Below are 143,244 nucleotides of genomic sequence, written 5' to 3'. Positions count from 1 at the left end.
AACAAGTTTGGCATACCAAAAAAATGAGCTCTCCTAGTGTCCTGGTTCCTTATAAGCATGAGGAAAGTTTTTGTTTGTTACATTTCAGGAATTACAGTTCTACACACATACGCTTCAATTTGATGGCACACTTAAGATCTGCATACAAACCACTGAAAACGAACTGGCTTATTTTCCTGATTTCTAAACTAGTAGCTTAGTCTATGTTTAATGTATCAATTGTGGGATTTGTGCTCTGCAAGAATGTGATTTAATCAGGCAAATCAGCGTGCTAGGATAACTATCAATGCAAAAAGTCATCTCCCAGTTTGGTCAAGTAAGAATTGAAACTGTCCTTGGGAAAGCAAGGATGACCCCATGGGGAAGGGAAGTTTTGTGCCCTTATGAAGATGCAGCTCACAGAAGCAGGGACTGGGTGGGATTGGTGTCAGGGCACAGTAGCCCTGTGTGGACTCCAAAAAACCCAAGATATTCTGACAAGCACAGCTGCTGAAGTGGAGCCTGATATTTTTCACTGCTCTTGAGCTTAATTGAATGTTTTGTAGATGGTGAGTAACATTTGCAGTGAGTTATAACAAATGTCACCTTATGAAACATCATGCCAGCATTGGTTCCCTTTCCTTTCCAACTGTCTCGTAGAAACAATAAAAAAAAGCTTCAGATATCTTAACTCTTCAGTGAGATTCCATTTCCCATTACAACCTCAGTCCAAGAAAAGTACTCTTTCAGTACTTTAAGCACAGAAGAAGCTGCAATAAAGCTAGATGATGAAGACTCACAAGACGATTTGCCCTGAATTCTTCTCATGCAATCATGTACAGCCTAACGCAGATTGTCTACTACGCTTGGAAATGATGCATGCGAGTGTCAGGACTAATGTACTTCTGCCTGGGTTACATGGACAACTTTAGCTAAACATTGAGCTGTTGAGCAACCACTCAGGTGAGATCCAGCACAACTACAGATTTTCCAAATCTGATGCCTTTCTCTCCTGAAACCAGGGAACAAAGCATCAGCCAAGCAAGTGCATGCACTCCAACACGGAACAAACGACCCCAGTGACATCAAGGATCATTGTCTCTCTCACAGTCTCCTCCCAGTGCCACTGATCTCCTGGAAGCAGCATGACTTAGTGAAAGAAACAATCAACACAAATATATCCTGGACCAGTTGTTTTTTGCAGATTGGTACCACTGGCTGCTTAACAAATGAGAAGTGACAAAAACGTTGATGAAGTCCAGATAAGAAAAGGGGTAGGCAATTCTCAGATACCTACAGAGAAAAACATTTAAGTACTTAAAAGCAGCAAAAATTAAAAGTCGCACTAAAATTTTGGAATCTGTGCAGAAAGCCTGAAAGCACACATTTTTCCATACAACATCTCTTTCCAGAGAGGCGTTTTCTACTACCTGAGTTAATATTTGGGGCAAGGAAAGTTTTTTGTTTATTTACACTTGATTGCAGGTGCATTAGAGAAAATCCAGTGGCTGGCTATCTGCAGCACAAACAAGTGCAGAAAATGGAGAAAACCACATAGCAAAGATAAGAGGAAGATGATTTAGCACTCATTTTAAACTGTTATCTCCCTGCAGTTGAGTCTCTCTTCCCTGTAAGCTATTAGTCCAAGTCTCCAAGCCACTTCAGCCTGCCACACACAGCTTGTGTGCTGCATGGCAAAGAAATGAGAGCTTGAGCCTTTGAAAAGTAGCCATACCTGGCAGAAACAGCTTGTCTGGCATGCAGAAGGAAGGTTTCCAACTGCATTCATCTAATGACACTAATGACCCAGCAAAAATTTCTCAGCATTGTCCAAGACAGGTCAGACACAGCCATGCCCTGCATCAAAAGGGACAAATTTCTCTCTCTGGAGAGACAAAACGGCATTAGAGCTGCAACTGCTGGGTTTATGAGTCCTCCTGCCACCTGCATTTGGACCAGACTCTCAAGATGGACACATTAAGATCACAAGGAAACTGTTTTACTTCATCAGGGGGCAGCAGAAAGAATGAAAAATACCTTTTTTTTCTGCTGTTTCTTGTAAGGGAGAACAACACGAAAACTGCACCAAGTTCAGATCCACATGCAGCAGCATGAGAAAGGGCAGGCTGAGCCACATGAGGAGAGGGCAGAGAGGAAAAAGGGCCAGGGAGCAGCACTGAATGGCTGCCATCTGTTACAGGGATGTGGATAATGAGGACAGATAGGCAAAGGTCTCTCAGCAGCGCTGCCTTTCCCACTGAAATTTTCATGAGTTTTCACTACAGACTTTTTTAGGAACTGCCCTCCCTTGTACCCTACTTGACAAGCAATGCACACCCACACGCCTCCGCATCTCATGGGGATGAGAATAACCTTCACAAAACAGAAGGAATAAAACTGAAATGGTGGAAACCAATGCCAGTTTACAACCAGGCAACCACCAGGCCCCTTGACATCCTTCCTGACTTTTCTTGATGCTGATGAAGCAGTGGAAAAGCATCTGATTGCTGAGCTCTCCGTGCATGGAAGCAGCAGCGATTTGCAGGGGTTCTGAATTCAGCTGTAGGAGCTCACTGCTCCCAGCTGATGTGAGCAAATCAAATAGCAGATCAGGAATGCAGATCAATAGACAAAAGCTACCTTTCCACTTGATGGGACTCCATGTGAGCAGCCAACTCACATCACACATTAGAGCAGACAACAAAACACCCCATCTGCCAAGTTGCAAATAGAGTGGCTGGTTGTTCCCTCCCACTGGAGATTCACTCTGATACGTGTTGGCAAACCTATGTGTATGGCTTTAAATGTCACCACAGCTTCTTGCTCAGATCTGCAGAAGGGTTTATGTGCTGAAAAGCCTGTTTGCTCAAGCCCAATAGAAGAGCTGATCTCCTGCATGTGACCTCACTCTCTCTCTCCACCCTTCTCTCCAAGGTTGCTACTTCTTTTTACTATTTCTGGGAAAGTATTCTCCTCATTTGGTATTTCCAAGCTGGACCTTCTGCTGTGGCAATCACAGACCAATACAGACCATTGCTGCTCAAATGGCCGGTCTCCTCCATCACGCCCTGTGGCTGTGCGTGCAGCAGTATCGATCTTTTTGGAAAAGGTTATAAACCTGAGTTATGAAGTAGTCCATAAGGGCCACTTAGGCAAATAATATTACATTCAGTTAATGGACCAATTGAATTTGTGATTGGATCCTTCTTTTAAGTGCTCTAGATCTTATTTACTAACAATGCTTGACTGGTCTCATGCCTGCTATAATCCGAGGAAATAAAACTTACTTTATAACATTGTGCAATTGCTTTTCTTCTGCAAAGATACTCTTTTGTCCCAGAAAATTGCTTTTTCTATGAAGTCTGGTGGAAACTAGATTGCTACCCTAAGTTTCACTGCCTCTCATGACATCTCCATATCACGCTCACCAGCCCTCTCATCAGAAGCAAGAAGTTTTTCCTATACTGCTAAATGCAAGAAGAGCCACCGCTCCATGACCCCATAAGTTTCTGAGTATTATAAAATTGCAATGACCTTCTGGTATATACACCAGTGTAAGTTTCCTTCAGCAAAGGCTTTATGATCTCAGAAAGTTTATATTCAGCTCCTAAGTTATAAAAGATATATCATTCCCCTGGAATAAGTGCTTCCCAAAGCTTGCAGAGTTGCAGTCCAACATGAAAATGAGAAATTGACAGCTAATAAAACTGAAGATGAGTGATCTAGTCATTGCCCAAGCTGAGTGAAAGGGAGAGCACTAATAGAGAAAGTGATAAAAATGCAAGGCTGCAGTTGTTCATGATTCACATTGGTGGATACGTCCTTATAAGATGAGGATAAAAGCTCTCCTTAGAACATTTTTTGCTCATCATCATTTAAGGCACAGTTAAGAATAAATATAGTCATTGGAGTACTGCACATAACCTTCTAATCTGAGATTTTATTTTTTTTTTTTTTGCAAAAAGAACACAACCTTAAACTTCAGATTACAGATTTACAGAAGCCAAAAAAGAATTCTCTGCCAGTAACTCAAAATGTCATTATTTGACTCAAGTCCCAATTGCAATTCTGCTCTTCCTGGGTAGGATGACAACTATCAAAGATATATGTTTGGTTTGGAAAGGCCAATTCTTTGGTATAATTCTCTTCTGTTGCATAGTCAATCAGTGAGTCATGACCAACTGCATATGGGTATGCATAGATACTTATAGATATATGTATTTAAAAAAATCATTACAAAAGATATCGTGCACGTAGTACACTGTCAGGCTCATGAAAGCACCTGTTTTTCTCTAAGTAATCAATAAAACTTAGGTATGTAACTCAATTCTCAGTCTTCTGGCAATAGTGTGCTAAACTGTGTCAGTCCAGGACACCTATAAGGCTACCTAATGCTGGAGGATGGAAGTCTTGGCACAGCTGAATTATCTATGAGACAAAAAGCTCTCCCTACTGGACAAAGCCTTCTTGAAAGCCAACATGACTGTAGATCAGACTTGCCCAGGACATAAGGAGCACAGCTACATCTACCACTTTTCCACTTGGTCTGACCTTGCCTTCTCAAACTAAGGAGCAGAGTTAACTATTTCAAGGCAAAATAACAATCCAATGTGATCCACCACATATGCTTAAATCCTAAAGCCTTAAAATACAGCATGTAATGTGAGTCATGTTGTCTTGGTAAAGAGCTGAAAGGCTCTCGTGTTCTGGTGATGACTAAAGACTTCAGGAACCCATGGAGAACACAGTGCAACTGGCTTCAGTACAAGGCTGAGTTCTAGAGGCCTAAAACATTCCATGGGTTTTGTAGGGGCTTTTGTAGATGCAAGGCTCAACCTCAGCATATCTCTACAGGACCAAAGCCAGTTAGCAAGCAGCCAGGGCTGGTTTTCAGGATGGAGAGGAAAGAATACCACTACTTCACTCATCTACAGATGTAAGAATGGAAAATATCTAGAACAAATAGAAAAAGTCTTCCTATCTGCTGCCGCCAGAAACAAAACTGACAGGTATATCAGCATGATCAGCCTTTTTCCACACCTGAACTGAGCTGACCATACAAAAGAACTTGCGTGATAAGCCCACACATTTAGAAAGGTCAGGCTCCTGATTCTCCTAGCCTTTCTCTTCAGGCTGACTCTAAATTCTGCTTTGTTCTTGCTAGGTTCCTCTGCTTAATCTACAGCTTCATGGGGTGGGGACAAGAGCAGTCCATCACTTCACAGGATGAGGACATTGCCATAAAGCTTGTCTCTGAAGAGCTGCAGTTGGCTCCCACTGGCCCACTGCTAGCAACCCAGAAACATCACTCTTCTCTCTGTTCCCCATCTCCACCTGCTGAGCTTGATGTGCCCTTCAGCAGAACTGTATTCCAGAAAGGCACTGTCCAGATTTAATGTTTATACCTCTGTGACTTACATAAGCTTGTATTTCCTCAATGGGAAACTTATTTAACATGCATTTCTGTGTATTTTAACTGCGTTTTAAAACACACAGAGTAACAACAATTCAGTACACACACGCTTGCTATATTTTGTGGGCAGGCTGCTTAATTCATACAGATGAATAATGCCCTGAGTTTTAACAGTGCATGGGAAAAACACTTCTCTGTCTTTCCATGGAAGAAAACGACTTGCATTTGTCTGGCTCAGCTCAGAATATTTCTGTTTCCTACTCCTCCATTTGCACCTAGCTCCCAAGGCCTCTTGCCTGAGGCAGGATATACTGGTGTCATATACAGGTGAAAAATCACCACAGAAACAGTACTGGGAACACCTTAATTTATGTTACAGCTTCCGTTAGCTGCCATCTCAGCGCCTGTATAAATGCTTCTTTCAGTCTAATTGCATACAAGTTGTTGCAGCATTTCATATAAATCTGGACAAGCCCTGGATGCGTGGTCTTAAACCAGAACCCATCACAGCCTGGGAGCAAGCCCGTACCACACTATCAGCCTTATACTCCGCAAGCAAATTCAACAGCAATTTCCTTTACTTAGGAAATGATGGTGAAAGTCAAGGCTTGCCTGAATTTATCAAAACAAGTTCTACGTGCACGTGTTGTAAGTGTTTGCATTCCAGGAAAATTGCTAATATCTGACTTCAGAGTACCTTCAGTCATCTCTGAACAATAATAAAAAGGACAACCACTGTGTGAGAGTGTGAAGCCTTAGCAGTTCAGTGGGACAAAGACCATGATTTTGGGACAACCTACCTCCAGCTTGACCACTGTAGGGTCTGGGTAGCCTAGACTTAGTTACACGTGTCCTGAAAGCAACACACAACTTCCATCACAGCGTAATGGAAAGGATGAAAGAAAAAATCTCTAGGGTAAAGATCAACTGCAAAGCTCCTATCTGGGAGGCAGAGGAAGGGGAGCGCTGACCTATCTCTGGAGCATTTCAGTATTACCTAAATGAAAATTAGTCTGGACTATTAAATGATCTCCTGGGAATGGAATGGCTCCAGTGCATGCTTTTAGCTACTATTACAATGAAGTATTTACAGTTTGCAATTTTCCCCCTTCTTTCCTCACAGCCACCACACAGGTGTGAATATATAAAATGTATTGTGAGGAGCTTTCTTTTTTAAAAAAACAAAAAACAAAAAACAAAAAACAGCCTTGGAATACATTCAGTGTGCAGCTTTGCAAGTGCAGACAAAATGGAAAGCTTATTTTGCCTGTCTGACGTCACTGCTCTACCCCCTACTTTTTTGAGATGGGCTATCTATTCATTTTCCACCTTCTGAAAACAGAAAAGAGATGTCAACCTATCTGAGAAAAACTGTCAAACAATCCACCCCATTGTTTTATCTGCTAATGCAGCACTAATGTGGCGTGACATCATTATCATCTCTTTGCTCCACGACCACTGTTTCTGTGCCTGCTGCTTGCAATCTCGGGCTGCTGTAGCTAGAGAAGAGATTTTGTTCCTGTTCTCACTTCTGCTCAGTGAACGTTGTAATCATTTCTTCAATCAACAAGATAATCTCTGAACATCATCTCAGGGAGAGCTGATGGCAGTATGGGCTGTTAGACCTGCCTCGGTCTCAGCCGAAAGTGCAAGTAAACCACCCACTCATTGAAGGAAAATACAAGATTATGGCACACTTGTCAGGATGAGGAAAGGGCAGTAGCAGCAAGCTATAAACTACTAACAGTGACAGCTGGTTAGGCTCTGTTTCTCATCTCAGTAATAGCCAGATTTATTAGTAGTTACCAGCTATCAGTTCTGAAGAAGCCTTGCTGGAACTGTGCTCACTGGTACAGCAGCCATCACCTGCAGCCCCTCTGCTGACCATCTCCTGTCTGACTGCCCTGGAATGACCCTCTACAAAATAGTGGAGACCAAGCCTTATGGATTCCAATGGCACTGTAACCACAGTCCATCTTTGTCATCTTTTTTGCACAAGTCGGCCCTGGTGTGAGCAACCTTCACTGCCACTTCTGTTGAGACAATCCCTTGGCAATATGAGCACCTCAGCTGTGTGCCACAGTGGCGTATTTCATGAGGAGATAGAAATACCATTTGGGGGAAAAAAAAATCTTTGTAGAAGGAAGGTGGAGGGGAGCTTCCCCTGACAATGATAACAAACAACAGATAAAACAAACATGCAAAGCCAAATCCCATTCATTAAGATAGCTCAGGAACTGCAAACTGGACAGTTTTTGAAGATCCGCAGAAAGACCAGAGGACATAAAACTTGCCTACTTACAACTGAGAAGTATTCTCAAGAGCATTAAACACATGAACCTTCAAGACACAAATAAACGCTGCACAGAGCAAACCAGCATGGAAGAGGAGTAATGCTGTTACACTACTTGTAAGCAAAGGAATGCACAGGACACAGAGCTGCTTATACTAATGCCCTAATAAGGTTCCTTAAGAATATCTCCAGCATAAAACCTGTCTGTTCAATCACCAGATCGCACTTACAAAGTCAGAGATTTGGGTCAGAGATGTGAAGGAATAACCATGTTATTTCTTAATCTTTGCATACTTAAACTGTGCCCATCGGCTAACAACTATAACAACATCTAGTTCTTGTATGGCTTTTCAGCCACAGATCTGAGAGTACTTTTTATAGGGCAAAGTATTCATCCTCCCCTGAGAGGATAGATGAGAAATCTGCAGCAAACAGAAATAAAGGGATTTGCATCACCCTTTCATGAAAACAAGTGACAACTGGCCAGAATCGCACAGAAATACACATACAGATATACACACACATATAGCTTTGCATGTGTAACAGATCCCTCAGTGTCTACTCAGACACAGCACAGTGTCAGAGCAATCTGGACCCTGAATGCCTCTGGGGAAGCTGAGTCACTAATCCCCTTTATAGGAATACGAAATGCTCTTCCCCTGCCCTCTGCCCACTCCTGCTCCTTACCTTACAGGCCAAGGATATAGTAACACAGTATTGCTGTTCCTCTTCTTTGGGCATGAGCCTGAGGTGCAGATGACTCCCAGCCCATGATCTGGCTGTTGGAAGGCTTCTAGCCCTCTCTTCCAATCTTTCTCCAACCATTCCGAAACCTGACAGCAGAGATTTTCCACTCCTATGGTCCATCCTCCCGAGGGGCTGTAGTTCTGTCCCCACAAAAGGTAGTACGAGAAGTGATGATAAAAAATGGCAACATCTCACCTTGTTAGAGCAACACCTTATTTTAAATATTCCACAGGGCAATAGTGTCACATGCTGCAAAATCTACATGACGCTGTCTTGGATATCAGCCCCGATCTCCCTAAGGGAAACTTCTCCTATGGGCCTAGGATGCTTTTTTCTTCTGTCCCAAGTTCTTGTCTGCAGTGTAACTTAATGCTGCTGCTGCTTCTTCTGTATTTTCTTTCTTTGAGATACTATTCTAAGATTTTCTCCCATTTTCTTTTGGATTTCATTTTACAGTTTGCTTCCCTCTTCAGTTATGCATTCACTGAAGACATCTCAGCTATCAAAAGGTCTAAAGTAAGGCTCATCAGTTCTTTAGAAGAGATTTATTTTGTATGCTCCCAGGTTTGGGCTCAGCTACAGTATAACTGCAGGGGGTTCACGTTTTAACTAAGCTGTATTCCACTGGCTGCAGGAGTGGAACTACGCAAAGAAAATGCACAAATCCATAAATAAGGCTTGGCACAATTTCAATGCTCTACTTAATGCCAACATTTGCAAGTCCTGTTTTCCCAAACCTCTAGCTTCCAAATCCCTGCACCTGCTAATTTCTTAATTCTGTTTTCAGTCAGTTTAGGCTTGTGCATTCTTAATTATGTTAATGAAGGATAAAGTATTTAAAGTATTAATGTTTCGCAAACTTTAAAAAGAAAACAGTTAATAAATACCTTACCCCTGGGTCTGCTTACAGTGTTGGATTTACAGACTGGTCTAGGATGTTACTTTTGCTCTCCTAGACTCTCAAGTGGATATCCAGTTCCCCCTCTTGTATCTCTTCTGACACAGCTTCACTTTTCCCTTTTCTATCTGATCTGTGCTGAGAGGAAGATCTTGCAGGTTAATGAGAATCACCCCTGAACTGGTAATTACCACAGCTGTCTCTATTAGTTTTCTTTTTCTCTCTTGATATCGATCTCCTCTCTCCTCCAAGGCACTGTGAAGGATCTTTGCTTCTACTCTCTCCCAGCTGATGCTCCCAACTTGTGTCTGGAACATGCTGCAAATTATCAGGATGCTACAGTCCTCTGTCTCTCTCCTGTCCTTCAGGCACCTCTCACATCTCTCTGCCAGGCAGGCGAGTTACACTTCTGGCAGAGAAATGCACCATGAAACACTGCATGGTCCCTACAAAGAGGTAGCTGTGGTCTCTCCTCCCCATGTACCTACAAGTTCAACACATTGCTCTTCTTCTGCTGTCCCTGAACGCTGCTTTGCAGAACCAGTTTGTTTTCCTGGCTTCCACATAAAATGTAGGTCAGAGCTGTGGTAGACACACATCAAAATTGTGGTTTATTGCACGAGAAAAGAGTGAACACTGAACCAGCAAAGAAGAAAGGCGACTAATTGCTTAATTTACCCAAACAACATCCATATGCAAAATATCTTTGTTCTTGGCTTCTTGGTTTACCTTCCTTTATGTGCACTCCTGCTGCAACTTTTGCTATTCTTCTTACATGCCTGTCTTTCCTGGATGCCTACACAGAGCTGCTATATCATAGATCTACAACATGCAGGGTATCGTTCTCACCATCTCCCTGAGAAGACAGCATTGTTTCTTACAGTACAGATGGCTTACAGATACTGATCTCTGCCAATGGAGCAGCAATGCTCTCTCTGTAAAGTGACTGAAAGGAAGTGTTTTGGCATTAAGATTGAGGATAAACCAAAACACAGAGTAGGGCCAAGCAAGCTTCAAGAAGGCCAGTTAAGCAGTATCACTCCCACCAGCATATCAAAGAGTTATTCCACCCCAAGAAAGCAGCTTTCCCCAGGGTTGCATGCTCTTTATAACTGTTCTCAGTCTGCACGACTAGACGCCACTAGATTACAGTCATACCATGCTTGTCACTTCCTTGGGAATCTAGCCACATTTTCTAAGGTTTATTTTCAGCCTTGAGCTTTGGGAGTTCATTAATTACAAGAAAATGTCGTCTTCTTAAAAATAAAATAAATAAAATAAAAATTGTGGGGGGTGAATAGAAAAAAGGGGATTTCTAGCCTCTACGGTGTGAAGTAAAGAGCGTGAGTCACTGAGTGAACTTTACTGATGCAGGAACCAGACAGAAAGTGTCCCAAATTCTAGGTTTAAAAACCTTATTAACATTAAGCCGAAGTTTGCAGATCTGAGGTGTGGAGTAGAGAGAGGAGATCTGTGGTTTTGGAGCCCATGGCCTTGGCAGTACTGTGGCTGCCTGACTACGGCACGCCAAACCTTCTCTGCAGGACACAGCACCACCTTCTCTGTGAGTCCCCTTCTGGCTGGCAGCAAACAGCGCTGTCTGTACAGCAGGGGACTTCTTTGTGCTCTGCTGTGGTCCCAGGCAGGTCAGAGCAAAACTGGCATTTTGTACTCTGATTCATGCTTACACACGTAAGGATTGCCCACTCTGCTATTTATTAAACTACAAGGGTGTTATCAGTCCGTCAACACAGTTCAGAAGCAATTACTGAGTGTTCTTCATGAAAACAGCTTTGTAAATCCATTGAATCCTGCCAACTAGATATCATACAACCTTGTTCACATGTAGCCTGAGAGGATCCCTTTGACTCAATCAGACAAAACAACCACCAATTTAACACCAATTTTGACAGAGAAGAAATGCATTTCCACACATGCCCACTTATAGCCAATGCCTGCTGAGGCTTCTCTACCGCAGGACACTTCTATTACTGCCACACAGAGCTTAAAATCAGCTGAAAAAGTGTGTTACACATGAGACAGCTTTATTTAAGCACAGCCATAACTGCAGCTATAGACAGAAATGCAAACAGCATCTACATTACCAGACAGGCAATGTTTTCAAATTTCCTTCATTTTTCTTCATGGTCCATGGGTTTAAAAGCCCTCATCTCGCAAAAACGAGTATTTGCTTACTAGCAATTCTCGTTAAGGATCCCTGCAAGATGCAAAATATCATCACCCCCATTTCCAGGCAAAGAATAGCCAGGAGACTACCGACTGAAGCCCAGGTCCAGCAAGTCATTTCTGTCCAAGCTCACCTTTACCACCAATCAACAGCTGAAGTACATGAGGAAGATGGCAGCAGAGTAAGGCTCCAGGGCAGCACAGCTGTTTTCCCTGCTGATGTTTTCTCTAGAACAAAGCACTGGAGCAGCAGATGTACTGTGACAGCACACCGCCAGTTTCTTCTGACAGGCACTGTTCTCTTGAGTCTTCATTTACTTCCAGCTTCCTCTTGATTTTTTCCCCTCTTGATTTCTCATCTGAAAACTTCCAACTATTACAGCAGTGAAGGAGTCTAGAAAACATGGATATCTGATGCTTAGACAGCTACACAAATTAGCAGAGAGCCTGGGAAAGAGGCAAAAGGCTCAGAGATGTCCCACTCCATTCAGTGAACGGTTGACTTTGGGGCACAGTCATCAAGGTATCAATGCTGATTGTCTGTACAGTCCTTACACAAGAGAGTCCCAGGTTTTCATTACTTAGCCTTCTACATTCGACTGAAGTTTTGAAAATACTCTCTGGTATTTTGTTTGATCCAGATGAGGCCACATGTCCAAGCCTTGGGCGTATGTGAACTGAACAGAAAAGGTGTCAGGCTGAAGGCGCTCACCGAAAAGGAGAAAACTCAGAGCCTGATTTAAATTACAACGCACACTGCTGGAGGGACCAGCGCAGACACCAGGTGCCACTCAGATGCTATTTCCCCTGCTTTATACTACTTTTATGAACAAAGACCAGTGAAGCACTTCTACATTTTGCTTGCTCGGTCTGACCCCTGTTCAGGACTCCAAACTACTCCAAACTACCTCCTACTGTGAATTCAGCATTCAAAATGTAATCCTTGCTTCCAGAGCTACTTCCTGAGGACCTGCTCTTTTGACATTGACTGGAGAAATGAGCATCAAGCTAAGATCCCCACTGTCTAGCTACCTGAGGCTTAGCTTTCTGCAAATCTGCAAAGCTGTCAGGAGGGCTGGGGACAACCTGTGGGATTCACAGAATCAGCATAACCAGATCAGTATAGCTTCTCACTGATCATCAAGTTTAAGTCAAAACAAGCAGATATATGTGGGAAAAGAGATAAGTCCCCAGCTCTGCTCTTTTACTTCTCCTGTCAGAGCTGCGAAGGGCCAGGCAGCTCCCATCACGATCATGTCTGTCTGTCATAAAGGTGGGTAAAATTCTCAAGGTGACTTTTTGTTTCCCAAGGGTTGGAAAAAAAACTGGGATTCTAGCTGGGAGTTTTAGCAGCAGGATTTGGATCTATCAGACAGCCACATCTCAGTGACATGGGAGGCTGAAGATTTCTCAGCTGCCTTTCAGGTGTATCTTTGGGCAAATAATTCTTCAGATCTGTGCTTCTGGTTTTTTCTCTCATTTGGTTTTAGGGTAAACAGCATCACTAGGGGCTACAGATAAGGACAGTGAAACACTTGCTTTCTGTAACAGGAATTTATATAGTTCCTAAAACTCATTTTTTCCCCTTCCTCCCACCTTCAACAACTTGCTCTCACTGCATAGCTCTCACTTTCAAGATACTGTCAGCACTGTTCTTTACAGACACATAAAAGAGATAAAGCGTCTGATTAAAAAACAGATCCAAAAGGATAAACTCAGCTTGTACAACAAACAACTGGCAAGGATACTAAATGGAGACCCGGGGATTTCTTCAGTTACATTTTCCATGGGCATGTACGTAATGACCATGTACAGTTCTGTAATTTCAAGCTCTATGGCTAGCAACAAGCCCATTCTACATACATTTTTTTTTCTTTATCTAACTGGCTGTTAGCATTCTTAAACACTGTCCATTAAATTTTATCACCTACAATCAAATTTTTGTAGCAGTATAGAAAAATGACTGAAAAAAGAGTATCCATGAAAGACATAATATTACATGCATCGTTGCAAGAGAAAATTGAGACTCTGCTCAAATTCAGAATTGTTCCTGGATGCACTGCATGACTGACGGAAATCACAAGCTTGATTTTGCTAATCTTAACCTCAATCTACTCTTTAGAATAATCCTACATCCCTACTTGCTTCATTATACACAAAATTTGATACAGCTTCAACAAAAGTAGTCAGGTCCACAGTTTTCTCAAGACCTTTTCATTCTTTGGGCCCGTTTCTGTAACTATAATAAATGAATGGTTTTGTCTTTAGAAGCTAGTTCCAGCCAGCACAAGCATGCAAAAATAAATTAAATCACGAAATTTTTACACTGATGAATTAAGGCCAAATACTTATCAACATCCTGCGGTTACATTTCCTGAGCCCTGTGTCCTAAAGTGCCATAGCAGACCAGAATCTTTCTATTTGATGTTTCAGTACTATGTGTCATGGTTTTATGGTTTTTTTTTTTTCGGTTTTCAGTGTTCCGCATCAAAACATCATGTAGGTACTGGGAGGTAAAGTGTTAATGCTCCAATTCCAGGTACCCATCCCCATATATTACGGAAGTCTAGTTAACTCCGTGACACTAGGTATCTTTCCTCACCTTTTCCAGCACTTGTTTCTGAGATTTTCATCCCCTGCCCATCAGATACCTTTGCACAGAACAGCTCTTGAGTGGGAAGTCAGACTCAGCACTGATTTTCCTATGCCCTCCAGCAATCTGAGGAGCCCTCGCATTCTCTTTTTCAGCTGGATTTTCCTGTCAATGAAGAGCTCTTTCCAATTTTGTATAAAATGCTTTAGGCCAGTTTCCTGCTATTTGCTTTCTTGTTTGTGTACCTTCAGGCAGCAGGTCTGGCTCCTTCCTTCCAAGCTTATTTTCTGAGCTACAGGTCATGTCCATCTTTACTGATTTCTGATCAAAAGACTGTAGTGCAGTCCTTGCTGACTAACAGCAAGGAACTCTGACAGCCACAATCACTCCTGCAGTGTCTCCAGCCAGAATAGATGCCTGCAGAAACCAAGACAGATGCAATTTCTACATGCACATGCAAGCACAGAAAAATATCACTGTACAGTTCCTAGGGCAAGAACACATGTGCTCTGTTGTCAGCCTTTCTTCTTGCAAGAGGGGTATTTCACTTGAAGGGAGAACTGGTGCATCTCTTCAGCATGTTTGATCTACTCATGGATTTCTCATCTCCAGAAATACACTCAAGCTTTTCTGGGACTAATTCCATGTCAGCTTAGTAAGTATCCTCTCATGATAAAACCAAGCACTTCTGTGTTTGTTAAAATGAGTTACTTGGATACACAGATTGTTATTTGCCCACTGGTTGTCCCTCTTTGTCCTTCCTGTGCAATATAGGGCTCTACCCTATTATGATGACTGCAGCTCCTCCTTCTGCACTGCTCCAAGCTCCACTATAAAATAATTAAAGACATTGCTTCCTTCTGAAACAACTGCCCCCCAGCACAGCATTGGTTATTGTATCCCTCCTGTTGTTCTTTGCCCCCACAGTGCAAGCACTGCAGTCCTTGCACCTTTCCCCAAGGCCAGACCCCGAGACTCCCTGTGGCTTTTTTTTTTTTTTTTTAACATGGCAGATACAATTTGGAGGGATTCCAAGTTGCAGATGCTTTTCTACCCCACATCTTTCTTTTTTGTCCTAGTACTCTGGATTTTGTTCCATCCTTGAGGTGTCACAGAACAGTCCAACCTTGCTCAAATCATGGATGACTTATTTTCCTTGGCAAATTCAAAATGTTTTGCTAAGAATACATTCTGGGCCTTGAAGATTTTTTTGTTCCCCTGTATGGATTATTGTCCAATTTCTTTTTATCTATGCTTTGAATTTTCTGTAGTGCTTTTAATGGCAGCAGCATTCAAGCCCACTCAGATAAAACAAACAGTGCCCCAGTTCAGCCCTCTGAAGCCGACAAACCTCCCCCAATACTGCGCTAATGCCAACAATTCCTCCCAGACACCAGGCACTGCCATCAAGCAGAGTTACAGGAGCAGGAGGCCTGGATGAAGAAGCTGGACTCCTCCAGCACTTCCCCTACATCTCAGGTAGGCTGTTACACACTGACTATCAGCAGGCAACACTGGTTCCATAAATGCTACTTGGCTGGCATTTCAAGTTGAAAAAGTCAAATGCTATCTATATGTTTCTTCACTTCCATTCTGGTCTTCAACTTTCTGTAAAAGCAAATGTGGGGCAATGATAGCTGTAGGGATACCGCACCCCTGCCAAGGATGCTACTGTTTGAGCTGCCCCAAAATAAGCTCAAACACTGCACTAGATAATGCCACAGAGGATGAGTTAAAAGCTGGCAAGAAATGCCCTTCTTAAAGCCTGAAAAAGGTGAAACCATTCACACACACACACAATTTCTCCCTAGGGAAAAAAAAAAAGGATCACACATTCTGGTTTGTGTAGTATTTGACAAGAGCTGTGCTCCCAAACCCACTGCACCAGCCAGTGAGCCAGGTAGCCTCCTAAATCCGTTGCTGACAATAAAGCTGTTTGTTTGTCATCTCAAGGCTGAACAGCAGTGACATTTCTGTTGCAGTGCAGTAAAAGGTTAGCACTTGCATAAGCTGACAAATGTGAAGTCAAGGTGACTCTACTTTACGTATTACATTAGCATAGGACTGCAAATCCTTAGGGCACAAAGAGAAATCTAAGCAAGCAATATAAGCAACTGCAGCACTGCAACTGAAAACATCCCAGGGAAAATACTCCCCTTGGGGAAAATCACATATAAAATGCAGGATAAAATCTCATGACATGTTTGCAGTCTGCTGGGATCAGTGCAAAGACAACAGAACAAACTGAAGTTAAGGTGCATCAGATGAAAACTGCTTATTAAAAAAAGGAGATGGTGAAAAGAATATAATAGAGAAGTTAAGATGAACAAAAAGATGGAAGTTTGGGAAACAGTACTGTTTCACTGCAGCACCTGCACGACTGGATGACTAAATTTGTTTTAACAGACTGCTGTTCTGATACTGGGCTATAACAAAATAATGTAGGAAAGTGAGAAGCTGAGAGCTGGCTTTGAGATTTCAGATAATCTTCTCCTAATTAATAGGCCGTGTATATTTATGTCATCTTACTGCAGCAAAACACTCAGAGCTCTCCTTTCTTTTAACTTCTTCTTTTTCCCTTTTGAGTGTTAGCTATTAATTTACTATGCTCTTTCTTCACATTACTTCAGCTAATGCAAGGCTAAATTGTTTCAAATGCCTCTTATACACTCTCCATCTCACTCGCTTATGCAGATTCACTTGCCTTGCTGACTTCAGTGACATAATTCCTAATTGCACAAGTAAAACCGAAAACAGAAGCCGCTATTCTGGACTCCTTCCTGTTCCGTTACGCCGGGCCACTGCCGCTGACTAAACTCACCAAATTAAAACTCTCCTCTAACTCAGCAGGGAAGGCGCCGCAAAGCTTTGGTAGCACTTCAAAGCATCTCCACGCTTTGCCCGTTCTTTCATGTCCCACCGATGTCGTCTGTCACATGCTGTTATGTAACTCCTTCAGTTCTCAGCCCCAGAGCCTGCTGCCTTTTGAGTCAGCCTATTGTCACTCACTTCCGAGCTCTATCTTCCCAACTCGGTACCACCCCAAAAAGGCAAGAGAAGAGATGAAGTGCCAGCTGAGGAATATGTTCCTATCCATACGTCACCAGTGCTCTGCTGGGCTCGGACCCGTGCAACAAGGTAGCTTTAGGACCAAATAAAGCACAAATTTGCAGCACCATCTCCTGGCACCTTATATATGTGTATACAGAGATAGGGTGGCATTGGAAAGTTCTCTGCCAGTGCTGTGATAACTCTATACAGGAGGATGGAGAAGGATGCTCAGGTCATGGCATGTTCCAGTGCTGTAACAAATACAAACTGGATTCTATGGGGAACCACCCATGGCCGGGTTCTAGCATTCCCCATGGGCTAAGCCTATGTTGTTCTGCCTCATAAGGTGTCCCCAGCTGCCCAGACATGAAAGGCACTGTCACCAGTGCTATGAATACATACTAGACTGGTCTAACACCAAACTCATTCTTCTGTAGTATTCAACAGTTCCACAGACTCAGGCATTCATGCAAACATCTGTGAAAACTGAGATGGTCAAATTAAAAATAAAATAAAATGGTATTCAAACAGCTCCCTGCCTTCAGCATCTCCAGTGCACAGATGCAATCCATGTGGGCTGGAAATATTTTCTGGTCGGAGGAAGTTGTTTCCAGGGTTCATTTTTCAGGTGCAAGAGGTTCTGCTTAGGACCCACCTGACACTCTTAATAAAGATAATTGATCCATATGGAATCAGCAGGAGTGCTGGACCAAAAACAGTAGATGAGGGCTCTGGATCCAAACCAATATTAAAAATGAATGAATTTAAATGAGAAAAGAGTAGGTCTACTGATGTGTTGGTTAATTTGGGAACAAACCAGTACTTTCGAATAGCGTCAGTTACCCATGATAATTATAAATGATCTTTCCTATGAAAGACTTCACTGAAAAGAAGTCCTGCTCATATTATTCCCATTTTATACTTATAGATGAGAATTCAGAGCTATTTACCCTGCTTTGGGCAAACCTGAGCAGCATTAAGCCCCCAGCTTGATCCATTCCACATCAGCCTGCGAGAGAGAGGCAGAGCTCCTGCATGCTGCAGGAGCTTCTACAAACTCTTGCTTAAATTCTCTCTCTAAGAGGGCTTCATAACCTTTTGATCAACATCCTACCTCATTTTTCTAACTTCTCAGCTGCTGGTCCCATTTTAGCACTGGACACATGTTTACTATTGAGCTTAAGCTGTTCCTAACAACATGATGCAGGCTCAACAGCTAAAGGTCTCTTTGTGGGAGCAGGCTGAGCTCTGTGCCCCCCCACTGAATTTTTTTTATGACCTGAGTCCCCATTCACCACTCAGTAAAGCATGCTGTATATATTTGGGCTATAAAAGATGATTAAAATAGGAATCCATCCATTAGAAAATCTAGGCAGTATGTTGGTTTCCCTCATGTAACCACACTATTAGTAGCAAACTGTGCTTTTGCTTCTGAATTAATAAACCAAACTCAGTGACAGCTCTGTGTGACACAGCATCAGGAAAGCAGAAAGATCCATCTCCTGCTTTTGGATCTTGCATGATGCTACTGAGCTTGCTTTTTTGTCTGTGAATGGGTGATGCTGATGTTCATCTCCTCTAACTGCTTGCTAAGAGGCTTAACCCATAAAGCAGATTTAAACAGCAATATGGGCACAGTATTGATATCATTTAACATACTTCAGGTTTTACAGAAATGAACACGAACTAAAAGCCTAATTCAATTTCTGTTGAACTCCACATTCCCTTCATAATGCTTCATCAGTTCATCTCAGGAGCAGCTGCAGAACAGCCCGCACTGCTCTGTACCTGCACAAGGCTGCACCCTCAGTGTGTTCCCACTCGCATTCAAAAAGCTACCACTCAAAAAGGGAGGAAGCCCCATGCTGTCCTGTGTGCAGGAAGGGCATCTGGATGCTGACAGGCATTTGAGTGGCTCCCAAGCCCAAATATCCATGTCTGGTTAGGAAGAACTGCATCCTGCAGCTGCCCACATCTTCCTCCAGGCACCACAGTAATGACAGAGCAACCTACAAGCCACTGCTGGTAAAAATGTGCTTGGCCAAACAGACAGGAATACAGACGGGATCCATTTGTAGAAATGGGATCAAATTCTCAAATGTCCATAAACCACACCAACAAAATCCATCTAACAACGTAATCGCTGTGAATAACCTGACAGCAGCGGAGACCTGACGGGACTTTGTGGTCTTATCCTGGTTCAAACATAGGATCAGGGTTCACCAATCAGGGACCTCGGACTGTGCCACTGCTCAGAACACTCAAGGTCTTCAGCTGGGCAGAACAACCAGATTAAAAGACACTAAAAGAGCACTGCCATGAAAGGTGCATTGGTGCAGGACTGAGGTGTCTGTGACACCTTGTGGAACAACCCCTCAGATCCCATCGCAAAGACACAGCACAAAGACAAACACTCAGTTTTTATCTGACCATTCTGTGCCTGCCCAGGGCTGACCTGAGCACAGCCCCACAGCCACACCATCATCTCCTGCCCAGGGAGGCACACAGTGATGCTCTGAAGAGGTCATCTCTACTTGCCTGGCATGCTAGTGAAGGCAGCATCCTGTTCCACAAACAGCCACCAAGGGGAAGCTCTGAGTACAGAAGCAAGAAAAAAAAAGAACAACTCTGATCCCAAAAAAAAGCAAACACACAAAAAAGCTCTTACCTGGCTTTCCACATAGGTCAGTGATAAGGGATCTTTGTCTCCAGATGACTTTTGTAAGAGAAAAAGATTAAACCAACACATGGGAAGGTCACAGCAGCAGCCCTACTGCTGCTTTACATCCCAAATACTTCAGGTTTAACTTTGGTGCCATCAGCTAGTGAGTATTTAAAAAAATAAAAACAACAAAACCAAGTAAGCTATTTAGAGGACATTTGAAATAAAACATTGAGCAGGGACCAAACAGGGCTAATGGCTCTGACAAATCTGACAAAAAGCCTTCAGGCCAGGCCCACCCTTGTCTTGGTGGCCTGAATCCCAGCCTTTCCTTTTCTTTCCCCAGCCTCTGATGAGCAATTTAACTACCAGGGTCTTGGCTTCTCTACATGTTCAATTTTATGCAGATAATTACATATTTTCCAGCCTTGACGTCTGTTATGTTTGCAGGCTGAAGATGAGCGAGATTTTTGGTATCTGTATATTTTTTGGAGGAAGAAGAATCCCAATTTGTTCTATTCAAAAGTACATGCAAACTTTCATCAACAAGAGAAGACAACTGAGGAAGATGTGCCAGCACGTGTACTACCTGACCCTCTCCGCAGGGATATGGTCAGTGCAAGTAAACTATTTGTGCCGGAGGTCAGGCATAAAGCCTTGCATGGAGAATTAGAAGACTTCTAAAACACCACTTCCTTTTATCTGTTGTAGCATCCTGCCTACATTACTTTCAGCCAAGCCACTCTTCAACTTCTTTCTTTTGCAAAACTATTTTAGCCAACCAGGGGTTCAGGTGGCTTCTGCGGACAGCAATGGGTTTATTTCTGGAAGGGGTGCCTACCCTCACTAATTGCATTTTGTGCCAATAGCTAATGTGATGGCTTGTTGACTGCTGATATTCATACCCGTGTCTTTGACAGGCACGGCGCCCACTCACCAGCTGCTCAGCCTGTTTGATTAGGTTACAGACAGGGTTGCAGGGAAAACTGCAGGAACTAACATGGAAGTGAAGCCATTTTGTGTGCGGGCATGTGTGCATGCAAATCCACAACTCAGTGCTCCCAGTCATCATGCCTCCACAAAACCTCAGTGGTGTGCACATACATGCACACCAGCATCAATCCCCGGACACGGTGAAGAAATAGGAGAGCCACAGAGGTACCATTTCAAACTTGGCATGATTTCAAAATCCATAGAATCCCACAGACAAGTGTCAGAACATTTGCCCTAACACTCCATAAACACAGAGCTCCAGGCTTTCACTATGCCATTCAACAAAGATGTACATTTGAAGGCGTACACTTATTTTAGACCTGGAGTCAGAGAAGTTGGAAGCTCTTTTCCCAGCCATAAAGTATAACTCTGCTTTGAGTTCAGGTTATGTCCCTACATGTACAGCACTGAAAGGGCACTTGGTGCCTGTCAGGAACAGTGATGTGGTCAAGTCGTATTTATCTCCTGGTGTGCATCCTGCTGACAGCATGGCATCAGCTGGGACTCACAGGAGTTGCTCCCCCTGCCAGGGAGCCAGGTAGATAACAGCCCTATTCCCTCCTGCAATCCTTCTGGAGCCACTGGGAACAGGGAGCTTCCAAATCAACCTCTAGGGACCTTTGCAAGAGGAAGACACTTCTTTGTTTTCTTGATGAAGAAACAAGGTGCTGCAGGAGAAACAGGCTTAAGAAGAGTCTTAGCCTGAGGATCTCGATGGTCTTACACAGGAAAGAAAGATCAGGCCAAAGGATTTTCACTATCGCCTTAAATATAGTGCAGAGACTTCACACCTTGTGTTCACACATTCTCTGAGCTATCCCGCCCTCTTCCTCATCTCCAGATCTGCCTTTACTTCCTTCACCAGCATAATTTTTCCTCTACCATTAAAAAAAAATCCCTCTCTTGCAGAAGATGCTTCTCTTTGAAACAGCCTTCTTGGCTGCACCATGGGAACTGCCCTACTGCCCTTCCCCAGTTACTGGGTGAGCCCATCCCCACACCCAGTCTGACTCCCAGGGGAACTGGGTGAAGTGTCAGTGGTGAAGAGCTGGGAATCTTTATTCCTTTTGTTACCAGTAGGAACAATTTTAGGACCTTAGGACAAATTTTAGAGACCTGGACATCTCTCTACCTGGAAATTTTCAACTGCTCCCATACACAGAACAGATACTTCCATTAACTGAAGCTCAGGGCTAAGAGATCAGCACCTCCATTTCGTACTACAGTACAACACAGACTGAACAAGACGTAAAGATCGAATGACAAAGTAGAATTATTTTATCCTCTTGTCCCAAACGTAGCCCTGAGCCCCAGATGGCTTCTTGCTCTCACACTACTTTGCCAGTAAGGTTTCACACAATAAAATCCTCACAGCATTCTACGTTAATCCATTAATATCTATGAGAGCAAGCTGACATCTCTACTCCAGTTATCATTCTGGTACCAAAATGCCCAATAAACTCTGTTCCATGTTCTTCCCACTTTATTTTACCAAGAAGGACGCAAATTGCTCTGTTTCAGCAACCTGTGTTGGTGCAGAACGGAGGCATAGCTCAGACCCCCAGCCCTGCCTTTCAGCACAGGATGCTGCTTCTCCAGCGGTGAGAGGCAGTGTGTGCTACTGTTTTGACAGCAACTGTTCCCTTCTGCACTCCCCTGCATCTGGCAATCTGTACAGAGAGCCAGAGGTCGCAGCCAGACCATTGTGCTTCCTATCCACTCTGTTCTTTGTGAACTCATCTTTTTCAACCTGCTTTTGCTCTGCTCAGCATCCTGTGCTAATGAGTGCTACAATTTAATTATCGGACATGATGGAAAACATATCTGATTGTATTCAGGTGCTCAAGTCAGTGTATCCCAAACACTGGGTCAGGTTCGCAGCTAAGGATACAAAAGGGATGCAGGGCACGTGAAAGGGGCCAGGAAATTGCCTTAGTTCTGACTGGAACATGTTCACTGCGTGTGGAAAAAAAGGGAGAGACTGAGAGGAGGGAGAAGGGAATAAGGGCAAAATAGCTTCCTGGCTTGGATCCAGAGACTGCGCCAAGAATAAATAATAATACATGTCCAACGATCTAACACAAACACCCATAATTCCTATTAGCAAGGATGTGATCTGAGAGCTTTGTCAGTCAGTCCTACTGCCTGAAGTCTCTCATCATGGCCACTGCTGTGACCAGTGCTGTATAAAACCTGATGTACTCTAAAGACAAAAAAACAGGGAAAGGAGGATTGAGGTCTACCGGCTACACAGATACAGAAACGCAGCTCCTTCCCTTCACAGCTATCATCTGACAGAGATGCCTACAGCCATGCTTCACTCTGAGGACTCCTCCCTGAGAAGAGCCATATCTCAGCAGGAGCACAGGTTGAACAGGGGCATGCAACAACGCAGCAGTCTCTCTTTAAGATGATGGTAGAAGCAGCCAAAGCCAGAGGCAGGCAAGGCAGCAGGGAGGCAGAGCTCTGGGACAAGGATTGTCCCACAGCAGAAGGGACCAGTCCCAGTGCTCATCTCAGCCCTAGATGCCAACACATTTCTCACTTCCCCAGGAGCATTAACCTAACTTATCCTGAAAACACACTGAAGCGTAACAGCTCAGGCAGCTGAATGGGATAAAAAGCCTGCCCCAACTCATGGCTGCAGTCTTCACCTCCATACAGACAGCTCGTCTTCCTGTGCCACTTCCCTGTGATACTGTCCTCCTCCACACTGAGCCTGGGCGCACAAAGGGGGATCTGACTGGCAAGATGCTCTGCTGCAGTAATTTGTGCCTGCTGGGCATCTCCCTTGGCAGGGAAAGCAAATGAGAATAGCCTTTGCCTTGCTCCAATTTTGTTCTAGGGACTCAACTAGCAAAAAAGAAATGTACCGTTGATTTAAAGCCATGGATTTGATCTGGTACTTCTTAATCTGAACAGTAAGGTGGATCTTGATCCTTCCGCAGTTCATACTGATACCACAATATTAACCAGTATTTCAGGTTCAGAAACTTCTGGGAACCACTTGCTAGTTTGTAATTTTTCCCGAACTGGATGCTGTGGAGACTACCAATCAGCAAGAGATCCTCCCCCTCTCAGAGAGAATTGCAGAATCACTAAGGTTGGAAAAAGACTATTAAGATCATCTAGTCCAACCAAGAAGCAGTATTCCTGGTTACCCACTCTTGTGCAGGCTATCCAGATGTGGCAAATAGAGCCTTTGACACAAGCCTCCTCACCTCTGTGCCAGACTAGCAGCCCAAACAGCTGGAAAACTCTGCTTGGCTGCAATACTTGCATTAGGGCACTCATTTTCTACAGGTTCCTCTTGTTGCCAAGGTAAAAGACTGCTGTAAATTCAGTCCTGAGCTTCTGACAGATCAATCCTGCTGAGCTTGGTAGTCCCTGCTGATCAAGTCACTACAACCATCTCACCCATGGGACTGGCTTTTCTCTGCTCTCTCCCTTTATCCCTTCTCTTTCTCTAGACAGAAATGATTTACATGTTTGTTTACTCTGAGCTATTCATTCAAGTCATTCAGCAACCCTCATCCCACCATCATATTACAGCAGATTTTCAATTGGGATCTCTGCTGTTCTGAATACAGGAACAGTGGACTAAACTGTAGGCCAGTCTACCTCTGGGATTCAAGAACTCACCTTTGTTACAAACATTTAACAAGCCAACATCATCATAATCCCTTATGTTTCTTTATGAAAAAGGAGGAACCCCAGGCAAAGAAATTTCTCTATTTACACCAGCATAACAATTAGTAGAATTTGGCTCGTTTTGTACAAATTATACTACTGTGCTTGTAGGAACAATCTTTCTGTTTCAAACTAATTTTAGCCACTCTTGAGTAGCGATTATCAAGCTCTTCCATCTGTTGCAGGAAAAATTTATTTGCACATAGCTTTTGCAAATTTTCTCCTCTGAGGTATGTTTTCAAGAACTCCATCCCTCAAAAACCAGTGTAATCATATTACTAGAAGGACTCATAACTCAGCTGACAGTGCCTTGTCTATTAAACCCACAGCATGAGAAGATCTCAGAATCGACATTATAAGATTTTTAAGGCTGCCTGAAAATAAATTAGTTTGCAAAAAGCAAATTAATCAAAGAACGGTGTGACTCGCATTATCTCAAATGCAGAGATCCTACAAAAGCAGAAATTGGTTAAGAAAAATAGCAAGGCCTTAAAAAAAATACATTACAAGAACAATGAGATTTCAATATGCTCAAAAGAAAACAATGCAGCTCAAATTAGAAATTCTCTCAGACTCTCAGCAGTAAAAATATGAAATTATGTTAACACTCTATATGTTTGCAAGACAAAGCTGATCAGAGGTCATTCTCAAACTCAAGTCCTTTTCCATTTAGTTTCTTTTCACAGCCTAACAACAACACTCGGACCTTTTTCTTTAGTTTAAGTGCTAGAAATGCACTCTGCAGTAATCCCCGAGACACGGTTCTACCTTAGGAAGACTTGCTCTGAGCAGATAACACACTGATCTGTACTGCATCTCAGAATTAAAGTACAGTCAAACACAACAGCAAAGCCACACCACAGACCAGCGGGCTCACACTGGGCCGATGTGATGCCATGGTTGGGGTGAGCTGTCCCATGCCTTCAGTCAGCACTTGCTGGCTTAAGCAGTATGAGACAGAGGTGTTTCCTCAGCTGATAATTACCACTGGGCTACATGGAAAGAAACTGGGGGGTAAATATTCACAGCTTGAACATGGCGTGACATGGTGGCACCCAAAAGATAGATTTTTTTTCCTTGAAAAAAATGACATTAGATTTCTTTGCAGGGGATTAATACTCCAGAAAATAGCTCCTTCAGCCTGCTTTGGAGATGTCTGAAAATACATTTGGCCGCATATTTTCAATAAACTTCCTAAGGACATTGATGTGACTTCTGAAAAGCAGTTCAGAAACATATTCCAAAAAGCATTTCAGTAAGATATTACTGTAGTATTACTGTAGTCATCTGCATTCACACAGTACCTCCTGGCTGAAAAGCATTTTCAAGGGCTTCTGAGTAGCTTCACAGCCCTGAGACGTAGCAGCACAGGAGAAGCCACTATCTTACGCAGAAAGCAAGGAGCACCACAAGGATCGTGAGACCTGCCCACGGTCGGGCAGAATGCCCATAGCAAATGGAAACAACCCTCAGGTTTTGTCACCTGGAAGCCCGCACACGCCGCAGTGTCACCGCCTGACCATCCCTTCCCCACACCTTCCCGTCCGTTTTCCCTTTCTGTTCCATATTGCATAAGCCTCCTTGCAGGGAGATGCACTTCGCATAAAACTTGGGGTTCGCACCTCACCAACTGAAAGACCAAACGTTTTCACAAAATCAGAGAAAAGTTAAGAGGAAGGGATGAGCCGGACTGAAGTTCGCAGCCACCTCGCTCCTCCAATGCGGCAGCAAAATGCAAGGCTTCATACAGGACCGTTCAGCCACGCTACTCAGGGCATGAGGAATTTAATGGCAGAGCGGTGTATTACCATATTCATAACCGTGAGTAACAAATCTGTTGTCAAAGCCGCCAAAAACATCACGCAAGCAGAATGTTTTCACACCGAGGAGACCACAGGAGTCACAGTTCCATAGTAAACAAATGAACTCAGGAGGAGTCCTGAAATCAGCACCGACTTTTTCGGGCCGGGGAATTCGCTAACTACGAACGGCAGGTCGCCGGCAGATCGAGCGCCGAGGCACCGTCCTGCACCGCAGCAGAGGAGCTCCGCACCGCGGTTACCTTTCCCGAATCCGGGGCTCGCAGCTCGGCCGGATCACTCGCGGTTCGGGCAGAGGTCCGCTCCATCAAGGACCATTTCGGCTCCGCGAGGCGGCAGGCGGCTCTCCCGACAACCGCGGCGCGGCACCGGGCGGCCCGAACCCGGCACCCGCCGCGTCCCGCGGCTCCGGCAGAAGCAAAGCGGGGCCGCCGCCCCAGCAGGTGGCTTTCCGCGGGCGGAGCGCAGCGCCGACCGGCCGCGGCTGCGAAGTGGGCGCCCGCTCGCCGCTTGCCCCCCGCCCGCCCCGGGTGCCGCTCACCTCCGCACCGCTCCGTCAGGCTCTACATGCCGTGATGCCCGCGGGCCGGGGCCGCCGGGCCGCGCCGCTCATTTGTAATCCGCTCCGCGCCGAACGCCGCGGGGGCGGGAGCCCCCATGCCGCCCCGCCCGCGCTCCGCCGCTCGCGCAGCCCAGCCGGCGCGCCCCAGCCCAGCGGCTACACCGCTGCTCGAGGCGCGGAGCCGCGGGGCCGCCGGCCGGCAGGGCAGGGGGGGCGCGGCATCGCGCTCCTCGTCCCGGCGGCGGGGAGGAGGGGGACGCCGGGCAGAGCTCCCCGATGAGCCGGGTGGTCGCGGCGCCGCCTTTCACGGCCCCTGGGCGGCAGCCGGGCCGGAGCGGAGCTAGGCGAAGACGCACGCGGTGCCCTCGCACTCCCTCCCGGGCGCACGCCGCCCCTCGCGCCGATACGCCGCCCCTACACTCGCGCGCCCACGCCCGCCCCTCGCACGCGCGCCCGCCGCGCGCCCCTCACAGCCGGCTCCTCCGGCGCCCCTCGCGCCCTAGCCCGGCCCCGGGCAGCGAGATGGCGCGGAGCTGCGCCCCCGGCCCGGCCCGGCGACCGGCCGTGCCCCTCTGGAACCGCGCCTGACTCCCGCTGGCGACGCAGCGGTATGAAGGCCCGGCCTCATCCAGCCGCATATCTTCTCACGTCGTGGTGCACCGTCGAGTGACACGCAGCGTGAACGTTTCCGAGCTCTGGGTGCACGGCCCCTCGGTGCTAACCAGGCGTTTTGACACATGGGCGTCGAAACCTATTGGACAGTGGGTTGCTCACTGACTGGCACAGTCCAGTGAATTCCAGACAAGCTTTCCTCACGCCATCCTGGCAGCACACATGGGAGCGCGCTGACATCCTTCACTGCTCCCCATCATGAATCCTTTCTGGTTCCGTCACAGCAGAGCCCACCGATGACTTGTTTGTCCTCTGCAAGCACCACAATGAGTCCTTCTCATCTCTGTGCTTGAAAACAGGGCATGATGCTCAGCGAGTTTGTCAGTGGCCTTATGGGCACCCCACACCAACGTCCCTCCCCACTGTGTGATCACAGTTGTTGCCATGCTCCCCTAGGCTTTGCTGTGCTATTATTAAAAGATGAATAATGCACAGTAGCACTCAACTCGCTGCACTTTTTCCTAAGAAGGCACTTTGCCAGCATCAGCCCTTGTGGCAGAGGCGCCCACCTGTGAGGTGAGGTAAGGCTGGTGCTGAGGAGGCCCAGCAGTGCCCAGCCACCATTCCAGCAGCACACAGACCAGATCAGCAAGGGCATCAGCAGAATGCTGCTTTCCCAGCAAAGCAGTATCAGCACCGATTCAATATTTCATCACGGCACTTGTTTAAGAGCCCTTCATGTCCTCTGAGGTACCAAGTAGCGCGAGTAAATGATTCAGAGCAAATCATTTATTCAAAACTTCAACCTACATTTTCTGTCAGTCCAAGAACACAAAATAATTTTCTTCCTGCTTGGGTTCAGTCAACCCATGTTTCAGAACTTGCTTTTAAATCCCAGGCAAAAGCCTCAGGTCGTTGCATGGTGACAGTCAGGGATTCTCAAGCAGTACCTTCCGATTTGTTGAATTAATTTCCTTTTGTCCTTAGGATTATTTTTTAATACATAGCAGTATATTATATTTTTAGGATATTTTGCATCTCAGAGCAGCCCCAGGTTCTGCCCAGCCAAGAGGAGCAGTGCCTGGAGGAAGGTGTGTGCATGATGTGAAGGCTGCAATGCTGCTGGGTATGAGCAGAAGCTGCTGGAGCTGTGTGCTGCACACACAGGCAGCCCAAAGCACTGGCAAGCAGGGAAAGGTTGAGCCAGGGTGGTGGCAGAGGGCAGCTTCACTCAAAATAGTGGTGCAAACAGCTCCAAAAATCCCAGAGTCCAGCTGCTTAGGAGCCTTGTTAGCTTCTTCATGCCTGTCAGGTAGTCTGTTCATTGGCAGAGCATTTTCCAGCAGCATTTGGGTAGCGTATTGTGAGTAAATGTGTGTGATTAAAAAGCAGTGTGATTTTTGTGAAGCGACACTAACTTGATTTACACCCAATTTTTTTGTCTTTTGCCTGGTGCTAGTAATCTCTAGACCAAAAACCAAGGAAAGTGAGCAAGACTGTTTATTTTCCATTTCTCTGCCATAAAGTGAAACAGGACAGTGGCTGAGCCCTCAAAACAGAGAAGGGAACAATTATTCTTAGAAATAGTGCCTCTGGAAAATGCCTTTTATCTCACTGGAAAAGAAAGACTATTCCTTCATCATGCAGAAAGGGAGATTTTACATATTTTAATGAGAACAGCTGAAAGGTTGGGAGAAAGAGAATCCACTTTGCTGTCAAGATCTTTAGTGAGGAAAAGTTCCCAAAGTTCAGGAACCTGGAGGGAGCTTTAAATCTCCATGGCTAAAAATAATTTGTCCCTTAAGAAAATGCCATGGATTTTTTTCTTTATTTATTTCTTTTCCTTTTTTTTATATCTCTGCCTGAGATAACTTCAGGTCATCAGAACACGGAAGTTAAACTGGGAAAGTGGAAATCTTTTTAACTTTCTGCACTTCAAAATCTTTTCACTGTTAACTGGGCACTGGGTAATCCCTACGGGGCTGCCATTTCACTCATGTTTGGAGGAAGTGGTGCAGCTTGATGAAATACAGCTTGACAAGATATTTGGGGCTACAGCTGGTGATACAGATCTGAGCTGCCTTCTCTTCATTAGTTTTACTTTATCTCTCTATTATCATTCTTTTTATTATTACTATTACTTGTTTGGGTTTCATCCTTTTCACTCCAGCAAATTTCATCCTTTTCACTCCAGCAAATGCGTACTGAGCAGGAACCCCAGGGCACATGCTTTGCTGGTGTATGATCAGGACAGCTTGGTTCATTTGATCTGCAGAGCAAGGAGTCATATCAGGGGAAGATCAGGCCCCAGGATGTACACCTGCTGCTCCCACCAAACTGCATGGAAATGCAAGTTCACATCCTGTTGTTGCGATATTGCTTTTATCCTGCAGTGGCCAAGTGCCCAAGAGCCATTTTTCCATATACTTGTAAAATTCACGGTCCCTTTTTTCCCTAATACATTTTTATATACTTTGTGTGTTTTAAATGTAACAATATTTTGCATTTGGATTTTCTGTTTGCACACAGGCGTGCTATGCTCTGTTTAGCTGCTCCCACCAGAACAGTTGTTTGCTGGCAGTGCTAACACTAAGCTGTACAGCTGGCAAAATGACCAAAATTACCCCTTAGAAAGCCATCGTTTCTATTTTAACTTTTTCTCCAATCCTTCAGCACAAGCCATGCTGGCTTTGATCCTGTTACACTCATCTCTGTGCATCACTGCACGAGCGCTGCTTGCTGCAGGAGCCAACAGGAGACAGATGACCGTGAGCCACAGACACACCACTACTCACAGATTGCTGCTCTTTAGTTTTGTTTGCTACTTGTGTGCGTGTGCTTGTCACTCACTGCAGTCACAGGGTGCAGGGTGTTTTCTGAGCTCTGCTCCCTGCTTGCCATGCACACGGAAATCTGTGGACACACCAGAACTTCTCTGATTTTAGCCATTAGGATGAATGCCTGTGAAATTCAGCATTTATGCTCTCTTGCTGTGATCTGGATAACTGTGTTTGAATCTGCTTTTTTCCTTTAGTATTTAATTCTTAATTCTTTAAAAATAAAGTTTTAAAAATAAATTAAACTAGTCATAGTTTACTTTGGATTAAGAGACTGAAACTATTTTATATTCCCTCACTGCACTGCATTATTATGGTTACGTTTTGTCCTTGGCTTACAAGCTTCCTTTCTCCAGCTACTCTAAACAACACTGCATTTCAAGAAAGCCACCAAATCTCGAGATAGAATTGGAAAACAATTGGCAAAGTCATTTTTTTCATCCTATGCCAGCTGGGCAAAAGACAGCACTGACAAATGCCTGATTGAAAAGAAGGTTTCCCTGGTGGCTTGATCTGCAGCGCCCGTCCCCAGTGTCATGCTCCCCATTTACAGCTGCAGGGCAAACTTTGTGCCCAGTGCTTTAGAAACAGAAGGGCCATTTGCAAAATCTACGCCTGGCTCCAGTTCAGTCGCTCAGCAGGTCACAGCAGAGAGATTTTGATGGGGGATCAGCTACGGGTGGTGGCTGCCAGCTGATGTGGATTTAAGGGTTCAGCCAGCTCGCATCTTCCCAGGCAATATCTCAAAACGCTGCTGAACCACATAGCTGGATACTGTGCCTGTTCCTATATACATCAGGCTCCAGGGAGCCTACCAGCAAATTAATGCAGCTTATCGTCATCCGTGTTTAATTAAGAATTGCATACTGGGGACGTCAAATCCAGTGTCCTATCCTTGTGAGGGCTCTGTTCAAGCTGAGTTAGAGAAAAAGGCATTGTGGATGCAAGTGGAATAAGCAGCCTGGAGAGGAGGCATCCTCCAGTCCATGCTGGCAATCAGTTTCTATGCTGAAGCATGAGGGATTATACCCCTCAGAAAAATACAGACTGCTTCTGTCTGACGTAGTGGAGGAAACTCTCACCTAACAGAGAGATCTTGCCACGTGCCATCTTCAGTGCTACCTATCTGCTACACATCACAGACTAATTGTGGACAGTTGCTTTCTTTGCCTGCCTTTGTCTGCCTTAAAGGCGGTGTCTTGCAGTTTTGATCAGTGTGTTCTTTGGTTTTGAGTTCTGTTAAATCACAGAATCAGGAAAACACATGAATACAGAATATGCAGTATATGGCTCCTGAACCTCTAGCCCTCTTCCTGAGTCTTGGCCTGTGTGCTTCCTTCCCATACTGAATCATCCTCATCTTTCCCTTTTTTCCCCCGGAATGAACTTGCATTTTAATTCAGAACACTTTCTTTCTAGCTCTTCAAACCTTCAGCCCCTTGAGCTGAAGCAGAATAGTGATGGCCCAGGGCCCACCAGCAAGTCTGATGCTGCACCCTTGGGCTTGGTCAACCACAGCCACACTGATGTCATTTACATGCAGATTTAGCCTAAACAAAATATTGATTTCAGTGGAGTTTCTCAAGATGAACATTTGTGTAACAGAATTGCTTCTGCTACAAATACTCAATTTCTCTTCTCTGTGTAATGGAAATAGGGTTCTTCAGATGGGAGCAATTTTGCACTGCTGCTAAAACTGACTGCCCTGGGGACAGTATAAGAGAGCAGAAAGTATACAGTAGAACTGAATTTACTAAATAAGAAAGATCCCGATTTTGCATAGTTCAGTCTAAGATTATTACTTGGTCACAGAAATCTCGCATTTTTCTATTGCAAACTTTTACAAAAGGGATCTGTTCTGTCATCTTTTCATCCTCTGTATGGTTATTTATGAGTTTAGAGATGGAGCCACATTGGAAAGATAATAAGTTGATTATCTCTTGTGATAATTCTATCACAAAATTGCCAGTGTCATGGGATTTAGAAGGACACCAAGGACAAAAGGAACAGCTTGTTTCATGTATCAGCTTCTAGCTGCAATTTCAAGCTATGACATCAAAACAGATCCTTTAGAAGGAGCCTTTAAAATAAATTCCTTTGCTTGTGCAAAGCCTACCCTGCCTTCCCTTAGTATTTCTACCCATTATCTTTTAATACTTTCTTTTCTTTTTATGACCCCATTTTTATTTACAGTACAGCCTTTAATTTAGTAGTGCTGACATAGTTACATTATCAGTAATAGCTTAATTACCATATATTCATGACTACAGTAGTTAGGGATAGTAGCTATGAACATGACAGATTCATTTGCATTATTGTCATTAGCATGCTGCACAAATGAGTTTTTGTTTGTGAAGGAAGTGTTTAATGGGGCTATATTGCTTCCACAAGAACTCAAGACTGGAGGAGAACTGCAGGCTGCTGCCGATGCTGTACTAGTCTGAAACTTCTTCAAACTGCACTGTGATCAGGCTGACAGATGGTATGCAATGCCTTTTTCCAACTCAGCAGAAATGGGAAAAATATAATAAAGAGACTACAGAGATTAGAGCCTTTATCAATGGGACTTGAAATCTAGCGCACCATATGCTTAGTATAAAAAAAAACATTTATCAGAAAGAATTAAAGCAGAGCATAGACAGAATTTATCTGCTATTCTTTGCAGAATTTGTGGTTAGGTTTTAATCTGTAATTTTGAGCATAAGCTTAATTGCAGTGAGTTTTAACTGGGTGCTCTGACATCTCACCAAAGTAGGGAGGCCTTCCTCACTGCTCTGGGAAGAAACCTCGCTCTGCATAACGGCAGTTTTGCCAGTGGGAAATGTGTAGGCAGCAGCTACTGTCCCCACTCCTTCCCCCATGCTGCTGGCAGGTGGCAGACCTGACCCGGGGAGTCTCAGAAGCAGCTCTCTGACCGTCAGCAGGAGTCCAGGGGTGCACCTTCCAGGACTCTTAAATCAACACTGGTGTTTCTGCAAGGATCGTCATTGCTGCTTTCTATTTAACGTTTGTTGGTGGCAAATGATGAGGTGTTAAAAAAGCCTGGGGGTAGCTTACATATTCACTCAGTACTTGAGATCTAGTTTTATGAATTCTGCTGCCAAATATATTCCCTAAACATATTCATTTCAGGTAGTATGCAGAGATATCCATCATGCTTCATAAAATGCTAATCACTAATTCAAATGTATATATAATGCTGTACCACTGTCTGCTGCACGTCTTTCATCTCTGTGCATTGTGTTTGCTTCAGAAAGACAAAACTGCAGACCTTGATTCGCTAGGCTAGGTGCGTGTCTGATCCTCAGCATACAGGAGGTCTCTTGTAGCTATCTCACTTGCAGACAACCAGATATTTATGGAAGTGTGTTCCCTAATCTAGATGAGAATTAAGGTCTGCGATAACAGTGAAGCCAAAATGTTTGCTGTGATTCCCCTGTAAAGATGAGCCTTCTATTTACTTAGCCATGAGATGAGTGGTTCAGATGATTAATGACATAGAAAGCAGTGTAACCCAACTGTTCCCACGGGGGCTAGAGGGAGATTTGCCAGCTCTACTTCTGCATTTGCAATATAGAAAGCTACTGATTTTAACATCATAGAAGCAGAGATCACCAAGTTTGGAAAAGACTTCCAAGGTCATCTGATTCAATTGTCCACCTACCACCAGTATCTCCCCACTAAACCCTTTATCTTAGTACAACATCTAAGTGTTTCTTGAATAACTTCAGGCCTGGTAACTCAACCACTTCCCCAGGCAGCCTGTTCCAGTGCATTACCACCTAATATCCAACATCAACCTCCTCTGGTGCTTGAGACCATTTCCTCTAGCCCTATCACTAGTTATGTGAGAAAACTGACCAACCCCCACCCCACCAAAAACCGCTTTTAGGGAGTTGCAGAGAGCTATAAGAGCTGAACTTCCTCTTCCCAGACTGAACAATCCCAGCTCCCTCAGCCACTCCCCGTAAGACTTGTGTCCCAGTCCCCTCACAGCTTCATTGCCCTTCTCTGAACACACTCCAGGGCCTCACTGTCTGCCTTGTAGAAAGGGGCCCAGAACTGAGCAGAGTTCTCAAGGTGCAGCCTCACCAGAGTGGAGTACAGGGGGATGATCACCTCATTGCTCCTGCTAGCAACACTATTTCTTATACAAGTCTGCTTCCTCTTTCCCTACTTGTTAACCAGCTCCTTGGGAGCCTGAACAAGAGCTCCTTTCAACCACGCTTACCTGAGAAAACAGCAATTTGTTTGAAATAGGTAGAAAGGTAATTCAACTTGTTTCTATTCTCTCCTGACACTCTAGAATGAGATAAGAGAAAAGGAGAGATGTGTTCAGTTTTCTTTTTCATCCAGATGAGACTGCTGAGGCAGCAAGGCTATTAAAAATAAAATTGCACCTGGCTGAGCCTTAGGAAAGCTTCATCACAGAGAATAAATATAAAAATACCTACAGTATGGCTTACTTGGAAAAACATTCTGAGGCAAGGTAAAGACTGGGCTCATCCTGTGTTAGGAAACTCTGAAATGCTGTGGCCAGGCTTCCTCAGAGGTTTCCAGCTCTCCAAGTCACTATTTACAAGAGAGCCACACAGTCACATCTTCTGTCTTCAGCATAATACTGAAGGTATGAGGGCCTTATCTGGGCAATTTAACTCCTTGTGCTCTCTGCCTCTAATGAGTGGCACCAATGCCTAGGGACCAGAGATCCACGGCTGTTTTTTTGCCATTTTAGGCACACACCAGTCACGTTCAGTACAGCTGGCTGCCTGTTGTGAAGCCTTCAGTCAGAAGGGGGCAGTGACCACTCTGGGTCGCACTGAAGATCTGGCTAGCTGGCAGGAGAGTTTCCAAAAGGGCCATCCAAATGTTAACACTTCCTAGGGAATGCTCCCAAACTTCCTGAGCTTGCAGCCCTAAGGCTTCCCAGTCCACAGATGCTGGCTTTCTACTTGAGCTACCTCAATCATCTTTTCTTTCTCTAAGCTTTTCTGCTTTCTTTTGAACTTTGTAATCTCCTGGCACCCACAGCACCCTCCAGCAAGGAACTCCACTGCTAATTTACATATTCTCTGGAAAAAAAAGAGAACACAAACCAAAACCAATTCCTTTTTGAACTGACCATCTACTTACTGTCCATTCCTATTGGTTGACTGCTCCATAGGAAATCCTATAGCCCTGGCTATTCATGGACTCAGGATGTGCCTGCAGGACACAGCTGGCAGGGTTACAGAAGTGTTTGGAATAAGACTTGGTCTCTGTGTTCCCAAGCAGCAAAAACAAGTATATTACTCAGCAGTATATTCATGCTATAAATACACTTTTTTTCACATTAATTTATCCTTATTTACCACAGCAGATAACAGAACTCTGGGCTTAGATTCATGCAGCAATAAAAAAAAGAAAGAAATTTCTACCAGATTATAAAGATCTGTCATGTTGTCACTATGTTTACTTTCTCTATTTCTTTCCTTTCTGTGCATTGCTTTATGCTCTGCAGGGCCCTTGGGGAAGGAAAAGTAGGTATTGTTTTGAAAAATATAAGTTTTTTTTTATTAAAGGATACAAAATTAATTTGTTCCACAGAGCCTAGAAGCATATTATTTGACAACTGTACTGTACTGTGCAAACAGAGCACACATGGCCAAATTTATCATGTTGCTTACCAGACCCTGATCTTTTGCTCCTTGGACTGTGGAGTCTCTTTTGCAATTAGAGAACACGGATTTGGCAGCACACATCTAACCGCAAGTTGCTGTTTTTTCACTTGCTTACACAAGGATAAAGCAAGGATGTAGCTACAGCTCTGAGTGAACAGAAAGAGCGGGAGTGCAACTCTGATCACGCTGGTACAAGACACCACACAGAGCTGGTGGCTGAACCACCAGTACCAGTAAACTCACATCTGAGCTTAATAGCAAGCATTGCCATCCATGCAGCAAAGCAGAAGAGCATTTGCTCCTTGGGGTATTTGTACTCCAGAAAATGGGGTGCAGAAATGCATGCAGTTGTGCTGTCTTGAGAAAGTGTCTGCATGGCATGGTCCCTTTGGACACAGCTCCATTGGTCCTAGGTGGGCCATGTGCATGATGCACAGCAGTTACGCTGCCTGCTATTTCTCATTTCTGCTCTGTGTTTTTGAGTGTGACAAGGAAAAGCCCAAAATTACTCATATAGGCAGAAATGTCACTATGGAAACGAGGAGAGAGTTTAGTATAGTTTGGCCACTATAGATACAGAAGGTCCAATAGCTCAGGAGATGGTGTGACCCACGTCTGCAGCAGAGCTCCCCAAGGAGCAGATCCACTGAGCATACCACAGGGCATAGAGGTCGGCCAAAACAAAGAGCCTTCAGAAACCTCAAGTGTCCGTGTTACAAAAATCAAATCCCTGGGGCAAAAATCTAAAATACATGTGCAGATCGCTCCAAAAGTAATGCCTCTTATTTATTTCAATGGAAACTACAACAGCTACAAAGAGTATGATAACACTATTTGATAGAGCAAATTCTCAGCTACGAAATACTACTTTTCAACACAGTCCTACCATTAGCTATGTATTTTTGTGAACAAGAACCTGTATGCCAAACTTGTAAAAATCTGCTCCAGCAGAGGTGATCCACTGTTTCACAGCTGCTATGACAGCACCTTCAGCCTCACATTGGTTCAATAGGTCCTGACAAACTTGCATGCAATGTTCATTCTATTCCTGTGTGAGCATTGTGGAACTCACCCAGATGAGATGAGATTTGTGTAAGCTGGTTCTTTGCAAAGCAAAGGCCCCATGTTATGTCTGTCACAGCCTTTTTAAAGGATCAGATGTATAATTAGAAATTGCATTATGTTCATACGCACACAGTAGCTGATCTGTTTTCTGCAGTCCCAGGTGGTCTGTGGTCCTAGTCTTCAGATGGAGAGCACACAGACCTGCCACAGATCAGACAGTGATGCATCAGCTGGACTCACAGCCCCAGCAATCAATTCTCATGTGTGCAGAACAACTACCTCCACCAACCAAGTGAAAGTAATGTTATAAAAAACAGCTGTGCAGGGAGCAGTTGAAATCCTGCTATTGGTGAGCCTCAGGGAGAGCCTACCTCCCCATCTCCCTTCTCACCAAGACTAGTTCCCTCCGTTTGCCTCAATCTATGCAGAGAGCTTTCATAAAGATGCTGCTATATCTATTTTCTCTGCAGATATACTCTCTGTGGGGTCTGACTCTGCAGTCACTTGACTGAAAGATGAGCGTGAGGAATAACACAGCAATGAGACTCTTCCTGCAGCATAGCACCAGCCTTCCCTAGCAGCCCAGACTCATACTTACGTGGGTACAAAACCAATTTAAGTTGAAGACACAATTGGAGGCATCCAGGTCTTCAAATATCTCCCAGACACCTCTGTGCCAGGGAGAAACTCAGCACTGTGCCCAAGTGGGGAACAGTGTGCCGATGCTCCCAAAACACTTGTTGGGAATAGGCCCTCCAGGATCTTTTGGGGAAAATCTGGGTACACAGAAACCATGCGCAGGGATCCCACCATGTCCCAGACACCCACAGCTTCAGCCAATTAGTCCATGGCAGACGAAGTAATTAGTCTGGTCATGTTTTTGTTTTGTTTTGTTGTTGTTTTTGTTGTTTTCTAGACCTAGTTCCATGGAAGAAGCAGAAGACAGTTTTAACCGTCCGCATCTGGTACAGATCTAACCTACTCTCTCCCAGAACTTGAAAAGCATTTGCTGGTCTCTGGACCTCTGCAGGGAGCAGGACAAGGCTGCTGCTTGAGGACCGTTTTCAGTAACAGAAAGAGTTGCCAGGGAGAGGTCTGTGTGGGAGGAAATTCACCTTAATCCTTATGCAGCATAGACCCTGCTGCAACACAAAAACTGCTCCAGTGCTGACAATCCACTAAGTCTGAACAGCGACAAAAAGGCCTGTTCTCTTTTTCAAAGTCTGAAAATAGCTGCAAAGACTTCTGTCTCAAAGTAAGGTTAACACTTAGAGACTTTTTTTTTTTCACTAATTCACTACACCCAATTCTTTAGTGTGTCTTCCATCTCTTAGATGATGCTTTCCAGGGAGCTCTGACCAAAAGAAAGGCATGGTTTCCTCAAGGTAGTAAATTAGCTATTAAAGACAAGTAACTGATCCATTTGAGCTTCCAGATTTGCATTCCTCACCCTTTCATCTGTGGTCACTGTGGCACTTCCAGCCGTGGGATGAGCAGGCTGCAGTGAGGGCTGTGAAGAGCACACAGCAATCTGCCAGACTGGGTGGTCTTTGGAGGGACAGTGATTGTGTTGGGATACACTAGTGAACAGTAGTTATAATATGTTCCCCCAGAGCTAAAGATGAAATAATTTCCTGTATATAATACAATTTGTGCAGGAGAAAGTTGTCTGCTTCATTAGTTGTACTGAACGTGTGTTCGTTTTCCTGCATTGTGCTTTACTTTCAAGTCTTATGTCTCAGAAAGATTCCCTTTGGAAATCATCGAAATTAAAGACTGAAACAAGAATGAATAAAGTCTCATCACTAACTGCAGTGCTCCCATTTTGGGGTCCTGGACAACAGCAGAGAAACAGCAGCAGCTCTGGCTGAAGTGGGGCTACTTCAGCCAGGGAGGAGCTCATAATTTGCTTCTAGTGCTTCTTGCTGTACCTGGTGCCTCAGTGAACACATCCAACATCTGCTGACAACAAGTGGTCCCTGTTCTGGGATAAACCCAGGCAAGCCACAGGGTCCCGCAGAGCCTTGCCAAAGCATTTATCCTCCTTGTGTCAGTCCTGTTGCAGAGCCACATAAATTGAGCCAGCAGTGCTGGTGAATAATCTCTGTGTGGAATTTTCCTGCTCTTAAACCAGGTGGAAGGTTTCTATGCAGTTCAGGCGGTGGAGAAGGAGAAAACAAATCTGTATGCTGCCCACAGAGAAGTGTTGTCTCATACCCACATATCGTGTTCTCTCTGAACTTCTGATGTGTAGCTGCATCTTCTACAGAGGATGTGTGCTTGTAAGCATATGGACTGTCAGAAGAAGGGGAAATGAAGCTTACATAGCATCCAGAAGCATGGCTCAGGACCTGGTAGCAGCATGCTTCTCTGTCTGATGAGATTCCTACTTCTTGTGCAGTTTGTTGTAAAAAAAAAAAAAAAAAGGAGCTTCTGTAAAAGAAAAATGATGTAATTACCTGTTTCTGGCTTCTTACCTCCCTCTGCTTGGAGACTGTTGACTTTCATGTACAGAAATTGGGACACATCCCTCTAAGAGCTCTCGAGGGTCTTCAGGATATCTGTGGCAAGAAACCATCCAGTTCTGATGTCAGAACATTGCATGCACATGTGTGTATATATATATACAGTATGTATGTCTACCTATACAGGTATACATGCTTAGGTCTATTTTCATGTAAAGACTGTACATCTGTGATGTTCTTACAGTCTCAATATTGTGTAGAGAACAAGAACAGAAACAGGAAAGGAAATAGGATTTTTGCTCCAAGCAAACAGCTACAGCTCTTGACATATATTTTACTGGCAAAAGGCAGAATGATATTAAAAGAATAATAACACAGAAAAGCAAAAGCCCATTTTTCAAATTAATTAAACTCGTGTACAGCCCAGCTTCTTGGTAGACATCCTTTGAAGTGCACAGAACTATTGCTCTTGCTCAAAAGCTGAATATAAAGCACATCCTTTATCTGTACTCTCCCAGCCCACCTGCTCTTTATGGATGATCCCAGCTGCAGCCCAAGGAATTGTAATAAAACAGTACAAGGAGGAAAAGGTGGAGGAAAGAGATGGTTCCACAGTCTCATCCCCAAGAATATCTGAGTGCAGTGCAAGAGCCAAACACAGGGTACACTGGGTGCCCATTTATAACTGTGTCCTCTGAGAGCCCCGAACATCTGGAATCAAAGCAACCCTTGCACTCAGCATCCTTACACTTTCGGGTGGTGGGGGCAAAACATCTTCAGGAGGGACAAAATGACATTTTTGCTGTCACTTGCAAAAGCTATCCAGTTATCACAGTCTGCTTCATCCAAGGTATTCCAGCTGCTCCTGCCGTGCATTAGTCCTGAGGATAATGGGAAGAGCTGAGGAGAACAAGTGGGAGATGTCTGCCCCATGGCTTCCTGCAGCCATATGGCAATTTTTAATGTAGTTTCAAACTGACGAGGCTGACTAAGGAAGCAGAGGCAGCACTGGGGCATGAGTGGAGAAGGTGCCAGCACTCCTGAGCGCCTCAGACCACCGCTTGCAGCTCAGCAAATGCATATCCCTGGCCTGCAGCATGTTTGCAGGGGGAAATACTGGCTTGATAGTGTTTTCTGTGCGTTCTGGCAGCAGATATCTCTAACAGGGTCACTACCCGGAAAAGGCTGTAATGATACATCGTATATTTTGAAGGTGTCATTTGTTGGAATTGTCACTTTTATGGAGAAATCGATAGCATTTTGAAAGTGCTTTTAATGTTTTATACTACATGTACAGCTAAAGGAAAATAATGGACTTTATCCTCATTTACCAGGAATGACATGTTCCTATTGAAAACCAAAGTTCTAAAAGAACGATTTCTACATCAGATTTGAAATTAGATATTTGATACACAGATATTGAGGCATTTGATGAATATCTTAATTCCACTGCTCATAGAGCAGTGTTACTTATATAACAACACAGAAAATGGAGACATTCTTCCATGAAGGTTTTCAAATGGAAAATTTTCTTTGGAAGCTTATCTTCAAAACATCAAGCTCTTTATAAACAAACAAACAAACAAACAAACAAACAAATACATAAATTTAAAAGCTAATCTGCAGCTAGCTATCCTACTGAAATCTCTTGCTCAAGAATGTTTTGCTGAATTTAAGGCTATTTCTTTCATTGCTTCTCTTAAAAGGTGAGGGTATCACAACAAACTGCTGATTAAAGTATGGACAAGAGATACAAATCAATGACCACAGAACTTCCACAAACACCCATCATGCAGTGCCATCATTACCAAATCTCATATTTCACCATTGTCCAAAACTGGATGACATTTTCACAGGCCCTTAGCCAGGCATTCACCACTCTCTGATGCTCACTGGTGGCAGACTACAAAAGCTTGCCAAAAAAGGGTGAAAGCTCTCAGAAACATTCCCAGAATCGTTTATCTGCAGCAGATATACCAGCTACAGTCTGCACTTCCCCACATGCCTTGAGCATTTTGCTGACAGGTGTTGCAGGTCCCCACAGGAGTGTACCTCAGGTGGCACAGCCCATCCACCACAAGGCCTCTGTGGCTCTGAGGGGCAGCTCCACAGAACGATCAGCACAAAAAGGCCCAGAACTGAGATTTTGTGAGGAGAATATGCTTTTAATTTTGCCTCTTTTTGTAAAAGGCCCACCGAAAGCCCAGAAAAGTGAATAATTAATACATGAGCCCTAGGAGCAACCTGGGCAGCACTTGCAAGGATTTATATTATAAGCACAGTTTAATTGTGCCTGCTAGCTGTCTCCCAGCAAAGCGTGGCAGCATGGACACCTTGAGGGGACAAGGAAGCAGCTTGCTGAGCTGCTTTGATGTCTGGGGCTTGTCCTGGCCCTCAGGGGCCCACAGGATCTGCTGGCATGCGGCTGTGGTGAAAAAGGGGGTGAGGAGAGAAAATGTCCTTGTGGAATGAGCCAAGAGCTGCACAGAGCTTTGGAGGATGAAGAACAGAGTGACCTGAGATCTTCCCACAGTTCTAAAGAGAAAAGCTGACACTGTTCCTTTGGTCTTTCTGAAAACCAAGGTCAGTTTTCTATGGAAAATAATCATCTGGGTTGGAAAAAGCCTTCCAGACCCTCATCCTGACCTAAACCACATCCCTGAAATAGTTTGAGATGTGGACTCTACCGCTTCGCCAGTCAGCCCAGCCCAGTGCTTTACCAGAATTTCGGTGAAGAAATTCTTCCTACCATCCAGTCTAATCCGCTCCTGATACAAGCTAAGACTGTAGAATAAAGTAATTTTGTTAATCTTCAAGGTTTTGACCTTCTTCAAAAAAATTAAATTCCCCATCTCCCTTTCTTCCAAACCACAATTGTTAGATGCATTCAGACGAGATTCACCAATGATCTCTCTGATCTATGCTTTATGATGAACAATTCCACCTCCAAAAATCTTCTGGATCCAGATGAGTCTATAGCAAGGAATCAGATGAGAAGAAGCTGATCCCTTCTGATAGTTAAACCACTGTTTACACCACAATGCATTAAAATAACTGCACATGAACATTGTCCTCATCCTTGTTCAGAAAACTGAAGACTTGAAGATCACCCTTCACTCAGTGGTGCTGCCCTGCCAGGACCGTGCTATTGGGGCCATTAGGATGTCCCACTGCCCTGCCACTGCTGGAGGCCTCTAGAGCATTTGAGTAACAGAAGGAGGGTGCACATACTGTCAGACGGATAAATCTGCATTTCTTTGCATCTCTCCAGTTGCAGGGAAAGATTCTTTGCTTAGCCTTCAGCTTCCGTGTTCATAAGCTCTCTGGAGCCACACTGGAACAGGAATCAGCTCCCAAAAGACATTTTAAGAGTAAATAGTTTCAAGTACATTCCCAGCAGGCAGCCAGGTTTACTGATAACAGAATAGCTTTTAGGTCGCTAGTGCAGGGTTTTAGCCGTTATTCTGAGGCTGAAGCAGCGGCTAGACATGAATGTCATAAATTCAGCAGTGGCTCTGGCATGTGTGAGCTACTGGTGGGAGGTACTGTAGAAGCAGCAGTGCCTCTGCTCCTGTAGGCTTCTTGGCTGGTGTGATGCTGTTGAATCAATACTAACTGAGTTATAGTCCATAAATACCTACCCAATGCCCTGGCGTAGGAGGCCTCAGTGACCACGGGCATTAGGATGCCAAATGTGTTGGCAACCTGAAGGCAGAAACATTCAGAGAGGATACAACATTCAGCAGTGAAATGACCTCTCTGGGAGCAACATCTTAAGTGAGCCGGCAGCTTCTGTGCTGCCTGGATTGAGTGAATGATTATTACCAATATTCCTAAATGACACCAGTCTTTCACAACATCCTCTAGTCACTCTGTACTGTTTCAGATGGTCGTCAAAACCTAGAACAAAGCTGCATATTTGAGGTTTCTTTTCTGAAGAATTTGGTCATGATAGAGAACAATGTGAAAGAAAAAACATTGTGCATTTTGAGCAAGATAATACCTGCAAGACACAGGTAAGACCTTCACTCCCCAGTGCTACTGCAATGTGTAGTCCCCCACAGTAAAGATAATATGACTTTGTATTTAAATGAGGCTTTTTAAAAGGGGAAATCACTTTAATCCACCTTCAGAAGAAAATGGAGGTCAGTTGCCCAGGGCTTCATGGTGAGACTTGGCAGAGATGGCAACAGATGAGGGAACTGGGCAGCCAGCACCACAGCCTGACTCTTGGCTGTGTCAGCCAAATTGCTGGTGATTCAGTAATTTTTTCAATTTTCTTCTGAATCTTCAGCAATTATGAGCTGGGGAGCTAAGGGCAGCATGATTCCCCCAGACTTAAGAGTCTAAGCAGGTTCTTTGGTTTCCAAGCTTTTGGGCAGGTTAGAAACTCATTTCTGTTGTCATATTTAGGCCCATTAGTAGCATGTCATATCAATTATCTCTGATCCCGCTGATGATGCTTGGTTGGGCTCCAGCTCCTGACACACCACAGCGCTGCTGACAGCCGCCTGTTATTCCCAGCCAGTTGTCAGCAGATAAAAAAGTCATTACAGATTTTGTCACTGTCATTCAGTCCAGATTGGACAAATTAAGATGGAAAATTTAATGTTTCATGAAAACAGAATCATTGGTTACAAGTGGTCTTTGCTTGTGCTTGCTTTCTGTGCTTACTGTAGTCGAACCAGAGGTTTTATAGACAGCGAGGAGTGAAGGAAAGTTGCAGAAAAAGACCTGGTCGACATCCAGCTAAACACAAGTCAATGATGTGCCCTTGCTACTGAGAAGGCTAATGGTATTCTTGACTTCATTTGGCAAAGTATTACCAGCAGGTTGGGAGAGGTGGTCCTGCCGCTCTACTCAGTACTGGTGAGGCCATGCCTGAAGTGCTGAGTCCAGTTCTGGGCATACCAGTGCAAGAGAGACCTGGACATACTGGGAAGAGTCCAACACAGGGCCACCAAGGTGTTGAAGGGCCTGGAGCACCTCTCCTGTGAGAAGAGGCTGAGAGCGATGGGGCTGCTCAGCCTGGGGAAGAGAAGGCTCAGGGGAATATCTCTTCAGTGTCCATAATTATCTGAAGGGAGGGTGCAGAGAGAACAGAGCCAGGCTCCTGTCAGTGGTGCCCAGAGCCAGGCAGGACAAGAAAACCAGACCATGGATCTGCCTGAACATCAGGAAGCACTTCTTTGCTGTGCAGGCGATGGAGCCCTGGCACGGGCTCTCAGAGACATTGTGGAGTCTCCCTGGGGATTTCTGAAAGGTTCTGGACTTGGGCCGGGGAACTCTCTCTGGGTGCCTTGGTTGAGCAGAGGATGGATCCAGAGGTTCCTTCCAGCCTCAAACATTCTGTGATTCTAGTCCAGGGGTTTTCTTATGACACACAAACCATAGGTACTTCACTCTGTGTTTCAGCTGTCAGCACAAGGTTGCTTGCCATGGCTATAGGAGTGGGAGGGACAAAATGAAAGCTAGAAATTATGAATGTAAACATATTCTGCCTTTTAATTTATTTGTGACCAATGACTGACTCGTCATCATAACCCATTCACATTTTAAATAGCATTTTGGCATGCTTCCCCCACCTAATACAATACAGATAATTCTCTCACAATGTACCAAAGATAATGCAATTATCATGGAGTTTCCATAGACATGTTTTATATTATCTACTTAAAATAATCCGATTTCCTTGCTGTAATGTAATCTAGCTATGACTTGGTTTGCCCTAAATGAGATATATGCTTAAAGACAACTCAGAAATAATAAACAAGGGGAGGATAAATGCTGTACCATTGCATTTTGATTAAGACAATATGGATTCAGAGGAGTAGACCTAGCACTGTGCCTGGCTTGGGGAAGCATATTTGTTAGTTACCTGACAGCACGGTGTGTGAGGGCATCACTCATTTCCAGGGGCAGGGAGCGGAAGTTGTACCACTGGAAGAACATGATGAGCTCTTTGGCCAGCACACAGGGGACGAGGGCTGTGGGACCTGTGAATCTCCTTCTCCTTGAGACTTTTTGCAAACTAAATTATGAAGCCTCATTCCTTAACTATTTCTTTCTGCTCCTTGGCATCAGGGCCCTTGAACCAGGATCATCCTTCTGCAGCTCTTCGGCATCAGCTTTTCCTTTAGCTCATCTGGCATGGTGATAAATAAGGCTCCACAAACGCCAACGCTGTCAGTGTTGGAATAAGATTTAACAATATGGTTAACAGATTAAATAAGGATTAATAGGACTTGGCCACCTTGCTATACATGTTTACTATGTGAAACACATCTTCACATAAGTTGGAAACCTAAGTGACCATGTCAAATCACTTGCATTATATCCAGGAGTTTCCATGCAATGTGATAAATCCCCCTATCTACTCCAGAAAATGGTTTGGGTTATTTTTTCCTTTCTCATCCTCTAACAATCTGTCTGCCACAAAATGAAGTTACAGTTGGCTGAAAACTGGATGAGCTTTCAGTATCTGTCCAAACTTCCTAGTCTGACATTTGTCCTCTGCAACCACATGCATCCATCACTTTTTCTTCTCCTGTCTTCAAAACACTGCACCATGAACGAGCAGGAAGCACAGAAATTCAGAGGATCAACAGGGGAGAAAACTAAATCTATATATTCAACAGAGCAGACTGCCTCATGCTGTTGTGCAGCCAGTGTGGCATCAATTGGGGTACATCCCTGGTGGGATCTGAGTTCATGTTCCTGCAGGTGGGATTCCTGGTATAACAGGAAGAGTGAACTTGCCACATTTTAGATCGGTACAGGTGGACGGCCAACTTTAGTCTTAGTTGTACCCATTCAAGCTTCTGAGTATTTAAGCATTTAAGTATGTAGTTGGCTATATGAACATGGATCTCATCTCATCATCTGCTAGATTTATGGCCATACGTAAAGTTACATACATCTCCAAAGTGGCTTAAGTGCTGCAGTGAGCAGAAATGAACATCTCACAAGCTTATGGTGTTTGCCAAACTGTGTCTTTAAGCAGATTTTACAGCTCTCAAGATGCCTATATACATGTTCCTCTAGCATGGACAAAGACCTATGAAGCAGAGAGTGGCTGAATACCCATATAACCACTCCTCATCACCTCTCTGTCCCTAAGGGTCATGTCTGGCCCCATTTGAGTGATCTGGTCAATGCCTGCTTTGCAGGACTGCCTAAACACAGCCACTCTTCCTGGGCCTCAGTTGTGTCTCTATCTGGCAACAAGATTTGTCTGATCACCACCAATTAGGAAGCTACAGTTTTCTGCAGTAATCTGTTTCATGTAGGTAAAATAATACACACTATAAAAGTAAATTATGTTCAAAGCCCCTGCATTCATAGTATTTCTCATGTGTGTTCTTTTTTTTTGTCTTTAAAATTATTCTGCCACCACTGAACTGCAGCTTCTCTAATCTATGCAGATGAAGATGCAGGAAATCCATGATACGTTATTAATGTATAGCAATTCCCAAACCATTAAGACCTGACATATCTTGTGGCAGGTACTGTTAAAGCAGCAGAAAAACCTAACGTGTATAGCAAGAGCAAGCCCTATTCTGGGAAGCTTTTTGCAAGCTATTGAAGTGAAATGCAAGGGGCAGAAGTCTCTGATGGTGCAAGGTCGGTGAGTGAAATGGTGAGTGCACCCCGTCCACAGCTCATTAGTGAATTAATTAGAGAGGATAGGGCAAAGCCACAGCAGCCCGGCCAGGCATGGTGCTGCCTTTAGAGCTGAAAGAGCTAAGCCAGCTCAGATACACTGCTTTAGCTTCTTAAATGCCAGAGACCTCCACAAAGCATCACTCACATGAGTTTTATCTCCTTAAACTCTAAACACTCTAATAAAAATGCGATTTAAAACTTTGAAATATAGAAAAAAGAAGCACTCAAAAGCGGATAAAATAGATTCAGCAGAGCAATTCTGCACACACATGAAACACTCATCCTGTATGTAGTTCACTGGTTTTATTTTATAAATTCTCAAATAATTCCACATGAATCAGTACTGAATGTAGAATGAGACTCTACATGATAAAATAAAGTGCAATAGCAGAAAAAAAAATCCCTAGACCCTAAACAAATCTGCCTTCTGTCCTGCTCTGTTCTGCAAGCACAAGCTCGTTGCACCTATGAATTACAGTGTCTGGTACACAGGACATTGGAGATGTGATTTCATTATTTCACCAAGGGAGGATCATAAAATCTGGTTTTATAACAACCATATATTGCCTGAAAAATGCCTGGAGAGGAGATGGGCCCACCGCCGCATTCCCTTCTCAAGACATTAGAACGGTGGAGAATACTTATTAACTTCTTCTCAGCCCCTAAACAACTGGCATCGTTGGGCTGGCACAGGGACGAGCTTAGAGGGATGCTGGAGGACGTGTCCTTGCAGGCAGTGTCCCATGGTGCCCAGCTCAGATGCTCCATCAGCACTGCACTTGTTCCCTTCAGATCAAAAAATACAAAGCTGGACTGTAATGTGAGGTCAAATTTTTGGACTTCCTTGCTTCTCAGAGGCCAGCAGGGCTGGAATGCAGCGTGAGGCTCCAGCCAAGCCTGACCTGCCCACCCGTGTGTGCTGTTCTACGTAACACTAAATTCAGGAAATTTCTTTGCCCGGGTGACAGATGAGAGAAGTAGAGAGGCTAGAGAGGCCACCAGGTTGTTTGATTCTCCAAATCCTGTTTATACACCATTAGAGCAGAGCTGGGGGTGCTCACAGCCACCACTGCTCCCCCCAGACCTGCTCCAAGGGCTGAGGATTGATGGAGGCACTCGGTGCATGCTGGCGGTGAGACAAGCCACCCTGAATAATTCACAGTGACTTTTCTCCAGGCATTGAGCAGAGCACCTCTTATTTTTCACTGCTTTTTATTGTGCATGTGAGAGACTCTAAATTACAACTATCGGTACCTTAATTTCTTTAAAAGTAACTGCCTGTGGGGTGCGATGAATATAATTTACTTTTTTCTTCTAAGTTAAATAATCTTTGCATTGGTGCAGATCTCCAGCAGAGAATCTAACACCGACAGATGAGGAGAGACTTTCCGCCCTTCTACAAGTGCAACTCAAATATATATTGATAGTTGAAATGATTTCCAACCTGCAAATGAGTCAGAAAGACGTGAAATACACTGACAGATGTCTGGGACTTTTATATTAATGGCATTCCCAAGTTTGCTCTCAGGAGGCAGCACTAACGGTTGTCGACTTAATCATGTTTTAAAGAACAATGTCATGGAGCGTTACACTGTTTGCTCTGAGGTTACCATTTATTCTGGGTCAGGAAACACCATCACCCAAGACTTTGGCTTCACAATTACATATGGGCAGAAGCATATGGGATGGAGCAAGGAGTTATAGAGACCTGAACCCAACATTTAATTGAAAAGTCACAGAAAATGAGACCAAGGGCTTGGAAGAGAAAGTATCTAATAAGCCCATGCTGTGTTAACCCCAGTACTGACCTGCCTGTGACACATTTCTAAGCACAAATACTGGGGATGTTATTAAAGCTCTTAGAGACCTGGAGACATTATCCAGAGCCAGGTCCAGTCCCGATGCCAACAGCAGCAGTGCTGTATGGGACCTGAGCATGGTCTTCAAGGCTTCCAGGTGCTTCACCTTCCTGCTCAGCAAAGCTTAACATGCCGCGCACATCCACACACATAAATATGAAAACTAACAAATAAGATGTAATTATTATTTTCCTTCTAGTCATAAAGCTGCACTACTCTGGGAATCACTGTATTACAGCACTTAGGAAGGAATGAGTCTTGTCAATAACCTCTGACTGAGGAGGGCATTGGTGTCATCTCCCCCTAGATGTTGCTCTCTCCTGCAGCCCCCAGCAGCCTCCAGGTCCCAGCTGGACCCATGAGTATGAACACAGGGATGGGGAAACCGTGGACAAACTGCAGCACTTCTGCCCCATGCTCCCACCAGCCATCCCTCATGTCTGTCATCTTTTTCTCCCCAGTGAAATCAAACCAGGACATTGAGTCCCTTTCCTCAGCTGATCCCCCACAGGTGGGTTTGAACAGATTCAGGCTGTGCTCCCAGCTATTAACAAGTTTTGTTGTTTTTTTTTTTTATTATTATCAGCAAACCCTGCATCCCCTGAAGCCTTATCCTTCAAAACTAGATCTTCTTCCTTGCCTGAGGTCTCATTACACTTGCTGCCTCCTTCTTGTTTTCTGTCCTGCGCTGCAGGTAATCATATCAATGTTCTTACTCTTAACTGCAGCAAAAATAAAATGCTGCTTTGTTCTCTGTGCTGAGAGCTGGCTATGACTTCCTCATCTTTACTTTTATCCAGAAGGTACCACAGCTCTGGAATTTACTTTAAAGAGGCATTTCTTTTCTTTTCATTCATATCTGGCAAGAGTTGGGAGATGCTCTCTTTGGTGGGGGATTACTACGGCACGTTTGGGGTTGCTTCACTCCAAATCAAGGCATAGCTTTAGGAGAAGCCAAGATAAAAAAAATGTTGGTTGCTCACTAGAAATGGGAGAGGAATTGACTGAAATAATCTGCTAAGATGGACACAAAATTAGGGTCGATCCATCTAGGTTGTAACTTCCATGCACACAAAGCACAGGCATCACCAGCAAACCCGTGCCCGCTCGAGCAGGCAAATACACATCATTATTTTTAGTAATGCAGGTAACGTGCATTGCCAAATCAGTCAGAACTGCCAAACAACTTTTAAAAAGACGTTAGCAATTTCTGGAGCAGTACTGGAGCCATATTTCTGTGTTATTTTCTTGAGCAACCATCATTTATTTGGGCTAGTTCCAGGCTGGCAAGAGGGATGGTAAGGCAGTAATGTAGCAGGTTATCAGCTATGCTGCTTTATAAACTCTCTGCGTTATCTACAAGCAGATCTTCACTCTGCAGAGAAGCTGGTGCATGCAGGCACAGCGGGTGGCAGGGTTATCACTTGTACCGCACTGCTGCTCATCAAGGCCTATCCGCTTTCCGACCAGGAAAGGACTCAGCCACATCCTTCCCATAACTTTGTGCAAAGATGAATGCAGACTGATGGCATCCGTGAAGATGCCATTTTTAGCACAGAATGGCATTTTGTCCACAACAGCCCAGCCACTGAACACTGCCAGACCACAAGTCAGGCCAGACTCTATGTTTTAGAGTTATCACTGCTTTCTTTTGTGCTTGCAGCTGCCACAGATTTTAGCAGAACAGCCCTGATGGCACGGGCATCCTTATAGGAAAAGCATGTTATCAGCCCAGCTTCTGCCCACGATAAGCAGGTTTCTGAACACTGGATACAAAAATTCACAGTAGGAGAGCTATATTTTTGGGTCTCACAACAGGTGAAAACTTGGAGGAGGGCGGCAGGATTTGGATGAAGGAAACAGCTGAAACTCCACCCTAGAACTCTTGAATTTCTGTGAGTTTGGGATATGAGCTCACTGAGCCAGGAATTGGGCATTTACTCTTTTCCCTTTGCACACTGCTCCGAGTAGGTCAGTGCAAACCCACTGCTGCCATGCCCCATCAAGTGTGCCTATTTCGATGGAAGAAGACTGGTGATTAGATTGCGCCGTTCCCTTCAAGAAAGACTACTTTTGGATTGCAAAAATGATTAATTGCCATGCCTTTTGAGCAGACCACGTCTGCCTGCACCATCCATTTTGTACCCTGGGACATAAGGGGATGAGTTAGTAGAGGGGAGCCTGGCACTCACCCAAGTGAGGAAACATGTCTTGTGTATGCATACATATATACATACATAGATGTATACATAGATGTCTTGAGCTTGATACCCATCTTCTTATGCCCTTACATCCATGCAATGACTTTCCAAAACACTCTCATATACTCATGCTCATGCCTTTGCTCGTATGTTGCATGTGCAAGATGGGATGCTGCCTCAGTGATGCTGGAGTTGGCAGGGGCCAGCTTCATGCTTCAGCTGTACTCAGGAAAGTGTGGTGACACTTCAGGGACATAGCACATGGGCAGTTGGGATGGTGCAGGGGAGACAACTGTCCCAAACTGATACAGAAAGCTGGGGAATCGAGGACAAGCAGACTTAGAGCAGCTCTACAGAGATGGGTTCTCCACACTTTCGTCTGTGGCATCTTACAAGAACTGGGCTATGGGATGACAGAGAGCAGCATCAGCACCACCAGCAGCTTACAGCAAAGACAGGCTCTATCCCTCACGCACTGACCCACGCTCATTTTCATGTGTTCAGGAGAAACATAAGTATTGATTAAAAAAAATGCCAGTTAACAGCATTGGTGGCAAATACTTAACACAGAAATCTGCAACAGTGCCAGAGTTGGCCCTTGGCCACTGCCACATGCCAGGCTTGCTCCTCACAGCAAGGAATGCCCACAAGCAAGGTCAAACTCTCAAAAGTATTTGGGACATAACATTGGCCACGGGTCTCTCTAGCCTTTGGAAACACATGGTGAACACCTTTTGGAAAGCTCAGACATTCCTCAAATTGTCCAAAGCTGCTCCTGGGGGTTGCTTTGTACCCAGGTCCCACAGAGGCATGGAGAGCATTGCTGTGTTGCTGCTGGAAACCCAGCATCCGTCTCCCTTGTGTTCCAGGGTTAAACACAAAAAAAAAGGGAGAGCAAGAAGGCAAGTTCTCGTTTTGTTGCCATAGCAGCCTGCTGGAGTATTTAGACTGATAGCATTTGTAAAAATTCAACAAAGGATAGTGTATCTTTTGGAAATCAGAGCAGATGTAACACTGCCTGCCATATGCCACCAGGAAAAAATCTATTGGCAGAGGAGACATCATTGGAGAGAAAGCTGAACCCACATTGTGCAGTGCAAAATGTCGCTTTCCCTAGATTACAGGGTAGAGCTATAAAGCAGAGAAAATTGCATTCACATATGTAATTGTCACAAGACATTGCTGGCAGAGCCACAGATGCTGCTGTGGGTAAGAAGGTGCCTTAGCTGCCCTCTGCTACTGGACGAACTGCCACACGCTCCAAAAAAAAAGGCTGCTAACATTAAAAATTAATTAACCCTCACAGGCAGTTTTCGCTCCTGAGAAGCTCTGCCCACACGCAGACAGACAGATGGACAGATGGACCTCCTTGGCCTTCCCAGGGTTCACTGCAAGGCTGGGGCTGCAGGAGTGCTTTGCTGTGAGTGACCAAAGCATCACCTTCACGTAGCTGCTCTAACAACTGCACAGACTTGTCCTAAGCCAATTAGTGTTTAGAAATAACTCTAAAAAGCTATTCTAGTTTTCATATGCACAAAATCAAGCCTGTTTTCATTCCAGCTTCACACTCTCAAAATTTCTTTCAAAGCTATGGATTTTGGAGCCTGGCTTGCACCTGGATGAGGAAGGGAAGGGCTGGGAGCTGCTTGGGGCTGTTGGACCAGGCTGGAAGTGGGTGGTGTTCTCAGTGTTTATGTCCTTTGTTCTTCCAAGATAATACAATTTTTAGCTCTCCCTCAGCTGCTCAGATGCAGTTTCTTTTCCTGGGGACATGGAGCAATGCCCAAGGAGCAGAACTCATGCTACAGAACTACTGAATCATCCAGCTCGGAAAGACCTTCATGAGCCAGCCCAAACATGAACCTAGCCTGTCACACCTCTAAACTGCGTCCTCAGTGCCACAGCCACATCTCTTCAGTGCCTCCAGGGATGGGGACTCCACCACTTCCCTAGGCAGCCTGGTCCAACATTTGGCCAACATGTGCCCTTGAGCACACTGGCAGTTCACAGGGACACGGTGTTGGCACAGGTGTGCTGCTGGATATCCTGCCAGCTGCCGTGAAAGTGTCAAGCTGAATCCAAGCAGCTCACTGAAGCCACACTGAGAGCCGAGGTCAAAGGAAATCATTACCTGGCCGCCGTGGAGCAGGGATGGATCAAAGCCTGGAGCCACAGCATGTGGAAGCACCAATGCTGCCAGCTTTACAGCCAATAGAAGCGACCTCCTCAGCACTTTCCAAGCAAAAAGCCACTTGATGACATTACCAGCCCATAAAAAATGAAGCTCACATACCTTTTGAGAGGAAAAAGCCACATAAAATCTGGGTTCTTTTTGCTGTGATGCCGCCAGTGAGTATAAATCACACATGGTTTAGTTCACCTTTCTTCTGCAGAAGTTCTGGCAGTTAGCAGCGGCGTGTAGGCTATCCATCACTGCATACACCAATTAGCATTTCACTGGCAGCAGGGTCTGCAATGCGCTCGCCATCAGCCCCTGGCATGCAGAGGACAATATTTAGTGCTCAGACCTCAGGGAACAGAAATTCAGGTAAAAGGGAGAAAAAATATTCCAGTGGGGCTCAATAAGTAGGGCTGCAGCATCAGTACAAGGTGGTGATGTTAACAGACACTGAAATGTTTCCTCTAGTTAACTAGTAATAAAAGAAGCAGTTGCTTTTATTTCAAACCCTTGCACCCCACATACAGGAAATCCAAGCATCTCAGTGGTACACCAGGTAAATGTTGGAATGCCTCTTTAAAAACAATGTTAAGAGCAAAAAAGCCACAGTCTCCAGCAAGCTGTGCAACAATCGTGTGTTATCTGCTCAGTTCCAGGTTCACCTGAGGTTTCGGCAGTAGCGTGCAGAGCTGCTGCCATGTGCAATTAACACCCGCAGTTATTTTTACAGATGGTTCTCTGATTTTGTTCCCTAACTCGTGCAAACTAAGCATAGCTGGCAGGTCGTCCTACAGACCACCTCACAGTGAAGACATTCTTCTGCCTCTTTCTCTGCCACAGCCTCTGGCACATTCCCTAGGAGGGCATCAGTCTCTGAGCAGGTTGAAGCTGGGGAAGCAGCAGCTGTTTTCATGTTTACAGCCACATTTCAGCCCTCTTTTGCAGCAAGAAGGGGCTCACGCTCCTGCCTTGGCAGCCTTGCTCCTCAGAAGCCACACTTCGGGGCTTCTGAATTTTAAGCTGCTTGGGAGAATGGGGATAATTAGCAACGAGGCCTATGTATTAAGAACGTGCAATTAAAACCCATTGGGCTGTAATTTATGTCTTACCCTTCTTTTTGCGATAATTAATGCAGTGAGAGGCTATGCACAGTGGAGCAGTGAGGAGCAGCGCGCAGGCAGGGGACACCAGGACAACAAACCCAAGTGTAGGAGCCACGTTCTACCCCTGCACCCCTTGATCCCAGAGCAGCGGGGTGCTGCGTGCCTGTTCTCTGAATCCCAAATACCAGAACATCAGTAGGAAGGAGAGCATTCAGGAATATTCCCTGTTCCTGCGGTGTCCAGCAGGAGTCTTGATGTGTTTGCAAGAGCCCAGTTCTCTCCTCCAGAAGCGCTGTGGTTTCCAGCCAGCCCTGCTTATGGTCGTCAGCCTCGGTTTGCCAAGGGCAGCATCCCTGCCAGCGGCTGCGGGCAACAGGGCAAGCGCCGAGCGGTGCCCAGGGCCGGTGGCTCAGCATCTGGCTTCTGTGAAAGATGTAATTAGCAGCAATCATCACACATGAGCAGCAGCACACTCGAGAGCTGGGTGAGTATGCATGCTGGGCAAGGGGATGTCTGCCTTCAAGTGAGAGAAGCAATAGCAAAATGGAGACAAAATGCAAAAAGTGCTGTCAAAGGAGAGCCGGAGGCTGCAGGCAGACCTGGGGGGGGTCAATGTATGACATACATTAGGCCATTTTTTTCAGAGAGTTTAAATAATGTACCAGCAGCCTGGCAGGGAAGCAGGACTGCATTTTGCCAAATCCCCTCCTATGTACCTCCCCTGGCCATAGCCAGCACGCTTTGCCTGATGCCCCCACAAAGGCTTCCCCAGGAGCACATTTAAGTTTTAATTTTTTATGGTGTCTGACAGTTTATTTTTAATTTAGGCTGTGCTGGAGCAGGAAGAGGAAAGGTTGCTGTGTCCTCAGCAGACGCTCGTGGTTGTGTCAGCCCCAGGCTGAGGAGGGGGCGGCAGGGCAGGATGGCTGCTGGGGCGCAGCCCCACTGTTGGCTGTTTCTGATTTACTGGAAGCAAAATACCCAGAGTGACACCTGTAATAAGTCGATGTTCTAAGAAACAAGAAGCAAAGAAATTCTCACGGGCTCCACTGCCCCTGAGACATCCAAGTCATTAAAACCCATCTTTGATGAAAGACAGCGCACGCGGCATCCCTCAGGAGAAAACAGAAGCGCAGAGCGGCAGCCCGGCTGAGCAGCCCCATGGGTGCCCCACACCGGCCATTACGTGTCCCTGCTCCCACACGGCCCCAGCCCAAACAGCAGCAGAAGCCCAGCCGGCCCAGTTCCCCACGCAGGCACTGCCGGAGCCGAGCTGCTCCTGTTACGGCCAACCCAAAGAGATCCCGTCCTGGATGGACGACGCGTCTCAGGGGTGGGTCCGGCTTTCCTTCAGCTGTTTTCTAAAACCAGGCATAAGAGCTGGCTTAATTACGTTAGCAAATAGGTCCCGGGAAATAACTGCCGCTTTTATGGAAGCGACCTCATTAGGCACTGTTAAATTGGGCAGTAACAGACATCTGGTGTCTGTGACATCACTGCACCGGTGCAGGACCCGGCCGTCAGTGCTGCGGCTCCCAGGGCCGCGTGGGACGGCCGTTCAGCCCGCAGCGCCCGGCCACGTGCTGCCAAAAGCTGTCGGCGAGGGGAAGGTGGGAAGCAGACGAGTCCTGAGGGAGCTGAAAAGGCACTGAAATCGATAGCCAGGCTGTGCGGCAGAAATGAAGGTAATTCATTACCTCTTACTGCATTATTTGTTATTCCTCTAGCCTTGGCGCCGAACGAACCTCCAGCTTCAGGGCCAACCCCTCTTGTGCACCATGGAAACCCGGTCCCGCACCTGCAGGCGGCTCCCGCACTGTGCAGAGCGGCTGCTGCCGGCTGCAGAAAGAGCCGCTCTCCGGCCCCAGCGCTGCGGGAAAACCCCACGTGGGGGCGGCTGTGCGCGCAGCGCCGGCAGGGCGGGCGGCCGCGAGCCGTGCAGCTCGGGGCCAAACCGTGCGCCACGAGTGACGCTCAGCACATCGCCGAGGGCAGCCGGCGCTCCGCCTAAAGCCGGGTGTTTCGCACTTAGAAACATGCTTGCAGCGTGGCTGCGATGGGAAAGAAGCCTTTTCTAGCAGGCCAGAGGGGCACGGCGGGCGCTCCGGCCGCGCCGCAGGACAAAGGCTCCGCCGGGCCGCGGCACCTCTCGCCCTTCCCGCTGTCCCTCCGCTGCAGCCGAGCGCCACCTAGGGGCAGCCCGCCGCTCTGCTCCCGCGGAGGATCTCCCTCAGGGTCCCCTGCCTCGCTGCGCCGCGGGCCGCGCTTCGCCGTCGGTCTGTTTATCGCCTTCGCCGAGAACCCGGCCCGCCCGCAGCACCTCCGGCACCGTTTGGGTGGCAAATGAGACGTGCTCCTCACTCAATTGTTTATGAAGCACGAAATAGTCATTTTACAAAGCATCAATATTTAGGAAAGTCAGCGGCCCGTTCCTTCCCGCCGACAGCTGGAGGCGGTTCTGCTCAGCTCCAGGTGGAGATGCCGTTGCAAAACCAAACGCTGTTGCTAAGTGCGGTGCTTTGGTTGAACCTCCATGGAGCAGATGTTGCTTTCCTGAGCCCACCCGCTGGCCCCGGCAGTGGTAAAGTCCTTCCTTCAAAGCACTCATCTGACACAGGTATAGCTGTGGGGCTGTGCTGTGTTCTGGGACCACAAAGCAGCAGGAGGTGCAGCTTGCCTGCAGTTTGCATCCAAATCACAGCAACGAGGTGCCAGACACCGCAAGGCCAGGCCGGTACAGAACAGGCCAGACGTGCATCCACATCACCACGTCCAGGCAATGGCCCTGTGCCTCCTTGGTCTGGAGGAAAGCAGAGGGGGATTTTTGAAGCATTGAGATTTTCTCGGTGCCGGACACAGGAGATGTCCAGCTCTGGAGCTTCACTGCCTCAGGCAGGTGAGGACCACACTGCAGGATAACTAAGAGGAGCAGCCCACAGGGCTGTGTCACTCCACAGTGCCCCGTGGTAGTGGAGTGGCACTGGTCAACCAGGAATGGTCCCTGAGTGACTGCTGTGAACTAAGCCTCATTTGGGATTGCAGCCGCTTGTCCATCACCTCGTGCCAGGGGGGAGCTTTCCTTCTAAATGACAAACAAGAGGGGAACCAGATGGGATATTTTCCAAAATGCATCCTTGCCTCAGCATTTTCCCAGGGACATCTCCTCTCCTGCACTAATGGCTGCAGGAAAAGCAACAAGAGGAACTTCAGCTCTCCAACAACATTTTTGGGCTTCAAATTCCCCATAATTAAAAAAATACAGATGATTTCAGCCCAGCTCTGTCTCAAAGATAAACATTGCTTTCTTTCCCCAGTGGCCCCTACACAAAGGAAAAAGAGGCAGGAGGTTGAACTGAGCTCTGAGAGCTGCTGAGATGCTTTGTTTGGGGTTTATTTGCTCTGGGCTACAGCGGCCTCCTTAAAACAAAGGCCAACCCCACACACACGTATGGAGAAAAAAGCACCAGTGACATTTTTAATGTTACCCTCAAACAAAACTTCCCTGGAATCCATCCCTGGTGTCCCCAGACACATGGTTTTGTTTCTTCTTTCCTTCACACACACACACCCCATCATAAAAAGGAAAACCAGCCCCAGACGTGCATCCCCAGCGATGCTGCTGCTCTGTGCCCAAGGGGCACCAGGCTGGGCCGTGCTGCTGCACTCAAAGCCACCAAGTCACAATGTGAGCACAATGCCCACAGCTGTGCCGGCTGTTATGGCTCCCATGTCGTGTTCTTACTTAGCTGTCACCACCTTGGCTTCTGCTTTCAGATAATTTGCACTGGCACTAATGCAATTACATTCTAATGATTATTTGCTTTTAGACTTATGATGCACAGTGCAAGGGTTTTCTGTGTTAGAGTCCACAGAGGTTTGAGGAGGAGGAGGAGGGAGGTCTCCCACATGTGATTTAGGAGGACAAGCTCACCCTTCACCATAACCGTGAGCTTACTGGTAGCCAAGGCCAGGGTGTGGAACAGAGAACCAAGCTGTTCTCTTCTGTTCCTGCTCCTCTTCTCCTTCCCTTTGTGGCTTTATTCCCCTTCACACCCTGTGTTCCTTCCAAAGCACCTCTGCAAGGCCTCCCCAGGGCAGCAGGAGTGGGATGTGGGACAAGCAGTCACCAGGCCCCAGCCGCTCTGACCCTTCTGAGTTTTACCCCTCTGAGGCCAAATTACCCATGGTGCAGAACTGGGAGAAACAGGATCTGCTTTGAAAGAAGGGCTGGAAGTCTTAGTTCTTAATTAGCTGGTTGTTGGCACTCAGCAATTACCGCCGTATGGCACGGCCCAATTATGGTACTATTAACTTTAGTTCTCTGGAAATTCAGTGATTAATAATACTAATAATTCTGCTGACCTCAAAGTAATTGCAGAACATTAAAGGAGAAAACTGTTTCTAATTAAGCAATCCCCAATCCTTCTGTTTTCTCTATTTTTTGGAAGCTCCTGGTGCCTCTCGTCGGGCCGTCATTGCCCTGGGAATGGGACTGGCAGGGGACAGGGCAGGCCCAAGAAGCAGCTTTTTCCCCCAAGAGGTGACATTCCTGGAACAATTTGGCATTTAAAAACCAGTCTGTGTGAGCCACAACCACACACCCTGCATCCAGCTTCTGGCAGGCTCTGGCATCCTGCTGAATGTGTGCATGTAGATATACACACAGGCCTTACACTTCAGAGGCTTGCACTTCTCTTGGCAAAGGATCGTGGAAGTTTCCCCCAGAAGTTTTCCTCTAACACACAAAGTGAAGATTATCTCCTTCAATCACTTCCCTAGATTTAACCACCAACCTGAAGGAGCCTTTGCAAGGCCAGTTCTTTGCTGCCATCACATTTTACTCTTTCTTGCAAAATTCAGAGCAGTGTTCCTAACTATATAATGTGCACCTGCTTTGTTTTTCTTGGGGAGCAGGAAGGGAAGGCAAAAAACCTGCTCCTACAGAGGTACCTTTTAATCTTTTTCTCCTCTTCTAAGGCCCAAACCTCATCATGCTGAGGGAGATGCATTTACTGTGATGCACCTGAAAGATGTACCTGGGACAGCCTCTGATGGATGGTGATGTCCAAGAGGGCAGGTCAGCACATTTCCCAGGGAGACAAGGTGGTGTGGAAATCCAAACCAATGCTGCACAGAGCCCAGTCGGCCTGGGCTCACTGCGGGCTGTTTGGTAGCAGCTTCCTCCCAGCTGGGCTGCTACCAGGGTGCTTGTTGCAAAATGTCCAAACACTCTGCTCACACCCGTTTGCAGATGGGCCACAGTTGGCTATTAGCAAGTTTCTGTAGCTGCATTGGGTTTTTGTTGTGTTTTTGGACAGGTTTTTTGGGGAGTCTTCTTGTTTCAGCGCTGGCATGCCAGAGAGATTTATAGAAACAACATCAAAAGCCCCAAAAGTGCAGGGGATATATGCGCTAAACTGACCAGCGGCCTCCAGATTTGTCAAGCTGCTATTTATTAAAGCATTGGCAACCAAGGGTGGCTGTAACTATATTAAGATCAATTCCAAAAGTCAACAGTGACAAATGTATCCACTCATCCAGTGACCACTTTCAATAAGTTTCCTTCCCCACAACCCCTGCTCCTTCCCCCTTGCAGCATGATGGGAGAGGAAAAATAAATTGGAGGCCAAAAAAAAAAAAAGAAAAAAGGACCAATACCTGAACAGACAATATGCTGGTCTATTGGAGGTGTCATACAGAACATCCTCGGCTTCAGGCTACTCACATGTTGTTGGACGTGGGCTTCTGAAAAGCATTGCAACACGCAAAGGAGAGATGATGGGCAGCTGCAGGCTGCTGCAAGCAGTGCTGTTGGTCTGACGATTAAACGAGGAAAGTCTGCAGCTCTGTGTGCAGCTGCAGGACTGCTCAGAGAGAAATCCAACAGTGACGGTTGAGGGAAGAGACTGGAATGAACAATTACTTTATCTTGCAAAATCTCCTATTGGGTGAAAACATGAAGACAGATGCCATGTGGCAGCAAGAACTAGATGAGGTGATTATGTTCGTTTTATGATCAATAAGGTCTTCATATTTAGAAAATCAATCATAAAACAAGCCGATCAATGGAAAAAAATTGACAACACAGGATCTGTTCATTAACACACAAAATACTTTTACAGCTAGCTACAAACATTATGACAGACACTTATAAAGTATCTATATATATTTAAACTTACTTTTTCTTTCTTAGAATTAGAGCTGCCACTATCTTCAAAGACTTCAGGGCTGTTTCAACAGTTGAATTACAAGACAGCTCATTCAGAAATTACAAAATAAGCTGGGTTTAAATAAAGAGGGAAAATAATCCACAAAACTCACTTCAATATAAACTTGTATCAAAAACATCACTCTCTTGATGCATTTTCTGAAGTTGTGAAATGTTGAATACTAAAAAGTTTTTCGATCCGCGCTTTGTTGGTTTGGACCCAGGAGTAAAGCAGTTCACTGCTCGCTTGTTTCTGGCTGTTCAGACCGCAGGTCTGCTGAAAGGGAAACAGGCTTTAAGCCATTTTCCCCACAGACCTGCTACTCTGTGACTGGGAGACCCGAATCCCAGGGCAGAGTCCTGAGCAACACCCCTCGGGGGATCCGTCCTGCTCTGCAGGCAGCAGAAGTCACGCTCCAGCTCAGAGAGCAAACAGGCGGCTCCGACCCTGCTCTCTCCAGAGGCAAAGCCCAGATACCACGCTGCTCCCGCTGGTGCCCAGTTATCTAAGCATCACCACTGCTGATGCTGAGCAGAGACCATGCTGAGCGAAAACAAGTATTCAAACACCTCAGAATTTGGAGTAACAGGGATTCTGCTTGAGTTAGAAGGGAAGGTGGTTGTCTTTTCCTTAAACCTCAGTAGTCTAGCACAGCCCTCAGAGTAGAGTTAGACACAAAAGTGCAAAGCAGATGGGCTTTAATGCTTCTGAAAGCCTCAAAGATGGTGTTGTTGGAAGTCAGACTCTAAAACAAACTTAGGGTAAGGTCTTTTTGAAAAGAAATGTATTTTCTTCATAAATACAGTACAATTACATTTTACAATGTCTTTTTACTTTCTAGACATAAGAATGCTAGCTTTTAAAAAACAGTTCCTATACAAATACATGGAAGAGAAGCCCACCCCACAGCCCCCACCCCAGCCCGAGCCGCACCAGCCCCAGAGGCAGGGGATGCCTGAGCGCCCTGGAGCTTTGCCGTCCTCACTGCCCCATGTGGCCACCATTTTGTAAGCAATGGAAGAGCACATCCTTTGGCCACAGTTACCAGGATTCGCCACATGGGTACCAGCAGTGGCTCCTGTGCTCTGTCCTGGCTCACGGATGCGGTCGGCACATTCAGCACAGGATCGTGGAGCAGGAGGTATCCTTGGAAGTGATTCTGGCCTAAAGCCCCACAAGTTCCCTTCTCTCAGGCAGCCTCAAAATCAAAGCAAAGCTAATGCTAGGGCCTCACACTCTTCCGATTGCCATTAACGTGCCTGCAGAGGCACAGACCACACTAAATTTCAGCTCCCTGCCAGTCTTTGCTTACCTCAGCCACCCCCTGCAGCCTCCTGGGGAGCAGCTCAGATCCCCAGGGGTCCCCCAGACCTCCGACAATGACAGCTGTAGACCGGGAGCTGCCAGAAAGGAGCTGCTCAGAGTTAACAGGGAGACTGGGCCAACTGGGAAGAAAAGCCTCCCGACCCCAACCTGCCCCCTGAACATCACATCTCAAAGGAACTGCCCGAGGAAAGGACTTGTGAGTTCGGCCATTCTGTAAGTAGGGAAAGGAAAGAGGAAAAGTAACTACACTCGATTTTCTTGTTTTGCTCTACAGAGAAGAATATGTGGCTTTTTATTTTTTTTTTAGAAAAGCTACAATTCTGCTTCTAATATCCGAGTTTAAGAAAAACTCTTAGTCTAGAATTTTGGTTTGCAAAGAAGGTCATTGCAATCACTGTGTTAAAAATCACGTTCTACTTGAAATAAGCTCTACCGAAGAAAAAGGACGTAGGTGTGCAGTTTGTCTCCTTAAAGCGGTTTCTGTTTAAAAACAAAATAAAAATCTGTACAGGGAGACTGAGGACTATAGTACACATCTTCCTCAAAGAAAGCAGCGCTATTACATTCACATGAGGGTGGCTCTGAGGAAGTTCGAGGGGAGGACTACATTCCTGATGGCTGTGTTTGTCAGCACAGGAAGATGACCTCAAACTTCCCTGTCAAATGTTTTGGGGGTTTTGTTTTTGGGAGAAATCAAAACCGTAAAGCACGGCAAAGAACTTGGCTGAAGGAATGTGAAAATGTATCATTTGCTTCCAAATTGACTTCCATTGGCACAGAACCACTGAGATCGCTGCAGTCCTGATGGCTTGGACTGTCAAAGACCACCTGGCTGCCATGTCCAAAGGAGACAGCCACTGTGCAGAGTCTATCCTTCACTCACAGAAAGCTCTTATATCCTATTTTTTGTTTGTAAAAATAGGAGGTGGTGGTGTTCAGTTTGAAACCAGTGAGTGACAGAGAATAAACAAACTATTTTACCTAGCCCAGCCAAACAGCCAACACCAACTGTGGAAAAGCAGTCTGATAAAACATACCGTATCTGTAAATGATCAAAATGTTCCTAGGCACTGTGGAATCAGTGAAGATCAAGTGAGCTGGAATTGTTTGTCCAGAGCTCTGCAGGTGCAGAACTTCATTCTTACTGCTAAGAAACACTTGTAAAAATGGAATATCACTTTTCCTGACTTTAAAAGAATAGAAAAGCGCTCTTGCCCTCCCCTCTCACAGATACCCCAGTGGCATCCCATCTCCCTTACTGCTCAGTCTAAGCCCAAACCACAAAATATAAAACAGAAAATGATGATGAAATGGTAGAAAGATGAATATAGTGGCCTGACAAGAAAAGCTTCTCCTACATTTCCAGCAATTGCGGAGGAGGAAGAGAAATCACTCAAAACCATCAGAGTGGGCACTACTTCATATAATGGGATGAAATTAAGTCAAGAGAAATAAACATAAGGAATAAGAGTAAAGAGGCTGTGAGCAGTTTGTGTAGAAAGGGGTGGAGAATTAAATCAAACTGATTATTAGAATACACTTAGGGAAGATCTGCTGTATGCTGCAGAGCAGTGTAGACCCATTAGGAAGAGACAGTCCAAGCCTTAAAGTGCAGCTCTGAAGCATGTCACAGGGCAGAGATGGAAGGGAGACTGGGCAGCCTGCTAGAGAGATCACCGGTAACACCAGGTCACTGAGCTTTCGCCTAAATTTTGTACATAACATGCATTCTGCCAACTGACTTCTGTGGGCTAGGCAGGCTGAGGAATACTAACAAGCAGGAAATTTGCTAGAAGCGACAGGAACTGTTTGCCTTGCTTTTCCAAGTGACTGTCACTGGGGAAGACAAACAGAACCCAACTCAGGGCTGATTGTTAGGCACTGCTACGTTACCCGTGCAGCAGGGAGAAGGCACTTCCCTTCAGCTCCCACCCCTCCATGGTAACATTCACATTACACCTGTTGAATGGTAAGGCCGTTTCAACTGGACACCTTATCAGTAGTGTCAGCTAAGTAGGAATTGAGGACATTCACTAGCTGTTGGATGATTAATTGATGATTTTCCTTTTTTTCTGAAGTGAAATGATTTGCAATAAAAATCTGTCTACTCTAATGTTGTCCAGAAAGCTGAGGCTAGCCAGGTTGCTGACCTGTGACTACTGGCTAATCAAACATTTTAACATTCAAGTAAAAAAAAAAAAAAAAAAAAAAGTTTTTAATAGAAATTAATATTGAACTGTTTTAATAAAATGCAAAGACAGTAACAAAAATACTCAAACATTTACGTCTATTGGTCTTAGTATTTCCTTACAGCATCTGCAACCAAAGCACTGCTGTATTCTTGCTAGTCCCCAAGGATCTGAGAACCTGACAATTAGAATGTGTAACTTCCTTCTGTAATGCCTCTCGGTCATTATTTAAGCTGCTTTCTCCAGTTAGTTAAAGAAAAAATATTTTGGAAGGACAGAATTTGCCATCTGAAACTTTACACACAGCTCTTGTTTAAACCTCTACCTCTGAGGCTTTGCTACGTAAAAAATAACCTATTATCTGCCAGAACAAAGGATGTACAAAGGAGGGCATGGGAAGTATAGAAAAACCTGCTAAGGATGCAGTAGGTTAAGTTATAACACTGGAAAGCAACAGGGCTTGCCACTTGCACTACTGTAAACTGGGGGAAGCTCCACTAACACCAATGGAATTACAATGGCAGAAATCTGATCTAACAGATCAGGACTGAGTCAGCAAAATGTCCTTTTTTAATTTATGTAAAACATGAATGCAATATATTACTTACTATCCACTGTATAAATTATTGAACAAGTACTTACGTATAAGACTACGGCAAATTTTTCGATGCAACTGAAAATGTGAAATGTTACATTAATCACTGGAGTCTTTTTTTTTTTTTTTAAAGACATAATACAATCTGGAAAAAAAAAATTACCATACTGAAAAAGGAAATCTTTCCAGCCTACAAATGAGAAATACCTATTCTTACCCAGAGTGAAAAGATAAACTCCCGTGATCATAGCTCAGATTTATGAAAGCTCCTCAGCTTGAGAATACCTGCATCCTGGAACCATCAAGTGATGCTTCCAAATAAGTCCCTGGCTCCATCACTACAAGGCCATTCTGCCCTCTTACTGTGTTCACATTGGACAAACAACCAACAGCTGTGAGAGTAGGTACTTCTGCTTAAGAGACGACTTTAAAAATACTGATATGAAATATAAGATGTAGTGCACCTAAGTTCTTGATTTTTATCCAGGCATTACCAGATCTAGTATTCAACAAATAAGGGGGATAATTTCAAATAACAAGCACTGTGGATTTTTTTTTTTTTTTTTTTATAATTTAGAACAAATTATAAATTAACCTGTCCATACTTTTGAGACATAATATACAAGAGCAAACAGCTGAGCGTTCTTTTATTACTCAGGTACTACAATTTTTTCCCAATAAAATTGTCTTTTAAAAAAATTCTTGCTGTTGAATCCCAGTTCAGATCCGGTACGGGCTTTCAGATGAGGTATTCTACCATCTCTCCATCTGGGAGGTCCTGCCCCATGGTTTGAACAGGGGCTTTTCTTTCGAGAGTACTGGAGTGGAAGAGTGGCCCATCTACGTGATGAGGGAAAACAAGAGAGACAACTTCAATCACAGATGAACTGTGAGCACAGGATCAGAAAAGTGAGGTTAACATTGTAAGCCATCTTCTGACATTGGCCAAAAGACAGCTAACAACTTACTGGTTAGTATAAAAACCACTATTCTTCAAATATGTACGGTATTTTCTGAAATTCCCTTTCGGTATCTCTCATGGATACACAACAGCATATAAAATGGGAGAAACTTCGTTTAAACTAATGCAGCTAGTGTACACTTCCACCACAAACAAAACCTGTTCCCCTGCTTCCCTCAATGCAAGATGCACAGCAAACCAGCCAAATTCACTCTTCCATAAAGAGCAACGTAATTGTAATGTGTCTGTAAGTAGAAGAGGCAAGGTTGTGTAATCTGCATTGATTTGGCAGAGTGGACTGGAAAATGAGCAGTTCTTGCCAGCTCAGAGCTCTGTGGGAAGCAAATTCAGCCTCTGTGATAGTCACTGTCAACGTGATCTACTTACACCACTGCTGAAGTTGGTCCTGCAATGGGACAGTGTAATAACGAGACAGCTTTATCATGCTAGTTACCCTTCCTTCTTTTGTCTCCCCCTTAACAGAGTCCACTTTGCTCTGAAAACTCACTAAAACATGATGGCCAGTTTCTACAGCTCATTTTCATATGCTATTTAAAGCACACAGACCACCCTCAACTTACTTCAGAGGAGACTTTCATGTGTTCCTGCTCCAACTCTTAAATCATGCTGTACCTCTCAGCTCAGTATATCCATGCTTATCACACCACTCTGAAGGCATTATTTTTTTCTTCAGAGTGTTTGAGATTTCTCAGAACAGGGACAATCTTGCCTCTGAAACCCACAAGTAAACCCAGCTTTCCTGAAGAGAAGAAGGGACAGCAGAGCCTGCCCCATGGAGAAGAACAGTCAGTGAGCCAGTGGCACAGGCCCCTCTGGGAGAGCAGCTGAGCTTCCTTACCTGTTTTGTCAGCACTATAGGGCAGGCTGGCACTGGGGAGTCGTCCTGGTGTGGGAGCTGCAGGGGAAGCTGCAGCTTTGCTTTGCTCGTTCCCTCGGTCAGTTTGGGTGCTGCAGTCCCGGCTGCCTGTTTTAGAGTGGGCTGACAGCAATGGGGTGGAAGGAAGGACAGGAGAGGGCGTGGAGGGAATGGATTCGGAGCGATACTCTGTTCCCAGCAGAACACCTTTGTGGAAAAAGAGAAGGAAATTTCACAATCCCAAAAAACTAACTGGAATCAGTTCTGCCCCTCTCTGTAGTACTTGCTCTAGGATCTGCACTTTAGCTGTCAGCTCTAATTTACCTTTCCATAGCACCTTTCACCACTTGGTGCTGAAGTACCTGAAGAGTAGCAGTGTTCTCATGTTGCTGCATGCAAAGATAAGCGAGCTGGCACTACCATCTTAATTCCCTGACTCTGAGCAGTTGCTCAGTTGCGGATGGATAAATCTGCACACCCTGAAATCAGCTGCAAGAGACTTTCATTTACTTATCAGAAACTTAGGGAAGACTTGTGGGTCCAACTTCTTTCCAGAAAGAAAAACATCATCTAAGATTCCCTTTGATATGATTTCCTTTCTCCAAACAATAGTGCCGAGTCATTCTAGACAGAAGCCGTGTTAGCGCAGGCACAACTCTACAGGACAGCAATCCTGATTTGTATCTCTGGCTGAAGGAGACTTTACATCTTCAGAAGCTGTAACAGCCCAGCTGAAAGCAAGTGCCTGGGAACTCTGAAAACCAGATCTCAAATATTGCTTATATCAGGCACCAAACCAAGTGGGAATTAAGGCTGAAAAATTTTCATGACAGCCTGGACATCAGAAGTCACCGCTTCCCCAGAAATGATTAAAGTGAGCAGCTGCTGCAAGTGTGTTCCACTCTGCTTGCAGGCAGTTTTCCTGCATGCTAAGCCAGTCAATCTGTCTGTCAGACATCTACCTTCTGCTGTTCCTGCCTCCCCTATAGACAGTGACTGGCGTACCTTAATTGTCACCATTATTTAAAAATTACCTAGGCTGCCTTTCCAGCTCTTGTCCTCCCTCTTCTCTTCCAGGATGGGAGTGCTGCTCAGCGTGGATGAGTGGGACAGCAAGCCCGAGCCAGCATTTGAGATTGACATCAGTGACTTGGCAGGCCTCATGGAGGAGAGCTGGTCTGTCTTACCAGGCTCCTTCCGGGAGCGCTGCTGCAGGACTTTGATCATGGCATCCTTCTCTATGATCTGAGCGTGCAGAGTCTTGATCCTTTTTGAAAAGAACAAAGGACAACAATGTGCTTGAACTTCCATCACTTTGGACTGAGGCCTCAGCACCCCACAGCTGTGACTAGAACTCCCCTGGGCATTCAGGGAGGCATGGAGAGGACACCCTAAATACTGGCTGCTGACCCTCCATGGCATAGTGTATGAGGCATCCTGTACATGTACACAGAAAGCTTAACTGAGACACCACCTCACCTCTTGCTACTGGAAACTGCTCTAAACAGGCATGGGAGAAGCTCTGAAGCAAGGCTGAGAGTTATGGGTGGGGTACAAGGCTGACAGAAAGAAAAAAAAAAAGAACATTCACAAAGTGTGGGGAGTCTGCAGTGGAAAAACCTTGGGGAAAAACAGTGAAACAATAAAGAAGTGGCTCAAACTTGGGGTCTGATGAAGATGCCCTGAAGAGAAAGGAATAAGCTAGACACAAAATCTAAATACAGATTTTGGATTGCTGTGCAGTTACATCCTTGGTCAAACAAATGTCTGGCATTCTACATTATTGTAGTTGGTGAAGACATGTGAATTTCTGATTCTGAGGCATCTGCCTGAATAATTCATTTAGAATCCCTGTCCTAAAGTAGCCAAATAGGAACAAACTGCATTTTACCTTCCCTCCATGTCCAGACACCTCCTGTTGGCAAGCAGGATCTCTTCCTCCTCCTTTTGAATGCGAGCTTCCAGCGAAGTGTCATAGCTAGGGTTAGGTGAGTGGCTGATCACTGTCGTGTCCCTGGGAACGGGCAGTAGAACAGATGAAGGGCAAGCTAATCATGTTGCTTTCCTTCTAGCAGTGCTGAATGATTGCTCAAAAGTAACAAACAATAACAACTACTGTTTCTGACTTTAGGCTGGTTCAGTGTCTTTTGAAAATCCCACTTCCAGTCCTAATGAAAGAAGGATATGCAAATAATACTAACAACAGTCAACTTGCTGTCTATTTCAGGCCAGTCTATGATCTAACTGATTCACTGTGCTAACTTAAACAGATTGATGGGGCAAATCCAAGGAGAGGAATGGGAAAAGATAATATAGAATGTTAGGCACTTTTCTTTCACTGAAAAAGTACAAACTTTACTTCAGATGCAAGATCCCCTTCTCTTCCAAGAAGCAGGTATCTGAGTATATCTGAGTATCTGAGACCCAGCAGCCCTAAGAACTGTCTGGTAAATGTACATTTAACCCTGCAAAAGTTCAGATCAGGAAGAGCAACACACCAGCGTGAAGGGTGTAAGAAGGTCACTCAAAGAACCCTAACTTGACCCAGGTTTCTGCCTGTGCTGTAAAGCATCCTTCCTGCAGCCCCATCTTCCTAAGGGATGCTATTTTCCACCACCGAAGAAAAAGGAAAGCAAATTTGTGCGCAGTGTAGATGAGGTTACCATTGAAATTAGTGAAATCCCTTACAGCCTGTTTTTGAGAAGGCTATAATAAACAGCGTGTAAACTGGCAGCAGTACTGATGGAACAGTTTATTTTAAGGGAGAAGGAGCTAGAAGGAAACGGAAAAGTAGAGGTTTGCTCTTTCCTGACTGGAAAGCATTCTTTGTTCTTTTAACAAAACCTGAACAGTCCTAACACATCCCCTCTTACTCCACGATAAACAATAGACCAGACCCCTATTTATCAGTGCATGCTGAAAATATAACATAGCCTCTAGGGCCAAGCAGTATCAAAAGCCTTTAGAGAATCTCTAGGGAGGCAGAAAACAGTTCACAAGAAACATCAATACCCCAAAATAACAGCCCGCTTGGGGAGCAAGGTAAGTCTTTAAATGCTAACACAGCAGATCTGCAACTTTCCCCCTGTAATTTCAGTATGATCTTACGTGCTAGGAAGCCAGCTGCGATAACATCCCTATTTGAATCTCGTTCGTGAAACAATCTAAAATAAAATCTGCTGTTAAGAAATAGAAACTAGTGATCAATGAAATTACATGTAAGCACTACCTGAAGTTCAAGAGTTGCTCTCCAATAACAGCACTTGTTTACCAGCTAGCTGAAGACTTGGGCCTATTTATAACCATAATAACTGCTTCTATACAGCTGCTTTGGAATGTGAGCTTGTTACCCAATTTCAGACACCCTTCCCTTCCCAGTCCCACAAGAACTACTCTCCACACACAGCAGAATGTTTTGAGCAGAATTTCCTAGTAGATGTTTCTGGTTAGTAACCATGTTGAGGACAATACCACAAAGTAATTTGCAAAAACATTCTGGAGAACAAGCAAGCCATTCAGGGCAAATGATGTGAATCACCAAACTCACCCCATCCCACATGACTTCAGCAAGGACTGACTCCTGTTTGAAAAGGGGGGAAAAAAAAAAAAGAAAAAAAAAACAACTCTCCTCACACATCTATTTTTGAAGCAACAGCTTCTAGGAACGGCTCAGGACAACTCTAGTCTGGAAAATGGCTCTTGCATGTGGGGGGAACCTTCTCTTGCAAAAAAGTTTTTTATAGTTAACAGTCACACAGCTCCTAGGAAAAGCAGCCAAGCTCCACTTGTGTGCAGAGGTTTGAGAAGATGTGCAGACCACAAGGAGAGGTATTGTGGGAGGGTGATGTGACAACACTGTCTTGTAGAAAATATGACATCCAACAGGAAAAAGAAAATAATCCCTGTACTATGAATAGTTTGATTTACCTCTGAGCAGCCACAGTTGCAGCTGCATCTAAAGCAAACTGTCTCATCACGCTCTCCTCCAGGTATTTCTGTTCCCACTTGGTCATGTCAGCTTCCAGAGCAAGAATCCTTTCTTCCTTCTCACGCAGGAGTTCCATAAGCGCTGTGGCATTGTACTCAGAGACATTGGCAGCCTGAGATGTACCCTGACGCTGATTTTGAAAAGCAAGGCAAAGAGAAGTTTCAGGATACACGTGTTAGACTCAGGGTTGGTTAGTCTGCTTTTCTCTGAGGGGCAGGGGCTGGTGCAAGAACCCCCCAGAGTGAACTTGCAGTGGCTATGCCACATGAGGCAGTCTGACCTAATATACCTGTGGGGCAGTGCAGCCTCCCTATGTCCAAACCTGGAAACAAGCCCACATAATGCAAGCCAGGCTCCTTCTATATCCACATGTTGAAGCTCAAAAGCCATAAAATATGAAGAACTGTTCCCAAGAAGGATAGCTTAAGTCACAGCACTTGTGGTAGAGCACTTCTCTGTGCTACTCCAGAGCTGGTCAATACTAACAAGTGGTATCTGAGATGGAAAATACTCCTTAAGGCCTTTTTCCACATGCAAAGCCACAAGAGCATGTCAGGGAGCTGGATATGCTACTCAGGTCTGACGTCTCCAGCCCGTCCATACTGCCTAAAGTAACTCACACTTACGTCCAACACCATTCCAGCAAAACACTAACTAGTGTACAAGATTTATCAGAGTTTTTAAAAAAATCCAAATATTTTTAATAGCATTTGAATACTAAATCAATATGATCTTTGTATACCTGTGGACTAAGTAGCTGGTGGTTAAAAGTAATTTAGTTCTAACACAAGATCTGGAAGACAGACAACCTTTTCTCATAAATCAATATTAAAAAAAATGGAGATCTGCTGTGCTGAAAGTTCAAAGATAAAATGCATAGTTTTATATGAAATCTTATCTGCGATTTGTGTGATACTTGACTTGAAGACAAATTGGGCAGGTAATCTGTTTTACATTCAGCTCAGAATTCTTAAACCATGACAAGAAAGTTAATTTTTTGCTTTGACTAAGGCTCAAAATCAAAAATTGGGTGTTCAGATTACCTCCTCTTCTAAAGGTAACATGGAAGAAAATTTACCAAATTATGTTAACTCCTACTGAAAGCACTACAAAAATATAATTATTATGTAAATATCTGTTCCTACACGGATGTGGCAGTTGAGGACCAAATTTAACCTGAAACTAAACATGAATTAGACTATAGGTGAACTGTCAGGTTTGTAAGTTACTCTGGAAATATGATGCAGGCCTACATTGGATGTGAGCTGAAATAAAACTAAAACTTCCCACCCAATTTACAATGCCTCTGCACAATCTACTTCTCATCCATTTTTTCCCCCACTGAAAAAGACAGACTACAAGAACATATTCTACATGAAGCTCCTGTTTCCAACAACTGCATTTACAGAACTGGTTTTGTGGTTTTGGCAGTTTTGTGTACCTTTTTTTTCATATAAAATCTTTCTGAAGGGCCTTTCATTTCAGTCCAGTTGTTATTGACTTTTACTTAAAATTTCAAACTGTAAAGAATATTTTAAAAATAATATAAGAATTAATATAACCAGATTGCCTAAAATTAGAACACCATCTAGCTATATGGCTGTTTTATCACATGATGCACAGACTGTTGCTCTTTTATCTAAATTTTCTGGTTAGAAAGAAATAAGTAAATCAAGTCAAAACAGAGGTTGACATAATAGTTTCCAAAAGAAAAAAATTTGCTGATTTTACAAGATGGAAGAAAAACACTGCATTTCTTCTGCACATGTTGTAGTGTCAAATCCTACAAGAAGCCTAGCCAGGGCCCAGAGGAAGACAGGATACCTGCTGCATCCGGAGAGATTCCAGCTCTCGCTCTAGCCGGGTCCGCAGCCTATGCTCCAGCTGTTCCCGTTTCTCACACGCTGCCTGCAGCTGAACCAAGGCCTGTTGCATCTTCTCCACTTTCTCAACATAGACCTGCTTCTTTTTGAGCTGAAACAGAAAGAAAACATAACATGAGTTAAATAAGGGGAACTTTTGGCTCTGTATGCTTTGCAGAACACAGCATTGCCAGTCAGAAGGAACACCTTTACATCCCCTGGACTCCAAACAAGCCTGATGTTACAAGTCCTTCCCATCTCCACCTTCCTGCTGGGTTTATTTCTTCTTCTTGTCCTCAGCATCCCCATGGTAGTGATGGGGAAACTGAGGTATGGATCTACTGTGAAGGACTGAGAGCATCAACAGGCTGGAAAGGGCACCTGGGTTGGTGACGAAGGCATTTAAGTGAGTTGGTCCATGTTATTGAGGTACCTGTAGCAAAGACAGCAATTAGAGCTGGCCTGCTGTCATGGTTTGAAGAGTTATCACGTGACACTTATCCCTCCCCTGGGGAGAAAAGGGGAAAAGGAAGAGGGGACTGAGATAGGAAAAACTGATTTACTAAAAGGAATGCAAGATAACACAGAATAATGAAGCATAATAAATAAAAATGAACCAAAAATAAAAGCAGAGGAGAGAGAATCAGTCTGAGTCTTTATTGGCAGGCTCTCCACAGCTCACCTCCCAGAAAAGACAAAAAAGCTTTTCCCCCATCACCCAGAATTGGAAATCGTGCGGAGGCTCCTGGGAAATGCAGCACATCCCAGTGCAGCTTCCTCTTGGAGTCAGAACTCATGAGAAACCAGGAAACACAGCTACACAGTGCACTGTGCCTCTGCACCCAACAGCGTGCCGTGGGATGTCATGATCTGGAATACCAATAACAGGACACCTACAAGTTGGGAACAGCTTTTTTCAGTGCAACATTGAAAGCTACTGGTGGTATCCTATTCCAGCCCCTCAACACTAGAATAATGATCAAGATGAAAGCACGTACTAGAGGCAGCCTGACTTATGCTGGCAGTCCTGGCATTCACCTACCATCTTGGCCTGCTGTGAGCTGAGGGGGCCTGTTCCACTCCTGCCACTGCTCTCCATCACCCATCCTGCAAACAACTGCCATGCTACCTCACCACAACAATGAAAACTTCCATGCTGAAACCCCCAGGAACCATCTTAGCAAGGTCAATTCACAGGTCACACAGAACAGAAATGAACCAAAATGTGAATAAAATATGAATAAAAAACCAGAACCAACCCCAGGTCTAACTCTGTTCCAACACAGAATACTGCACACTTAGGGACATCGTTTTCTTCTATGGAAATTATTATAATAATTACAATTAGCTGAGCTTCCACAGCAAATCTAGGGCATTGCTTTTTTAGCTGTGAATGTCATAAACTCTGAAATACAAAGTAGTACGAAGGCGGCAACTCTTCCCAACAGCCAGAACCAAAGCCCAGTGAAGCACCACAGCACAAAACACATTCTCTTATGCAGCTTCAAAGGCTGCTCTACAGCCTCATGGAAGAAATGTCCATTGAGAGATATTAAAGAACACTACTTTGAGTTCAGGAAGTCCTTCTTGGAAGCGGAAAGTATTCTGGGAAAGTACCATTTGTTGGTCCTATTTATGTGTTCCCTAGGAATCTGCTGGAAGTTATGGTGCAAACAGGATACCAGGCTCGTGGGGCTTTGATCAGAATGAAATGAGTCGTTCTTACATTGTGCCTTCCCTCCAGAAAGGTCTTATCACGTGTTTCTTCAAAATCTTCCCTTTTCATACTCCTGTTCCTTGAGGCAACCCAGAGACTGCGGAGAGAGAAGTCTCCAAACACTATTAATCCCAGACATGGTATCCCTTTCTTCTCTTCCTAAAGTCAGCAGGCACCTAACCTCACAGCATGAATGCTGCTGCCCTAGAGGATTTTCCCCAAACAGCTATTTTATAATAAAAGTTACAGTAATGAGTGAGTAATCCAGCCAAAGGTCTTCCCACCAGTGCATGTACAGCAGAAAGGTATTTTTATGCTTTGATTGCTCAAGATTTCAAACTCGTTTGGGATGGGAGGGACAAAAACATTTTAAAACAACTAAATAGTCAACCGCTGCTCTGCAGAAAATCAATGAAAGCGTTACATTTAATAGATCTTTTTATTCCAGGTCTTAGCACTTAATAACACTGATTTATGACTCCAATAAGTACACCAGTGTTACAGTCTGATTAACAGTAGCTCCAAGTAGTTATGTAACTAGGCAGAAATGATAACCCATGAGTCTGCAGCAGAACCGGGACACGGTGATGCCCAGCACCTTGGCGTTACATGGGAGCCCGTTTACCTGCACAAGAGTAAGAAATGATCCAATCAGCAGAGAAATACTGTGCATCAAGCAGAACAATAAGTGAAAACATGATCTCTGCCACTCTTCTGTGCACAGAATTAAGGGCGAGGGGGAAGGACAGATCTTTGGTTTCTCACTATCTACCGCAAAGTGCTTAAAACTCTCTGTTCATTCTTCTAACACAGCGTAAATACACTGTGCAAAAGGTAGCCGACAATACCATTTTCCTAGTTTCATAATTAATGAACCTGAGAACATATATAGGTGGATTAGCTTCTTGGCAAGCATTCAAAGAATAGCAAGCACCCAGCCAAAAACGAATTAGGACACAGAAATTCCGCTGAAACGTTCACTTTGTAAGTGCTCCCATCAGCCGAACCTGCAGGTGAAACGTTGCAACACAAGCTGTTGCCCAACTTAACTGCACTGCCTGCACATGCCTAACTCATGCACCAGACCTAAAGTACAGGCACAGCTTGTTTCGTGGCTTTTCATACAGCCTTTTTATTTCCCCTCACAAAACGCACTTCCTGCATCGATAGAAATTGTGAACATGAGAAAACGTAGGGTTTTTGCTTTTTTCTTTTTTTTTTTGAACACAGAACTAACTCTGATTTTATCTGTCCTCTTGATGTCAAGAGGACCAGAAATAATTCTTCCAAACACAGAGGGATTTCATTACTATAAATTGACAGTATGATCGTGTTTTCCTTAGACAGGAATTGGAAACAGAATTTCCTATTGCCAGTGTGCTGCAGACATAAGAGAAATGGGAGGAAGGAGAAAAGCCAGCACGCTGAGGCTTGTTCCTGGTCAGCTGCCAAGGATTCCCCACCCTCACTCACACAGCAAAGAACCCAAACTGGCTGCTCTGTGCCAAGGGCCACGGTAACATCTACCACAGGGGAGATGGCATCAAAGGACACTGGAATTCCTTACTCTGCAACAGACCTTGCAGTGAACACGTGCTCGAGATAAGAGTTCATTCCTGAAGCTTTACAAGGATGCAGTCACACCCTTCCATCTATAATTTTAAACAAATTTGACAAGACAGAATTTTCCTTTTGATGGTACCACATTTAACTAAGAAGCAAGCTCATGCACACAATGTATTGTAACTATTTTGCCTTGAAGGGTGCTGTGAAAACAGAGAGCATTTTATTTATAATACTATCTTTATTATAACACCTCTGGAAGACCGTACAATCTCAAACAACCTCGGTGCACGTCTGGAAGCAAAGCAGAGCACTTTGGCGTGACTACATTCCTTCCCAACGTTTCCTACAGCATATGGCACAAGTCTATTAGTGCAGATAAGTTCTTGTGGTCAGTCTGTGACTATTTTAGAAAACATCTTAGCGAGGTATCGGAGGCCAAGCTTTATCAACAAGATTTTCTAATTAAATCGTTTAGAACAAGAGCAGTCACTCTCCAGTTCACATCCACTGTGATGTTCTCAAGACATGATGAGAAAAATAAGGCAAGGACAGGGATGCTGCAGAAGTCTGTAGTTTGCAAAAGCATGAATTGATGGAGGGAATACCCCTAGAAAGATTCCCTGGCATCCTGATCAAGCATTTCTGTTTTCATTTCATTTCCCCTTGTCCTTGTCAAGATTGCTCTCTGCAGTTTGAGGCAGCTGGGAGAAGCAGGATACACCTGGGATTCAAAGGCTTTGTTGCTCTGAGTCTGGCTGACCTGAACAGCAAGCTGTCTCCAAGTTAGAAAGATTTACAGTCTGAAAATGTCTGCACACCAGTACCCCTGAACTGCAGGGCTTCCAGCGATGGAAAACAAATCAACCACTATAAACATACAGGAATGAAATGATTAAACAAATGTATTCACTAAACCTAGAAAACTGAAACTTGTCATAAGAATCCTTCTGCCGAAGAAAAGATTTCTTAAGATGATGTAATGCCTGGCAGAAGATAACGTGAAGATTTCTCTGCTACAGAGAGCATTTGCACGGTCTAAAAACAACGGTCAAGGACAAAGCGCTCCTATCACAATTGGACAATTATTACTCTTAACTGTCCAGCCAAAAAGGGATTAACATTCTAGAAGTCCAAGAAACCCTGTCTTCCTTCACTGAAGGTAGGCTTCTCAGCAAAGTCTTCAGCAAACCACACTATTGCTGTTAGGGATCCCAGTCCTTGCAGAAGAAAAGGCTCTGAAGAAGGCATGGAGGTTTCATGTGCACAGTGCAGGGAGCAGGGGTATGCAGGGATGAGCTATTTTCACTGCAAGTCACTGGATGCAAGGGAGGTAGAGGCTGTAACATCCTCCAGATTGGAGCTGCCTCTGCAGGACAAATGTGCTCCTGGGCAAAGCAGATAAGGGGGAAGAAAGGAACTTCTTTTGCAGAGAGATTCACCACATCCAGATGCGTTACTGAGCACAGAGTTTTTCTGAGGAAGAAGAGAAGACTTCCTGTATAGCTAGCAAAGATTCAGAAAACCTCCCAGGCACTCTGACAAACCCCTCTTCTTCATCTTGGACAGCTCCTATTTCACCAAATTGGTAACACTTGCCAGCATGTGCTCATCTCCCACCCACTACTTCTGATGTCTTCAAAGTTCTTTGTTTAATATATTCAGGGTGTTTTCATTACATTCTGGACTTATCCTAAAGCTGAATCCATTCATATGCAGCTGAAAATGTGTTTCCCCACAAGAATTTGCCTGCTATGGCAGAAATGCAGTAAAGAAAAAGGACAACAAGGATGTTTAAACCACCTCTCCCTCCTGCAGTTGGAATATATTCCTCTAGGATGCCTTTGATCCCTCAGTGTTTGAATTCAGGCCCAATAAGGCGCCACTGGCTTCAGCAAGAATGCATGCTGAAGCAATTTACTAACTATCCTCTTACTGGGGAGCAATGTTTGTTGCATGGGAATGTCATAATGTTGTCTCTCCATTCATTTGTGTTAAAAGAAGTTAGAACTCTCACAGCCACCTCTGGAAAATTACTAACAGGCAGAATATGGGAGGTAGAGACATGGCAATAAAAAGCCAGTTCTGCGTCGTTACAAGAATACAGGTCATTAGACACACACAGTAGTTACAGGGAAGAAGGGGAGTTTTCTCTCCTGACTGCCCTACTCATCCACAACAAGACGACATCCAAAAAGTTGCTCCCTTTGAAAGCAACTCTGTCTTGAAATGAGTGGTTATGAAGCCAGGAATATCTTTTTATAGACCCAGAAGTGATTAGGGGAAAAAAAAAAAAAAAAAAAAAAAAGACAAATCTTCAAGCACATGAACTCTCCTATGGGTTACTTCCCTACAAGCCACAGCTCTGTTCTGAAAGTATCTCAAATATAGTATGTGAAGTATAATAGCTGTCATTTGGAATGGATCTTTCTGTGTCTCCTCTCAAACAGAACCCCCAGTATTATCATGGTGCACAATTCCTCCTCACCACAGCTGAGTTGGAAATGAATATAGAATCTTAGCTCTGATATCTGTTTTACGTTGAACTCTGATGGCTGAAAGATCTTACAGTCTCTAAACACAAGTCACTTGGAGAAGCCACTCAAGCTTCTTCCCTTCTTCTAGCCCTAATTTCATGAAAGACAATGTCAAGTTTTTTCTATTGCAAGGTTTAGGCATGAGGATAGTAACGAATAGATAAAAATATCTTCTTGGTTGTAGTCACTATTTTTCAAAACTGTCTCCTTAAGGCACTCGTTAAAATGGTGGCTTTGTAAAGTAGTGAAGTGAGGGAGTACAAGTCAAAGCACTAAAACAAAAATAAAATAATTTTGCTAAGTTGAACTGTTGTCTTCCATGGTATGAATCAACCAGGGTGAGTAGAAATGACAGTTCAATAAAAGCTCTGAAATTCCCTTTTTTTTTTTTTTCTTTCTTTTTTTTTTTTTTAAAGGTGTGAGAGTAGTAGCAGTTGAACTCCCGATATCTAGCAGTTGTGGTTAGGCCAAGTATTTCACACCAAACTCCCTGGTACAATACTACCCGCCTGGCAAGGACTCACAACGGGGCAGCCCTTACCCAGAGCCTCATGCTGGTCAGGACAGTCCTTTCCGCCTTTGGCCCATAGCAAAGCTGAACCACCTGCTTTGCTTGCCAAAGGGTCTCAAGGTGTATGTTAGCAGATGCTGGTTAAAGCATGGTAATATGACCATTTGACAACATGGGCCATCTTTGACTACCCCCCAGCTACACATCTGCTGCACACTGCAGCCATTCAAAGCAGAATGGAGACCATCGTGGCAACCTGTGCTCCAAAGTGAGAAATTTTAGCTGCATTAGCTGCAGATATTATCACCAGCCATTTCTGTGATACACGTTTTTAAGCCAACAAGCATTTTACTTTACATATATTCGATTTATCTCAAAGTTCTTGCATGTAATGGAAATAATCTGAAGTTCTGATTAAAAAAAAAACAGACATACTTCACTAGCAATAATTTTAATAAGCTGCTGACTTAAGCATTACTGTGCAACATCTATCAAAGGGAAGAATGAAAATAGAGATGGTGAACACAGGGGTTAATTACTGGGTATTTTTATGTATAGAAGTAGTAAAGTTTAAAAATGATATATACAACATCTACATACTTTGCAAGCCTGTCTAGAGGCATATTTAAGTTTGTTTTAAATTCCCATGATCACTCATCCTTTTTAGCACTTGGCAAAAACAAATTCCACACTATCTAATTTTAATGGCAGATCGTTCTAAACTTGACGAGTCATTTCATCATTGCTAATAGACATGGGAAATGCTCTGAATATCTACTTTCGCTTCCAAAAGCAAAGTATCTCCAAGATCATTCCTTTCTTCATTGCTTTTACCACTCCTTTATCTCTTCCTACTCTCTAATTTGAATGCTAAAAATCCAGTGTGCATAAAACTCCCAAAGCTCCATAGGAGTAGAAAAGTACATACGTTTTACACACGAGTGGTTTTGCTCAAACCCACAATTCAGGCAAAGGCTTTTATATGGAACATGTAAGTTCCAATACCAACACAAATTCAGTCATTGTGATACATGGCTTATAGGTCTCATTACAACAGAAATAAAATACTCTTTTCATAAAGGTTCTAGTGAATACAAGGCAGGGTAACTCTGCTCAATAGGAAATCAAAACGGAAGGGAAAAAAAGCTGAAAACTCGCATTACAGGATGCAACTGAAATATGCACACTCCCCTCAGGCCTTGAGCCAGAATGGCTGCCAAACCTTAGCGTAAGAAACTCCACCCTCTTCTGCAGGACCAGTTTGGAAATTCCTGACAATTACAGGGACCAGCAACCCAGATGAGGCTGGCAGGAACAGAAGAAATAATTGACAAATTGTTTATATATCTTGGTCACTGAACACCACTGACTCAGGCTGACATTCAGACTCCCTTGTGAATGGTGCTCTGAGCACCAAACAGCTTGCTTGGCTGTCTGCAGTCACCATACAGCTCAGGGATTTCAGAAGTTCCCACAATTTAAAGCTAATGAGGCAACAAATGCTTTCTAATCCTAAGAATTTCATTAAAAAGTGATTTGGAAAAGCTGCAAAAGTGAGTCTTCATCCCTTCTTTTTCCTTTATTCCCCCTCACCTCTAGGAAAAGGCAGAGTTAATTCCTGCTCCCTCACTGAGACACTTCCATATTCATCTACAACAGGAAGGGTGGCACTTCCTGCACACCCTGGGATCTGAGCAAAGGTCGGATGCAAATGACCACAAACCCTCATGCAACCTGAAGTAGGGCATTTCACTCTGTACCAGCATAGGTGTGTTTGGATATTTTTTAAGCTATTATGCAATCCAGTCACATTTACCTACCTATTTCCCTGTTCTTTGCATCAGCACTGAAACCACTTTTTCTAGTAAAATGATATATCTTTTGAAAAGAAACCATATCATTATTATTGCCTCTGAAGACTCAAACCCTACATAGAAGTTTGACCTAGTCAACTGCTATGTATGCTGGCCCTGGCTGATTATAGCATCTCCATACAAGTCAGCTCCAAGCATGTGAATAGTTTGAGAGAACCCACAAAGTTGTCCTGGGTACTTAGGTTTGTCACATGTGAGACTCTTAGAATCATTGTTGAAATCTGAATAGGAGGCAAGCATATTCCACACATCGCAGGATCAATTGACAGAAAAGTTTGAAAGAGCCAAACAGAACCATTTCACATGTGTTTTCCCTATACTTAATGCTCCCTGTCCCCAGAGACACCAAGGTGCAAGTCTGCAAGGGAATGCTGCCATCCTAATGAAATCACTGCACTTGTCAGCTGTGCATGAGGCTGAATGTGGCCAGTGATATTTAAGCATTCCTCTGAATCTACTCGTCTTTCTTCACTATCACAATTTGTTTTGTGCAGAAGCTGGCTCCCCAGTTTGTTGATACTAAGCACCGGACTAAGCTCTGCAAGCATTCCAGCATGGGATGCTTTTGAAGTGGCCTTGCCAGTAGTTTGCAGCAAAGCTGGGAGAAAGCAGTGTTTGTTTGGGGTGGGGAAGATGGGGTGATTTGAAATTGGGAACAAACAAAGGTGAGAGACACCCTATCAGTAAAATGGGGAGAAGAGAAACAGGATGGTGTAAACCATGGTGTGTGGGCCTGGAAAGGAAAGAGAAACTGGACACATTTCATGCGATGGAGATAGGAAAGAGAGGTGGAGAACAGCAGAGAAAGATAACTAAAGCGTGATGACTGGTAACCCAGCATCTATATCCTGTATGGGCAGAGCAATACCAGGAGAGGAGATACTGAGGAAGGGCCTCCATGAAGATGTAGAGATTAAAATGATACTGCAGAGGGAAAAATGAAGGACAGCAGGGAAAGAAACAACAGGAGGTTTGGGGAAAAACTACTGAGGCAAATACAAACTTAGAGAAGAACAGACTAAAATTAAGAAGGTGAGTGCATATCTGCCTGGAAGAAAATGAAAGCAGGCAAGTTATGACAGGAAGATGCTCACTAAATACTGGACCATTCCTCCTCTGTTGGCACAAAGGGATCCTGAACAGAGAAGAGGAAAAGCAGACAAGGACTGAGGAATGTCTCTAAGATGGCAAGATGCAGGTGGATGTAAGCACAGTGCTCCTGAGGGTGATCATGACTGCTGGTAGGCAGGCAGATGGCAGAACTGAAGAAAAAAACAAACCTGCAGTGGAGGAAGTCTGCCTGGTCATGAAATTTCCTCCAGGGGCTCTCTATGGAGGAAGAGTAGGAGTAGAGGAAGCAGAGGCTAGGACAAGGAAATGGAGCCTTTGAGAGGAAAGGAGTAGGCAGGACAGTTAGTATGACGCAGAAGGGCTGTGAAGTGGGAGCCATGTGTGAATGACAGGGACAAGGCTACAAAAGAAACTACTGTGAAAGCTGTCCAGCTAAGCAGCTCAACTGCATTATCCCCCCTGGGAGGAAAGGGAAAGAAAACAACCAAGGTCATGTCATGCACAGCTTATTACAAACACTAGGCATATATAGTGATCTCCACTGTGCGCCATGATAACCTGGTGTAAGTGGAACATTTGGCTAGGGGACAGGCTGCATTCATTTGCTATTAATTAGAAGTCCATCCAGATCTGAATTTCTGCCAAATTCAAGAATTTGTGAGGGCTAGGATTTCAGTTCCAGCCCACTTTTATCAGTTAAAACAAAAAGAAAATGAAACGTGGCTGCTCAGATGACAGAACTTCCAAGAAAGTACAGATTTGTGGCTTATCTGTGAGCAGTTCAGAGGCTTAGCTAACCAACACAAAGCTAAGCCGATATAAACAGCTTTGAAGCTAGTAGATTTCCTTATTATTTCACAACATAAACTTATTTCCAGAGTCACTTTTACTGGAATGCAGATTGCCCCAGTTTCTCTCTCCCAGCGTCCTTACCTCCTCCTCCAGTTTCACCACCTTGGCCTGAGCATTGTTCAAGGCCTGGTCTCGGATCTCAATGTGTCTTCGCTGGTCTTCATTGGTGGAGCGTGCAGCAGCCAGTTCTATTTCCAGTTTCTCCTTTTCCCGCTGTGTTTCTTTGTCTACCAAAATGAAGTGAAAGTTATCAACAGAAGACACTCTTCTCTACTCAACTTTCAGCAGTTCTTTACTCCAGAGTGAAGGAAAGATGGGGCAACTTCTTACAAGACACAGAACGCAAATCTATTGCTTAAGGGATAAAAACTATGTGGCCTTCAAGGAAGAATTTGTAACCCTGAAAAACAAGCATGTTACCTTCAAGTAACAATATGCCACAATGCTAGCATGGAGGAATAGAAGACGTATCACTCAGTACAGTTAGGTAATTTGCTCTGATTATACAGATGGTTAGCAAAACTTGGCACCTCTTCACCTCTGAGCTTTCAACACTAGAAAACAAACTGCGTAGTTTTAATACCCCTGGCTGGGGAGGGTAGACGGGAAGCTTTTGAGCTTGAAGATGTTGTGCTCCTGCTTGTGGACATGGTGTGAAGAAAAGGTGTTCTGCTTGGGGCAGTTGCTCACCTTCTCAAGAGAACATGCACTCACCCTGCTTGGAAGTCAGCTTCACCAGAGGAAAAGCAAGGAAAACTCCTTGGTCCTCCTCTACTGCCCTTAAAAACAACCCTTTGGGCCAGGACCTACGCACCTGTATCTGTTCTGTCACTACTCAAAACACACCTGCAGTTCAACAAAGCTTTCTGCCCAGCACTGAGAGTTCATGCTTAGTGCTCTAAAGCCACTCCAAGCACAGTGGCTGGTTACAGAATCACAGAGGTTGGAAGGGACCTCTGGAGATCATTGAGTCCAACCCCCCTGCTAAAGCAGGTTCCCTGTAGAAGGCTGCACAAGAAAGCATCCAGCTGGGTTGTGAATAACTCCAGAGAATGAGACTCCAGTCTCTCTGGCAGCCTGTTCCAGTGCTGTCACCCTCTAAGCATTTTCACATGGTCACATGGAATTTCCTCTGTTCCAGTCTGCACCCATCATGTTATTGGGCTCCACTGAAAAGAGCCTGGCCCCATCCACTCGACTCCTGCCCATTAGGTATTTATGTAAACAGCGCTGAGATTCCCTCTCAGCCTTCTCTCTTCCAGACTGAACAGCCCCGGGTCTGTCAGCCTTTTCTTGTACAGGAGATGCTCCAAGCCCCTCTTCATCTTTGTGGCCCTCCACTGGACTCTTCTGGACAATCCCTGTTTTCCATGAACTGGGGAGCCCAGAACTGGACACAGAACTCCAGATGTGGCCTTGCCAGGGCAGAGCAGGGTCGGGGGGGAGGAATCACCTCCTTCGTCCTGCTGGCCATGCTCTTTTTAATGGACCCCAATGATACCACTGGCCTTCTTGGCCACCAGGGAACACTTCTCGCTCATGGCCACCCTGTTATTAACCAGGACACCCAGGTCCTTCTCTGCAGAGATCTTTTGCAGCAGGTCAGCCCCTAACCTGTACTGATGCATGCACTTATTCCCTTTCTGCTGCTCTCCAGAAAGAGCTGGACACAGTGGGAGTACCTATGCTTTGTGTTTCAGGAACAGGTTAACTGCTTTCATTAAAAAAAACAAAACAACAACAACAAAAAAGCCATCCAGGATAAAATAACTTGGAACTGATGAAATTATCACACAAGAGTATAAAGCAAAGCCACAACACAAAGCTGATGTCCTCTGCCCTATGCTGTCATTCCCAGCTCATGCCAACCAGCTACAATGATAACATTAACATACTCACTGCATACATAAGCACAGAATACTCCCTGCAGTGATCTACACCCAGCACTGACAACACCAGAGAAACTACATTCCAGAAAGTAATATCCCACGACAAAGGAATGAGGACAAGGAGTGTAAGGCTTGAAAAACAGGAACTAGATTCTGGGTGTTAGGACAGACTGCATATGGAGTACACAGGCACATTTGTGCGAGCATGTGCATAACTATATTTACAGAACCACAATTACTCCCTTCCTTCTGCCAGCAGAAGAGCCAAGAGCAAAGCTTTAGCAACACAGAACAGCTAAAGATTCCCTTTTGCTAGGGAACTGATGCAGCCCACACATAGGTTACAGAAGAAATCTCTCCACCAGCAGCATCTCAGAGCTCTGCATAGCAAATTCCAACTGCAATTCACAGCTAACCTTGGACATAAGACACAAGGATAAAGGCCAATGTCAATACCAGCCTATTCTATTCAGTTCCCCATCTCTCCCATCCTAGCATTTCTCCTCCACCCAGGAAATGAGCTGCTGACAGTGTCAGCACGTTAAAACGTACTGCAGAAGATGGGCAGAGATGAGGTAGGGTGGCATTACGCCAGAAGGTATCAATCAGTGCCAGCACTCTGTTAATCTGTAAGTGCTTGCAGCAAAGCTTTTGGAGGTTTTATTCCAGACTTTTCTTCAAATGAGTTCTGCTTCACCAACAAGCGCCTACAGCATCCAAAGAAATGCTGAGATCGACAAAACACAGCACTAAGCTCTCCACATGCATCCAGAAGTAGAAATGGCACCTAAGGCTTCACAGCTTTGGCCTTCCCACCTCCCTGGGCAAACCTATGAAATCCTAAAGGCCAGAGTACAATCACAGACTTCCCACTACCACCAGGAGAGCAGAACTCACACACTGACAGCTTTCTACTTGCAATGTAGGCCACAAGGAATAAGCTAACGACAACACAAGAGGGGGATACCAGCATCTGTCAGAGCAGAAGCAGCCTGTGTTACTTCAGACAGAAATCACTATTTTGCAACTTTACTTTCTATTGCATTACTTTTTTATATAACAATTGTGAAAAAGTAAGCATTGTCAGAAGGGTGGAGCCCAGTATGGAATGAAAGGAAAGTTGGCTCGCTGCCATCAGCCTTGAGACATTTTTGTACAAAGGAAAAGCAGCATTTCACATCTGTCATTTTGATTTGCCCTGTGATAAATCCACTGCTGCACACAGAATTCATGACACTTACGGAGCACAGCATACTGCAGGCATTTTTAATCCCCCCTGCTTGTGCTGAACTGGATAGGGCAGCAGCAAATTAAAGAGGAGAGAGATAGGAGACCTTCAGGGTTCCAGTCCCACTGTCCCTAACTCATGCCAGGATTCTTGGCAGTCTGGGAAGGTTTAATTCCAAAGCTTTCGGGGAAGAAAACAGCTGCTCAAATTCTATTACACATTATGGAGTAAACACTATTTTTACAGTGCAACTGTACACTAAGTATGCTCCAAAATCTCTAGCAAACACCATCAGATAGACTGTACATACTGACAGAAAAAGAATTCTTAAATTTGTCCTCCTCTCTGCACTGCCAGTTTTGGACTGTCAGTGCCCCAATTTCAGTCCTGGTAGGTCAGATCTGTCAGTTTCCTACATTCATCTGCTGCATGTTTATCCTTTTAAGAGTGACCAGAGCACTCCTAATGACCCATAATGGCTGTATAACTCACTTTGTGCAAAGAGTTGAGAGATGGTTTTCCGATTGTCCTCAGACCCCTCAAATTCCTTCTCCGCAAGCTGCTTGTTGGCTGTCTCCATACGTTCTGCAGAATTTTTCAAGAAAAGAAATGCTAAAAAATCAAAAAAACTTTCAAGCATTAAAGACCCGCAAGCTCAAAGAGTGGATCTTCTAGTTCTACACAGTCAAAAGTGAAAAGACTATCAAAAGCTGCCATTCATTTCTTAAATGTTTCTAATTATGTCCTTTAGAAAATATTTTCAAGGAGACAAAACAGATTAAACAGAGTTTAAAAAAAAAAATTACTTTAAACATTTGTAACCTAATTTATATGTTTATTTTTTTCTACTTTCACAGATGTTGAGATTCCCTATAGGATTCAGTATGAAGAGCTGATATATTTCAGTCTTCTGTGCCACAAGTTTTATAAAGAATGGTTTCAAAAATCTCTCCAAATAAACTCATTTTTCCCACACAAATAAATCTCCCCGCGTAATTAAAAGATTCCCTTATAATCCTCCACTACATCTTAACAGTTCAAAGATTAAACCACTGTTGTCTGATTACCTGACTTCAGAGAAAAACATAAAATCCCAGGGATAGCTTAGCAGTTCTGCTGCTGTAGGCCACTAGAAATTTGTATTCAATTATGAAAATAAAAATGAAATATTTATGCAGTGTTTTATTATGAATAAAATTATTTAATGCAGGCCTTTGTGCACTGTCTCTCTCACTAGCACTGGGCACTTTATGGCCTCATATTTTGGATGCAAACAGCTTCTGAAAACATGATCTTACTCCAAGACTACAGACAGAGAAAGAAGATAACATGTAGGACAATCTGGCTTTTGGAACAAAAATTAAACTTACATTTTACAAGACTGATTATACACTTTCACACATCTAAAACTGCAGTTGTTTTTTGCCTTTCAAACTAATGTTTAAACTTTGACTCACATTAAGGTCAAATACCATTCAACACCACTCTCCACTGCCAGCCATTGTGCTGCCTCAGCCTCTTAGCAAGAACCAGACACTAACAACATCTCACTTTGGAAAAGAAAAGGGATCCAAAAAAACAGATGCCTATGTTGATAAGGAATGACAAGACCTTCAGGAAGAACAGACACTGCAATTTGTATGTCAGTGCAGAGAGGTCATTGGACAGGAAATAAAGTGAACATGCCTGGTGTGGGATTAGGCAGTCAGCAAAGCATCTTCCCATTTGGATAAACTGAACAAATTGTACAAATTGTGTCTAGGATAATAAGACAAGAGAATTCCAGGCCTGCATCTGGTTTATGGCATTTGGCTTATCACGTTTCTTCTCAATGAGAAACAGGCTAGAAATGAGACAACAGCACTCTTCTAAACCTGTCTTCTCATACTCTCAGCAAATGCTTAAAATCCCAGACTACTGGATATACCCAAGTATCCAGTCATATCCAATTGTGTCACCAGACACAATGACTCCCATGGCAACACACTGGCTTGGTCAGTAAGTACAACAGTAAAAACACAATATTGAAGAAAAGTTTTACTTAATTCACCTCTCAGATCCCTGTTGAAATCATGAAGCCTACGAATTTCTCCTTCCAGCTTGTTTCTCATGGCCTTCTCCAGGGCATCCCGCTTAGAGGATGATTTCTCCAGGTTTTTGTATGCCTCTGAAACTTGCTGAATTTCTGTTTCCAGCTGCAGTGGAAGTGAAAACAAGCACACACTATTTTATCACTAACAATTCTTTTCATTTAATCTCAGAAAGGAGATTGCCTTCTCTTGTTTTCTTTGTTGAGATAAAATGCAGCTACACATCAAATGAAATGACAGAATCTCATTTTCTGAGGGATCCTCATTACGAATACCAGTGGCTGGAATGAAAATCTGGACTCTGCTTCCAGTCTCTAGTTCTACTTCCCCAACACAATCAGAGTACTGATACAGTGAACTGAAGAAGTGCAAATGTCATCTACTCCTTTTTTGTAAGTCCAGAACAGTTTGATACTAGTATCAGTTTGGGCAAAAAAAAAAAAATAAAATAAAATAATATATATATATATATATTTTGAAGAAATAGCTAATGTGATACTGAGTTGGTTAAGTAAAATAAAACAAGAAAGTCAACCTATACTAAAAAATGCTAGTAGCAGATCCTACACTGCTGATGAACTCTGCTGATTTGTAACAGTCCAAAATTCACAATAAAGCCTTCTGATGTTCTATCATTACACTTGCACATCTTAGTTGTATTTTAAAATATTCCACCTACTTAACTCAGGGGGAGGGTGGAACAAAGACACGCACAAACGACTACACTAAAATAAGTTTTCTCCTTCCTGCTAGCCTTCAGTGTAAAGCTGCTTGATTTAAGCTGCAGCAAGCAGCTGATCACCTAGAGCAGGAGAACATTCACTTCTAACTCTCCTTGCCAGGCACAGCTTTGCACTGCTAGAGAAGTATGGATGCACATACTCAGCGATCAATAGGGGCACTGAAGGGAGATGACTGGTATCCTTCTTTCATTATCAGGAAGCAGTCAAACATTTCTCTAAAGCATTTCCTGACGAGGAACCTTCCAAATAAAATACAACACAGTGAACATATGTCCCTGGAAAGAGGCAACGTAGGAAATAAATCAGCGTGGGAAGCCACACTGGTCATCTGAACTCAAACAAATGTTTTAATCAGACACACATTTTTATGGTCCTGGAGACTGCTCAGTGCAAAGAGCACAGAAAGGCCCACAAAGTCCTAGGCTACAAGCAGCATTAGCCTTTTCACAGCTGCAAAGCAAAGCAAGGCTGACCGGCTGTGCAACTTTAAACTGTTGGTCATCCAGAAGTTATTTCTAGAAGGCTGCAATGAAAATATTCCTCATGCTTATTAGTGATGGCTCTCACTGGAATTTTTTATTACTGTTTTTAATGTATGGGAGAAGGGCTTTATCATCACCTATTCTACTTGTTCCATAAAGCCAAAGGTGGTAAATAGCTTGATCCAAAGAGGCTTCTAAGTTTTCATAGCGGTTGTGCAGTACTGAGAGAGGGCTTTTTATGTGACTCCAGTGACAAAGTGTTAGTTTCAGCCCTGCAATCCAAATGTCTCTAATGTAGCCATAGCAGCAGTATTTCTCCTGCACTATGTCCTGCCAGCCAGTTTTGCAGTCATGCTCCCTGTTGTCTACTTGTGTGACCACGTACTCAAGTCAGCTCAGATGAATCCTTCCCACAGTCTCTAAACTCTTTCAGACTGATGGGAAAACAAAGTGCTGCTATCCTGGAAATAAAAACACTAGCTTTAATTAAGCAAGTCAAGCAGCCAGCCTCTTTGAGACAGCTGATGAAGATGCTCTTTTGAGCATGGTCAATTAGCTCTCAGAATAAAACCGAAGGCTTTGATTCTATCTTCCGATTAAGTTAAGGACTGCCCAAAGGGACAGGATACAATTATTCTATCTACATATAAAAGACTCTGAAGTAGATAAATCAATCCCTTAAGCAAGCAACGTAACAACTGCAGATTAGATCATTCAATTATGGATGATACCAGACACAGGAGAATGTCTGACATTCAAGAACACCCACCTTCTGCAGTCGGGCTACCTTCTCATAACACCCATCCAGCTCCTGTCGCAGAGACCGGTTTTCTTCCGACAGGATTTCCACCATTTGCTGGGCCCTGGAAACTATGGCAAAAGGATCTACTTGCATCTGCTGATATGGGGAAGGTATCTGCTGAGCCCGGGACATCACTGAATAGGAATCGCCTTGCTGCTGCTGCGGGCCAAGGAAAGGCTGGCATAGTCGGTACAAATCTCCCTGATGGACTTGGTTTGACAAGAAAGGCTGCTGGGTCCGTGGCAGAATGCCAGGATCTCCCTGGCTTGGAGTCAGGGGTTGCTGGTGCTGGGAAGGGGACAGCCTGGATGGTGGTGGAGACTGAAGCAAGGTCAAAGATCCCAAAGATGTCAAGGAAGAAGTTGGACTGTGGTGGTGAGGTGGTCTCTGTTGTAACTGCAGCTGCACATCTGGGTTCTGCCTGGAAAACAGAGAGCAGAAATTCCATCAAAGTCATGCAGATGATGCATGAACCAAGTGATAAAGGCATGAGCTGTATAGCTCCTATTCACAGGTATTTCCACACAAAAACCCCTCATGTTCTGGGCTTTGAATATACATTTGTTTAAATATATGCTTTAAAAATAAATCTGGTACCAGAAAATCAATTCTAAGTATGTGATGGTCGTAATCACGTGTCTATTTTATACAGAAACACTAAGAGAAATTCCATCAGCAACCACTGGCAAAAATTATTTTTACAACTTTTTTCCATGCGCTGTGAATAAAATGGCTGAGCTGAGAACTTCTGTTTTGTCCTGAAAAATGCAATCTCTTAAAGAGAAAACAATTAATCTTCTTCAGTAATCAAGGATACAAAGTTAAAGGAATTGGCTAAGCTCCCTGTTGCCAGGCCAGCACCAGTGGTGCAAGCTTTCCCAAGCATCAACCAACACGCCTGGTCAAATCACAGTTAAAGGATGTGAAAACAAACCTAAGAGTCAGAAGGAGCCTTTTGTCCAATGTAGTAAGTATGCTCATTGTTCCTAACAGTAACGTCTAGAGGATATCAAACACAGACCTAGACATCTGCAACACGCTTGCATCTATTCACAGAACTAACTCCAGCTCATGTTTCATGGACTCTGGAGATCCCCATTTTAAGCTCTGCTACATTACCACTGAAAAAACCTTTTTTAGAAACCGTGGATTTACCATACTTGGATGATCTCAGAGGGCAGGCTATGCTTCTTCCTCCCATGATATTCAATCTCTAACTTCTCTAGACGTTCTTTACACTAGCAGCTGAGGTCTACCCTCTCCAAGTGGTAGTCAACCTCTTCTCAAGCACAGAACTCAGGCTGATGCAGACCCACTCTGGCAGTTCAGCATGTTCTGCAGTTCTCCTGTTCTGATAAAATTTCCTATCCTCTGGGCTGCAGTTGAACCCTGCAGCTGGAAAAGCACAAACTGTTCCACCTGTCTGGAGCTGCTGCAGAATACCCCCGTGGTTGCTTATGCTCACAGGAAGGACCCTACGGAATGGCTGTGCTGAGCACACCAGGGATACTGATGTTCACAGCAGCCCCCAGCACTGCTCTCCCACCTCACCAGGAGGGTTAGCAACGTGTCAGTTAAAAGCAGCAGATGTGGGCCTGAACTGGAAGCCAAAGGGTTACACAATGGGCTTCTCAGCCTATGTGCAAACACTCGGCATCATCCTTCCTGTTCTGTGCAGAGCGAACGCATCAACTCTTCATACCCGTCCAAAGAGGAAACGTCTGTATTACTCACATCTGGCTGCCAGTGCACGTAGGAGTCGATACGTTCTCAGGCAGGGTTCACCATTTCAGAGCTGCATCTCATTTTCCCTGCTTTCCAGCAGAGAAGGTGCAGAGAAACCCCCAAGGTGACATTCAAGTTGTTTAACAGGGAAACAAATCTACTCATTCTCACACTTGGGAAGAAACAAATAATTACTACTCTAGTTACTGTTCTTCCCTTCTTCCCACTCAGGTGACCGTGTCCCCCAGCAGCAGCATCATTTCAGGAGCTGCATTTTCCCAGGAATGATTACATGTGGCACAAGGATCTCAGGGGTTACACATAAGACAGTTGTACAATTAATTTCCTCAGGAATGTTCAAATCAGTAGTAGCAATTTGGTTCTTCCTCTCCTGGCAGGTCAGCCCCACTTAATGCATTTATTTCATTACTTTTATTCGTCAGTTCTCACAATGAGGAATAAGGCAAATCAACACAGGATGTGCTCAAGGTCACCTAGTTTGTCTCAGGTGGTTTCCAACACCGTTCTCAGCTCACTCAGGTTACAAAGTTAAAACTTTGCGTCTTCACAAACTCCCCAGCTCCTCCAATTCTCTCTTTACATGACGTCATGTTCTCCTCATCTTATAATCAATTAAGGACTAACCTTGTTGTGACGACTAATCTGTGATGGCCTGCAGAGGTTAGATCAAAATAGTTATGTTGCCAGTCTGTCTCTAGCTGAAAACAAACCTTTCCCATTTTGAACCCACAAAATTCTTTCTGAAAACAACTTGAAGCAGTTATTCAGATAGGATTAATCCAATCTGCATGTGCTGGTAATATCAGCCTGGGAACTCTTTAGATAGGGATGCTGACAATCTGGGATATTTCAGTAAATGCATCTTGTCATCCTGCCATCAGAACCTTGCTGTTTCTGCAGGACCCGAGCACTAAAGAGAGGAACTCAAGGGAAAAGAGGTCAAAGACGCGACAGTGACAGCTAAATTCTGAATAGACCCTCCTTGTACTGACATGCACAATAACAACTTTTTTTAAAAAAATCTACTGTAAAGAAGAACTCTAGGAAATCTTGGCCAAGAATTTCTAATCAAGATATATTTCCAAGATTTCCAGCATTTTGGCATTCACATCCAAAGCCTCCACATCTTCAAAATACACCAATCTCACAGGTTCAAGGTACAAAATGAGAGCTGGGAGCCCCAATTTTGTTGCATTACCAACAGCTTTAGAGTTTCCAAAATGACACAAATTCCCAGCAAGGTTATCCAACAGGGCTGATATAGCCCATGTTTAAAAAATATATTTCCCAGTAAACCCACAGTGACGTCTCAGCCTTTTAAGATCTTGAAAGATCTTAAAGATCTATGAAAACCTTCACGTGCACATTTACAGAACTTTTTAGTATCCTTGCTATTTTCAATTTTGTCTCACAAAATACTTACATACATATACTTCTCATATATATATATACTTAAAACCCAGCTCTGAGACCCCTCAGATTAATGTAAGAATTGTGGAGTTTATTTAAGAAGGCAGATGAACCCAATGGTTTTGCCCGAGATTTTTTAAGTGAGAATCCTAAATCTTAAGGTACAAATCACTCCTGGGGTCACCTAAAAGAATTGTTGATAGAAAGGTAGCAGAAACTTTTCTCCGTGAGAGAAACTGTCCCCAGGTAACCTGCAGCAGTAATTGCAATTATATCACGCAAAAATGCAGACAGACTCTCGAGATACTTGAAAAACAAAATTACTCAGTTTCAAATTTTTCAATTTGCCTTGCTGTCATATACATCTCAAACACTGAAAACAACCCTGCAATAATTCCTAGAAATGTTTAAGCTTGAGAAAAGAACTTTAAGGGCCACTTCATTTTGAATGCTATGACACAAGAATCTCTGCTTCCTTTACAGTCCCTGGCAAACACTGAAGAAACAAGCCATGCGGGCCAAGTACAACTGTGGATTTATGGCTCTGCAACTACAAGGGTCACATTAGCTTTTAAGTCACAAAGATAGAGATATGGCTCTGCAAGCAAACCCAGCCAACAGGAGTGCCGAGGCCGCCAGGATTGCAGAAACCAAGCCATGCAGAAGATCTACACACAGAGGAGCAAAGCGGGGAGGGCAGAAAAATGAAGAGATCAGGAAAGGTCTCTGGCTTGTTAAAAACCATTTCTGCCTTCCCAGCTTCCCCTGCTACGTCAGGCTCAAGCCATCACGGGTCCCCACTGCCTCCAGCCCTCCCTGTGAGCCAGGACACAGAGTGCAGGAGGGAGCAGGCTCCGCTCAGCCAGGCAGCTGAAATCAAACTGATGTGGTTTTGTTCTGCCTCCATGCTGCACCTGATTATCCCCGCTTTGATGCTGCTCAGGAGAACGTGGGACACAGAAGGGATTTACTAATTATGGGACAAACTCTTAAAAAGTCTCTGTGCAGTCAGCAGGGTTAATCCCAGCAGCACTCGGTCACTTGGGCAGGGGATGGCGCTGGAATTGCAGGCAGAGAGGCTCCTATGTGCACAAGGCTGAATCCAATCAGCCCCTTCATCCCAGTTCTGCCATGGGGGACACGACTGCAGCACGCCCAGGCCAGGGCTCCTCTGAGACCTGAACGTTTGTGGCACCGCTGGTGCTGAGGTCCAATGGAGATATTAAAGAGAGAATGGGATTCTGGAACTTTGCATGCAGCCAGTCCTCTTCTGAACTTTACAATTTCCAAATAGCAGCGCAGATGCCCCTGGCATGCCCAGTATTTACATTAAACCAACACTGCTACGAACACATACGTGTTCCCAAACTTACACCACCCAGGAGCAGGTGAGGCAAACAGTTTGCAGACTGGTTTAAACTTACCACACAGCCCATTCCTTTCCCAGAGCGGGGAGGGCGAAGCATGAGAATGTAGTGAATTCCCCAATGTTTATCTTGCTCAACGGGTTTTATTTAACCGCATCGTTAGGTCACCCTCAAATTCCCCTGAACAATGAGGGGAAAACCCGCAGAAAAGGGTGTGGCTTCGCCAGCAGAAAGAAGGGGCTTTGTTTCCTTGCCGTGCAGTTCAAAAAATGCACACGTTTACCAATCCCAATTAATCCTGATAAACAGAGCTGCAGCCCAGGAAAGCTGCAGCGGCTGAAAATACTTTATCGCTGCAGAGAGGCTGCAAAGAGCACTGCCAGGTGCCAGGCAAACACACTCCTCACAGCCATCTGCCTTTAAAATGCTCACGCCACTGCCCAGCTGCACCTTTGGTAGCAGAGGTTTCTTGTCTAAATGACTGTTTCTCTTAAAATGGGAGAGGACTCACTCCCTTCCTTCACTACGCTGCTCTGTAATTTATGGATTAGTCTTGCAATTGTTCTACTGCTTCAGCATTCGCTTGCAAAGGAAACCTCTTCTCTGTACAGCTATTTAGGTTAAAAAGTAACCTCATTAGATTCCCAGTGCTTTGAAGACAAATTTCAGTTGCTTCCCCTACTGGAAATCTCGCCAGCTGAACCTTTCTCCTCCTCCCCCCTCTTTTTTCCAAGCAGCCAGGATCCATCCAATACAGACAAAAATCACCCTGTCTAGAGGAGCTGACTGTTGGCATGTTTTCAAATACCTCTCCCTTGCACAGCAAGCAGGCAATGTCTCAGACTCACTATATTAAATATTAGGAGCATTTCTGATGCAGCACAAGCATTAAGGATCTGTTTCCTTCCCCTGCGTGCAGATTTTAGGCCTTTGAATTTTCAAAAAGATTTGCAATGAGCTTCAACAATCATTACCACCCCCCAAACCCTTTACTTCCCCTCTTCCTGGCCTCTTTATTATTTATTTAGCCAGATCAAAGGGCCTTTTCATCAGGCTTGTATGCTGCTGAAGTCATTTCAGATCACAAACAATGGTGGACAAACTCTGAAAATAGCTCCCCATAGGACTAAGAAGGTTCTGAGCAGATTCAAATTCTCCAAAGCTCAGACTCTGTTCCCAAATACAGACTGGTTTCTTCCTCCCACTCCCCTCAAAACACAACAAAGTATGTGCAAACACAAATGCAGAGAGACCTCACCATTTTCTTCTGTAGCAATGCCCTCCTGTTGCTCCTTTGTATTACTCTTTTAGATTCAAAGCCAGGCCAAAATCATAATACCAAAGTTCCCTCTCCCCAGCCTTGGACTGAGATGAGACAGTAAGGAAGCAGGTAAAGGGGAGCCATATTTTCAATCCATCTGAATAAAACTTCATCTTCACCCATGTGGCAATCAGCGTTTGGCTCAAGCCAAATCTACTTTCTAATCTAGAGAGAACCAGAACAGGCTGGGATTTCAAATTGTGCAAGGAAAATTAACAAAAGCCAAACAAGCAAGTCTGGAATGAGAAACAAAGCACACACCACTTTCTACTCCTACGTGCTGGCCCACTGAAAAATCTGGAAAACTCTAAGGGAAGCTTTGGCCATTGTTGTTCCCCACACCATTATTGATTTCATTCACTTTCTTCTTTCCTATGTGGCATTTAGGTGCAGCTTGAACCTAAAAAAAAAAAATATTTTCCCTTGGCTGATGTAATTAAAGCACAGCTTAAGTACTGCAGTAAGTAACTGCAAGTTTCTAGAATGAATCACACCACAACCTTTTTTTTCCCCTTTCTTTAAAGCAAGCCTTCTGCAAGGCTCTGGAGCTGCATTAAACTTCCCCTTGCCATAAAAATCAAGCTGGTCTGGTTTTTTTTTGGTTTTGGTTTTTTTTTTTTTTTGGTTGTGCTCTCTAAAAGGCATCAGGTCTCTCTAGCTAAGCCAGTGAAAGAGCTTACAGTTCTTCCAGACACTGTCTGCAGCTGAACACAATACATAGTCTCATATAAAAGAGATGAAATCTTTGCTGAAAGATAATCTATCTCAGGAGTGAAAACAGTGGACTGAGTTTTATGCTTTCTTTTCTTATCTGGCTGCCATTCTAAGATCTTGCTTACCTGACTGACCCATACTCAGGGGGATGTTGATACCTCATCATAGGCCCATCGGATCTTCCCTGCTGGCTCACGCGATGATCACTATAGAAATGCCCCGAGTCCTGAGGTTTGCAGTTCATAGATGGGGTGGACACATTTTTGTAAGGATACTCCGGAGGAGGACCCCTCTGCTCCATCCCTTTCATGCTGGGCTGGGAAGGAGGCTGCACAGAGTTCTTGTAGAACTCATTGGAGCCAGAATTTTTATAAGGGTCGCTCGATTGCTGAGGAGAAAGTGGAGAGAGGGGGGAGAGTGGTGCGCTCGTGACAGGCGCGTGCGCCTTGACACCACTGGTGGCCAAGGACAGCTGCATCAGCCTCTCACTCAGGGAACGAACGTGTCCTTGCTTCAGGTCCTTAAGTCCTTCATCCTGGTGGACCTTCCCTGGGCTCACCCGCTGAACTGTGGGCCGCCCTTCAGTCCTCATTTTTTGGTTGGTCACCCCCGTTACATAGAACGCTGCCCCGACACTAGCATGCGGCTGGCCCCTGAAATACTGTGACTGCACTTTGGCTTCCTCATAGGTCGGGAGATCCTCGCTGTTCTGGAGTCGCGGGGAGAGCTGCTTCTCCATGATGCTGTTGTCCACCTGTATTTCCTGGCCCTGGGGCTCCTGACGGGCAGCATGAGTCACGAGCTGGTGGTCCTGGGAGTTCAGCCCTTCGTTCTGAGATGCTGGACTCCCAGTGCTGTTGAAAGGGGGGGCATTTCCTGTGGCTTGCTGGTGTAAGGCAAGAAGGTTACGGTTGTCATTTGGGTTTCCGTATCTGAGCTGCTCCTGCAGCAGGCGTTGTAAAACTGTCGTAGCTGCTTGCTCTTCTGAATTCCTCATCTCAAACTGTGGTGCCTTTTGGGTGGAATGTAAAAGCTGCCCTTGACCTAAGGAAAGGAGACACGGTTATTAGCGCCTGAGTAGATCAAGCAGAAGACATTTAAGAGCAATAGCTTAAAATACAGAAGAAAAAGGCAGGTTAGATTACCAAAGGTTCCCATAACAATGAAGGTCATTAAGGCCCTTAGACCTTAGAAAGACTTGCATGCTAGGGGGCAAAGACTCAAAGGTGATGAAAGGTGACTTGCAAGTTTATAGGAATATCAATCGACTGCAAGCTGCAGGGATGCAGGCTGAATACCTCAGACAGCAAGGCTGCTTTCAGGAGAAAGGAGACCCATAATTCACAGGATGATGGTAAAAGTGCCTGATCCTTGTTTGTTTTGCACTTATAGCTACCAACAGTGAAATAAGTTCCCCGTGTTTGCAGGCAGGCAAAGATAAAAGGGTGAAATCAGCAAATTGTCCGCTTTAAGGAAGGGGAAAAAAAAAAAGTTCAGTTGAGATTGTATATGGTTCTCAGGAAGTAGATCCATCTCTTAGTTTAGATCAGTTAAAGCAAGTAATGAATACCTGGATAGCCAGCAGATTTTTAGAGTTAATAAATATGCAGTGTGAGATCAGTACTTCGTCTCCCTACTGCAGAAAATAGTACATAATGGGGCAAGTGAGGACTCTGCAACTTCCTGCTATACAAAGGCAACCAAATCCTCACACATCTTAATATCATCAGCTGAACGCATGCAAATGCAAGAGGAAAACAGTTGTCTGATCTAAGGCACAGAAAAAGATCTACAAGTGACAGGAAAAAACACTGAACCAATGAGAGAAATTCAAAGAGCACACTCAATGAACAGATTCAACAGGCAGTAACCAACAGCAGTTAGCCCTCACTCAGTCTCCCAGTAGAGTCAGGAGATTGTCAAGGAAACTAATACCCACTGGCCTTGCATAAGCTGAAATATCCAAAATAAGTAACATCTCTGTGGCATTTAACTAGAAGCAGAGCTACTTCTGAGCCAGAACAGTTCAGAACAGAGCATGCTTTACAAACACACATTGGTATTCTGGCACTACCTTCTGACACCTTTTTTTCTGTACAACATTGTCCCTTAGGAAGAGGCAATTTGCTCACACTAGCTCGTTCCCTGGCAGACCCAGGGATGAGCTGCAGGAGTCAGGAGACCTGGAGGCTTGCTTCGTTCCAGGTCTCCACAACCAGCCAGTTCCCTCCCTCGGAACTGCCTACCACACGAGTCTTCGCCTGGAATACAAGGCCTCAATGGGTCAGGCAAGACAGAACCCTTCTGCAAACGTTAATTAAGGTAAAATCCACCTCAGCCCGGGCTGCCTCATCAAACTACGAGTTTGGGCCCTACAGAATGGCCGAAAATGTGATTCTTCCGAAATCCTGTTTGAAGCGGCACATACCTACGTCCTTCACTTTGACTTCCTTGGGAAGGAGGAGCGGTTCTGGCACATGGGGGGACACAGCCTTCCTCCCGCACGTCCAAAATTTCCACTCAGAGATGGCTTCAGTCTCCTCTTCAGTGGGACAGATCACTTGATACTCTCCTCGCTTCCAAAATAATTCTGAGGAAAGCATTGAAAACATCATTTTAATCGGCAGACAGACCCTAGAAATAACAAACCTTGTCCCATATTTAGTATTTTTCTTTGTAGTTTCTTGTTTTTTTCCCAGAGCCCGGCAAACCTGATCCCTTTAGGATGAATGAACCCCCATATCCCTAACAATCTACCTCAGCTGCTGCTTTAATCATGACAATTTCTGCTCCAAGATTAAATGTTGCCAACAATGCTCTGTTCCATCTGCGCCTCCAAGTGAAACAGTGATTAAAACCCTCTAATTCTTTAACTCCATTGTTTTATTTTTTTGCTAAGAATGAAAGCTGCAGCACAGATGACAGTACTCTGTGCTTACAGCTCCTTTTTCAGTGGTACTGTATATGGCAAATTAGAGCAGAAATCCTTTGACGAGAGGTGCTATGCTTACGTGCTTCATAAACTTACTACAAATTATGCTTCAGAAATGACTGAGAATGATCAGTATATAAGCATTAGCTTTATTTTACGGACTGGGAAAGTGAGAGAAAGAAAAAGACACTGCCAAAGTCTATGCCAGAAATACAATGCAGATCCCAGCTCTAATTCCCCAAACATTCTTTCATTACGTTACTTTTCCCTTTCTGAACATAAAGAGCTAAAGAAACTTTAACCATTGAGGGGAGAATCAGAAAAACGTGCTTCTAGGTACATTATTCAAGATGTAGTTAAATCTACTACTAGAGGTGTCCCAAGCAAAAAGGCAAAGAAGCAAAAGAAGTGAAACTTGCTTGTGCACACTGTGTTTGTACTGTAAGGGCAAGCAATTAAAACTAGCAAAATTAAAAATATTCACTGGGATGTATATTTTGACTTAATTTCCTGGAATGCTGTGAAAAATAAAATGAGCAGACGTAGCAGAGGAATGCAGACGTGGATGCAGACTTCTGCCACCATCTCGTTACAGCGCACAACACACCCAAGAAAAATTATCTCACATCTGCAAGTTAAATACTTGAGGTGTCAACAGCAATTTCAAGGCACATGAACAATATCTAACCAGGGAACAAGGCTGTGTTGTGTGGTGTGGTACTTCAAGATGGTGGCTGAAAAAAAGTTCTAATGTCAAATTCTTAACTGGTGACTGAGCTCGAGAGGGATATATTGAAAACAGCTGCCAGCAAATATGCAGCAAAGAACCTTAAACCAGGCATTAAGATAGCATATAACTAGAGCATTTCTTGCCTCCTTTCCCAGTTTTGCACAACAGAATTGAAGGATTCCTTTCTCCCCCAAACTTGTAGAACTGACTCTTCTTTTTCCCTCTTAAAAAAAAAAAAAAAACAGCAAAAAAAAAAAAAAAAACAACAAAAAACAAAGTTGCCCTAAGCAACCTATTTTTATTAGAACATAAAAAGGCTTCTATTATGCAATATGATGCTGCCTTTCCACCCAAAGATTTCTTTTGTCTCTACTGGAAAAATGTAAGAGGGGGTGGGGGGGATGTTTATTTTCTTAATACAAAGATATAACCCAGCTTGAGATTCTGCCCCTGCCTCAAGGATTTTCTCCACAGACAAATGCAATCTGTGCATGCTTAACTCATGTAAACATCGAAGGAAGCAGTGCTGTATGTAACCACCTCACACACACCGTTTACCTCACAGCCACACGAGCTCATTCTGCTGATCAGAAGATGGATGGGCATGGTTCACACTGTGTGGATCTGCTGGGAATGAATACTACCAATTTCAGTGCAGATGTAAAAATCAGCTCAGAAATCCAAAGAAAGAGGCAGATAGGGATGCAGTATGAAGGTCCTCTGGCCAACAAACCCAGTTGCTTTATGACATGCATCACACTGCCTTTCCAACCAAAGACTCTCTTTGTCTTAACCATAAGACTGTTAGCACAAAGCTTAGCTTTTTTCCAATTCTACCCTATTATTTTTAATTAACAAAGAAAATCTTGTGCAATTAACTTGGGTGGCAGCATTCTTGGAATCCGCTTCCTGGGCAAGTTGGAAACTCATGGCATAAATCAGTTAGCAGGGCTTTTTTATGTAACGAAACTCAAAAATGAACAGTACCAAATGGTTCTGAAGCCCATGTGCTATTTATTTGGACCAAATTCTATTTGTGTTGGGCTCTTCCAGCAATTTCAGTACTAGTGTGCCAACCACTGAAATTAGTGAGGTACACTGGAAAAGTTGTCATGATGGAGTTGGAAGAAAATTGATAGGTTTTGTAAATTTTCTAAGCAGACATCTTTTTGGGTTTAGCCTAAATCTATTAAGATGGACAGGGTTGAATAGTTAACTACACTTGGTTCATTTCAGTCTACCAAATCTCTGCAAAACTACTGGCTTATGCACTGCACGATACATTCTTCATAACCACAAAGCCTAGCAAAACTTTGCTTTCCAAGTGGAACATTCAGTTTTCAAACAATTCTACTCTAAGGAGCCACCGTGATGTAGAGTTCCCAGGCTGAAAAAATTTGGCGGTTTGCTCCTGTGCGTCACACCTCATGGATGATAATCCTACCATTTTACCCCAAACCCTACTCCTGAAATTACCCCTATTTAGTCTATTTGTATCTGCATGTTCTCAAGCCCAGAACTGGTTGAACTAACACAAGAACTGCAAAGTATTGGATGCAGCCATGTTGAGGCCAAGAATGAGTATAAAGGGGGGCTTAACAGGTGCTATTTAACAAAGAAAAGGTCTGTTTTTGCAGGGCATTGTGTAGAAGTGTAGTAACCAAAGCTTCTGTGTGAAACATCATGCAGTTATGCACAGGAACCGTGCCAGACCATCATAAGGAAGAGAAATTAATGAAGATTTTAAAAAGATTTAAAAAATGCTGCCAGGCTGTAAGGAACCAAAGCAGCACATTTCTGTACAGCATGCAAATATTTTTCAGCATTATAAAAATAAACAAGCTTAGACAAGTGAGATACTCACCGCTGCTTGATCAGTGGCTATAATGCTATAGCATAATTAACCTGCATGGAGCAATAATAACCTCACAAGCGAAGAGAAGCATCTCTCTAGCTTGTGAAACCAGGAGGAATGCAAGAGTCCCTGTGAGGGCAGCCTGTACATACTTGCCCGGAGTGACTGCTTAGCCAAGAAGCTAATTAGCTTACGCATCAGGTGGGATAGAAACAGGTTCATCACCTCAAAAGCTCTGTAGTACAGTTAAACACTTTCAGTTTTACTACCAAACTTTGTGTCAGTCATATACAGACAGAACAATCCAGTGACACTCAGATTTCAAACTCGAGCACTCAGCAAACGTAGCTTTTTCAGACAGAAAATTTCTAAGGGGCCCGAAGGTTTTGCTAAGTAATTCTGTGTTTCACAAAACACATACATGTAATACTAAGCCCGGCTGCCAACAGGTGATGGGATGCTTATCAGTTAGATGAAGTCTTAAGTTGTTTTTTTTTAGGTACAGAGTTATCTCCAAACTGCATGCTGTAATAGGGAACACAAACCAGAGATGGTATGGAAAGAACAGCCTGTGAAGTCCTCGAGCAGTAGCAGAGAGCAGCTCACGTGCTAAGCCACCCATTGTTTAACAGGAATATGCCCTCACTACACAGCCTATGTGAAACTCAGCACACAGATTGCCTCATACTGCAAAATTCACAACGCCCGTAAGACCACTGGAATCATGGCTCTTCTGCACACACATCCCGTTGAATGGTTAGGAACACAGGTCTCATAAGGGTGGGGTCCAAAAATTATACCAGACTATCACTGCACGCTCTCCATTTCATTGCAGCCCTACCCAAGGAGAAGGAAGGAAGAGGACACGCTCAGATAGTGTCTAAGAATAAATGTTCCCAAGGCCAATACCCAAATGCATGAGGCAGCACACAACAAATGCCACAGCTCTGATAGTGCCTCAGTACCTGCTCCAAGCCAAAAGCAGCTTTAGGCTCCAGCCATAGGCACTTCCACAGCTTTCACTCAAGCATCCCATCCCTGCTTGCCTGGATCTGCTGACTGCGTCTCAGGTGATCTTGGAGGGTGGCACCGAGCAGGTGCATGGAGCAGAGCCAGCATTACTCATCTTCATACCAGAGGGACAGAGTCACTGGGCAAACAAGAAAAACTTCCTTCTTTTAACTAAAAAAAAGAACAATGTCAGCCGGAGGGGTGCAAATAATGCACATACCCTTTAAATTAGCTCATCCGGCAATGACAGCAAGAGCCACCAGAACACCTATGTACTGGTCCCAGCTCTAATGATTCTGAGACCACCTTGGCCCTGCCTTGCCAGAGCCACCACCCGTTCCCCTCCAGTGCTTGTGGGACTGGGCCTTGGCCACAGAACAGTGCAAGGAAGCCTGGAAGGCTTTAAAGAAAAGCAACAAGTCATTTGGACTTGGAAAGAAGTCAGAATACCAACAAAGGAAAAGCCCCTCTAAATAACAGCACCATGGAAAAACTCAAAAGGCCTTAGAATTACTTCTCTCTCACTGGAAAGTATCAATTTCTTCACAAAGAGGTACCTATAATCTCAACCGACATAATTTAGGCTTTGCATTAGGGAAAAAAAAAAAAAAAAAGAGGAAGGACTCACAGAAGCTGGTATAAACAGGAATGCTTCATGACTTGAGGCATTTTGATAAGAACATTATGGAACTTCAGGATGCTCAAAATTCTGAAAGTGAAACTCAGAGAGACACTTTCTCTGAATACACTGCTCTAACAGAAAAACCAGTCTAGGTACATTCATCCAGCTGTCTGTACTGGGAATATTTCTAAGTGAATACACCATACCATTCCCTTATTTAAACTGCTATGCAGCATTACCAGGCACATTGACACATCAGTGCAGACCTTCAGCAGCATGTACTGCCATTTCTGTATATTTCATTTCACACCAGCTCCAAAACAGGCAGCAGGAGCTCTGCTGCTAGCTTCATGAAGGCCAAGATCTCACCTTTTAGATGTCATCTCGATAAAACCATCGAGCTTACACCGCTTTAGTCACACCAGGTCTTGTTTCAGAGGTCTGCCTCCCAGTGCACACTGAACAACGTTCATCTGCTTCAAACTTCACAGATTTCCAGTAATTATCCTTGTCGAATTTAGGATTTGTCATAAACCCAAGCCACAATTTTAATTCAGCATAGAGCTTTGTTTTGTCTTTGTAGAATGCTCTGTTTCTTTCTGCTGCCAGCACTAAGGCAGTGCCCTGCTTCTGTCGTCAGCAGCCCCTGTCCCACAGCTATCCCAAGAATGCCCCGCACCGTTTTCATTGCATTGTGTGGTTTCTCCATTCCTTCACTGATTTAGTCCAGGCCTCTCCTCAGGGCTTGCAGATAATGGAAACCATGTGAGAGTAAAATGTAATCTTCAAACACGCAAACCAGTTTCATGTGCATTATCAGAAGTGAGCAAAACGTTGACAGTGCATCATTTGTCCCTACCGATAGGATCAGGCTGCATTAATTGCTGCTGAGATTAAATAAAAAAAAATTACAATCAGTATCTGCATCAAAAACGAAGGCAAAAATCGAACCCAAAAGCTTAAGCCCTGAAAACAGGAGGAAAACACTCCTGGAACAGCTGTAGCCCTTTGATGCTACTTTAAAGCTGTTTTTCCTCAGATGCCAGTTGTGACATCTGAAAATTTGTGTCACGAGTTGATACAAATAAAACTTGTGTAAGGAAGAAATCAGCATGGCCTAACGCTAGCATGGAATTTGCTGGCTTTTTCAAGCACTACAATTTAAACTATGCTAAGCCCTTTTTTAAAAGGAGGAACTCTTCTCATTTTACAAAGCAGTTCTAGAGAATTCAGTGGGAATAGTCATGGAGCAAGGAGAGCAATCATTTTTCCAAGGGTTGGCTATTTTTCTTTTCCTACTAAAGGAAAACAGCAAAATCTCAGCCCACATCCCAGCTGCTGCTCACCTGACCGAGCTGGCAATGGGATACTGCAGGAAGGGAGCAAGCCCTGCTGCAATGCCAGGATGAGCCAGGATTGTGGAGCAAGCCCATTCTGTGAGCTGAGCGGATAAAAGATGGACTGCCTTTTTTTTTTTTTGTCGTCGTTAAAGCAAAACCCAACTGAACATCCAGATCACCACATTTTTAGAAAGCAAAGGTGTCATAAAAGTGGTTTGGGTGTTGTTCTTTTATCATAACCACTTGGGTTTTTCATGCGCACCTTGTAAAAATCTTTAATTACTTGTAGGATGATTAATTAAGCCTCACCACCACACTGGGAGGCAGATATTATGAAGCTCACCTTAGCACAGTGTGATTGGCTCAGCCCCGGCCTACACGGATGGTTTTGCTGCCACAGCCATGTCACTCAGGAACTGTTTTTTTTCTATATAACTGTTCCAGCAACCACTCTAAAGCAGATGCAGCTATGATGGGAAATAATGGTGTTGAGGTACACTACTCAGCAAAATGTCCTTGCTAATATAAACTTCATCACTACTAGAAGGATTTTTCATAATGACTGAAGCAGCAAATTTTTTAAGTACAGATGCCTAAATGTTAAGGGCGTGGACATCCTAGAACCTGTGCAAGCAGAAGGCAGGGAACTCTGAATATTATCTACAGCTGGAGAAGATGCACTTGCAAAGTATTCCTGGTGGCTGCAGAAATAGGAAGTTGGAGCTATACAATATTCCCCTAGTGAAAGGCACATACACATTCCAGTTGCAGTGGGGCAGCGTTAGGAGCTCATAGCACACCGTGGATGCCAAGATTTTTATTTTATTTTATTTTCAGCAGGATCCAAGTGCTCCATTCCCATTCTAACCCAGCAATGGGAAAGGGCTGGTATTTTCATGCACCTTTAGAGTCTTTTCCTCCTGCTCTCCAAAGTCCCCTTGACTTACCCAAAGGTGGAGAGGACTACGCAACTGCTCGCAGTCTCTAAAATTTTTATTCTCTAGTAAAAAAGAGTTTCAAAGTCATTTTTATCGAATACGAATTGTACACAGCAACAAGAACCATTCAGTTGTGACTATTTCAGTGAACTATAGATGACCGATTCCTTGGGACTGCTATAGGCTATCTGCTGTTGCTTTCATGCTCTGTCTCCAAAAATATGGAAGATGTTTCTGTTTTGGTTCTTTAAAAAATAAAATAAAAAAAAATTAGCAAAACAAAGGATGCTTTGTCACTCTGTTCTCTCTAGCCCACAACGGACAGGCCAGCCCTACTATGAAGCAGCACCATTTGCTCCAGCTGGTCCCAGAACTGCCCAGATGAGCAGACAAAGAGAAGTCCACCAAACCCTGAAGTGAAAGGAGCCACTGAAATGTGCAATTACTTTCCCTGAGAGTCACAAAGAATAATCTTAAATAATCTTAAAAATAAGCTGCATAGAGACATAAAGCATTTTAAAGCAAATGAGAATTGCTGCAATGCCACTCTAGCACAGAGAGGATGCTACAAAATCTAATTAATCAAAAGCTCAAATTGGCTTATTTCATAGGCATTCATATAGGAGAACTGCTCAGCAGTATCTTAGTCTACAATCAGATGTTATGAGCATTATATTGATACAAATACCAGCCAGTTTTATTAGATCAGTGAGCCCCACTGCCATCTGCTAACCAATAGTGATGAACGTAGTACACTCCAAAAGTAGTTTTCAAGGAAAACGACCAAAGACCTGCAAAACCTCCCAAAGAGGTTTTCAAACACATGGTTTGAAGAAGAAAAGTTATTTTATGCTTTGACAACCAACCTCATCAAGTCACTCTACATGACAACAAAAGAGTGAAAAAAGCAATAGGTGTGATAGGCATTATCCATTTATTCCACAGGACCAAGAATGCAGATGGTGTGTCAGTACAACACGGGAAGATTCAGCTCTTCGAAGGAGGAGAGCCCTCGGTTTTTCAGCACCAGCAGTGGAGGAGCTGCTCACAACCAACCACGAGAACCGCTACAAATGACAACCACAACCTGTGATCCTGAGGTGTCGCACAAACCTGCAACAGAAGTTCTTCCTTTGCTTAAGCTATGTGCTCACACTGCCGTGATTCAACTACAGGATATTGAAGCCCTGAGAATTCTGCTTTCATGGGTCTTTTCATTTTGTTTTTTGTTTTCTCTTTGTGCAGAACCTTTTCTTTTCATTCACCTCTTCCTATTTGTTCACCAACTCATCACTATGAACCCATCCCTCACTTAAATCAGGGGCCTGGTTTGCTGTGAATGGCCATTTACATACAGATTCACACAAGCGAGTTTCAAATATATCATTACTTAAAAATTAAATTTGAATATCTAGATAAACGCAAATTACAGTACTCCTGAAAAACTCCTTTCACCTACAGGCATAGTAAGCAAGACAAATACTATGCTGCATACTTGAAAATGACTTGATCCTAGGGCCTCCTTCACACTATTATTCTCCAAAGCTGCTGAGATGTTTTTCTTGAAGATTACATTTCAAAACTACTCAGGAGAGCCAAGCAACATGCAAGATTTGGATATCTGCTGACTCGAGAGTTCTCCTACCCAATAGAGCGACATTTTCACGTGGATACAGCTTCAGCATCAGATTTCCTTAAAGCACAAACCAAAAGCTTACACAGAAGCAGGAGATATGACCATCACACAGAGACTGCGGTGCGACTTCCTGCGGCCAGCACTGCGTTCCAGAGCTGGTTGGGAACGTGCTCCCTCCTGCCTAACAGGTTAGCAACTGTGAAGCTCCGGCAGCCAGTCTGGGCTCACAGGGCAGCTGTGCGCCTGTTTGTTCAGAAAGGCCATGACTTAGAGCCCATGACACGAAGATGACATATATGATACACATGGAGAGAAGATCATAAATACGAGGAAGGCAGAAGTCTGACAGAAAAAGCAACTACACGTCGGAAAGCAAGAGAAGCAAAGAATCCCAGCCAGCAGAAAACAAGCTCACAGAAATTGCTTGTGGCCCAGATTCAGCACAATGGACTAAATCATTCTGACAAATCCTCTACTGCTTCCTGTAACTTTACAGCCCCGGCAATGGGCAATTTGGAACACTTCTCTGAAAAACCAAGAGATCCAAGTTCTCCCTTGTTTTTCAGGGGAAAGAAGAGGAGAAAGAGAGCCTTCAGCCTCTTTGCCAATCATCAAGAATGGCTGTTCTCACACTATTCTAAACTTCTGGTCTCCATGGAGGGGGGATACCTAGCAGCAAACATTGGCAAGTAAGGACATTCCACTCCCACTATATTGTCCACAATAGCAAGGAAAGAAATCTGTAATGCTGTTAGGAAGCTTCCGTTAGGAAACCTTTCAAAAAGCTTCTTCACAAGTCTCTGAAAATACCCTGAAATATGGGAATGCGCAACAAAAGTTGGATGGGGGAAAACAGGCATCTTACTTTATTCTGAAAGCATTTACACTTCACCCCAATGTGGGAACATCTAATAATCCAAGCATCTTTTGCCAAGAACGAGGTCAGAGTTTTCTAATTCAGAACAGAGCCTAATACACACCCTATTCTACCCTGCACACAGAATCTCATAATTTACAGGTGTTTGGAGCCAGGCTTTAGTTAGTTTAATACAAAACCTTAACACGTAAGAACTTTTTTATATTGGGCTTCATCTTTCCATTGGGTTACAGTTCTGCAGCTCTTTAAGAGCTGTCAGTATGAATGAAGCAAGAACTGCAATCCAGAGCTCTGCCCCAGGAGAGAGATGAACAGACAGACCTATTCACAGCTAGAAGTATTTCACGTTAACATACACTTGGAATGTTGATAATTTTGGAATTAGAGACTTATTTCTGTATACACATTGATATGGCAACAACCAAAACCTATGCCAGATTTTGCTCTATGTTAATAAAAGAAAGCCTTTAATGAGCTGAAATTTTACTTCATTTTAGTGACAGTGACTCTGAACCAGGGGCCAAGACATCATGTGCTGGATGCTGTACAGAGTCAAATAGTGCATGTTTTTACAAAAAAAAAAAAAAAAAAAAAAATTACCAAAACCAAACAACCCACATTACACTGAACTGGAAGTTAAAAAAAAAAAAAAAAAAAAAAAAAAAAGAAAAAAAGATAAAAGAAGGAGAAAGGTTTATGTTTGGAGAACATAGGGATTGCAGATTCTCAATTTCATTGTCATGGTTCAGAAAACTCAGCAGTAAGGCAGTGCAACCTCACTTCTAAATAAACCAAAAGAGCAGTCGGACTGCTGGTGCACAGGAGAAAGAGAACAAGAGGACTATTAAGTTATCTACACTTCTGAGATTCTTGCTGCACTTTTACAAAGTGAATGGCTTATGCTAATGAGGACGCATCTGAAATATATCATTCAAGTCTTCTTGTACAAATACAGCTCTTATTTATCCAGAAAGATCCCCACCAGCTGGCAATGTTTGCATACAATGTTAAACCCAACTTCAAGAGCTCATGCATTCTGAGTCATTTCACATTTAAAAACATTAGTTCTCTTAGCTGTTACTGAAGATGGAGTATCCCAAGAGAAGAATTTTTGTGGAATTCAACAATGCACTGTTTCTGTCCTACTTCCTCCAGCACAAAGAAGTTGCACGCTTTTGTCAGTTCTTTTTTCCCCTACCAGGGCCTTGCCTACAGAATATCTTTCGAGAAGGAACAAAAGGATTTGCACCAATCCCTTCTATATGAATCAAATATTTATGCTATACTCTCTTCAAACACTTTCATCTAGTAACCTGTGGAATGTGATCTCCTGACCTTAACACTCAAGCACATCTAAATCAGCTGCCCTTTGAGCTGCATTACAGACCGGAGGGAATTTTTATACATTCGTATTACAGGCATATGAAAACCTCGTGGTGCATCTGCGGCACTCTGCACTGCAAAGCGGGCCACGCATTAGTCCAGAGTCACTCAAATATGCTTTGCAAAAGAGCAATACTCTGATTCCTCAAAGTTTATGGCACAATCCGATGTCGTGCATCACCACAAGCAGGTAGAATAATGACCATGGTATCAGTACATTAACCAGCCACCACAACTCAAATATGCTTCATGCAAACAATACCAAAATGATGAGGTCTTGGCACTGCCAAAGGAATCCACAGCCCCACATCCCACTGGATGGCCCCTGCTGCCTGCTCATAGCGCAGTAACAGCGAGTTCAGGGAGACCAGGCTCCTCCTTCTCTCCTCATGGGAATCCTTTCCTTTGCTCAAGGTCAGCAAAAAGAAATCATTCTGCATTGTGTTTGAGGTTCCCATTAATGTTTTAAGGATAGAGGTTCTGTTGCAACTAAGAGTCTTGGAGAAAAAGAGGGAGATCAAGCACTCTGGATGAACCCCCAACCCTGACTTCTATCACAAGACTAGTTTTTCCAGAGTTAGCTATGAACCAACCCACTGCTAGAAACAGCAATGAGAGAGCCCCAGTCCAAATCCGACCCAAAGATTTAAAAGGGTCATGGGCCCAGCGGTAAAGTTCATCTTTTTCTATCAGTCCTGAACAACCAATGCAGTGTTGCCATCACTCATGTAGCCACAGCATAAGCTTGAGAAAATAGTTCTTGTGATCCCACCTGTGGTTTGGTAGAGAGACCTGGTCACCAGAAGAAGTCAGGCTGGCAGAAAACAGTGAGACAGTAGCCAAAACCTGTGTCCTATCCTTTGATGGATACCTGCCCCAGGCAAGCTTTTACACCTGAGTTCTGAGGGTCTGTCAGCTTCTGCCCTCCCTCGCAAGGAGAACAGCAAACCTTTTCCACTCTCTTTTTCCACCTAAGTTCCTAAGGAGGAGAGGAAAAAAAAGAGGAACAGGGAGCAGAGCAGACCAATATTTAGCATTTCCTGTATCATCGACAGGAACAACCCACGCAGTGGGGAAGAGCATGATGTCAAGGCTGGTTTCACTATATAAACAGCCAGATCCTCCCGCTGGGGGATGCTGCATGCTTCCACGGGGAACAATACAATCCTCCCTGCAAAGGAGGAGTCCGACTATGAGCCACATGAATTCCACAGGTTCTTCCCTTGCACAAAAGCCTGGCAGCAATGGAACTCTGGCCTAGGGGAAGTGGGGACAGAGACAGAGCTGGGGAAGAAAGAAGGATCAGAAACTCACAGCGGTATTTCCACTTGTAAAACAGCACACATCCAGCACTTGGCCCCTAGAGAAAGAAGTATGCTCCAAAACATGTTTCCCTGCACAAACTGGGCCTCCTTCCAGTTATTATGTGCACATGTCCCTGCTGCGCTTTCAGCCTTACTTGAAAAACACAAAAAACAAAGAAAATATCTTCACGTTCACTCTGTACAGTGCCAAGCTCGTTACCAGCCATGTCCAATAGGCTGATAAGATGTGGATACACCTTAATTACAGGCTCAACACTTCCACACCTTGTGGCACAAGGAATAAGGCACTTAAAGGAAAACAAGCTCCAGCATGGAATGAGAAATCCCAACTGATGGCAGCAGCCCTACTCGCATGCATGCATACATCAACGTACATGATTCTCTGCAGAGCACCACGAGCAACGACAGCCTGGACACGTGGATTACAACAAGCACAACAGTGATTTCTGTAAAGAAAGCCACAAGAAACGTGGCTGACACAGACCCACTTCAGTACCGTCCAAAAAATTTTGCTTCTCTGATTACACACAAGCACACAACTATTAATTTTAGCTAATATTTAGTGACAGTGGTGATATGATAAGCGTATTTTTTGTGTCGGTTTGCACAATGAAGAGCAGTCTTTGCAGGAGAGAAACAATTGCCCAAAGCCCACACAGCCGGCCTGTCTCTCGGCTCTGGCTGCATCCCTGTGCCATGAGTGCGTCTCTTACCTACTGGTCTGCTGAAGACAAAAGGATTTTCTTCTTTTCAGAAACTGGACACTTGGAGCTCACCGGGGTGGCCACACAAAGCTGCCCTGCTACCAAAGGTATTCTTTTCCTCGGGTTTTTGTTGCTGTTTGGTTTTTTACCCTGGAGAGTAAAGGGCAGAGCAGTGGATTCAGCAGGAGCAAAGGGTGGAATTCGAGACCCAACGGGTGAGCTGCAGGGCTCTCTCCGAATGATGCTGGCTTCAAGGCGCTTTTGCTTGCAAATCCTTCTTCATCCTCAGTGTCAATAAAACCGGAGATGGAAGCAAACTATTTTAGCGGCACAAATGTACCGGGCTCCGCAGGGGCTAGGACGCGATGGGAGGCGGATCCGCGGTTCGACTTTTCTTTTTATTGAAAACGAACGCGCTCACAGACGGGCGACCGGGACGGAGGGCAGCGCTCCGACGCAGCCGGCCGGGCCGCGCGCGCAGCCCTCGGCGCCTCGAGAAGGGCGGAACGAGCGAGCAGGACAGCCCCGCGTCCCAGGCTGCGCTGTCAGCAGGGAGCGGGGGCCCGCAGCATCGCGGCCGGGGCAGACAGCCGGGCTCCCGCCGCTCCGCGCCTCGTCCCCGCGGTTACCTGAGCCGGCCGAGCGCGGCGGGACAGGGCGGGGCAGGGCAGGGCAGGGCAGGGCGTCCCGCGGTGCTCGCACGCAGCTCCGCTCCGCGCCTCTCCCGCCTCTCTGTGCGCGGAGCGCCCCGCGGGCGGCACTCCGGCAGTGCGGGCAGGAAGCACGGCCCGCCCCGCCCCGCCCACGGTCCGCCCCGCCCCGCCCCGCGCTCTGCTGCTCGGACGCTGGAGGTAGTGGGAAGTGCGGCCGGCATACGTGGCCAACCGCGTAGAGGCGGGATATTAAAGGAGTTCCCCCTATATCGCATTCCGCTTAAAAAGAAAACATCCATCGCGCGTTGTTTCGAGGCTCGCTCTGAGCATCCGCGGCCCCCTACCAGCCCGACACGGCCAAACCTGAGGGCGGCTCTGAGCCCTCTCCGTTTTCCCCCGTAGGAGTAACCACACAGAGGTGATTTTCACTGAAGGCTTCAGCTCCTGGAGGATTTCAGTTTAGAACATAGCGTGGCTTTACACACATGAGCCGGCCTCCCTTGTGCCCACCTCCTCCCGAAGGGGTAAAAGGGCCCCAGATGGCTGTGAGGATCAGCGTCTCAGCTGCATCAGGAAGATGCAGCCTCCCTGCTTCGGAGAAACTCGTGCCAAAGGGCAGCTCTGATGACACCAACTCCTGCTGCTGAGTGCCAAAGCCCCGGTTTTGAGCACCTTTACCATCTCTGAGACTGACGCTGCAACGTGGGCAAATCCTCAGCCTTAAACGAGAAGCAGATAACGAGCTGGGCCTTCAACACAGACGTGTTTGTGTACAAACCACGGTACCCTGCCTTCCTCGCCATGCACCGCTGCCTCCCTTGGCCTGTGCACGCAGTGCAGCCGGACCCTCCTGCCGAGGTCACTGCCAGCTGCGGGCACAGGAGGACAGGCACAGCGTGACAGCTCCCGGCCTGGCTCCTTCCTGAAGCCACAGCAGGTCAGGTATGTTAAGACCTGACTGCAAATACGGAGCCTATTAAGCAGTGCCTGCTCTGTAAGGCTTGGCCTAGCGATCACATCCGTTTCCAAAGGACTCAGCGTGCCAAAAGCATCCACATGTCAAATCTCTGTGCTGTGAAACTTGGCCTACTGACTTGATTTCATCCAGGCTCTTCGTGCGAGAAGAGATAACCTGGTCCAGCCGTTGACCCTTCAGCTGCGCAAAGGAAATGACTCCTTTCCAATATTCACAACTCTTACTGTTTAAAAGAAGAATCTGGAAAAAAAGTTCAGGAAGTCAAACTTCAGAAATCCCAAACGCAGCCATATATAAACATTGATTCTTTTCCCCTGTAATTGATTTCCATGCACTGGAACACTGGCGGAATAAATGTAGAAACATATGTAAACAACTCATTAACATCACATGATCTGAGAGTTTGCAAAAAAGAAAAAGGAAAAAAAAAAAAAAGAGGACAGAACAAGTTAATGATGCACATATTTGCTAGATGCTGTGGGGTGAATTTGTAAGGGAATTACACAGCTACAGTCAATTAAGGAGTTATAAACTATGCTTCAATCACACATCCTGCCTTCCTCCCACACGCCGCAAGAAAATAGAGTGGGGAGTAAAGAGAGAAGGTAGAGTCATTGGGAGATGAAAATATTGCTTCATTCAGGCGCTGAAGAGCAGCTAGCCTTGCCCGAGGCACGTTAACCTCAAGTCATTCGCTGCTGTTTATTCTACAGGGCACTGGCTGCTTGTGCTTAGCCCACACAGTTGGAGATAACAGCTTTATCGGAGCTGGAAAAGAACAAAGATGCAAGAAATGCAGATTCTCTCCCTAACAATCCTATCCTCCTGCAGCTCCCTCTGCCAGGATCCTGGCACACACAGGTTGGAGGAACGGCTGCCATTGGAGGAAGCCAGCAGTTTCCACACACACATCACGCCACAACGTGGGAATTCAGGAAACGACACAAGAAAGGGGTTCCTAATAACTGTTCCAGAGCACTCGGGCCAATTTATGCAATCACACAGAGGTCACAGTCAATGTGTTAAAAAGCACAAAAGAAAGTGTCACAACAGCAGCTATTTCAAAGTAGGAAAATCAATCTCAAGCTTACAAAGCACTTGGATGACCTGGAATTGCTTCACCTACAATTTTTTAAGAGGTTGTCCTTCGCATTCTTTAGAATTCCTCCATCTTAAAGTTCCTCCCTCCAGGAATCTCTGCTGCTCTGTGTCCTTTGTCCACAGCAGCTGGAGCTCAGGAAGCTGCTCACATTATCCTTTGCCTACAGGCAGGAATCCCCACCCGATCTCGCATCCATTCAGCACAGCGAGAGGAGTGCAAATTAATTTCTGTTCATCCCTGGTCCTGCGCCAATTTCACAGTGCTTTTCTTCTGATACATAAAAAATAAACCCTTAACAACGCTGAGAAGTGCCAGGGAGCTGCTGGACCAGACAGGACATTCCCCCCACCACCAAGGCTGGGAATTCTGTGTCCAATCTGTAAATTCACTGTTGAGTGAAATAATGGCCCTACATTAAATTCATGTTTGCATTAGGTGCAAAGCCAGTTCTCATTCACTGTCAGGGGGCAAGGACAGATAAGCATTCATATACCACCACCAGAATCAACCATCGTAAGACAACGTTTATGGAAATGCTAGAAAAACTCTACTTTTCGAAACACAAGAACAGAAAGAGTTACTATGTGCTCCTCTGCCCATCTCTCTAAGCTCTTAGTTACAGAATCACAGAACAGTCGAGGCAGGAAGGCACCTCTGGAGATTACCCATCCCAACCCCCTACTCAAGAAGGATCCCCTGGCACACAGCCCAGGGTTGTGTCCGAGTGGCTTTTGAGGAACTCCAGGGAAGAATTCCTCTAACTGGTGAAACTTGGCCTCTTTTCATGGAGCATTTTGGAAGCAGGTGTGTAACCGGAAGAATGCTGAACAACAGCTAGCTACATCAAAACAGATGAAATGTTTCAGCTTTGCTCTACCTGCAATCGCAGCCCTGTCTTCTACGCTGTACCAACTTGACAAAATAAGGGCTCCAATATCAGTCTGGACAAAGAGATTTCCTTACATGATCTTATTCTCCTGCAGTAGAGCCTGGAAGCCTTTAATGTCTATCACATGGTTATACATCCTTGACACATGAAGCTGACCGTCTCCCTTGTCTCTTAAGGCTTTTTTTTATTATGATTTTCTAAAGAGATCTCTCCTTAAATTCTGATGAAATGAATTAAGAGATTCCTTAAACTAAAGGATTTAGATCCGAGTAGTGTGCATGAATCAGGCAAAGAGGCCCCGGACTTCTACACGGTCTTTGTTTGCTCTCGATGACTAAAGAATGTATGAAGTCACATGAGAGAAAGATGTACAGCAGGTTCTGCACAAAAACATTTAATAATCCTGATATGGCCAAAACGATTATGAGGGGAAAAACATGCCTAATTTAACACCAAAAATCCTAACCACTTTCACATCTCCAGGACTAATAATGGTGCCAATACATTGATAACCCCACAGAAACAAAGGAGGGAGGCAGCACCCCTTTTTGACTTCAAGTTTTGCAACTCATTTTTGACACTGCCATCAGAATCAGACTGAGACATGGAAGAGGCTGAACTAAAAGTAACCTTCAGCTGGGAGAAACCTCTCATTGCCTTGGGAGGTCCTAAAATTGGCCTGAGTGATACTACGAGCACCGCAAAGATGCTAGAGTTCTGCTGTCTGCAGGAATGGGGCCACCTTCTTCCATAAGGCAGAAGCTGTGCTGAATAGTAAACAGATTACTTTGAACGTGAAATAAAGAGGAGGAATAAAAGGAGAGAGAATGCTATGTATAGAAAAGAGCAAATGCATTGGAGCAAAACACAAAATTCTGTTAAATAATTGCTTCAAAAAGTGGCAATTACACTTTTTCTGCACATAATGCTCTTCTGAAAGCAGTCTTTCTCCTTTAGTGAGCTACAGAAAGATTCATAATTAGAGGCGGCAGCAAGATATCAAGTAACAGATAGTTCATTAGCATTTTATGTTAAAAAAACTTAAAAATAGAATTACAGAACAAAATCTGATTTGATTTTACACTATTTCAGAAGCTTCTGCAGGATTCTGGAAGAGCACCAGCACTCTCTGCTGGTCATTTTTGTTCGATAGTTATCTAGAGGAGAAATGAGGCAAGAAAATGCATTGTTTTTTAATGTGAAATGCCATTTTTGCTGTAAGAGGATGATTAATTAGATCCCTACCAACTGAGCAAACAGCAACTAAGAGCTAGTTATGTTTCTGGAAACAATACAGTCATTACTAAGAAGTGTATTTTCTACAATCAATCATCGTTAGCTGGAATAAATTTTGCTGTTGCAAATAAACATCTGATGTATAATGCTTTGCTTTGCAGAATGCACTTCTGCTGAGCTGCAGCAAAAGACAAGCTGGTGTGAGAAGTTCCCATGATGCCAGATTCCTTCCTTGGCTCCTTTCTGACTTTCCATCAATTTCAGAGCTATGCCAAGAAAAACAGCTCTTTTTAAAGAAGTTCAGTGCATCACCGGCATCTTCCCCTGAAGCTACCGTGCTTCAATCCAAGCAAACCTACTCTGAGCCCATCCTTGTTACACCCCTCCCCAGGAAGACTTCACTCCCTCTCCCCACACACACCCACACGTTGCCTGCACCCCATGGGCTCCCTCACTGCATCCATGCCAGAGACTGCACCGGGCAAACACGTCATCAGCAAAAAAATAAAAAATAAAAGCAAAGCCAAGTACCTAAGTGACAGCTGTCCCAGTTTCCAAACTATGTACAGATCAGGCATCAGCAAGAAGGGTTAAGACTGGCAAATTGAATCCATGTGCAGCTCATGAAAGTGTGGGAAACAAAAGAGACAATGTGAGTTAAGGACAGAGTATTCATTAGAAAAGGGCTCAAGTTTCTTGGCTTTTGCTGCCCTGCTTCCCGATGGCTATTTTTTTCAAGGTAGCTTTTTGTTCTTCAGTTTTGTGGAAGGACATTATACTCAAACTAACGAACTAAGGCTTACTACATGTGGAACTGCTTACAGTAATTTGTCTTTTTAATTCCTGGGAACATGAAAGCAACGTCAGAGATAGTTTTCTGCTGGGCTACAGTGGGCTTTGGGTCAGAGCTTTGTATGACATCGCTGATCCAAAGACCCCACACTCATCTACAAATACTCATTTACGCTATGGTATTAAACAGGAAAATCTGATCTGGAGAAAGAGGTCTCAGTCACTCAGAGCAGAGCCTGGGGCACAAGCCTATCCACAGCCCAATGAATGATGGAGGAGCACAAGGGGATCAGCGAGTACCCATGGTAGGTCTGCACCCATCCACCACTTGGGAGACACTCAGAGCAAGCACACCAACCTTCTGGTGCCAGGGCTTCAGGAGCAGCACCATCTCGCATACGACACAAATACCACGTTAGGATCTCTTATTGAGGTCCCTACAGATCAGATGAGTATTGAAAATTGAGCCTCCATCCTTTGGGTCCCCAAGAAAGTTGAATTCAAGTAATCCTTACAGGGGAGTCGATTTGCTGGCGGAGTTCTGGAAAAAGTAGTTGAAATAGTATGCTGGAAATTGAAACTAAGGTTCTATTTCACTGATCGAGGCAACAGATATCTATCTACCAAGTTCAGCAAGATGTGCTGCATTTTCCTTTGACTACTTTGCTTTTTGACGTAAAAAGAAAGAAAAAGGGTTCCCAAATTAGAGCAACAGCAGAGAGCCCTAAAAAGAACTAACAAGGTGGGAAAGCAGGTAAGTTTTAACACAATCGTAAGTCAAAATCAGAAATAATTGTTCTAGTGCATTCTGTTCCTGACAAATCTGAGCTTCAGAAGTGCTTCGCATCCACTGAGAGTCCTAGGCAACTTTGAAAGCGTTTAGGGATCACTTGGCAGAGCAGGGCCAGCAGCAGCAGCCAAATGCCAAGCAGAACATTCTAAAACACTGTGTGAGGAACAGATTCCTGCCTAAGGCATCAGAGCAAGTTTCCCATCGTGCAAATGGCTAGAGGTTTCAGAGCTCAAGTTTTCTACTTGTTAAGGAAGTTAATATTTTGAATATGACAGGACTCAGCAGAAGACCATTGATCTACATTAAATGAGAAGATGCCCCAAGAACTTGAGTAACTGTAGGAAATTAACATGCTTTTTTTTTTTTTTTTGGTAATATTAACCACACAGCCAAACTACTCTTAAACATTCTTTTTCCACATTCATATCCACACCTTTACTTTTGTACCATTCGAATTCTGTATTCAGCTCTGTCCCTTGATCATTAATGCAGACTCCTAAGCTTCAGACTTCAAAGAAATGCACACGTAAGAGTCACAAGCACAGAACTGGAACAGCGTCAAAGCCTCCCTGTGCAGGAACCTCCATCTTCTGTTTGACTTCACTGTACAAATACTTCGTTCTATCAAGACTGGGAAATTCAACGATTTAAGTAGGGCTTCCCACAGATTAAGTTAATAAGGGAATCCAACAGTGCCTCATCTCCTTCCGCCTTCCAAACACTGGTAAATGAAAGGAAATAGGAATGTCTCCTGGGGTAAGAGAAAGACGTGAGCTCTCTACAAATGTGCTAGGGAAGAAACCAAAGGCTTCTTTGTGTGCACATGTACTTTTCCAGGAATTCTCTCCCCTCGCTTCTCCCATAAGTGGCACCAAGTTTTTCTAAGAATGTTATCACATGCAAAGGCAAAGCCTTGTCCGTGCAGCACTGCAATTGGCACCCAGGACTGTGCTGGTTTAGTTTTCTTCCTATGTCCTTCTAGACCTGCTCTTCCAAGGTTTTCTGATGGCCATCTGCCCCATACACTGTTTCTAATGTTATACTTTTCCTTCCTTTGACCCTTCCCCCTTTCTCCTGCTCTCATCCTCCCTCTCTGCAGCTCCCCGTGCTCTCATACCCCACTGCCTTACTGCTGTGGGTGCCCTCTTGCCACGTGCAGTGCATGTTCAGTATCACTGGCGCTTTCCAGAGCTCCAGCCATCCCTTACTACTCTGAGCTCCATGCATATAAAACAATTGCAGTTTAACACAAAACATTTGGGTTTGACAAACGAAGAAATTACGGCACAGATAGATCAAAATCAGACCTCTCCTAAGCCCTAGGGGACTCAGTTAATGTAACTTGCAGTCAGCACTCCTTTGAGATTGAAAATTACACCAACATCTCCTGGCTGAGACTAAACCTCTGCACGAGGCAATCCAAAAGGAGTCTGGACGTTTTAGGTTTGTTCGTAGCTGCTTGTGTATTCCCAGCTTTCAAGGAAATAACTCAACACCAAATTAACACAGGTGTGGTTTCTTTAGTGGTAGGAAAGCTGATATAGCTCCTCAGATTTTGCCATTTTCACCTACAAGATAGTCTGCTCTCTCTCTGAATTAAGTTATATGTTACAACAGTATAGTGTGAGAAGCTGTTATAGATGCATTTCAAATGTCTTACGATGCCCCAGAAAACAGACTAAAGTGACAGTAGTGATGGTAAAATGTATTATGACTTACGGAGAAGGTGAACTAGAAAGTCAAACTCAGAAATTTCTCTACTAATGAGAACACTGCAATTAGGTCATCACTGAATGCTGTGTAACCAGGAATCAGAGCACAAATATTGCCGCAGAATAATTAATATGTGACAGCGGGTTCTTGGAATGAGAACAGGAATTTCATCCACATAGCCCTACTGTTGAATTATACAGATAAAGAGCAGTCCTGAGATAGTCAGCTTCCAGAGGAGGCACTCAGGTAAAACACAGAGATCCAGTTTAGTACGAGCAATCTAGAGCCTAAACTCCCAGACATGAAAGTTCACACCCAACTTTAATGAAGATAGCGTTCAGAGTGAGTTTTGGGGTCATAATTCTATTTAGGTCATGTATGAACTTGATCCAGGACAAACTTTCTTTAACTATTTTCTGGACTCCAATTTGAGCAGCATTTCTAATTTCCAGTAATTATTTCTCTTGTGCTAAAAAAACTATACTAGTTCCACCTCTAACTTTACTCAGTTCAGACCATGGGTTTCGGTAGCTCTCTAAACATCAAACCTTTATTCAAACCAGAATGCTTTTTGTCACAGACACCCTGACACTCTCCCTCTCTGTGGTCCTGCACAGGCACCTGGCAGTACCTGCTGCTGGGGCACACAGGTCAGGAGGGCAAAGAGCTGCAGGCTAATAGGACTCTGCTCTGATCAGGGAGGTTAGGTTACAAGGCCATGCCTTTGAAGACTGGCTTCTTCAGTGTGGCCCTCTGGTTTACAACTGGGATTTCTTTTAATTAGATTGTACTATTAATTATTTATGACCTATATTAACTGCAGAAGCTGCCCAAAGCCAAAAGATATCAGCCTTAATGAGGATAATTGGAATAGTTACTTTTTTTTTTCTTTACCTCTTTTGTAAAGCACCTTGGGCCTTACTGATTAGAGGTGCTAGGACAGGATTAGATGTTTAATGAAAAACTATTATTAAAACGTGGAATAAGAATGAGGACCGAATTAAAATGGAATTTTCTATTTTCTGTTGCATTAGGGGTGAGCAGAGGATCATTTATTAGAGGTGACACAGAAATTTTTAACCTGAAAATCAAATGGGTATTTTCTTTATGCCCCTCATGGTGGAGGACTCCAGGCAAAGATGCCAAGGGCCAGAGCCTGGGACCAGATGTTGTGAGATGTGAAAACAGCCCCCAAGCACCTCTGCCATGGAAACACTGGGTATCCTGGCACCCACTGGTGGTTCCACTGGATTCTGGCTACCGACAACATCAAGCAAAAGCAACAGCTGCCAGGTTCCTGCATGACTACAGATTCAGCCTTCCGGCCTTCCACTCTCTCAAAAAGGTATCTTCGAATTGGCACAGATGGGACTTGTGGCTCTGCTCCCACCATATGGCGAGTCTCACTGAGGATATTTATACGCCTACCTTAAGCAGCCTGCCTATAAAGGCTCAATCTTTCTACCTGAGGCAGCACAGGAATGGCTGAATCCAGATCTCAGGGGGCTGCTGGAGCCTCGTATCTCTAAGGGGCAGGGATGCAGATACACAACTTCCAACACTTCTGGGATCATCACCCACAGACTGACATTTTCTTCTCTGGGGGACCAAAGTCGGAGGGTTTTGAGTCCTTTCCACTTAATTTGGGGTTCAGGCAGAAGCGGATCAGCAGGTGCTGTGGACCAGCAGGAATGGGAGAGGTGGGCCAGGAGGCACTGGGGCCAGAGGGCTCCTCTGTGGGATTGCAGGAGCAAAGCGTCCCCTGGCATTACACAGACCCGAAAACAGACATGGGAAGGAACAGGACAGCTCTGTTCTCTCCTTCACACACATGTACCCCTCTGATTCCAAAGCAGGTACTCACAGCAAACCCTCATAGCCTTCTCCTCCCCTCGAAGCTTTCCCAGGAGTCTTTCTCGGGACTCGCAACCTCGGGCCAGTCTCTTCCTCCCTCTCCGGGGCCCGAGGCGGAGCAAAGCGGCAGCTGTGCCCTCAGGCCGGGCGCGGGGCGGCGGGCAGACCCTGAGGAGGGCCGCGGCCGCAAGGCGGGAGCCGGCGCCGCGCTCCCCTTCCCTCCCCCCAGCGGCCCCTCCGCCGGCGGAGCCCCGCGCCGCTCCTCCGCACCTGCCCGAGCCCGGCATCCCGGCGGGCGGGGCGGCCGCGGCCCCTCCGAGGCGCGGAGAACCGGCCTCACCGCGGCGGCCCGCGCTTCCCCGGCTTCCTCCCTTCCCGCTCCTTACCCGGCGGGCGCCTGCCCCGGCGGCCGCCCGCTCATCCATCCTGCCGCTTTCCCCGCCGAGGCGACAAAGCCGGCATGGCAACGGGAGGCGCCGCGCGGTTCTGGGAGGCGCCTTCCCCAGGTCGGGTGGTTAACTTTCACCGGGCGGCGGCGGCGGCGGCGCCCGGCATCCCCCGCTGGGCCGGGCCCTGCGGTGGCTGCCGGGAGCCGTAGTCCGTCCGCCCCGCCTCGGCGCCCCGGGCTGCGGGCACCCGGCCGGCACGGCGCTGCCTGCTGGGCGCCGTCGGGCGGCGGCTTTTCGGCGAGCGGAGGGACGGCGGGTCCGCGCGGGACTTGGCAGGGCTAAAAGCTGAGAAGTCCTTCTCAAAACGCCGAGCGAGCCGTCGTTACCGCAGATAACGCGGTGAGGTACGCCAAGGAGAGCGCACAGAGAGAACAAAAGGACCCAGGGCTCACCCGTACCTCCAGGTGAGTGGAGTGGCTGGGCTCACAGAATGGCTGCTGCCCACTGGAGGCCCCTCACAGTCACGGAACTTAAGGGGTCGGAAGGGACCTCGGGGCACCATGGGTCCAACCCCCTGCTAGAGCAGGTTCCCTGCAGTGGAAGTGTGCTCCCATCGATTTGATTCCCACACCTGAGATCTTCATAAACAGCGCTGAGATCCCCTCTCAGCATTCTCTTCTCTGAACAGCCCCAGGTCTCTCAGCCTTTCCTCGTACAGGAGATGCTCCAGGCCCCTCTTCATCTTTGTGGCTCTCCGCTAGACTCTCTAGAAGTTCTTTGCCTTTAATGAACTGGACACAGAGCTCCAGATGTGGCCTTACCAAGGCAGAGCAGAGGGAGGAATCGCCTCCCACGTCCTGCTGGCCGTGCTCTTTTTAATACACCCAGGATATCATTGGCCTTCTTGGCCTCCAGGCCACACTGCTGGCTCATGGCCACCCTGTTATCCGCCAGCACACCCAGGTCCTTCTCTGCAGAGCTCCTTTGCAGTAGATCAGCCCCTAACCTGTACTGATGCATGCAGTTATTCCTCCTCAGCTGTAGGACTCTGCGCTTGCCCTTGTTCCTCTATGCCCACTCCAGATCTTGCTGAATGTCAGCACAGCCTTCTGGTGTGTCAGACATTCCTCTCAGCTTCATATCCTTGTTGGAAAGGCACAAGTTTCAATGTTTGCGTGGTTATAAGATACTTTTGCTACAGCTGACCTCTGGCCAGCCAGTCCTCCAGGCATTACAGAGCTTCTGCACTGCTCTGCCAAATAAAGGCTGACGTCCCCTCCTGTTGCCTCGAGTCACCAGTGCTACCTATGACCCTAGGTTTCATTACTGGTTACTTTTTCAAATGCTATCAATTACACTTTTTTCTACACAGAAACACTTTCTCTACCTCCTGCTATTTACAGCATATTTTATGTGATACATAGAGACATCAATATGAAAGCACATGTTTTTGTGCTTATTATTATTTTACTGCTGACTGTAAATTTAGTCTTTTACCTTGACATTTGATGATCTCAGCCATGAGCTCTTCACATTTTTTCATCTGATTTATTATCAGTCAATGTATATGCTAAATATACTACCTTTATCACATTGCAAACTTTCTGCAACCACTTTGACTTATAACCTCTCTTCTGTTTTCTACCCAGCAGTGTTGCCCCAAAACCATTCTCAAAAGTACTGAACACCTAAAAGCAGAACTGTTTGAGATGCGTATCTAGAAAAATCATCTCAGATCATAGAACCATTATGTTTGGAAAAGACCTCTGAGATCATCCAGTCCAACCATCTACTTACCACTAATACTGCCCGCTACCATGTCCCTTAGTACCACATCTACACATTTCTTGAACAGTTTCAGGGACACTGTCTCAACCACCTCCCTGGGCAGCCTGTTCAATGCATTACTACTCTTTCCGAGAAGTAGTTTATTGTAACATCCAAACTGAACTTCCCCTCACACAACTTAAAGCCATTCCCTCTTGTCCTATTGCTATTACCTGGGAGAAGAGGCCAACCTCCACCCCACCACACCTCCATTGGGGTCATTCCAGAGAGTGATAAGGTCTGCCCTGAGCCTTCTCCAGATTGAACAATCCAAGTTCCCTCAACCAGTCCCCATAAGACTTGTGTTCCAGAGGCTTTGAGGCTTCTGTTGTATTGTGGGGCCCAAAACTGAGGACATTGCTCGAGGGAGGGCTGAGTACAGGACAAGCACTTTCCTGGTTCTGCTGAGTACACTATTTCTGGTATGAGCCAGGTACGCAAACAAAAATAATCTAGAGAGAACAGGGTGATTCAAAAGGATGAAAAACAGAGTAATAGAAGCACTTCTGAATACCTCAAAAATATTTTACCACTGCAATAGTTAATTACTAAAAAATGTTACAGGCAAAGGTTAAATATCTGGAAATTGTTAATCAGCTGCTGGTCAAGCTCCTGCAGTCTTGTGCAAGGACGTTTCATCCCCTTTGCTTTGACATCTGAAAAACTAAGCATCTGTCTAGTTTTGCTGATAGTTTGTTCTGAGCACGTGGACCTGAGAGTGGCAATAATTAGAATAAGACACGGAAACAAACAAACAAAACATTCTAAGACATGAGTAGCAAGCATCCAAAGTCAGGTGCAAAAATATTTTTAAGTGCATACATCTGTGTTCATGGCATGTTACAACTCCTTACCATATTTGATTACAGATGGCTTTGTTTTCTTGCTTTTGATGAAGAGGAGGAAGAAAAAAGGAGGAGGTAGCGGCCACATATTGACCTTTCACTGTGAATACCAAAGGAGATATGGAGGGTAAGTCTTGTTTTTGCTCCATGGGGAGTCAGCAATACAGGGTTCCAAGAGTGAGACTAAAATGAGCCATGCTTTATAAGGCCTTGTTTGCCAGAGTCAGGCAAGAACAGACCGTTATAAAACATGGTGGAACATTTGTTACTGTAGTACTGGATTTCCAAAATCCATAGTCTTTTTGTGGCCGACAAGCTCACTCTTTTCTTTGCCTCATTACTGCAGCTGTCGGAGGTCTGCACCCCTGCCTGGAAAACATGAGCAGCAGCCTAGAAAGCAATCCTAGCAAAAATCTGCATCATTCATGCGTAATCAGACAACGCTTGGGAGATTTACAAAGGAGGGAGGGAGGAGGAGAAAACTCACAGTGCTGCAATCATTTACATTATTTCTAGTTGCTTTGCAAGTGTCACTTTTAGGTTTAAAATGTAGTAAGTATAATTTTCATACGTAACTTTGTAAGTGCTTTAGCTTGATTGGGTTTTAATTTGCATCCTGCAGTGACCAAGTAACATTTGGCAAATAGACTATGTCTGTTTATAATACATAACTCCATTTTGTCTCGGTAGTACTGTATACATGTGTACTTTAACTTGAAAGCATACTCTGTATTGCAGCTTACTGCTTACCTCAAAGATTCTCTCCACAGCTCATCCTGGCTGCTTTCTTCAGCTCAGGCCACACCTAACACCCAGGATGGCAGTATGATACTACTGCAGGGAAGCCACTAGGTGTAGGAGCAGGCAATCACTGCTTTACACGTTTCTGTTCAACAATCCAAGAGGAAGATACACAGGCAGCTCACGTGAAGCACTGCATTCTTGTAGTTCATAGAATTATAGAACAGCCTGGGTTGAAAAGGACCACAATGATCATCTAGTTTCAACACCCCTGCCACAGGTAAGGTCACCAACCTGGCTGCCCAGAGCCACATCCAGCCTGGCCTTGAATGCCTCCAGGGATGGGGCATCCACAACCTCCTTGGGCAACCTGTTCCAGTGTGTCATCACTCTCCGTATGGAAAACTTCCTTCTAATATTTAATCTAAACCTCTCCCCCGTCTCAGTTCAAAACCGTTCCCCCTTGTACTGTCACTATCCACCTTGTAAACAGCCGTTCCCCCCTCCCGTTTATATGCTCCTTTCAAGTATAGGAAGGCCACAATGAGGTCTCACCAGAACCTTTTCTTCTCCAAGGTAAACAATCCCAATTCCCTCAACCTTTCCTCATAGGAACCAGTCCTCTGATTATCTTAGTGGCCCTCCTCTGGACCCAATCAAAGAGCTCCATGTCCTTCCTGTATGCAGTACTCCAGATGGGGCCTCACAAGAGCTGAGCAGGGGACAATCACCTCCCCCTCCCTGCTGGCCACCCCTTTTCCAATGCAGCCCAGAACACAGTTGGCCTTCCAGGCTGCACATGCACACTACTGGCTCGTGTCCAGCTTCTCAGCTACCAGGCCCTCCAAGCCCTTCTCAACAGGGCTGCTCTCAAGATCTTCACCCAGTTTGTTTAAATACTTAGGATTGCCCCAGCCCAAGTGCAGCACCCTGCTCTTGGCCTTATGACTGCTGTCTGAATCCAAAACAGTTTTGAGTGATTTATAGCCAGTCTGATTTTGGTATATCGCTAGGTTTCAATCAGAGCCACCTTATGCTAACCCTAACCCTGTAGCAAGCACAGGAGCCAATCTAGAACAGCCAAGATCAGAATCTCAACTTTATACCTTTGCACCACGTTGGTGCTCCTCCACTGACAGTGCTTGTAGTTCTGCAGTGTGCTTAATCTGTAAACACAAGCCTGATTATCCAAACTGTGTTTTACTATGCTTGTTTTAGCGCTTTTAGGATCACATACATCAACAAGAGTATTGCTATTCGGTTTGCATACTTAAGGGGGAAGGTAAAAATCCAGAGTTCTTACCTGCCTGTTTTCAAAGGTTCCAGAATATTCAGGTTAGAGACATTAGCTGTCTACTATGCAGCCAGTTCTATCTACAAGAACCACATTTTAAGATTTGCCCATTTTTACTACTCCTGCTATTTAAAATTTCATCATCTCTTACTTGATGACACGACAAGTTTTGATGTAACAGCAGATCCATGATTTCCTTACCAAAGTTCACATTGATGATGACTGATGCTTACAGATCCATGGGGTAAAATAAATAAATAAGCAAATAATTTACAAACATTATATTTAGTGCAAGTAGAAAGATCTGATTCCTGTTGTAGAATAAAGGTATTTTTAAAGTAAAATCTGAAAAAAAAGACTACATACCAGCTGTCAGCATTTTAAATATGTTTATTCAGCAGCTATTACAATCAGCCTCCAAAAAATTGGAGTCCCCTTTTGTTTCTGAACCGTGTCAAGTGACAGAAATGCCTGCTAGGAATTGAAGAAGCTACATGGTGCACTCCTTTCTGAGAAACAGACATGTCTAAGAGGGATTAATTTCTCTGAGAAGGCAAAATATAAATATATACACTCTAAATCCACAACGACAGGTTAGACGCACTACAATAATTCAAGTGGGATAAGAGTGAACAAATCCAGATCATGTAAACTGCAGCCATAAGATATCTCTGCTGTCTTCTCAAATCCTGTCCAGTTTCGGTTTACATTCTGTGATCTGCCTATCGCAGAGTTGAAATACAGAAGCATAGAAGTGTTGAAGTGTTGAATCTCAGGGGCTGTGCACAGTAACAGGAACTGGGGTGATAAGCTGTTCTCTACACGTTGCTCAAGGCATCCACACCAGGAAGAACCTTACCTGTGAGTAGTTGAAAAATTCCAATAAAGATCAGAAAAAGAGAAGTACTTGGCTTTATGCTTACAACTGCAACAGTACACATATTCAAAAAACAGAAACAAACAAAATCTCCCCAACACCTCAAACTAAGGTCACATTGTTTCTACACGCACTCCTGCTGCTGTTTGTGGCTATCACAACATATGGGTTAAACTTCCACACAGTAAATATATTTTAGGGTTCTAGTGAGTATCCAGAGCATATCTGCAGACAGATTCTTAACAGCCCACAATCATCAGTGTTCAATTAATGATAGCAGTATGTTTCTGTCCAAGTTCCTGCTAGGGTCAGATCCAAATACTTTAAGATATTCTTCCATTAAATTTGATGGCAAACAGATTTTTGATAGGATCTGGGAAGTTGTTGCATACTTCCTTTAATCCCCACCAGCACGTAGATAGGATTTTGGAGTGTGTGGTGGAAATTTAACGAATAAATTAAGAAAAATAAACACTACCTTCTCCAAGACTTGAGTCTTCTACTGTGACTAAAACATCTGTATCCTGATAATTAGATACATCATTGCAAAGGGAAAGAGTAAGGAACATGCTTATCTTTGGGTATGGGTCCCCAAATTACTGAAGTGCAATGTTTTCTAAAGCATTTTCTTAGCTTTTTGTTGTCCTTCTTTGATAATGAAGAACATTTTCTTACCCCTTCCCCCCCCCCCAAAAACACTACTTTTGAATGCTCGAGCTGTACAACAGTACTGAATTTTAACACTGTTCACAGCCCACTAGTTGTTTTAGCAGCCTTTTTTTTTTATATATATCTTCAGAAGCTTTTCTAATTAGTTAGACTTCCGTTACATTTAAAAAAATCACACACAAGCCCACATCTCGGGCCAAAACTTAGACAATTTTGTCCTTTTGAATAAATCAGTTGCACAGTGCTTCCTTCTAGCCATCTGCATTCTTTCCCTTAACTACCACTCCCTAGGCAACAGAAACAAAAGCTCTGTCTCACACACAACTGCTGGAAACCAACAGCTGCAATGCAGTTTGTTGCAGTTTCTCTTCTACAGAGACACTGACAGTATTAGATACTTTACACGTATTGAGAAACAGATAATTACCAGAGGAAATGAAAACCCATTTAGAGAACAATGTAACTCATTGGAAGAACTCTAAATCCTCACCATTTTGGATTCTGAGTGCTCTTGTGCAGGTTTGTCAAGTGATCACTAGAGGGCTCCCCAAACCAGGGGATTTCCAACAATGCTCTCAAATGGAAGTTTCTAACCAAAATTTGAAATTATTCTGATCCCTAACTCAAACTGAGCATTGCAAACAGTCTCGTTAGCATGTCTCAGGGAATCATCAATAAACAAGGAGCTGCTCTGAGAGCTGTACTACTTTCTATTACAGCTTTTATTGCTGTGTGGGAGTGGCAGTCTATGCTCCTTGCAGGAATGCTCCATTTTCTTTTCTCTTCCTCTAGGGGGACAAAAAAAGAGCTAGGAGGACCTTATATGCAACTCCATTTGTTGAAACAAAGACGACAGTTATTGTGTTGTTGTGCCTTCCTGGATATCAACACAAGGCATAGCACCCAGGACTACCTAATTTGCTCAAGTAAGTCAAAACAAAAGAACAGTTACCCTCTAGCAGTTCCAGGCTGGCACCACCTCCAGTGCTGACATGGCTAACTTTATCTTCAGTGTTCCACTTTGCACAGCATGTAGCAGTATCTCCACCACCTGTAGTACAAGAAAAATTAAAAATGAGCAAGGCAAGAAGTTCCATTTGTTCAGCTTAAGGGACGTAGCCTTGCTACAGGCTGGTGGTGCTCCCAAATCCTCAACATTAGTTCATACAGCAGTTTTTAAAAGTCATGTCTGCAAGCTGAGGGGGAGATGAAAGCATCACTGAAGAACAATTTGCCAACTATTTTTAATGTGGTGCTTAGCAGGCACAAACTTACTTGCTGCTTTTATAAAGACAAGAACAATCACGTGCAACTACTTACCAATAATGGTGATGCAGCCCTTTCCAGTTACTTCCACTACTTTGTCCATCAAGGCTTTGGTTCCTTTGGAGAACTTGTCCCATTCAAAGACTCCAACTGGACCATTCCACACTATTTGCTTGGCTCTTCCCACAACTTCAACAAACTTCTTAACACTTTCAGGGCCGCAGTCCAAGCCCTATGACAAGAGAATTCAGAGATAAGCTTTCTGGCAGCTTATCTAGAATCACCAATGTCTTACTGATGGGATCCTCAAATGCTTTTTTCCCCCCTCCTCTTTCATTTGACACTGAAGTTAACAAGGCTCTTGGAAGGCCTGATGGTACTGATTTTGTGCCCCCAAATTTGCTGCTAGTTTAGAAACAGCAGACTAATCACAAAGCAAGAGTTTCTCTACGCACTGAATACCAAGGAATAGAGATCTGCCAGAAGTTGCTTCTGTGGGGTGGAATCTGGTGTGGTATTTGTGTTCCAAGTACAAATAAGTCATTAAAAAAAAAAATAAAAATCAATGTCAGATGCATGAAGCTTTGCTTAGAAACTTTTGCGAACTCTAATTAAGTTCCAGTCAAATAAAAGGGACTTACACTCCATTTAGAACTGAAAGTTTTAGAGGAATTTTGTTGTTTTAATCCAAATCCCACAAAAGCTACTTTAAGACTTAAAATTGTATCAGGAAAAACCACAGGGTTTTCATTTTATGAAACAAAAATATGTTGTGCAGTTAGACTGCCTTCAGAAACATTTGCAAAGGATCACAATTACTCTTATAATTCCTACAAGAAGTGTTTTTCTCACCACAGTGCTTCCTGTTACTTTTTCTAGTCCCTCATCTATTAAAACCTACCATCCAGCCAGCAGGAATGCCTGAAGCCACTGTGGCTTCCCCAGTCTGTGCATGCTCATCGAATTTGTCTGCAGTGATGAAGTCAACCGGTAAGGTAATCTTCACACCGTTCTTCTCTGCCTTGGCCATCAGATCCTTGACAATTTTTGATCCCTCTTCATCAAACAGAGAGTTGCCAATCTACAAAATAATTATGTGGAAAAAAAATAGAAGAAGCATCTGTTTAGCTACTGGGCATTATACATGAGATGAACAGCAGTCAAGCTGTTCAGACAGCAATTCTGGAGAACTGTATTAGAGCATTAAGACATACACAGCAAGCCAATTTTTGCAAACAGGCTGTTGAGCAATTTCTGGGTGCTCCCTGCTCTCTATAGGGTATACTCTCTCACTATATATATATGGGTCATCCTTTACTAGAAGCAGAGACAATTCTCTTTTCATACCTGCATGTTGTTTAACACTTTGAGAAAGGTGAATGCCATTCCACCACCAATGATCATCTCGTTGACCTTATCTAACATGTTACTGATCAGCTGGATCTTATCCTGAACTTTAGCTCTGGAAAAGAAGAAAAGGAAAGAATGAACAGTGTAGTCTCCACCCCAGACTCCTCAGGCAGACCTTACTCTATCTTTAATTAAGACAGAACAAAGCCTCAGCAAGGACTTATTGCATAGAAGTATAAAGCGGAATTTTTCAACAGCTATTCAGTAACAGCAATACTGAGATATTGCAAGGTCATTCTGAGAGAATGATTCAACAAAGAAGTTAGGGGGAGTGGGCAAAAAGAATTTGGCAACTCAGCAGGCCAGCATTAAACAGTATCTGCTAAGAACACTATTTAGCCCTCAATTTTTCTCCCATTTAAATATAAAGTTAGCTTGGCACTTTTTGACTATCCCACAATACACAGCAGGGATCAGAGCACTGCCATTCATAACTACTGTCCAAGTCTAGATCTACTGTACCAGTGGATCTCTACCACAGTCTAAACTCCTGTAATCAGTTCAGGTCCCATACCCAAACTCACAATACAGATTCAAACTAGTAGGACGAACAGCCCTGCCCAAAAGCAGATGGCTGCTTTTAGCACAAGATATGAATGATAAAAGAATAACAATGCCACAGTCGCTTTTTGTAGGAGTGGCAATAAGCAGCAGTAAGTAGACAAATCTTTCCTCTTTTATACCACATGTTGTTACCTAAAAGAGAACTTCATGAAGGCCTTAGGAAATTACTTTAGGCAAAACTTTGGCTGGTACTCAAGAGACTTGCTTTACTGCCTCAGTTTGGCTCTGCCTTACCTACTGACATTTTTTTTTTTTCCTTTAGTTAACTAATCTCTAAAACAATGATAATGACACAGATTTTATTAGTAAAATGCTTTCAGATCTAATCATTAGGAATATGTATTCCCTCTACCATCCTAACCTTAGCAACTGTGGAGATCTCTGCTGTCAATCAGCCCCCAGCCCCAGTTTAAGCAGTGAAGTTGCTAACACTGCCACACTGTGGGAACTGTATGATAAAGGATTGACAGGATGTACAGACCCAAGGCAAAAACCTGCAGGATGCATCTTCCTTTGTGCAGCTCCATGCAAATGAAATGTGAAAGCGATTTATATTTTAATTGCTTTCCTGTGTGTACAATCCTGCTCCTAGTGCTGAAATTACTTCCCTGCATGTGGTTTTTGTTTGCCAATACACTTCATTTATTAATACAGTTGTCCTCAGTTAATCTTCTGGGTCCAGTTTTGTTATACATAAGTAGTAGCCAACCTACAGCTGATTCACATGCAGCTCCAAATCTTGGAGAGGTACCAATGAAAAGCAAGCATTGCTCATTGTAATCAAGATCATTTAAACATTTAAAATTTGATGCAAGAAGTGAGTATTACTTCTTTATACCAATAAATATGCTTTCAAAGAGCAGGAATAAGCCACATACTTTTATCATCAAGGAAATGCTATGTTGTCCAAGCTTTGCGTTACTGTTCAAGTACTTAAGTTCACTTGACAAACTGAAACTTATTTCTATACGCAAACAAGACATTTGGTGTTGCTCCTTCAATTCTCTTTGTACACTAGCTGCTGCTTAAGAGCAGAGGCTCAGCAAGCTACAGTAGGTCACCACTGCATTAGACAGACCGTGTCAACTTACACAGTGCTGAGCTTGCAGGATGCCTGTACTCTGAACCATGGAGGAAAGGTCACTGACAGTGTTTCAGGGCCATCAAGTGTATCAACTCTTCTGGGTCAACTGTACAGCAAATTGCTGTGGACTGTCCCTTATTTAGGGAACAGCAAATCATGAGATATGATGAGCAGACTCAATCATCACAAGGATGGACACAGTAAGCAAGCCTCCAAATAATCCATAGAGATTTCAGGAATTACCTAAACATCTGAAGTGTAGGTACAGTTCAAAGTAAAGCATTTGTTTGAACAAAGCCAGAAGAACTTATCATTTGTTCCAGAAGTGTTAAAGAAAAGTAAGTATGGGTATGGTTGGTATGCTCTTGAATCTTACCCTCCAAGAATTGCTAAGAAGGGTCTCTCTGGACTCTCAAGGGCCTTTGCAAAATAATCCAGTTCTTTCTTCATCAGGAAGCCAGCAGCCTTCTGAGGAAGATGAACACCTACCATGGAGCTGTAGAATAAAGATAAGAGTGAGGAAAGGAAAAAATGTTGCATCATTAACAACCAAAAAAGTGAATTCTAGTCGTAAGAGCTCAGTTATCTCCTGCTCTCAGGGAGAAACTTTAAACCATACACACTATAGACAATTACCTCCACTAAGTATCACTCAGGAACAAATACAGCAGAACAATAATAGGATAGCCTCAAAAAGCTAAACTTCAGTGTGGACAAAGCTCATTTTTCCACAGCAGGCATCATTCTGCAGTTCTGCCTATGGAATGAAAACAGATACATACCTGTGAGCACGGTGGGCAGTTCCAAAAGCATCATTGACATAAACATCTCCCAACTTAGAAAGAGAGGCTCTGAAAGCCTCCACTTTTGCAGCATCAGCTTTGATCTAAAAAGAAAAAGAATAAGTTTGTGCTACTCACACAAAACTAAAGTGAAATTCAGCAATTTATAAGCAATGGGCTTCTAAAAAAAAAAAAAAAAAAAAAAAAAAAAAAAAAAAAAAAAGCAAAGAAAGACCAGCTGAAGAAATTCAACTGTTCATCCTGTGGGTGTCTTCATTTCATATGCTCTTTACCAGTCCAGTAGGAACAAAAGAAATGCTTAAATTTTAACTCTGTATTAAACTCTGAGAGCTTACTATTAAAGCCCTGAGGACCACCCCCATTTCCAACTGCATCAGTAAAGCAGGCATGGACTGCAACGTTTTGCTCTCTCCAACAGATTTCTACTTACGTGAGGTGAACACAGGTAACACATAAAAGGTATGCAAGAGAAATCAGCGCTGAGATGAGACAAAACTCATTCAAAGCCATTTACTGAACAAAGAAAGTGTGGTCTCTAAGCACTACGGGTAAAACAATGAGCTGATGGATTCATTTTGCATCACTGCACTGAGGATTAACTTATAAATAGCCTGCACACTACAACAGGCCACAGTGACAGCAGCCAACATAGGAACACTGGAGATGAGCTTAGCACGTAGTAGGCAAGAACAGACACATTTCTGTTAAGGGACTTCCTCCATCATCCAGGCACCCTACCAAATCCTAAGTGGGATGGCTCAAGTAGTGCATCTTTGTGTGCCCTTTTATTCACAGCCTGAGCAGAACACAAGCTAAAGGGACTATACAGATTCTAGAACAATGCTAGAACTGTTCCTTCACTTGTTAAATTGCCTGACTGTACACAAAGAGATGAAATGCTTCTGTTAAAGCATCTGTAAGCACAACATGAGACTCTGAATGAAAGAACCACTACCACTTGATTTGCTTTGGACAGACATTTTCCAAGTATTAGTTGATAACCCACAAATTTGTATCTGGTCACTCCTTCCCTCCCCTATAGGAAGGGCATGATAGTTAAGCTGAAAAACTCAGCTGTCAGCAGTACCCTTCTGCACAGCCCAGCTGCAACGCATGCTTCTGTATGCATACTAGTGTACAAAATGAAAGGACTGTTTCTCAAAGCAAATTAAGTTCTTGTCTTATTCTTCTCCCTGCCACCACACTGGCTTTCAGTTGCACGTGACTGTGGTTAACTTCAAACTCGTACAATTTCCTATTTTCATCTGCACAGGCTTACTAAGCTACTCTGGGCTATTTTCTTAAGCTACTGGATTCCTGTATCAGCCTCTAAAGGGCACCACACGGTGTCAGCATTCCCCTCCATGCACTGAATATGAAAGGAGCCAAAACCTATGTAAAGTCACCAAGGTCACTATTGCTAAGAAAAGCAGCTGTCTGGAGCAAACATTCCTCCTGACCTTCAAGAAAATGTCAGAGGTACAAGGCAGCCAGGTTCTTGATGGCTACCATAAAAGCAGACAGGGTTTGATAATTTCTATGTTGCAGAATGTTTGATCAGCACATTAAAAAACTAGCCAGAGACAAAACTGTCATTCTCACTAGCCACGATGAATTCTTCAATCTCCAATCAACATAGAATTTTGTTTTAGACATCTCCACAGCTTCCTGGGCAGCCCTATTTCATTCATTTTACGGCCTACAGACCCCTGGCAATCATTTACAGCCTTTCACTTAAGCTGTTTCATCTTGGATATTCAAAGCATTTGACTCAGACTTTTCCTCTGCATAGTGCATGTGATCAGACTTGTTGAACACAGGTTCTCTCTCTGGTTCCCTTCTGAGAGTGAATTCATAAACAGCATTTTGAACGAGCAGCTAGTTCATTGTCAATCTGCTGCAACCAAGGTATTAAGACCAGAGGAGGCACACACAGAACCCAGACTTGAAGTTTCACCTTGTTCCCTGAAGCATCCTTCCCTTTCCCTTCTTCTTCTACATGGAATCGGAGGTTCTCTAGCAGGATGATGGAGCCATTTGCAGGATTAGCACAGGCTTTCTCCACCTCAGGACCAACACAATCCTTCAGGAATAAGACCTCCCTGCAAAGACAAGATATACACTGTCACCCCACTAGTGACTCTCTTTCCAAGAGGAAAGCATCCAGGTCCACTCACAAGGAGGGACTGATGCATGCTGAACTGTTCTGCTACTTCACCTGCCGATGAGAGCTTTAAGCTCCACAGCTACTGGAGCCAAGGAGAACTTGTCAGGCATGGGAACTCCATCTGGGCGGCCCAGATGACTCATCAAAACTACTGATTTGGCTCCATGGTCCAAGCAGTGCTTGATGGTAGGGACAGCTGCCTTGATTCTGGAACAGCAGAGAAAAACAAATGAAAAAGGATTCAGCTAGAGTTTGCCATGCAAGTACACTTGGTAATCACTCACACGAGAGCCCTGGAAGTTGTTCTTCAAAAAGGTAACAGAAAGTGAACATGAGAGCTAGGTAGAACGATTACTTAACATCCTACCTCTCATGTTCACACAGTTCAGTGTACTTCTACAGACAAAAGGGCATCACCACCAGTACCTTCCTAAAGGGGAGACTGGGCTTCTCAGCAACCTACACTTGCTAGGACAAACATCTAGGAGACTATCACACTTCACAAACCACAGCTGCCCTGCTGCTAACCCAGCCTTTTCCCTTCCCAGGAAAACTGACAATCCCTGAAGCACAGTCATTATGCATCATACACCAAATAATTTCCCTATCCCTCAGTGTTTTCAGGTTTTCTGCTGTGATCTTCCATGGTACATGGAAGATGGAAGTAAAATGTACCTTCTCATCCAAATGCTGCTGATAGCTCATAGCTAAAAACTGTCAGGAAGCATACGATTATTATGGGCTCCTCCTCTAGTCACTGATATTGAATCAATAAGAGAAATGATGGGAATGCTGACCAAAACTGTTACCTGCCTACAAATGATGGACAAGCAAGATAAAAAGACATCGTATATCCCTGTTTCTAAGCCCTGTGTTTTCATATGCTGCTCCAGAACAACTATGCGGATGTAAACCAACAAGTTAACAGAGGGTAAGGAGAGCAGAAAGTCTTCTGGATACTATCATCAAGTACAGCAATCAGAGCCAAACAAATATATGGCTGTAATATGGCCATAATGCTGCAACCATACTTCAGAAATAATGGTTAGGATCCATACAGTTAAGTGATATTTTTTATATGCTCTCTACAGTGAGAAGCTCTGTAGTATGTGTTGCTTGCAAATAGCTGCAGAAGCATTTAAATAACCATTCTGAATCACCTTTAATACTCAGGTACCAGCAGGGACAGTGTAATCACAGTACCACTCCAGGTACTGCTAACAGAACTGGGCTAAAATGAGAGAGAAAAATGGACTTTGGATCTCACCTTTGATTGTTGGTTATTTTGTGATCCTTCATTGGAACATTAAAATCAACCCTAAAAAAAGCAGAAAACAAAAAAAAATTAACAAAGAATGAGGGAACCTAAAAGTAAAGAGTCTGTCTGGAAATGCAGTGTCATTAGGGTTTCAGTCAGATTGTCAACTGCTTTGTGCACAAAGATCAGTGTGTTACTGGCCATTATATTAGCCATTTAATCTTGTAATGACAGTACAACTGGAGAACGAGCATCAGGCTGCATACCATCAATACAACCCGACTCTCACGACCACAGCGACGATGCCGAGGCAGAAAATGAAACTGAGACTGAACGAGCTGCCCCACTTCTCCTCGTGAAACCCATGCTCTCAGATCACCGAGTGGGAGCTTTCTGTTCTTCGCAGCTCTAATCTCCGCGGAGCCGAGCACTACGGCTGGAGGAAGACCCTACCTAGATGCAGAGATAACTTCCCCTACACGCGCCAGAGGAAAGGATAAAGGGGAGGAGTCCCGCCAGCCATTTCTGCCAGCATACCTCGTGCCCACGTGGTGAGCAGCAGGAAGCCGGTTGTGTAACAGCTCGGGGCAGAAATTATTCGCAGAGCGGCTTCTCTCCTCCCTGACTCACGCAGGGAAAGCGTGGCCAAGGCACGGCGCTGAGCAGCACCATCTTTTTCCTCCCGAGGAGGAAGGGAACGCCTAACCGACTGTAACGGAGTATCAGACCCAGTCAAACGCTACGCTACAGTTTATCCTTCGTTATTCCACACCTGAACCAAAAACATCCCTATGTAGTAGTTTCTCTTGGATTTTCTTGCTGCCTGCTCGACACCGAGACACACGGGAAGGACAAAAGCCGCCAGCAAAGCGGGAAGAGATGAGCAGAAACAAATCGATCCGGCAGCCCACGGCACAGTGAGCTAATTCTACAAACCGGACAGAAGGGCGCCGTTACCGCGCCGTTATTCCCAAACGGGGCGTAACAGAACAGCGACCGACCCCAGCAGCGCAGAGCACGGCGCGCTCCCGTGCGCCCCGAGCAGCGAAACCGGCGCGTGCTGCACAGCGACCGGGAGGCGCCGGGAGCCGCAACGCGCCGCTCGTAGCGAAGCACGCGGATTCGCTCGGTGGGACCGCAGCCGGGGGGCCTCGCCATTCCCGTTTACGTGCACGGGGCGCAGCCGGCTCCCAGGGCGGCTCCCCGCCGCCCGGCTGCTCACCTCATGACGACCCGTTTGCCCTTCACATCCACCTTGTCCAGGGTCAGCTTGTTGGAGAGAGACATGATGATCGCCGCTGCCGTCCGTTCCCTGCCGCCGCCGCCCTCGCTCTGCCGCGCTATCCGTCCGCGCCGCCGCTACGCCGGCCGTCTCGTCCGCGCCCGCTGCCGATTGGACTCACGCGGCCCGCGGCGTGCTCCCATTGGACGAGCCGTCCGCCCGTCAGCCATTCGCCCGCCCCCGCGAGAGGCCGCGCTGCGGCGGAGGCCTGGTCACGTCTCGCACGGAGCTGCCGCCGCGTGAGGGCGGCGCGGGGTGAGGAGGGGCGTGCGGCGCTTCGGGCCTCGTCCTCGCGGTGCTGCGTTGAAATGAATCCCCCTTCATTCAGTCTCATCGAAATGAATGCTTCCAGGTGTTATTTTAGGGCCAGTTCTACCGAAAGGGCGAAGACGTGCCCGCGGGAGAGGGGCCTTGAGCCGCAGCGTGGCTGGGGCTGAAGGACCAAGAGCAGAACTGACCGCTCGTGGCTCGGGCTGACGTTGGCCGGCAGGTTGATGCGTTGCCATTCTCACTCAAGACACTTGTGAGGAAGGTCTGTTAGCAAGTCAAATGCTTGATCTTTGCTGTTCTGCTCTTTGCTGAAGGCAGGGCTACACGTGGCTGAGCAGTCTGCAACACAACAGCGAAAAAGAGGACACAAAAAAAGTGCACTTAAAAGAATCAAAACATGAAGGTATGCAGAGAGCAAAACTAACGCATAGGTGTGGACTGAAACATCCCACCAGTGCTGGAGCAGAAGCTGAGGAGCCCTGTGGAGTGAGAGGTGTCTGAAGGCTCCGAGAAGCTGGACAGGCCTCAAGACAGGTCAGAAACATCCATACAACCACTTATTTGCCAATCCCCCTGGCATTATCTATAACTTTAAATCGTAGTCTGGGTTCAAATTAAAATAGCTCAGATAACGGTCTCAGTATTCACTGTAAAGTAAACCTAGAGTGGATCCAAGGGCCCCTCCTGCAAGTTCAGATTAGTAAACCTGCTCTGAACCTCCAGTAGCCAGCAGGGATCTTGTAAGACAGAGACCAGAGTGCAGCGCTGTATCACCAGTAGGCTGGGCACTCCAGCACTACTGATGCTATAGTGCTGATCACCATTGAATCATATTCCAAACTGGTCCTGAATTCAGTTTTCCCAGAGTCCAGATTTGCTTTCCTCAGTACTTGAATTCATTCAGTATTACAAGGCCTTCTTTTGAAAAGCTTGTGTGCCATCTCTTAGCAGTAAAAAAGCATGAAGGAGAAATGTCATAGTGCATGGCATGCACACAGTAACCTGAGCACCCGCAGTAATACAAGATGCAAGGCGGTTCTATAGCAAAGCTGCTCAAGGAGAGGGGGCAGTGAGGCTCTTGCTAGCCCTCAGCAGAGGGTGGTCAGGAATAAAGGACTACACAAGTCATTTTGACTGAACTTGGAAAGAATCAAATAATAAAAATACCTCAAAACTATTTCCAACATAGAAGTGAAATACAGGAATAGAAATATATTAATAGAGTTCATGCGCTTCCAGTGCAATATCCTAGAAGGATAAGAATAATAGAAAACAACCAATAAAATGCAACTCACTAGGACTAACTCCACTACAAATATATACATGTGAGAGGCCAGTACTGTGTAATGTCTTTGATAATCTGAAATTAGAAGCTTAGTGCAGCTGTAAGGGTCTGTTGTTTTGGGCAGCACTGCAGCCATCATTTATAAGGTGGACTCAGGTTTTATGTTTGCTTGTTTCTTTCTCCGTTTGTTAGGAAGCAGGCAGGAGGGAAAAGATGGGAGGAAGTCACATAAGAACTTGGGGAGGGGGGGAAAGAATATAATTTCAAATGGGATATGGCCGGGAATGCGTGCGTTGTCAAGAAATAAAAGAGAGGAGAAGCGTTACAGATGTGTGTTCAAGACTCAAAGCTCATTTCCACGTTTTAGTCACCTTTCTGTCCTCCCTGTGTTGTGAAATATCTACAATATACTGCAAATATTTAAAGAAAAAAGCCCGTGCAAACAGTTCAAAACCTGTGCTTTTAAAGTAACTGATACAACAAACTTAGGAGGGCAAAGAACAGGTAAACTAAAATAATAATTAAAAAAAAAAAAAAAAGAAAAATGGATGGGATGTGAGCACCTAGGAAGTCATTTTTGAGAATATGAAACAGAAACTGTAATTTTCAGGAACACAGCCATCATCTGCACCATCCTGCCTGCTGTGTTTCACCAAAAGGAATGAGATTGTGGCAGGTTTAGACAGACTGTGGGCTTTTCTACACCTGCCTTCATGTTTAAATGAAATAAACAGAAGGGCTTGGAGGCCAGTTATCTGTGTCTTCTTCTGTACCACGTGATGCAGCCATCCTGTTTTTAGAACTACTGTCTGCAGTTTAAGTTTATACTTAAAAAAACCCAACAGGTTTCAGTGGAGTTCTGAAGATAATAATTTTGTAAGAAAGCTATGAGGGTGCTTTTTAACTTTCTCCTTGAAATGGAAGATGTTCAGGAAGGAACCTGAACTGCACTTTTCTCTGTTTTAATTCAACCAGCTGCTGTGTTTTGCTCTTGACATTTATTACCGCCTAACTAAATCAAAAAAGGGGACAACAAATGAGTTTAACTAACAGGAAATAAGAAAAAGAGAAATCCCCACTTATTGCCCCAATAGCTCTGTCATCGATTGGACGGCGAACAGAACGTAAGTTATCGTGCAGTTCGGAACGCAGAGTGAACCGACAGAAGCACGGACCTGCGGGGCTCCCGGTGCGCCCAGGCTTTCCGTGCGGCAGATGCCGCTTCCAGGCGTTTTAAGGAGCAGGGCCCCCTGGGAGAAGCTTCGCGATTGCTCACTGGGCGGTTATGGTGTGCCAGCGCTTGCCCTGGGTTTCACTGCTCCAGCAAGGAACAACAAAAAAGGTTTTTCTGCCTCTCATTGCAAATATTCCTCCCAGACTCTGCCAGGCGCTCCCTCTGTGTTCTTTGCCTAATCCTTTTCACTTTGTTTTCTGCTTTGCTTTACTATGTTTTAATACATTTCTTTAATTGCTCTTAAACTTTGTGACGTAATGCCTGCTTTGTTGATTTGTTAATTGCTCACAGACTGCTGAACACTGAAAAAATCTGGTCCTTTTTGCCTCAGTTTCTCTTACCTCCTTAATGAGGACAATTGCTTTGAGCACAAACCAAAGTTCGCGTAGCTGGGCAGGCAGGCTGTGGAAGCACAGGTTACAACAGAGGAGAAAGAAGGTAGCACTGATTTCCTTCTTTGCTGCTTTTATCTTGTGAAACTGGTGATGGGAGACTGCTCTGCTGCTCCAGCAGATAAGGCCTCTGACAAAGACACAATTATTTGCAGCCTGTTCGCTGTTCCCTGGAGATGCCTATTGAGTTCGGTGGCTCAGCAGACTGTACCTATTTTGAACTCAAGCATTTTACAGCAAGGAATGTTCTTCCATTTCTCAGAAGTATCAGCCAACCACAGCTCTGTGCAGAATCCTGATCTATACAAGTCCCCTCTCTTTTCTTGCGTCTGGACAAGTATGCACACAGCTCTCAAGCTCTTGTTCAGCGATTCATTTTAGTTATGCATTTAATGGGATACAAAAATCTTATCCTTTTCAGGGGTTTTCACTTGTCATCTAGGAGACATGATACAAATTCATAGCTACTAAAATTATCCAGTTAACTGGAAGGAAAAAAAGAACACTGACAGTAGCACAGCTCTGGCATCCGGGCAGATGCTGAATTTTGCCTCAAAGCCTGACCTTCAGGGCTCTCAGACTGCTCTGCTGAGACATTTTCTAAAAACGCTGCTGGATAAAAAACAGGGAAGAATGCATTTAAAATAAACTTAGCTGTATTAAAAGCTATACTAAAATAAAAGCACTTGGGCAGGGATTAAAAACAAACATGAGAGTTGCTCTGAAAGTAATGCCTCCTGTTTTATTCTGTTGGCTCACAATGTCAAGATGCAGATGGTGGTGGGATGGCAGTAGAGGGGCAACCTTCCCACCAGGATCCCGTTATGTTTTGTTGCCAGGACAGATGGCAGCAGAGGGGCAGTCTGATAATGGCATCTGACATGGAAGGGCTGAGGAAGCAAAGGGAAAAAAACTGAAATTCTCCATATGGAAAAAAATGACACCTACTGACATTTATTGGCACTTGCTGAAAGGTTATGGAGTCCAAGTAGTGGGTGGTGCATTTCAACAGTGGTGACACAGAAGATATGAAAGAGGTGATCCTTCTAGATTTCCTGGAACCAAGACAGACCATCAACTCTGACTACTACACCACGCCTAAGCTGAAGGCTCCAACTTCCAGAGTCAGACCAGAGAAAACAACCTTTTTCTTGCAACACAGAAACAGCAGGGTCCATACCAGCTTTTATAGTTTCCAAGGATAAAAGGAGGCATTACTTTCAGAGTAATGTATGCACTAAAGGAGGAGATACAGGGGAGATATATATCATGCAGCATTGCATAAGAAACCTCCTCAACATCTCCAAGTGAGACTAGCTCAGGGCTAGGCAAAAATGAGCTGAGGAGCTGGGGGGAGAACAGATCTTTGCAGGACTCTGGCCTGAGCAATCCAGAAAACCAGATGAACTCTTCCAGGAAAATAATAAAACAGTACCATGGAACTCCAGGAAAAAGCACCCCAGACAATCTGCCAGCAGACAGGTGTAAGGGATGTGCTAGACATGGCACAGCAGGGAGGAAACCAGAGGTCCTTGTAAACAGAAGTGCGTAGGACTAGTGCTTGAGAAACACTCTGAGAAAGATCACAACTATGTGGGACTTCAGGCTTTGTACCCCTTTTCTATCCTGACAAATGGAAAGTAGAAAATATCCTGGAGAAAACACCACCCAGAGACCAGAGCATGAGGACCAGGTTAGGGTTACACTGAAGTAAAAAGGGCAGCTGGACAGAAGAGCTGAGAAGGGAGCCTTCTTCAGTTACCAGTCC

At 44.5% G+C, this 143,244-nt stretch overlaps 2 protein-coding genes and 2 long non-coding RNA genes across 7 annotated transcripts; 1 reads left to right on the top strand and 3 right to left on the bottom strand.

Annotated features, from left to right (window-relative positions):
• Positions 1-28,274: 28,274 nt before the first annotated feature.
• On the bottom strand, positions 28,275-56,834 carry LOC104912201 (uncharacterized). The gene is made up of 5 exons (XR_004160667.2): positions 56,232-56,834; positions 53,546-53,746; positions 45,406-45,710; positions 39,540-39,623; positions 28,275-37,263 (listed from the first exon to the last, which is right to left on the bottom strand). It is a non-coding gene; the product is annotated as an uncharacterized LOC104912201 (long non-coding RNA).
• A 4,671-nt stretch (positions 56,835-61,505) lies between these two features.
• AMOT (angiomotin) lies at positions 61,506-122,355 on the bottom strand. 4 transcript variants are annotated; one of them, XM_085230823.1, is made up of 13 exons: positions 122,206-122,355; positions 98,887-99,048; positions 96,584-97,502; positions 89,868-90,321; positions 87,834-87,978; positions 86,276-86,368; positions 82,748-82,893; positions 72,504-72,653; positions 70,619-70,809; positions 68,583-68,705; positions 67,726-67,958; positions 66,674-66,898; positions 61,506-65,693 (listed from the first exon to the last, which is right to left on the bottom strand). In XM_085230823.1, exons 3-13 carry the CDS (start codon positions 97,453-97,455, stop codon positions 65,593-65,595), a joined length of 2,733 nt encoding a protein of 910 aa, XP_085086949.1. In that variant the 5' UTR covers positions 97,456-97,502; positions 98,887-99,048; positions 122,206-122,355; the 3' UTR covers positions 61,506-65,592. The 4 variants fall into 4 exon arrangements, with proteins under 4 accessions (XP_085086949.1, XP_010713667.1, XP_019473812.1 ...); XM_010715365.3 differs by lacking the exon at positions 122,206-122,355 and adding an exon at positions 111,821-112,582; XM_019618267.2 differs by lacking the exons at positions 98,887-99,048; positions 122,206-122,355 and adding an exon at positions 111,821-112,583.
• A 35-nt stretch (positions 122,356-122,390) lies between these two features.
• Positions 122,391-133,799, top strand: LOC146543782 (uncharacterized). Its single transcript, XR_014885038.1, has 3 exons — positions 122,391-122,672; positions 124,905-129,387; positions 130,607-133,799. It is a non-coding gene; the product is annotated as an uncharacterized LOC146543782 (long non-coding RNA).
• Positions 127,288-138,400, bottom strand: PGK1 (phosphoglycerate kinase 1). Its single transcript, XM_085230824.1, has 11 exons — positions 138,236-138,400; positions 137,023-137,073; positions 135,807-135,962; positions 135,546-135,690; positions 133,568-133,671; positions 133,162-133,281; positions 131,075-131,189; positions 130,629-130,808; positions 129,782-129,959; positions 129,414-129,512; positions 127,288-127,774 (listed from the first exon to the last, which is right to left on the bottom strand). The coding sequence occupies exons 1-11, from the start codon at positions 138,298-138,300 to the stop codon at positions 127,734-127,736; spliced, it is 1,254 nt and encodes a 417-aa protein (XP_085086950.1). The 5' UTR covers positions 138,301-138,400; the 3' UTR covers positions 127,288-127,733.
• Positions 138,401-143,244: the final 4,844 nt, after the last annotated feature.

The sequence above is a fragment of the Meleagris gallopavo genome, chromosome 9, assembly GCF_905368555.1.
Source record: "Meleagris gallopavo chromosome 9, MGAL_WU_HG_1.1, whole genome shotgun sequence".
Lineage (NCBI taxonomy): Eukaryota > Metazoa > Chordata > Aves > Galliformes > Phasianidae > Meleagris > Meleagris gallopavo.
Note: the sequence above shows the minus strand (reverse complement) of the source record. Positions and strands in the feature narration are given on the sequence as shown.

Bases quoted from the DNA above. Each gene is read 5' to 3' on its own strand.
- PGK1 (XM_085230824.1), bottom strand. From the start codon at position 138,300: ATGTCTCTCTCCAACAAGCTGACCCTGGACAAGGTGGATGTGAAGGGC. The intron at 135,963-137,022 runs GTGAGATCCAAA...CTGCTGTTCCAG, and splicing joins AAAATAACCAACAATCAAAG to AATCAAGGCAGCTGTCCCTA. The intron at 129,513-129,781 runs GTAAGTAGTTGC...CTTGTACTACAG, and splicing joins GGGCTGCATCACCATTATTG to GTGGTGGAGATACTGCTACA.
- AMOT (XM_085230822.1), bottom strand. From the start codon at position 99,061: ATGCTTTCCTCAGAATTATTTTGGAAGCGAGGAGAGTATCAAGTGATC. The intron at 72,654-82,747 runs GTAAGGACGCTG...TTTCTGTTTCAG, and splicing joins TGGTGAAACTGGAGGAGGAG to CTCAAAAAGAAGCAGGTCTA. The intron at 70,810-72,503 runs GTATCCTGTCTT...TTTCAAAATCAG, and splicing joins AATCTCTCCGGATGCAGCAG to CGTCAGGGTACATCTCAGGC.